General features: G+C 43.1%; 3 protein-coding genes across 3 annotated transcripts; all 3 read left to right on the forward strand.

Annotated features, from left to right (window-relative positions):
* Nucleotides 1-28,001: 28,001 nt before the first annotated feature.
* On the forward strand, nucleotides 28,002-86,333 carry LOC135514110 (AP2-associated protein kinase 1-like). The gene is given in 21 exon segments (XM_064937327.1): nucleotides 28,002-28,741; nucleotides 48,083-48,201; nucleotides 49,854-49,962; nucleotides 50,090-50,232; nucleotides 50,447-50,568; nucleotides 50,740-50,821; nucleotides 50,983-51,115; nucleotides 52,804-52,907; nucleotides 53,470-53,549; nucleotides 53,641-53,795; nucleotides 54,200-54,372; nucleotides 56,229-56,309; nucleotides 56,312-56,421; nucleotides 56,706-56,893; nucleotides 57,005-57,100; nucleotides 57,535-57,630; nucleotides 71,815-71,919; nucleotides 72,118-72,186; nucleotides 75,637-75,813; nucleotides 76,322-76,432; nucleotides 83,468-86,333. Coding segments are annotated over 21 exon segments (3,246 nt in total). The 5' UTR covers nucleotides 28,002-28,578; the 3' UTR covers nucleotides 84,298-86,333.
* Nucleotides 86,334-87,798: 1,465 nt separating this feature from the next.
* On the forward strand, nucleotides 87,799-92,488 carry nfu1 (NFU1 iron-sulfur cluster scaffold homolog (S. cerevisiae)). The gene is made up of 8 exons (XM_064937329.1): nucleotides 87,799-87,904; nucleotides 88,501-88,601; nucleotides 88,713-88,848; nucleotides 88,990-89,056; nucleotides 89,155-89,272; nucleotides 91,525-91,588; nucleotides 91,710-91,884; nucleotides 91,988-92,488. The coding sequence occupies exons 1-8, from the start codon at nucleotides 87,846-87,848 to the stop codon at nucleotides 92,021-92,023; spliced, it is 756 nt and encodes a 251-aa protein (XP_064793401.1). The 5' UTR covers nucleotides 87,799-87,845; the 3' UTR covers nucleotides 92,024-92,488.
* Nucleotides 92,489-99,205: 6,717 nt separating this feature from the next.
* LOC135514112 (glutamine--fructose-6-phosphate aminotransferase [isomerizing] 1) lies at nucleotides 99,206-121,574 on the forward strand. The gene is made up of 19 exons (XM_064937330.1): nucleotides 99,206-99,302; nucleotides 102,947-103,054; nucleotides 103,404-103,511; nucleotides 103,717-103,842; nucleotides 104,460-104,518; nucleotides 104,641-104,775; nucleotides 104,875-104,936; nucleotides 105,053-105,132; nucleotides 105,223-105,337; nucleotides 105,534-105,697; nucleotides 107,073-107,168; nucleotides 107,322-107,419; nucleotides 107,636-107,756; nucleotides 108,102-108,259; nucleotides 112,515-112,629; nucleotides 117,738-117,865; nucleotides 118,401-118,568; nucleotides 119,068-119,229; nucleotides 119,348-121,574. Exons 1-19 carry the CDS (start codon nucleotides 99,296-99,298, stop codon nucleotides 119,390-119,392), a joined length of 2,055 nt encoding a protein of 684 aa, XP_064793402.1. The 5' UTR covers nucleotides 99,206-99,295; the 3' UTR covers nucleotides 119,393-121,574.
* The last annotated feature ends 15,446 nt before the right edge of the window (nucleotides 121,575-137,020 follow it).

Consider the following 137,020-nt stretch of genomic DNA (forward strand, 5'->3'; position numbering starts at 1 on the left):
TTGATCTGGAGATTTTCATTGATTATGTTGGAGTGTTTGTGTTGACCAAATGCCCTCAATAGAGAACTGTGTTCAATCAAGATAACCTACTCCTGACTCGTTTATTCCACCTTTCCGCTTTAGAGAGATGCCCAATTACTTGGTCCGCTCACATTGGTGGAGGATGCGGGCATTAGGTGGACGAGTGACACAAGGATAAGTGAGTAAATCAAGATTCTTCCAGTGGACCTGGAGGAACCATTCAAGAACGATGGATAACGCCCTGCTACAACAATTGATCATTGCACAGCAGACAACCATATAATTCCTGCAACAACAGCTGAGCCGGCGAGAGTTAAGCCAAGAGCGGCTGCTCACGCCATCTTACCCCGACTCTCCAAGGAGGATGATATTGAGGCCTTCCTCATGACCTTCGAAAGGACGGCCACCTTGGAAGAGTGGCCACCCACAGAATGGACGAGCGCATTAGCCCCTCTTTTGACCGGGGTGGCTCAGGAAGCCTATTTAGACCTGGGTTCCCGCGAAACTGCGGACTATGGGTGACTAAAAACCGAGATCCTGTCCCAGTACCAGCTGACTGCCAGAGATAGGGCCGTAAAGTTCCATCAATGGACCTATACAGCTGACCAACCCGTCCGTGCACAGATCTTCACATTAATACGACTGATGAAACAGTGGCTAAAACCTGGAAAGGGAGTAGAACATGTGATAGAGACCCTCGTAGTGGACAAGATATTAAGGGAATTACCCAGTGACAACCCGTTGTCAGCCAACAACATAGCCCAGGCTTTGGAAACATATCGGTCTACAGGGGAGTTGTTAAAAAGTGACAAGGAGGAACTGAAGGATTCTTCCAATCCCGTACCACGACTCACCCCGGCATGTCCGCCACTGAAACGTCCAAAGCCCCTCGGGAGGTGGGAGAAGTCAGCCCCCACAGAGCAGGGTCGGTGTTATAAATGTTAGTCTCCCAACCATTATGCCCCACAATGTCCTAGCAAGGACGAGCCTATGGTCACGAAGTCATCACTGCCCACCCCCACACATACCGGTTTGAGGGGTTAGGATCAGCACTGTTGGTTAGCAGAAATCGCCCCAGCCCCAGAGATTCTGGTTCGAGTCGAAGGACAAGATATGGTAGCCATTCTCGACTTGGGAAGTATGGTTATTCCAGGAAACCACCGATGAAAACACCTGCGAAGGGTTCTACACAACACAGGAAGGAAGGAGCAACCAGGCGCTAAGGGATATAGTTGAAGCTCCATCCGAGTAGGGAACCTGGAAGGGATTCTCCTCGGTCACCCCTGATGGGGATGGGGAAAAACCTCCACATCCCTCTACCGAGGTCGACCTACCCCAGGAATTAAAGGGACAGTTCGGCACCTCGCAGCATAGAGACACAGACCTAAGGGAGGCCATGAGGAAGGTGAAGGTGATCGACGGGAAGAATGTCGACGGATCAGGTGAGCCCCCTCTTCCTTACTATGCAATCAGGCGGGGTCTCTTATACTGGGTCGTACGACGAAGGGGGGGAACCAGGAATTACTAATGGTGCCTAGACCATACAGGGATACAGTTCTACAGTTAGCCCATTCCCACGTCCTAGGAGGACACCTGGCATGAGACAAGAATCATGCAGAGATTCTATTGGCCCCGGGTCACCCGGGATGTGGCCAGGTATTGTAGGACGTGTGATCAATGTCAACGTACAGCTCCACGGCCACACCTATGTAACCCTTTGATTCCTCTCCCCATCATAGAGACTCCCTTTGAACGCATAGCTATGGACCTCGTAGGACCCCTCCCAAAATCCGCCAGAGGACACGAGTACATACTAGTGGTCATAGATTATGCTACCAAGTTCCCGGAGGCCATACCCCTGCGTAACATGTCGTCAAAGGGAATTGCCAAGGAGTTATTCATGATGTTCTCTCGGGTGGGCCTCCCCAAGACGATCTTAACCGATCAGGGAACCCCGTTCATGTCCTGGTTGATGAAGGGCTTGTGTCGGTTATATCAGGTACAACAGATACGTACAAGCATATTCCACCCTCAAACAGATGGGTTATGTGAACGCTTGAACAAAATGATTAAAAGCATGTTGAGAAGAGTGGTGTCCCAAGACGGGAAAAACTGAGACATGCTTCTCCCACACTTAATGTTTGCCCTGCGAGAAGTACCCCAGGCATCCATTAGATTCTCTCCGTTTGAATTGCTCTATAGCAGACCCTGTCGAGGGATCCTCGACTTAGCCAAGGAGACCTGGGAGACCCAACCATGCCCCTTTCGATCTACAATAGAACATATTACCCTGATGAGAGACCGCCTGTCAGCAGTGTGGCCCATTGTCAAGGAGCATATGGAGAAGGCACAAAGGACCCAAGGCCGGGCCTATGATAAGTCCGTGATCCCCGTGAGTTCACCGTGGGAGAGAAAGTGATGGTGCTCGTGCCCACGGCCGAACACCGCTTGCTGGCGCAGTGGAGGGGTCCCTACGAGGTAATGAAAAGTGTTTCACCAGTCAATTACCTCATCAAGCAACCTGACAGGAGGAAGAAGGTCCAACTCTATCACATAAACCTGTTGAAGAAGTACCATGAAAGAGAGGAGGAGGTGGCTTTGATGGCCCTGGAGGGCAAAGGAAAAGAGGAGGCTCTACCACAGGTGCGCCGTGGCCAAACTCTCCTGCCGGAGCTGTCAAGACAGCTGGACAAGCTGATTATGAACTTTGGTCGAATATTCTCTCCATTCCCAGGACAATCAGATGTCCTGTTCCACCATATCCACACTGAATCCTGTAAGGTTCTGTCCTTACAGGATTCCTGAGGCTCGCCGAGTCATCGCTAAGAACAAGGTAAGGGAGATGTTGAGGATGGGCGTGATCGAGCCATCGACGAGTGAGTGGTCCAGTCCCATAGGCCTGGTCCCCAAATCCTATGGTAGTATGAGAATGCAACGACTTTAGGGGCGTGAATGCCATCTCTACATTCGATGCGTATCCCATGCCTCATGTGGATGAACTCTTGGAGCACTTAGGAAAGGCCAAGTTCATCACCACCTTGGATTTGACGAAGGGATATTGGCAAGTGCCGGTGGCTCCGGAGGATCACCCAAATACTGCCTTCGCCACACCAGAGGGTCTTTTCCAGTATGTGAGGATGCCCTTCGGACTGCATGGTGCCGCTGCAACTTTCCAACGCCTCATAGATGCCATTCTACGGCCCCATCAAGAGTATGCAGCGGCGTACATAGACGATGTGGTCATCCAAAGCAAGGACTGGGATAGTCACCTCCTGCGATTACGGGCGGTGCTCGTGAGTTTGGCAGCCACAGGGTTGACAGCCAATCCAAATAAATGCTGCCTGGGCCTGTCCGAAGCGGAATACCTGGGGTACATCGTGAGGAATGGAAAAATACGCCCACAGGCAGAGAAGACCAGTGCAATTCGGGACTGCCTCCACCCCGGACCAAGCGGGACGTTCGGGCATTCTTAGGGATAACTGGATATTTTCGCCGTTTTGTCCCGAGATATTCAACCACTGCCAACCCCCTCACAAACCTCATCAAGAAAAACTTGCCAAACCAGGTAGAGTGGAAAGATGAGACGGAAGAGGCCTTTCAATTGCTAAAAGATGGCCTGTGTTCTGATCCCATCCTACAGGTTCCGGACTTCTCACAAGAGTTCATTGTGCAGGTCAACGCCTTGGATACGGGGCTCGGGCCGTACTAGCTCAGGGTAAAGGCGAAGCAGAGAAGCCGATTCTCAGCGATCGGGAACAGAGATATGCTACCGTTTTAGAAAGAGGCCTTAGCCATTAAGTGGGCCCTCGATTATCTCCGGTACTATCTACTGGGGCGGAGATTTGCATTAGTTACTGACCGTGCGCCCCTCACGTGGATGGCTGGTAAGAGAAACAATAACAACAGAATAGCCAGATGGTTTTTGTCTTTACAACCGTTCTCTTTCCATGTCTACCACAGGGCCGGATCGAGGAACGGGAATGCAGACTCGCTGTCCCGACGCGACCAAGACGGTGTGTCTGGCGCCCGACCCTCCGGTTCGGTCCTGAGGGGGAAGGTATGTGGAAGGACCACCAGAAGGCAGGCTAGGCTCACGGATAGTAGCCCAACAAGGCATGGGAGACAAGGTAACCAGAGGCAATTAAGCACAGCTGACGGTACTAATGACATATTCTCCTTCCCCTATAAGAGAGAGTATGGAACCAGCAGAGAAGGGGGAAACTATCTCTGGAAGATGGCCACCGAGACAGAGGAGCTATCCATGAAGAACCACTAAGACGGTGACAATCCCGTGACTTTTGTTGTAGTTTAAAGACAATCGTATGGTGTTCCTGTTTGATCTGGAGAAGAAGATGTTTTTTTCCTTGGGAGATTTTCATTGGAGTGTTTGTGTTGACCAAATGCCCTCAATAGAGAACTATGTTCAATCAAGAAATCCTACTCCTGACTTGTTTATTTCACCTTTCCACTTTAGAGAGACGCCCAATTACTTGGTCTGCTCGCATTATACTCCTCAAAACATCAATGATATAGTTTAGTTCTGAGAATGTTATATCTTTAATACGTTTTATCCGTTTTTACATTATTTCACTACTTTGTCAATTAAAGCTTGTGTGGTTAGCTATAATGGAGGAATTCAAGATTGTGATAAACATTCCCACAGAGTCCATTGATCTCTCTGTATTGTTTTCACTACAAGAACCTTAGCAACTCAGAAACCTGCATGGCTCTACCTGTCTACCCCCTTTTCTGTGCTATCAAGCCCTTTAAAGGAACTTGCAGTCAGGTGCTTGTGAAGTTAAATTCTATCTTAAACCACCTCTCAAATCCTTGCCTTCAATTATGTAGGGTTTTCACCAAACATAGACATTTTCTAAAGAGACTGCTCTCAAAGATCTGACCCTCACGATGCTGGCTCAGAATAAAAAGCCTCCATTATCTGTGATTGCAACCTAACAAGGACTAAAAGGGCTTTGTTTTGTGAGCCAGGGCTGATATTGATCTGCAGCTAGGTAGGCAGCTGTGATTGTGGAGTGGAGCGGGACTGACCTGAGCAAATCAGGAATCAAGGTAAGACCCAAGTGCAGACTGTGTGAAGTAACAATGTTTATTGTAACAGGGGCAGGCAAACGACAGGTAAAGGCATGCAAGGGTCGATAATCCAGAGTAGAGGCCAAGGTACAGGACGGCAGGCAGGCTCAGGGTCAGGCAGAGGTCGGTAATCCAGAGGTGGAGCAAAGGTACATTACGGCAGGCAGGCTCAGGGACAGGCAGAGTGGTCAGGTACAGGGTCAGGACAGGCAGAGGTCAAAAACCAGGAGGATGAGAAAAAGAGACAAGAAAAGAACCAGGAGCAGAGACAAATGCTGGTTGACTTGAACAAACAAGACAAACTGGCACAGACAGACAGACAGAAAACACAGGTATAAACACCGAAAAGATAAGTGGGGAAGATGGGCGACACCTGGAGGGGGGTGGAGACAAGCACAAGGACAGGTGAAACAGATCAGAGCTTGACAGAGCAAAGCAAAGTGTGCTCAGTATATGGCTAGGGGTAGCCTTAGTTATAATCACTGACAGGACCTGTGGCTGCAGATGGAGAACTAGGGCACCTGCTCTTTCTGTGCATGGCCAATGATAATCGAAGACAGATGGTCTTGGCATTAGCTGATTTAAGAGCTCCTCACTCACTGTCTTGAAGAAGGATGTATGTTGGTGTCTATTTCCAACCTGATTGAAGTCTGTATGCTGGTGTCTATATCCAAAGTGTCTGAATGCTCAGGTGGAGACATGAGGATATAGTATGAGCTAAATAGTCCTGCGGAGAAGAGGGCCTTATTTGACACACACTTGCTTCTCCTTCTCTGGGCAGTCTGTTAGGAGTGCCCCACCCTGTGCTATAGGAAAGAGGCACATTCCACAGGAAGTTTACTCTTCCCCTCTTCCCTCTCTCTTCCTGTCCACTCTCTAATTTGTGCTGATTGTTGTGAACTGGGTGGGCTGATAAGAGAATGAGTTGGGGAGACCCCTGGCCTGCATACATACAGTAATGGTGTGGACCAACTTTATATTGTTCTGAAGAAAGCCACAATGACTCAATGCGCCAAGATAATCAGTGTCTGTATTATAAAGCAAATGAGAGGTTATTGCATCAGCGGTGATAATGAAATTGAATACAGTTTTATCAGCGATATCCAATCAATTCTATCAGAAAGGAGCAACTAAATCAAAATTGATTTGATAGCAGCACCTGCCAGGCTACTATAAGTGCTCACAATAGATATAATCGTTGTTCCTGTTACCTGTGCTGGCTTTGTCACGGAGTCCATCAACACCTTCACCTTCCTAGTTAATGCAGCTGCCACTGCTATCAGCAGCAGCAGTCCACCAGCTGAGGCTGCATTGTGTGGGGCTAACAGCTTGCCTCCAGCTTTTATTGGACCTCTGTGACAGAGAGCACGTCCCTGAGCTAGATCAATAAACATGCACTGACATATTTCATTCACATACGAAATTCTTAGTGTACAAAACAGTATTAGTGTACAAAACATGTACAAAACATGCTCTTTCCATGACATACACTGACCAGGTGAATACGGGTGAAAGCTATGATCCTTCACTTGTTAAATCCACTTCAATCAGTGTAGATTAAGGGGAGGAGACAGGTTTAAAAAATATATTTTTAAGCCTTGAGACAATTGAGACACCACCCAAATGATATTTAGCCAACTTGACACAACTGTGCAAAGCATTGGTGTCAACATGAGCCAGCATCCCTGTGGAACGCTTTCGACACTTTGTCCATGCCCCGATGAATTAAGGCTGCACACAACTCAAAGCTTATAAATGTTTGTGCAAGCGCAGAGCTGTACGTTTATTTTTGGATGCCATATATTCCCTTATGCAGCTTGCTGTTTTTTTGTATTAGGCCAGAAAACTGAAGACATAGGCCTACTCTGCTGCAAAGGAAAACAGCTGGAATAATGTGTCAATTCCCTAATGTGCTCACTTGTCATTTCTGTGGGATTAGCACTCAGATGGTTAGACAGAGGAATGACCTTGTGTTGGCTCGTGAGGATTCTTTATAGTAGGCAGAACAGAACACTTAAACATCATGGTCTTTCTTGGATAGTAGCCTATGCAGCAGAGAAATCTGCATTACATTTTCTGCTCTGTTGATTTCTCTGTTTGCTTTTTTTGAGGTGTGTGTTCACAGTTTTGGAAGAGAAGAGACTGAAATTTGTTGAAGACAGCTGTAATAGCATGAGGTTTTTCAAAGGGGAACTTGTAAGAGGAATATTGTATGATCTTATCAACTGGGGGAATGTAATCACACCATTAAAGCTTGTCAAATGTTCTTCTTTAACATCAAACACAATGTAACCATTCACCATAACATTTAAAAGGCACCTTTATTGCAAAGTATCTGTCACAATGTCAGGAACCAGCTGCAATTAGGCATGCCGTTTACCCTCTTCCCTAGATTTCAGAATTTCTAGATTCTAGAGGAATGTCAGATTTTTGGCTGTGTCTGTGGAAGTCATTAGCTTCTGACAAATGGTTTCAGCAATTATAGCTTGAACCTCTTGTAGGAGAAGCCCAACAAGTCAAGTGGGGCTGCTCAAGTACGTGCTGATTGACCCTGTCTTAGAGTGGGATGAGATCCAGATGTGGCAGAGTGACTGCTATTGAAGGGAAGGACACTCCATCCTCTTGATTTGGTACACCATGTCTACTCCTTCTCCCAAAAGTCGAACCATAGTAAAATAGAGCGGCACCAACTAGTGATGGACTCTGAAAGTATGGTGTCAGTTAAGGTACGATCGCTGCGGTTAGAGGCACAAAGATGAATCGCACAGAGACTCGAGTTTAACAATTTATGGTGGATAAATTAATAGGATTTCATCTTCAACACATTCATACACACCAGTGATGGTTCAGAGTTTATATATAATCCAGTTATTGGAAAGAAGGCCCAGTTCTTTGTTGGTAATCCCTTCTCTGGAAAGTGAGAATGACTTCTGACGTCAACCTGGGTGAGATCACCTCTTATGTACTGAGCCTGGCCTAATCTTGTAATTGGCCAAGGTTTGGAAGGGTTAGGGGTGATTATTGGCTTGTCAAAGGTCCCATTAGAGGTCAGAGTTGTGACCTGTAACCGGATACTTGGCACACTCTGAGGAGGAGGATGAGGTTCTCTCCCACTACAGCAGATTTGCCTTAAACAAGATCAAGCTGAGAGGGGATAGGGTTTTCCTCAAACCAGCTGCACTAAAATAATGCCTGGGGAAGCTAAAGCAAACCTCAAGATGTGAGCTGGAAGTCTGGGGCTGCTTAACGATGGTGTGAGATTTGCTTTTCAAAAATGAAACCCCTTTTTATCAGGGATAGGAAGGGCTGCTGCAGTCTATTAAAAGCTCACTTACATTGTCTGTTCACCACGATTGTCTATAATTGACAAGCTACATGTAATATCCCATCTTGGAACTTGTTGCCGTGTTTAAGTCTTTGATTGTTTAAGTATTGAGTACAAACACATGTTCTACAGGGGCAAATTGATATCAGTGCTCTGTGAATGACAACAAACAGAAAAACCTTAGGAACACCTACTCTGTCCTTGACATACACTGACCAGGTGAATCCAGTTGAAAGCTAAGATCCCTTATTGATGTCACTTGTTAAATCCCACTTCAATCAGTGTAGATGAAGCAGATGAGACAGGTTAAAGAATGATTTTTAAGCCTTGAGACAATTGAGATATGGATTGTGTATGTGTGCCATTCTGAGGGTGAATGGACAAGACAAAATATTTAAGTACCTTTGAACAGGGTATGGTAGTGGGTGCCAGGCACACTGGTTTGAGTGTGACAATAACTGCAACGCTGCTTGGTTTTTCATGCTCAACTGTTTCCTGTGTGTATCAAAATGGTCCACCACCCAAAGGACATCCAGCCAACTTGACACAACTGTGGGAAGCACAGGAGTCAACATGGGCCAGCATCCCTGTGGAACGCTTTCGACACCTTGTAGAGTCCATTCCCTGATGAATTGAGGCTGTTCTGAGGGCAAAGGGGGGTGCAACTCAATGTTAGGGAGGTGTTCCTAATGTTTTGTGCACTCAGTGTACAGTATATGTCAGCAGCATCTTCATTCTTTGTGGCACGGACAGGGCTGTGGAGCCCTGTGAATCTCTGAGGAATTATACTTTAAATTACCTTACATCCTGCCTTTCTCAACGTGTAAACACTATTGCACTGAAGAATTTATTTTGTTGTATACTTACAGTGCCTTGCGAAAGTATTCGGCCCCCTTGAACTTTGCGACCTTTTGCCACATTTCAGGCTTCAAACATAAAGATATAAAACTGTATTTTTTTGTGAAGAATCAACAACAAGTGGGACACAATCATGAAGTGGAACGACATTTATTGGATATTTCAAACTTTTTTAACAAATCAAAAACTGAAAAATTGGACGTGCAAAATTATTCAGCCCCTTTACTTTCAGTGCAGCAAACTCTCTCCAGAAGTTCAGTGAGGATCTCTGAATGATCCAATGTTGACCTAAATGACTAATGATGATAAATACAATCCACCTGTGTGTAATCAAGTCTCCGTATAAATGCACCTGCACTGTGATAGTCTCAGAGGTCCGTTAAAAGCGCAGAGAGCATCATGAAGAACAAGGAACACACCAGGCAGGTCCGAGATACTGTTGTGAAGAAGTTTAAAGCTGGATTTGGATACAAAAAAGATTTCCCAAGCTTTAAACATCCCAAGGAGCACTGTGCAAGCGATAATATTGAAATGGAAGGAGTATCAGACCACTGCAAATCTACCAAGACCTGGCCGTCCCTCTAAACTTTCAGCTCATACAATGAGAAGACTGATCAGAGATGCAGCCAAGAGGCCCATGATCACTCTGGATGAACTGCAGAGATCTACAGCTGAGGTGGGAGACTCTGTCCATAGGACAACAATCAGTCATATATTGCACAAATCTGGCCTTTATGGAAGATTGGCAAGAAGAAAGCCATTTCTTAAAGATATCCATAAAAAGTGTTGTTTAAAGTTTGCCACAAGCCACCTGGGAGACACACCAAACATGTGGAAGAAGGTGCTCTGGTCAGATGAAACCAAAATTGAACTTTTTGGCAACAATGCAAAACGTTATGTTTGGCGTAAAAGCAACACAGCTCATCACACCATCCCCACTGTCAAACATGGTGGTGGCAGCATCATGGTTTGGGCCTGCTTTTCTTCAGCAGGGACAGGGAAGATGGTTAAAATTGATGGGAAGATGGATGGAGCCAAATACAGGACCATTCTGGAAGAAAACCTGATGGAGTCTGCAAAAGACCTGAGACTGGGACGGAGATTTGTCTTCCAACAAGACAATGATCCAAAACATAAAGCAAAATCTACAATGGAATGGTTCAAAAATAAACATATCCATGTGTTAGAATGGCCAAGTCAAAGTCCAGACCTGAATCCAATCGAGAATCTGTGGAAAGAACTGAAAACTGCTGTTCACAAATGCTCTCCATCCAACCTCACTGAGCTCGAGCTATTTTGCAAGGAGGAATGGGAAAAAATTTCAGTCTCTCGATGTGCAAAACTGATAGAGACATACCCCAAGCAACTTACAGCTGTAATCGCAGCAAAAGGTGGCGCTACAAAGTATTAACTTAAGAGGGCTGAATCATTTTGCACGCCCAATTTTTCAGTTTTTGATTTGTTAAAAAAGTTTGAAATATCCAATAAATGTCGTTCCACTTCATGATTGTGTCCCACTTGTTGTTGATTCTTCACAAAAAATACAGTTTTATATCTTTTTGTTTGAAGCCTGAAATGTGGCAAAAGGTCGCAAAGTTCAAGGGGGCCGAATACTTTCGCAAGGCACTGTATATAACTACAGCTGTAGTAGAAAGCATTATGATTTCCTGACAGGGAATAGGTCCCTAAATTATACTGAACAAAAATATAAACGTAACATTTAAAGTGTTGATCCCATGTTCATGAGCTGAAATAAAAGATCCCAGAAGTGTTCCATCTGCACAAAAAGCTTAATTCTCTCAAATTTTGGGCACAAATTTGTTTACATCACTGTTAGTGAGCATTTGTCCTTTGCCTAGATAATCCATCAACCTGACAGATGTGGCATATCAAGAAGCTGATTAAACAGCATGACCATTACACATGTGTACCTTGTGCTGGGGACAATAAAAGGCCACTCTAAAATGTTCCATCTTGGTCACATAACACAATGCCACAGATGTCTCAGGTTTTGAGGAAGCTTGCAATTGGCATGCTGACTGCAGGTATGTCCACCAGAGCTGTTGCCAGATAATTTAATGTTCATTTCTCTACCATAAGAAGCCTCTAACGTTGTTTTCGAGAAATTTGCAGTACGTCCAACCGGCCTCACAATAGCAGACCACGTGTAATCATGCTAGCCTAGGACCTCCACATCCGCCTTCTTTACCTGCGGGCAAATGCTCACCTTCGATGGCTACTGGCACACTGGAGAAGTGTGCTCTTTATGGATGAATTCTGGTTTCAACTGTACCGGGCAGATGGCAGACGGGCAGTAATGGGCGAGCAATTTGCCTGCAACAGTGCAATGGTGCTGATGTCAACGTTGTGAACAGAGTTCCCCATGGTGGTGGTGGGGTTATGGTATGGGCAGGCATAAGCTACGGACAACGAACACAATTGTATTTTATCAATGGCAATTTGAATGCACAGAGATACCATGGCGAGATCCTGAGGCCCATTGTCATGCCATTCATCTGCCGCCGTCACCTCATGTTTCAGCATGATAATGCATGGCCCCATGTTGCAAGGATCTATACACAATTCCTGTCCCAGTTCTTCCATGTTCTGCATACTCACCAGATATATTACCCATTGAGCATGTTTGGGATGCTCTGGATCGACGTGTACGACATCGTGTTCCAGTTCCCGTCAATATCCAGAAACTTTGAACAGCCATTGAAGAGGAGTGGGACAACATTCCACAGGCTACAATCAACAGCCTGATAAACTCTATGTGAACGAGATGTGTTGCACATAAGGCAAATGGTGGTCACACCAGATACTGACTGGTTTTCTGATCCACACCCCTACCTTTTTTTCAGGTATCTGTGACCAACAGATGCATATATGTATTCCCAGTCATGTGAAATCCATTGATTAGGGCCTAATAAATGTCTTTTTATTGACTGATTTCCTTATAAGAACTGTAACTCCGTAAAATCTTTGAAATTGTTGCATGTTGCGTTTATATTTTTGTTCAGTGTTTAATAACCTTTTTCCATGTTATAGCCTACCTGATTAATAAGAATCCCTTTATCAAACATTGATAATAATGCACACAGTAGTTTTATCCAGAGTGAAAAAGATCTTCTTGATAAACTGTAACTTCCAGAGCAGGAACCAGCTTTAACAGCATCAAGCTACTAAATCCTTGGTGGTTTATGGATATTGTTTTATAAGGAAGCCTTTGGCTCTCAGGAACTTGGACATTGTCGGATATCTTTTAATTAATTGAATCATGAGGCTTTTTCGGGGAATTAGGATATTGAAGTGAACTTGAGGTGAATCACTTATTAATAAAGCTTCAAATAATGAATTTGGTTTCAGTTGAGTTCTTTGGGAGTTAAGAAGATAAGATAAGAATATCTAGAAGAAAATACATATTTTCATTGTCATTAACATGTTAATTGACAGTGTTTACACTGAAATGGCAATACCAGTTCACAATATTTTCTGGCACACAATATAAGCCTTTCCCTACCTTCCTGTTTCCCAGGCTAGTATTGGAGTGCCATGGGTTTTACTGTACCACAAATCCATTGGGCCTCAGTCCCTGACTGCTGTTTCACGAGGAGGAAATTAAATGTCAGTGCAGTGTCAAGACCTGCCACAGTCTCACAGAGGGACTATAGCTCTCCCGTGTGCTCATGTTGGGATTAACAGCTATTATAATTCATGCTGTGAGAGCAGTGAGCAGAGGGTAAGTAAAGAAAATGACTTTGTTTTCCTTCCTATGACTTTGTTTGTCTTCACATTGAATGATAATTTTGTTACCATTACATGATAGGATATATGAATAAAGTATGTGGACCATTTACTTTCAACATCATCATATATCAAAGGGCTTCATGTTAATTCAACACACAATCACATACAGTACACTATACACAAACACAGAGAACAGAACTCTATAACTTTTTCATATTTCACCAAAACACCACCAACCCTCAACATCTGCTTAATGCAGCATTAATTACATATTGTTTATCCACACATTCTTAAGCATTAGTTATGGCAGAGTAAATGCACTATATATACACAGACGAGATATACATCTCAATGAGGAGAAAATAATGAGATTATTTTTAATTATTTTTACCAAGGAATGTCTGTTACCTGTCTGAGGTCATTTCTATGATATAAGTAATTATTTAAACCATTTCCTCTGAATCAAGATATGTGTTCTGGTCATGTTTGCATTCCTAGAAGTGACCACATGTACAGTTGAAGTTGGAAGTTCACATACACCTTACTCAAATACATTTAAACTCAGTTTTCCACCATTCCTGACATGTAATCCTAGTAAAAATTCCCTGTCTTAGGTCAGCTAGGATGACCACTTTATTTTAAGAATGTGAAATGTCAGAATAATAGGAGAGAGGATGTCACGACTTCCGCCGAAGTCGGTTCTTCTCCTTGTTCGGGCATCATTCGGTGGTCGACGTCACTGGTCTTCTAGCCATCGCCGATCCACCTTTCATTTTGTCTTGTTTTCCCACACACCTGGTTTACATTCACTCCTTACTTGTCGTGTATTTAACCCTCTGTTCCCCCCCATGTCTGTGTGTGAAATTGTTTGTTGTAAAGTGCTTGTGCACTCTGACTGGTTCGCCACGGGTTATTTTGGACCCATATTTTGTTGTTCTTGGTGCCGTTGGTTTTGCTTATTAAACTGCTCCGGTTATTACCATTGTTCTGCTCTCCTGCGCCTGACTTCTCTGCAGCCAGTCACGCACCTCTTACAGAGGAAGATTTATTTCAGCTTTTATTTTGTTTCATCACATTCCCAGTGGGTCAGAAGTTTACGTACACTCAAATAGTTTTTGGTAGCGTTGCTTTTAAATTGTTTAACTTGGGTCAAACGTTTTGGATAGCCTTCAACAAGCTTCCCACAATAAATTGGGTGAATTGTGACCCATTCCTCCTGACAGAGCTGGTGGAACTGAGTCAGGTTTGTAGGCCTCTTTGCTCACACACACTTTTTCAGTTCTGCCCACAAATGTCTATAGGATTGAGGTCAGGGCTTTCTGATGGCCACTCCAGTACCTTGACTTTGTTGTCCTTAAGCCATTTTGCCACAACTTTGGAAGTATGATTGGGGTCATTGTCCATTTGGAAGACCCATTTGCAACCAAGCTTTAACTTCCTAACTGATGTCTAGAGATGTTGCTTCAATACATCCACATAATTTTCCTGCCTCATGATGCCATCTATTTTGTGAAGTGCACCAGTCCCTCCTGCAGCAAAGCACCCCCACAAAATGATGCTGCCACCCCCGTGCTTCACGGTTGGGACGGTGTTCTTCGGCTTGCAAGCCTCTCCTTTTTTCCTCCAAACATAACGATGGTCATTATGGCCTAACAGTTTTATTTTTGTTTCATCAGACCAGAGGACATTTCTCCAAAAAGTACGGTCTTTGTCCCCATGTGCAGTTGCAAACCGTAGTCTGGCTTTTTTATGGCGGTTTTGGAGCAGTGGCTTCTTCCTTGCTGATTGACCTTTCAGGTTATGTTGATATAGGACTCGTTTTACTGTGGATATAGATACTTTTGTACCTACTTTTCGCACCAAAGTATGTTCATCTCTAGGAGACAGAACGCGTCTCCTTCCTGAGAAGTATGACAGCTGCGTGGTCCCATGGTGTTTATACTTGCGTACTATTGTTTGTACAGATGAACGTGGTACCTTCAGGCGTTTGGAAATTGCTCCCAAGGATGAACCAGACTTTTGTAGGTCTACAATTTTTTTTTCTCGAGGTCTTGGCTGATTTTGTTTGATTTTCACATGATGTCAAGCAAAGATTGGTTTACTACTTTGAAAGTAGGCCTTGAAATACATCCACAGGTATACCTCCAATTGACTCAAATCATGTCAATTAGCTTATCAGAAGCTTCTAAAGCCATGAAATAATTTTCTGGAATTTTCCAAGCTGTTTAAAGGCACAGTCAACTTAGTGTATGTAAACTTCTGACCCACTGGAATTGTGATACAGTGAATTATAAGTGAAATAATCTGTCTGTAAACAATTCTTGAAAAAATTACTTGTGTCATGCACAAAGTAGATGTCCTAAACGACTTGCCAAAACTATAGTTTGTTAACAAGAAATTTGTGGAGTGGTTGAAAAACGAGTTTTAATGACTCCAACCTAAGTGTATGTAAACTTCCGACTTCAACTGTATGTTTCTAAATCCATAAATGTTGGAGAAACAGTGACGTACAGTATGTCTGTCATGTCTGCTCCAGCTCTTAACCCCCCCCCCTTGCGCTTGAGGGCGCCAGGCTACCCTGCATCATGTACTCCTGCCATCTATAACACACATCTGCCTTCCCTCCTCACGTGCATCAGCAATATTGGACTCACCTGGACTCATTCATCACGTGTTTATTTCCTCCCCTAAATTTGTCAGTTCCCTTGCTCTGTTCCCTGCTGCTGCATTAATAGGTTTTTTTTCTGTGTTACTTGTTTGCTGACACTATTCCTGTTTCGTTCTATGTCTGTTCTATATTAAATGTTTTACTCCATGTGCCTGCTTCGTCTCTCCAGCATCAACTCATGTGACAATGTCCACATAACAACAGCAGAGGAGAGAAAAAAAAGTGTTTTATTGGCTCAACAGTGATTCGCCTACCAATAGTTGTTGGGTGGAATCATGAGGGAATGAGGGTTCCAAGCAGGTAGGTGTCAGTCTTGGGGAAGCTACTCTAAAAATATATTTTACCAAGTTACCAATTACTTTACACTGGAAGAGGTTGCCAGGTGCATGGTGTTTCCTCTGACACATTGGTGCGGCTGGCTTCTGGGTTGGATGCGTTCTGTGTTAAGAAGCAGTGCGGCTTGGTTGGGTTGTGTATCGGAGAACGCATGACTTTAAATCTTCTCTCCCGAGCCGGTACGGGAGTTGTAGCGATGAGACAAGGTAGTAGCTACTAAAACAATTGAATACCACAAAATTGGGGAGAAAAAGGGGTAAAAATTAAAATAAAATAAAAAATATATATAGTTACTTTGAAACTACTTTGTGATAAATTCTAAATCTCAGCTGTCATAGACTATAAATTACAATAACAAATCACTCTTGAGTCAGATGTTAACAGAATGTGTAATTTAGCCTATTAAACACAAAAACTATTGTTCAGGTCAGAATGAGGCAGGTCTAATGCCGAAAAAGGACATTCTTGCATACCCACCCATATTTTATTTTAGCTCAAAAAGTAGTAAGTCGTTCCAGTAGTTTAACTATTGAAAACACTAACAAGATTTGAATTTAGTTTAACTACCACCAGCTACTGCAAAATCTACATAAATTACCAGTTGAACTACATGAAGTTCACCACTCCCCAACACTAGAAGCAGTTCAGATGAAGTATCAGGAGTCCGCCATGACAAAAGCAGAGCATGCCATGCACCACTGGGATTGCATCTAAACCAGAACTTCCTAAAAATAAAAAAAATAATTATAGTTATTGAACAAATCATGCAAATAGTAGTGTACTGTGTTTATGATATGGGACTCCTTCAAAACACAGCACTTCGATACAGCTATGACCGGAAGTTACATTTCGAAGCAGGTAAGGAGAGCATTTTACTAACCCTAACCTTTTTCTTAACCATAACCGAATTCTCCTAACCTGCTATGTTAATTCTCCTAACCTGCTACGTTAATTATCCTAACCTGCTGCGTAAGTGTTTTTAGGGAATCCCTTCATGATATGTTAGCTAGAGAAAAATGGCATTCATTGTTTGTTTTCTAATGTAACAGTGACCCCATGTGGACGATTGTAATCATTATAGGACTGATAGGGATAATAAACACCCCCAAAATGTCCTATCTCATATTCATTTCGTAGGTTTTAAATTATTTGAGCACATTGAATTAATCATAGGCAATGAGCTACAGCAATCTTTTTCAGTGCCTCCCACATTTAGCTTGCGTAATAGAACTCCCTTAATGCATCCAAGGTTCACTGCTGTTGTTTAGGGTCGAGTTATACCTTGTCAGAACTACATTTCCCAGGTCTCATTTAGGTCAATTTGACTCACTCATATCAACCTGGACTCAGGGATAGACGTAACATAATAAATGTAAATCTCAGAAGCTCAATTAGTATGATATGTCATGCTTTGTATGGTATGTATTAATTTGTGGATGTCCATCATCCATTTCGTATGATATGTTATGAATTACAATACAAATAAAATTAAATGTTATAGGTCACATACACATATTTATCAGATGTTATTGCAGGTGTAGCGAAATGCTTGTGTTCCTAGCTCCAACTGCTTTATTCATTTATTTAATTTTTATTTAACCTTTATTTAACCAGGTAGGCAAGTTGAGAACATGTTCTCATTTACAATTGCGACCTGGCCAAGATAAAGCAAAGCAGTTCGACACATACAACAACACAGAGTTACACATGGAGTAAAACAAACATACAGTCAATAATACAGTATAAACAAGTCTATATACGATGTGAGCAAATGAGGTGAGATAAGGGAGGTAAAGGCAAAAAAAGGCCATGGTGGCAAAGTAAATACAATATAGCAAGTAAAACACTGGAATGGTAGATTTGCAGTGGAAGAATGTGCAAAGTATAAATAAAAATAATGGGGTGCAAAGGAGAAAAATAAATAAATAAATAAAATAAATACAGTAGGGAAAGAGGTAGTTGTTTGGGCTAAATTATAGATGGGCTATGTACAGTTGCAGTAGTCTGTGAGCTGCTCTGACAGCTGGTGCTTAAAGCTAGTGAGGGAGATAAGTGTTTCCAGTTTCAGAGATTTTTGTAGTTCGTTTCAGTCATTGGCAGCAGAGAACTGGAAGGAGAGGCGACCAAAGAAAGAATTGGTTTTGGGGGTGACCAGAGAGATATACCTGCTGGAGCGCGTGCTACAGGTGCGTGATGCTATGGCGACCAGCGAGCTGAGATAAGGGGGGACTTTACCTAGCAGGGTCTTGTAAATTACATGGAGCCAGTGGGTTTGGCGACGAGTATGAAGCAAGGGCCAGCCAACGAGAGCGTACAGGTCGCAATGGTGGATAGTATTTGGGGCTTTGGTGACAAAACGGATGGCACTGTGATAGACTGCATCCAATTGGTTGAGTAGGGTATTGGAGGCTATTTTGTAAATGACATTGCCGAAGTCGGGGATTGGTAGGATGGTCAGTTTGACAAGGATATGTTTGGCAGCATGAGTGAAGGATGCTTTGTTCCGAAATAGGAAGCCAATTCTAGATTTAACTTTGGATTGGAGATGTTTAATGTGGGTCTGTAAGGAGAGTTTACAGTCTAACCAGACACCTAGATATTTGTAGTTGTCCACGTATTCTAAGTCCGGGCCGTCCAGAGTAGTGATTTTGGACAGGCAGGCAGGTGCAGGCAGCCATCGGTTGAAGAGCATGCATTTAGTTTTACTTGTATTTAAGAGCAATTGGAGGCCACGAAAGGAGAGTTGTATGGCATTGAAGCTTGCCTGAAAGGTTGTTAACACAGTGTCCAAAGAAGGGCCAGAAGTATACAGAATGTGTCGTCTGCGTAGAGGTGGATCAGAGACTCTCCAGGAGCAAGAGCGACATCATTGATGTATACAGAGAAGAGAGTCGGTCCAGTAATTGAACCCTGTGGCACCCCCATAGAGACTGCCAGAGGTCCAGACAACAGACCCTCCGATTTGACACACTGAACTCTATCAGAGAAGGAGTTGGTGAACCAGGCGAGGCAGTCATTTGAGAAACCAAGGCTGTCGAGTCTGCCGATGAGGATGTGGTGATTGACAGAGTCGAAAGCCTTGGCCAGATCAATGAATATAGCTGCACAGTAATGTTTCTTATCGATGGCGGTTAAGATATCGTTTAGGACCTTGAGCGTGGCTGAGTTGCACCCATGACCAGCTCTGAAACCAGATTGCATAGCAGAGAGGGTATGGTGAGATTCGAAATAGTTGGTAATCTGTTTGTTGACTTGGATTTCAAAGACCTTAGAAAGGCAGGGTAGGTTAGATATAGGTCTGTAGCAGTTTGGGTCAAGAGTGTCCCCCCCCCCCTTTTGAAGAGGAGGATGACCGCAGCTGCTTTCCAATCTTTGGGAATCTCAGATGACACAAACGAGAGATTGAATAGGCTAGTAATAGGGGTGGCAACAATTTCGGCAGATAATTTTAGAAAGAAAGGGTCCATATTGTCTAGATTGTCCAACTGTGCAGTAATATCTAACAATTCACAACAATACACACATCTAAAAGTAAAATAATGGAATTAAGAAATATATAAATATTAGGATGAGCAGTGTCGGAGTGGCATGGACTAAAATACAGTAGAATAGAATACAGTAAATATATATGAAATGAGTAAAGCAGTATGTAAACGTTATTAAAGTGACTTGTGTTCCATTATTAAAGTGACCAGTGATTCTATGTATATAGGGCAGCAGCCTGCTCGAAGGTGCAGGATTGAGTAACCGGGTGGTAAATCAAATCAAATTTTATTTGTCACATACACATGGTTAGCAGATGTTAATGCGAGTGTAGCGAAATGCTTGTGCTTCTAGTTCCGACAATGCAGTAATAACCAACAAGTAATCTAACTAACAATTCCTAAACTACTGTCTTATACACAGTGTAAGGGGATAAAGAATATGTACATAAGGATATGTGAATGAGTGATGGTATAGAGCAGCATAGGCAAGATACAGTAGATGGTATCGAGTACAGTATATACATATGAGATGAGTATGTAAACAAAGTGGCATAGTTAAAGTGGCTAGTGATACATGTATTACATAAGGATGCAGTCAATGATATAGAGTACAGTATATACGTATGCATATGAGATGAATAATGTAGGGTAAGTAACATTATATAAGGTAGCATTGTTTAAAGTGGCTAGTGATATATTTACATCATTTCCCATCAATTCCCATTATTAAAGTGGCTGGAGTTGAGTCAGTGTCAGTGTGTTGGCAGCAGCCACTCAATGTTAGTGGTGGCTGTTTAACAGTCTGATGGCCTTGAGATAGAAGCTGTTTTTCAGTCTCTCGGTCCCAGATTTGATGCACCTGTACTGACCTCGCCTTCTGGATGATAGCGGGGTGAACAGGCAGTGGCTCGGGTGGTTGATGTCCTTGATGATCTTTATGGCCTTCCTGTAACATCGGGTGGTGTAGGTGTCCTGGAGGGCAGGTAGTTTGCCCCTGGTGATGCGTTGTGCAGACCTCACTACCCTCTGGAGAGCCTTACGGTTGAGGGCGGAGCAGTTGCCGTACCAGGCGGTGATACAGCCCGCCAGGATGCTCTCGATTGTGCATCTGTAGAAGTTTGTGAGTGCTTTTGGTGACAAGCCGAATTTCTTCAGCCTCCTGAGGTTGAAGAGGCGCTGCTGCGCCTTCTTCACGATGCTGTCTGTGTGAGTGGACCAATTCAGTTTGTCTGTGATGTGTATGCCGAGGAACTTAAAACTTGCTACCCTCTCCACTACTGTTCCATCGATGTGGATAGGGGGGTGTTCCCTCTGCTGTTTCCTGAAGTCCACAATCATCTCCTTAGTTTTGTTGACGTTGAGTGTGAGGTTATTTTCCTGACACCACACTCCGAGGGCCCTCACCTCCTCCCTGTAGGCCGTCTCGTCGTTGTTGATAATCAAGCCTACCACTGTTGTGTCGTCCGCAAACTTGATGATTGAGTTGGAGGCGTGCGTGGCCTCGCAGTCGTGGGTGAACAGGGAGTACAGGAGAGGGCTCAGAACGCACCCTTGTGGGGCCCCAGTGTTGAGGATCAGCGGGGAGGAGACGTTGTTACCTACCCTCACCACCTGGGGGCGTCTGGGCCTGCAGCCTTGCGAGGGTTAACACGTTTAAATGTCTTACTCACCTCGGCTGCAGTGAAGGAGAGACCGCATGTTTTCGTTGCAGGCCGTGTCAGTGGCACTGTATTGTCCTCAAAGCGGGCAAAAAAGTTATTTAGTCTGCCTGGAAGAAAGACATCCTGGTCAGTGACTGGGCTGGATTTCTTCCTGTAGTCCGTGATTGACTGTAGACCCTGCCACATGCCTCTTGTGTCTGAGCCGTTGAATTGAGATTCTACTTTGTCTCTGTACTGATGCTTAGCTTGTTTGATAGCCTTGCGGAGGGAATAGCTGCACTGTTTGTATTCGGTCATGTTGCCAGACACCTTGCCCTGATTAAAAGCAGTGGTTTGCGCTTTCAGTTTCACGCAAATGCTGCCATCAATCCACGGTTTCTGGTTAGGGAATGTTTTAATCGTTGCTATGGGAACGACATCTTCAACGCACGTTCTAATGAACTCGCACACCGAATCAGCGTATTCGTCAATGTTGTTATCTGACGCAATACGAAACATGTCCCAGTCCACGTGATGGAAGCAGTCTTGGAGTGTGGAGTCAGCTTGGTCGGACCAGCGTTGGACAGACCTCAGCGTGGGAGCCTCTAGTTTTAGTTTCTGTCTGTAGGTAGGGATCAGCAAAATGGAGTCGTGGTCAGCTTTTCCGAAAGGGGGGCGGGGCAGGGCCTTATATGCGTCGCGGAAGTTAGAGTAACAATGATCCAAGGTTTTTCCACCCCTGGTTGCGCAATCGATATGCTGGTAAAATTTAGGGAGTCTTGTTTTCAGATTAGCCTTGTTAAAATCCCCAGCAACAATGAATGCAGCCTCCGGATAAATGGTTTCCAGTTTGCAAAGAGTTAAATAAAGTTCGTTCAGAGCCATCGATGTGTCTGCTTGGGGGGGGATATATACGGCTGTGATTATAATCGAAGAGAATTCTCTTGGTAGATAATGCGGTCAACATTTGATTGTGAGGAATTCTAAATCAGGTGAACAGAAGGATTTGAGTTCCTGTATGTTTCTTTCATCACACCATGTCTCGTTAGCCATAAGGCATACGCCCCCGCCGCTCTTCTTCCCAAAAAGTTGTTTGTTTCTGTCGGCGCGATGCGTGGAGAAACCCGTTGGCTGCACCGCTTCGGATAGCATCTCTCCAGTGAGCCATGTTTCCGTGAAGCACAGAACGTTACAGTCTCTGGTGTCCCTCTGGAATGCTACCCTTGCTCGGATTTCATCAACCTTGTTGTCAAGAGACTGGACATTGGCAAGAAGAATGCTAGGGAGTGGTGCACGGTGTGCCCGTCTCCGGAGTCTGACCAGAAGACCGCCTCTTTTCCCTCTTTTTCGGAGTCGTTTTTTTGGGTTGCTGCATGCGATCCATTCCGTTGTCCTGTTTGTAAGGCAGAACACAGGATCCGCGTCGCGAAAAACATATTCTTGGTCGTACTGATGGTGAGTTGACGCTGATCTTATATTCAGTAGTTCTTCTCGACTGTATGTAATGAAACCTAAGATGACCTGGTGTACTAATGTAAGAAAGCTGGTAGCTGGCTAATTGGTATGATATATTAATAATTCCATTTCCTTGCAGCTAAACGTTACTGGTATCGCCACCCAATACCCTGGTATTGGCTTAGGTAACCTTTGGTCTTATGTAACCATACCAAACATAACATATCATACCAATGTTAGTGTCCCGGATGTTCTTTAATATGTTACGTCTAGTGTATGAGACCAGTCTGCCCAGATTACTGTAGCTACGCTATTTATTATTATTTTCCAAATGTAGCACACATAGTACATGGTACTACTGCAGTGGAGAACCACGCGAGAGAGGTTTTCTCAAATTGCTGCCAATATTCGTTCCGGTTGCCTTTTTCCATGGATGTTGCACGACTCACGATCTATCTGTTATGGGGGAAGCAGCAACATTAGCGTCCCTGCAGTAACAAGACTTCCGGTTTTCCGATGTTGCCTTCAAAATAAAGGTCTGCAGTTAAACGCCATGTGTATGACGCAAAATCAATATTTATACTATACTTTGTATAGTCATGGTGCATAATGTTAAAATTATGTTACAAAATTATAACTACATGAGGGAAAAATCCAAACTCAAGGGAATTACTACTTACTATAAGATAAATAATATTATAAGAAGGAGCACATTGAGAAATGGCTATGTTTTTCATATGTCATTGTATGTTATGTATATGACTGGTGCTATCCTTAAAAGTGTTTCTTGAATCTTACAGATCCTATCACGGTTTTAATTAATTTTCAGTTTGCTTGAGATGTATTCCTGGATGATTATATGGCCTCGTGGCTTATGTGTGTTATCCTAGTAGCATCCTCTAGTGGCTTAAAACATAATATGTCTTATCCTAGTAGCACCCTCTAGTGGCTTAAAACATAATATGTCTTATCCTAGTAGCACCCTCTAGTGGCTTAAAACATAATATGTCTTATCCTAGTAGCACCCTCTAGTGGCTTAAAACATAATATGTCTTATCTTAGTAGCACCCTCTAGTGGCTTAAAACATAGTGTACACTGCATCGCAGTGCAAGCTGTGGCACCAGAGACTCTGGGTTTGCGCCTAGGCTCTGTCGCACCCGCCCGCGACTGGGAGGTCCGCGGGGCGAGGCACAATTGGCCTAGTGTCGTCTGGGTTAGGGAGGGTTTGGCCGGTAGGGATATCCTTGTCTCATCGCGCACTAGTGACTCCTGTGGCGGGCCGGGCGCAGTGCACTCTAACCAGGTCGTCAGGCACACGGTGTTTGCGGCTGGCTTCCGGGTTGGATTCGCTCTGTGTTAAGAAGCAGTGTGGCTTGGTTGGTTTGTGTTTCGGAGGACGCATGGCTTTCGACCTTAGTCTCTCCCGAGCCCGTACGGGAGTTGTAGCGATGAGACAAGATAGTAACTACTAACAATTGGATACCACGAAATTGGGGAGAAAAGGGGGTCAAATTTAAAAAATATTTGTTTATTTATGAAATAAAAAAATAAAACAACGTGTATTTTCCTAGTAGCACCCTTTAGTAACTTAAAACATAGTGTGTGTTATCCTAGTAGCACATACTAGTGGCTTAAAACATTATATGTCTTATCCTTGTAGCACCCTCTAGTGGCTTAAAACATAATGTCTTATCCTAGAATTACCCTCCAGTGGCTTAAAACATAACAAGGGGTCTGAATACTTTCCGAATGCACTGTATATACAGGGTCCGTGCCAGTACCAAATGTACAATGTGCAGGGATTCTTGAGTGGTTAATGTAGATATGTACATGTGGGCAGGGATAAGGAGAAACTGTCTGGTAGCAGGATAAATATTATTATTATTATTATTATGAATCAATATAGCTAGCAGCAGCATAAGTGGTGAGTCTGTGTGTGTATGTGTGTTGGTTTCAGTGCGTGTGTGAGTTTGCATGTGTGTGCGTGCATGCGTGTGTGAGTGTATGGGTAGAGACCCATGATTGGCATATAGTCAGTGCAGATAGACCGTGGATGATGGTGGGCTGCCATTGCCTAGCTGTTCAAAAGTTGCAGTGCCTGGAGTCTTTGGCTGTTCAAAAGTCTTAGTGCTTGGGAATAGAAGCTGTCTCGGAGCCTGTTGGTCCGGGAAGCAAAGCTCCGGTACTGCCTGCCGGACGGTAGCGGACGGTAGCAGAGAGAGCAGTCCATGGCTGGGGTGACTGGAGTCTTTGGACAGTTTAGGGACTTCATCACATCATTGCAGATTTTTCTTCTTTTGACAATGTACTTGGAAGCATTCTTTCATGGCGATCACCATTATAGGAATCTTTCAAGGTATTCACCATTATACTCAATCAATCTGATATACACGTGCTTGCAATAATCATTTTTTCTGGTAATTCATACAAAATACAACATCTCATGTTGTTGTGAATGAATGAATTGATGTTATCTCCAAATAGGACTGCTTTAGTAAACAAACACACATAGGGACCACAACGATGAGAAAATTAATATTTCAGAACTATGTCCGCAACCTTTCCATGTAGTGCCAAATACTGTAGTGCCAGATAGTTATGTAGTGAGTGAAGAATGCCCTCCAGTTCCTTCTCATTTACATTTACATTTAAGTCATTTAGCAGACGCTCTTATCCAGAGCGACTTATACTCATTTATGGAGTCCATTATTTTAACACTCAATGTTGTCCTATTGCGAGCACATACAGTGCCTTTCAAAAGTATTCGTTTTACCTATTTTGTTGCATTATAACCTGTAATTTAAATTTATTTTTATTTGGATTTCATGTAATGGACATACACAAAATAGTCCAAATTGGTGAAGTCAAATTAAAAAAATTACTTGTTTTAAAAAATTCTAAAAAATAAAAAACTGAAAAGTGGTGCGTGCATATATATTCACCCCCTTTGCTATGAAGCCCCTAAATAAGATCTGGTGCAACCAATTACCTTCAGAAGTCACATAATTAGTTCGATAAAGTCCACATGTGTGCAATCTAAGTGTCACATGATCTCAGTATACATACACCTGTTCTGAAAGGCCCCAGAGTCTGCAACACCACTAAGCGGCACCACCAAGCAAGCGGCACGATGAAGACCAAGGAGCTCTCCAAACAGGTCAGGGACAAAGTTGTGAAGAAGTACAGATCAGGGTCGGGTTATAAAAAAATATTGAAACTTTGAACATCCCACGGAGCACCATTAAATCCATTATTAAAAAATGCAAAGAATATGGCACCACAACAAACTTGCCAAGAGAGGGCTGCTCACCAAAACTCACGGACCAGGCAAGGAGGGCATTAATCAGAGAGGCAACAAAGAGACCCATGATAACCCTGAAGGAGCTGCAAAGCTGCACAGCGGAGATTGGAGTATCTGTCCATATGACCACTTTAAGCCGTACACTCCACAGAGCTGGGCTTTACAGAAGAGAGGCCAGAAAAAAAGCAATTGCTTAAACAAAAAAATAAGCAAACACGTTTGGTGTTTGCCAAAAGGCATGTGAGAAACTCCCCAAACATTTGGAAGAAGGTCCTCTGATCAGATGAGACTAAAATTGAGCTTTTTGGCCATCAAGGAAAATGCTATGTCTGGCACAAACCCAACACCTCTCATCACCTCGAGAACACCATCATGCTGTGGGGATGTTTTTCATCGACAGGGACTGGGAAACTGGTCAGAATTGAAGGAATGATGGATGGAGCTAAATACAGGAAAATTCTTGAGGGTAACCTGTTTCAATCTTCCAGAGATTTGAAACTGGGACGGAGGTTCACCTTCCAGAAGGACAATGACCCTAAGCATACTGCTAAAGCAACACTAGAGTGGTTTAAGGGGAAACATTTATATGTCTTGGAATGGCCAAGTCAAAGCCCAGACCTCAATCCGATTGAGAATCTGTGGTATGATTTAAAGATTGCTGTACACCAGCGGAACTCATCCAACTTGGTCCTGCCGTACATACCTACACGTACACTACGGTCACAAGACGCAGGCCTCCAAACTGTCCCTAGAATTTCTAAGGCTGTTTGCCCATGTGAGAGACGCAGACTCGGGCTCATCCTTTAAGTTTTTATTGAAGACTCATCTCTTCAGTAGGTCATATGATTGAGTGTAGTCTGTCCCAGGAGTGTGAAGGTTAACAAAAGAAGTGGGGCACATCAACTCAAATTGATCGTCCAAATGAGACTTTACAAGATCAATGTACACATCAATTATCTTATCACTGAACCAATTTCCATTGCTTATTGCATCAAAATCCTCAGCTTGTGAAGACATTTTCCTCTGAGTTGGCTTAGGAATGAATGTCTTTATGTTGAGAGGAATCACATTCCTTGCATTTGACAGTGCATAAGTGAATGATTTCTTTCAGACCAAACAGGCAAAACTTTTGATTGATTGCTATTGTGTTGGTGACCAGGGTAGGTTTAAGAAAATCTTTGGAAGGGTATGCATAATTGGGGTGATATAAACCTATGGCAACATGATTTAAGGATACTGCCTAAAAAAGTGTATTTGTGTGGCCAAGCGATTGACCTAATGCATTTTATGGCACTGGGCAATTGCCTGATTTTTAATGTGTAAAAGCTCATCACCACTATGATTATCTAGGCTGTTTTCAACAGGTTTTCCCAAAGGTCCAGCAAAAAAAATGTGAAACACAACCAAAACAAATAGCAAGTGCATCCAACACGTTTGTAGAGTTGCAAGCTTGACGTAGTCATTGCGTTCTAGGAATATGGGACCACATAATAAACGTTTGACTACTTTAATACACATATAAGTTAATTTGTCCCAATACTTTTGGTCCCCTAGAATTTGGTCCCCTAGAATGCTGTAATTTCTAAACGGTTCACACAATATGAGGAAAATACCCTCAAATTAAAGCTGCAGTCTGTACTTTAACTTGAATTATGGTCATTGTATCACTTCAAATCCAACGTGTTGGAGTACCGAGCCAAAACAACAAAAATGTGTCACTGTCCCAATACTTTTGGAGCTCACTGTACATTCTACAGACCCTACTGGCTATTCTCTACAATACTTTTATTTGGCACATATCTATTTCATATACAGGGATTTGCATTAGGGGCATTTATTTGACCTTGGGACAAGTTTAAAACCCAAATGTAATGAAAATATCATTATGTCACTTAAATACGAACAAATATGAATCATTGTTCATATTTAGACAATTATTGTTCATATAACATGAATAAATACAGGCTAATGACACTTTTCTACTATTACGTGGGGGACTTTTATTTAGAAAACTTACCGAAATTCCGTGACCCGGAAGTACTTTTTTATTGTCGCTGACGAGATGCTGATTGCACCAAGTTGTTGTACTACGGGAACAAATCGGGCAATGAATTACTAGCTAGTAGCTAGAACACCAAAGTAGCTAGATAGGCAGCTAATTATCGAATATAAACCAGGGAGGAGATTCAGGAGTCAACACCAAGAAAGAGCTCTCGATAAACTAGTGAAATAAATGCCTTTACGCTGAAAAATGGGTGGAGATGTGTGTAAATAGAAGCTAGTAACTTAGCAGGCTGTCAACACAATTTTCAAAGCCAGATAGGTTTTTTTGTTTGTTGTTGATATCATTAGCTAATTGGTTGGCAATAAACATTAACTAGAAATTTATAAATCGATTAGCCGTGTCATCTCGTGTGTTGATAGCTAGTTAACGATTTAACTAGCTTGCTATTATGACAGTCGAAACATTGGTAACTAGTTGCGCTTGGAAATCGAACGAGCAGGCTCTTCAAGAGGATAGCTTTAGTTAGCCTAAGGTGGCTACGGTCATTCAATTATCCAAAGCTAATAGTAAACAACATCTACGCGTTATTGTGAATAGGTATTGATCTCAAACCACTCGACACTTGGCAAACATCACCGGGAAATGAAGAAGTTCTTCGATTCACGCCGGGAACTTGTGAGTTCCGGGCCTGGTTCTGGAGCGGGTGGAGGAGGCACTGGGTCCGGCAGCAGCGGTGGCAGTTTCATTGGACGGGTATTCACCATTGGACGGTATCAAGTGACCGTTGATGAAACTGTTGCTGAAGGTGAGGTAACGTTAGAGTAATTGATCTGCTTTTTCATTAATTACATCCCAGACAGGGCAATTTAGTGATAAATTAGCTTAACTATCGCTAGTGACAATAATGCTCTTGCTTTGGGTTGGAAACAAGCTTACCCTGACATGACCTCCATCCTATGGTCAGGCATACTGTTAAATTCTGATAACTGAATTCTTGATAACCCCAAGAATGTATCTACGTCAATTTATTTCACAATTTGCAAACAAAAACCGCTAGGCTAGCAAGATACCATAGGATTGAGGCCATTTCAGGGTAAGCTTGTTTCCAACCCAATGCATCGGGGCATGGTCTACAACTGTATCAGCTGTGAGCTCCTCAGACAGCTATACTGTCACTGCTGGTGTCCGGATTCATTTGGAATGTATCTACCAGACTGATAAGAATGATGGAAATCTAAAAACTGGTCAGCCTGCATCCTGAAAGAGATGGGATCTAGGGTGTGGGCGCGGGTGTGAGGAACATGGAATTGGAATCTCACCTCATCATGAATTACGAACATTATAGGCTAACTGTTCTAACCCCCATTGCTCAAGGCTCGGAGGAACAAAGTTTTCATTTTAAGGCTGATCAGACATATTACATTCAAAGTCTCAGCTCTCGATGACAAATGGAGAGGGAACCAAACATATGAGTTTCTGATGAGGGTATAAATGTAATTTGCTGCATGGGGGAAGTCAACAGAGTGGTGAGGCCTATCACTTAATGTTAGCACCTGCTCCACACCATACATTATCTTTCTGATTAGATTGGGAGTGTTCTGGTGGTTAGCCTCTTGTTTCTAGTCACTGACTGATATGGGTGTGTGCATTTGTCAGTGTTGGTTGGGACATTGAGGGGATTTGATTAGTGCCCCGGGTGAACCAGGTTAGCATTGATTGCATTCGTTTTGGATTCGGGCTGCCTCCCGGGAGTGAGCCAGGTGCCCTGTTTTGGCTGACAGCGAAGTCCTCTCGAAACAAAAATGGCACAGGTTAAGCGTGTGGAGTAATGACTAGGATTCTGTGTTTTCACGTGCAAATGTGATTGCTTTTGATAAAAATGCCTTGTTTGCCTTCCCAATCAAACATATACAGTGTACTCCCCTATATTTGAAGGTGTCATAAGTATTTGGACAAATTCACTTATGGTGTATCACATTTATTTCAAAGTTAAGTATTTGGTCCCATATTCCTAGCACGCGATGACTACATTAAGCTTGTGACTCTACAAACTTGTTGGATGCATTTGCAGTTTGTTCAGGTTATTCTGGATTATGTTGTCCCTAATAGAAATGAATGATAAATAATGTATTGTCATTTTGGAGTCACTTTAATTGATTTCTATTGGGCACAACATAATCACACAGTAAAGAACGTTGCGCTGCTTGCTTAGCGAGTACCACTTCCTCCTGATTCGGCCATACCTGGCTGGAACTCGGGACCTCTGCCATGCTAGCACATGTGACCGCCCTCCTGAAGCATCTTACCCGTCCTCACCACGCGAAAAGCTAGCCATTCGTGTGCGCAAATGGGGACACTTCAGGCTGAGGAGTAAGTTTCAGGCTGAGGACTTCCTTCAACCCCTAAAACATAGTCAACAGCGACCCCAGCATTGAGCTGAGCACAACTGTAGATCTGAGTCACTAGGCACCACTGTAAAGGACATCACGCTGCTTGCTTAGAGAGTACTACTTCCTCTTTGCTTCAAATCCCCAAGACGCGTCTCCGAACGATGGGTGACCAAGTCTTCCGCTCCCTTGCCCCCTCGCCTATGGAGAGCCGTTCCATCACTCATAACTTTTAAAACGGTCCTTAAAACCCACTTCTACATGCTCTATTTCATAGTCCTGGTCTAAAATGTATTTAGCACCTAGCCCACTATTGCTATTAGACCTGATAGGGCAGCAGGTAGCCTAGGTGGTTAGAGTGTTGGGCCAGTAACCGGAAGGTTGCTGGATCGAATCCCTGAGCTGACAAGGTGAAAATCTGTTCTGCCCCTGAGCAAGGCAGGTACCCGGACACCGTCGACATGGATGTCAACTAAAGCAGCCCCCCGCACCTCTGTTTCAGAGGGGTTAAATGCGGAAGACACATTTCAGTTGAATACTTTCAGTTGGACAGCTGACTAGGTATCCTCCTTTCCCCTAAATGTATGTTGTTTTTATTGTATCTAATTTGTTTCTCCTCGGTAGAGCTTTGTAAGGAAAACCACCATACAAATTACATTTATTAATTATTATTATTTATATTGGGCACAACATAATCCAAAACACAACCAAACAAATCTGTAAATGCATCCAACATGTTTGTAGATTCACAAGATTGATGTAGTCATTGCGTGCAAGGAATATGGGACCAATACACCAAATACTAAACTTTTGATGAACATTAAGGGAATAAGTCCAAATAGTTATTACACCTTCAAATTGGGGGACGAGATGCATAAAGTGAATTAATTTCTAAACGGTCAAACAAACGTGTGAAAATACCCTAAAATAAAAGGTGACATTCTTTTCTGTCACCTCCATATAAAAATGTATCTTAAATATAAAATGCTGGGTATAGAGACAAATTCAAAGTTTTAGCTTCACTGTCCAAATAAATACGTAGGGGAGTGTATTTTATGAAAAAAGGTGTCTGTTTCTGAACGATGCATCATGCTGCTTTATTGACACATGACCCACAGATGCAGATTACTGTTCAATTTGTGAAGGGCACTCCTCCCTCACCGCCTTTGCTCATTCAAGTCACGGGCCATATCCCAGTGCACCGCGGTTCACCTTACCTTTTTGAGCTTTGTATGTTCTTTTGTCACAGGATGTTGATGAGCATCTTGCATTGTCTTTGTCATTACTACAGTTCAACACAAAACACACAGATCCTGCCTCCTCAAAAGCCAGCTACTAGTGACTGTATAAGTATCTCTGACATCCCTGGACTCATTGTTTTTACTGGGTCTTTTTTAATACATTTGGTACCTTTGTGAAATTGATAAGTGTGCTTACTGTAATATTCCAAATCTAGGACTAGCCTAGATCAGAATATTAATGGGCTCTGTTGCACTGTCAAGATGCATGCTAGCATTAGCTCTTTTGTAAAACTACTCAAAGTCTTGCCTAATTTGATGGATTGTCCCTATTGTTTGTCAAGATTACAGCCTCGAGCCTTCTTGGGTGTGACGCTACAAGCTTGGCACACCTGTATTTGGGGAGTTTCTTCCATTCTTCTCTTCAAATCCTCTCATGCTCTGTCAGGTTGGACGGGGTGCGTTGCTGCACAGCTATTTTCAGGTCTCTCCAGAGATGTTCGATCGGGCTCAAGTCCGGACTCTAGCTGGGCCCCTCAAAGACATTCAGAAACCTGTCCAGAATCCACGCCTGCATTGTCTTGGCTGTGTGCTTAGTCGTTGTCTTGTTGGAAGGTGAACCTTCGCCCCAGTCTGAGGTCCTGAGTGCTCAGGAGCAGGTTTTCATCAAGGATCTCTCTGTACTTTGCTCCATTAATCTTTCCCTTGATCCTGACTGGTCTCCCAGTCCCTGCTGCTGAAAAACATCCCTGCAGCATGATGATGATGATGATGCTGCCACCACCATGCTTCCCCATCGGGATGGTATTGGCCAGGTGATGAGTTGTGCCTGGTTTCCTCCAGATGTGGCGCTTTGCATTCAGGCCAAATAGTGGTTTCATCAGACCAGAGAATCTTGTTTCTCATGGTCTGAGTCCTTTTAGGTGCCATTTGGCAAACTCCAAGCTCAAATCAAGTTAATTTGTCACGAGAAGCCTCAGTCCTACCACTGTGTCGTCTGCAAATTTAATGATGATGTTGGAGTCGTGACTGGCCATGCAGTCGTGGGTGAACAGGGAGTACAGGAGGGGACTGAGCACGCACCCCTGTGGGGCTCCAGTGTTGAGGATCAGCGTGGCAGATGTGTTGCTACCTACCCTCATCACCTGGGGGCGGCCCGCCAGGAAGTCCAGGATCCAGTTGCAGAGGGAGGTGTTTAGTCCCAGGATCCTTAGCTTAGTGATGAAGCTGGCTGTCATGTGCCTTTTACTGAAGAGTGGCTTTCGCCTGGCCACTCTACCATTAAGGACTGATTGGTGGAGTGCTGCCAAGATGGTTGTCCTTCTGGAAGATTCTCCCATTTCCACAGAGGAACTCTAAAGCTCTGTCAGTGACCATCGGGTTCTTGATCACCTCCCTGACCAAGGTCCTTCTCCCCTGATTGCTCAGTTTGGCCGGGCAGCCAGCACTAGGAAGAGTCTTGGTGGTTCCAAACTTCTTCCATTTAGGAATGGAGTCGACTGTGTTCTTGGGGACCTTCAATGCTGTAGACATTTTTTGGTGCCCTTTCCCAGATGTGTGCCTCAACACAATCTTGTCTCGGAGCTCTACGGACAGTTCCTTCAACCTCATGGCTTGGTTTTTGCTTTGACATGCACTGTTAACTGTGGGACCTTTATATAGACAGGTGTGTGCCTTTCCAAATAATGTCCAATCAATTGAATTTACCACAGGTGCACTCCAATCACGTTGTAGAACTATTTCAAGGATGATCAATGGAAATGGAATTTTGAGTCTCATAGCAAAGGCTCTCAATACTTATGTAAATAAGGTATTTGTTTGTTATTTTTAATATATTTGCTAAGTTTCAAAAAAACTCTTTTCGCTTTGACCTTATGGGGTATTGTGTGTAGATTGAGGGGGAAAAAACATTTAAATAAATGTTTAGAATAAGGCTGTAATGTGAAAAAGTGAAAGGGTCTGAGTACTTTCTGAATGCACTGTATACATGACATCACATTCACCACAAGCTTGTATCTTATTGATTGATGCTATTGGCTCAGTGTGCTGCTGTCTACGTTGCAGGGTTGAGTAATTAACTGAAATGTTGGTATTTTCTAGTTGTTTTTTTAAACAACTAATTGACCGAGGTCGGTTCAGTTATTTGAATTCCTATTTTTCTTTCTGTGAGCTCAAATCAAACACACACAATGGCACAATTGGTTAGGAGACTGTAACACAGCAGCCATTCTCTCCGGCGCCATTCTTAACAAAGCTCAATGCGCACACTACAATGCTTTTACTCCTGCTATGTAAAAGAGACAAAGGGATACGGCATGGAGAGGGATAGAGAGAAGTTGCTTCATGGGGGGTATCTACCTGAAAATAATGATCTACATGATTGAAGGTTGATATTCTGCAGTCATAAAAGTATGCTTTCTTTACTTTGAAGAACTAATAGTGATTCTGTCCGATAGCATTGGCAGCTCTATAGAGATGAGTTGACTTGGAATTAAATAATAAAGTAATCAAATGAAACTAATGTACATAACTGAAATATTGTATTAAAGTAATGTGAATAAATGATGATAAGCAGTAATGGGCCGTCACTAGGCCTACCATCATGCGACTGTTATGAATTGTTTTATCCTGTTACAGCATAATAATCTAACCGAACCGACCTCAAAAAGCACTAAGAGCTCAGCACTACTACATTGTTTACTCTTCTAGACTTCCATCATTAGGCTACTTTGCTCTCCACACCATAGCCCCAGAGCTATGCTCTAGACCAGAGTTATCCAACTCTTAGACCTGGAGCCTGCTGGATTTCTGTTCTACATGATAATTAATTGCACTCGCCGTGTCTCAGGTCTAAATCGGTCCCTGATTTTAGAGGGGAACAATTTAAATGCACTGGAACTGGCTTCGAGGTCCAGAGTTGAGTTTTAGCGCTCTAGACAGCCCATTGATGTGACAATATTATCTACACCCTCACTGTGTTGTCTAGTCTGCTGAGCCAGATGTTTGTCCCACACGCTGGTGCTCTGCTTTAGGGACAATGCTATGCTGATCCATAAACCATGGTCAAAGTGAATGTGCCATTTTGTCAGCTGAGATGGCCTGCTGCTGAATAATGGATGGACAGAGTATGATTTATTCATCACTGGTATAGATGGGCACCATCTGTCGGGTCGCACCACGCCTGGTTAAATGCCTGGATCATAGAATTAGGAATCAGAGTACTTAAAGTATGATAAATAAAAACATACTATTAAATAATCTCTCTGGCCTGGATATCCTCACATTCAGTCCTCTGCAGGTTTACTACTCCTCTATGAAAGTGAGTGTGCTGTTCAGAGGGGACAGTGACACATGGGGGTTGTTGGATGGTACAGTCATTTCACAGTGAAACAGCTCAGTATAACATTAAATTGATAACTTTCTGTATATTCTCAAACCATGCATGAACAGGCTGCTTTCTGTATGCTGATGTGGTTTACCAGTCTGGGTCCAGTGGTGGAACCAGCTGAGCTGACTTCCTCAAACCTCTCCTGCTCTCCATTAGAGATTGTGCATTTTGAGAAATTACAGTTGGAATGTTTTTCGAGGGATCATATTTTCTGGCTGTAGATTTGCTCTCCAGTCAGGTTGTTTGTTCAGATGGTTTTGAGGTATTGCTTGGTCACATTTGCAGGAAATGTAAAAGCAGCAGTACGCCTGTTCACTCACCATACTAGAAAGCATTTAGCTGCAACTATGCATGTTAACTGTTAATTAGACTGGTCATGCTTATCGGTCTATAGGGTAATTTGTGGAATTTAAATTGGGATGTGTGTGTTTCTGTTAGTTTTCATGCATTCTATTCATCACACATGCACAGCATACAGTGTAGTTTGAGGAGCAGAATAACCTACCACCTGTCAGACAGCTCAAGAGTAGCTCCTCAAAAGCCTGTAGGCTACTGGAGTGAAATCTGCTTTTGTAAGCCCAGTCATTGTGGAAAAAACACCAATTCTAAATGCAATCGCTTGTTAAACTTTGTTGGCCACGATTAAAAGAAGCTATTTTTATACCTCAATCTCCTCTTAATTAAAGTCTGCCTCCCATTCTGGTGTATAGGCTATAGCCTGCCTACCGTTGACTCTATCAGCGAGTCACCCACCACTTTGCAATGTGAGCTTCAAGCAGTATAATTGTTTGAAACCTGAATGGTTTACTTTACTTCAAATAATGAAGCATGCCTTGCTTCAAAGTAGCCTTGTGAAAATCTGTCCGTAAAGACAATTATTTTATAAGGACTTCTTTATGCCATTAATCAGCATTTGGCTCCTGTTCTATTGGTTTTCATATCAACTTTCTTTTGTTGTCCAAAAGCCAAAGGCACAATCTTAGTCATATTAGCAACCCATCATAGTTGTTGCTATTGAATTCCCCCTCTTTCTAAATTTCTAACAGAGATTTTAATATTTGTCACAACTGCTCACATTAGGTACGCTGTTTAGAATTGGTGTTCCCCATTAATTGCATTTTGGCAAATGTTTAAAATGTTTTATTAGCAGCTTCTTTCCAGGATTTGCATGTTCAATAATAAGCTATAGCCTTTTGAACTTTAAGACGATAGGCTTGCGATTGGTGCACATTTCCATTAAGTTCTCAATAAAAAAATGTCCAGTCCTTGTATGGGTGCGTAGTATCAGAGAGGAAGAGGCAAAGCGAGAGGTTTCACTCTCTTCAAAATCTGTCCAAAAAAGCCCAATGTGTTTCTTTGGGCCTAAGCTCCCTTTTTCCCGCACTATATTCAAGTGTCAGTATGTGTTCTACAAACGGTGGAATAGTAAAAGTATAATAACACAACTGATGGCAGTAGCTAACTAGCCAGAAAACCTCTGTAGCTAGCAAGCAACGCTAAAGGGATTGCAAACGGCTTAGCATAACTTTAGCCAAACAAAAAAACAATTTTGTAAGAATTTGTGGGAGTGCTCATGACGTCGCACACTGTATGCACTTTCAGTAGCCTGATTAGTGTCCAGGCTGAGGATAAATCCGCACACATTGCATCCCTGACTACCACCTGAAGTGGTAAGCCAGATCTGTACACAATCTGACCACAAACTTTTGTTTGTCTAGACATGTCTTTTCAATGCAATCTTCGTATTCTGATCGCAGAAGTCGCATGTACACTACCGGTCAAAAGTTTTCGAACACTTAGTCATTCAAGGGTTTTTCTGTATTTTTACTATTTTCTACATTGTAGAATAATAGTGAAGACATCAAAACTGTGAAATAACACATCGATTCATGTAGTAACCAAAAAAGTGTTAACTTCTTGCGACGAGCAATCCCGTATCCGGGAGCGTAATTATAGCCTCAAGCTCATTACCATAACGCAACGTTAACTATTCATGAAAATCGCAAATGAAATTAAATAAATATATTGGCTCACAAGCTTAGCCTTTTTGTTAACAACACTGTCATCTCAGATTTTCAAAAAAAGCTTTTCAACCATAGCTACACAAGAATCTGTGTAAGAGTATTGATAGCTAGCATAGCATTAAGCCTAGCATTCAGCAGGCAACATTTTCACAAAAACAAGAAAAGCATTCAAATAAAATCATTTACCTTTGAAGAACTTTGGATGTTTTCAATGAGGAGACTCTCAGTTAGATAGCAAATGTTTAGTTTTTCCAAAAAGATTATTTGTGTAGGAGAAATCGCTCCGTTTTGTTCATCACGTTTGGCTAAGAAAAAAAACAGAAAATTCAGTCATTACAACGCAAATTGTTTTCCAAATTAACTCCATAATATCGACAGAAACATGGCAAACGTTGTTTTAGAATCAATCCTCAAGGTGTTTTTCACATCTAATCGATGATAAATCATTCGTGGCAGTTGACTTTCTCTTCTGAACCAAATGACAACGTGCATGCAGCTGGAGGTTACGCAGTAATTTTGACGGAGGACACCAGGCGGACACCTGGTAAATGTAGTCTCTTATGATCAATCTTCCAATGATATGCCTACAAATATGTCACAATGCTGCAGACACCTTGGGGAAATGACAGAAAGTGTAGGCTCATTCCTGGCACATTCACAGCCATATAAGGAGACATTGGAACACAGCGCATTCAAAATCTAGGGCATTTCCTGTTTGAAATTTCATCTTGGTTTCACCTGTAGCATAAGTTCTGGGGCACTCACAGATAATATCTTTGCAGTTTTGGAAACGTCAGTGTTTTCTTTCCAAAGCTGTCAATTATATGCATAGTCGAGCATCTTTTCGTGACAAAATATCTTGTTTAAAACGGGAACGTTTTTCATCCAAAAATGAAATACTGCCCCCAGAGTTTCCAGAGGTTAAACAAATAAACATTTTTTTTTTATAAATATTTGAGTTTCGTCATTGATGGTGCAGCAGCAGGCAGGCTTCCTCCATGAGGAGAGAGTGATGGAGTGCTGCATCAGATGACCTGGCCTCCACAATCACCTGACCTCAACCCAATTGAGTTGGTTTGGGATGAGTTGAACTGCAGAGTGAAGGAAAAGCAGCCAACAAGTGCTCAGCATATGTGGGAACTCCTTTCAATACTGTTGGAATAGCATTCCAGGTGAAGCTGGTTGAGTGAATGCCAAGAGTGCACAAAGCTTTCATCAAGGCAAAGGGTGGCTATTTGAAGAATATCATCTATATTTTAACATTTCTTTTGGTTACTACATGATTCCTCCATATGGATTGTTTCATAGTTTTGATGTCTTCACTATTATTCTACAATGTAGTAAATAGTACAAATTAAGAAAAACCCTTGAATGACTGGTGTTCTGAAGCTTTTGACCAGTAATGTAAGTGTCAAGTGTAGACACAACCATATATGACTGGCATTGTCATGGAGGAAGCCTGCCTGCTGCTGCACCATCACACACACAATGCAGCCACTGGGGCATGCTAGGAAAATGCAAGGATCGAATTTTAATCTGTCTGCCTTTCATTTTTCTATTTACAGATGAGTATCAGCTGGTGCAAGCTGGTTTAATATTAATGCCTACTGGAGACAAGACTTTGCCAGTAGAATTGTCTGCTCAATGCAGGATGCAGGGTAACGCATACTCCTCAGTGAGCGTGTTTGTAAACAATGTAGTAGTTTATTTTATTTTATAGTAGGCTACATGCTGTTACACAAGCTCCATTGCAGTGATGAAGACCCTTTGTTTACTGACCTGTATTCAAAAATTGTTCATTTGTATATGTTTGGTTGAGTGGACAACAACATATTATACTGACTCATCAGTGTTGGGGGGTATTTTGTAACTCTTGTTGTTGACCTTTTCCAGTCCAGTAAATCAGTGTGCTGGTGCATGTAATTTAAGAAGGTTGCTAATCCCTCTAAATTCACGCAGGCGCCCGAGATTAGACGGCGCGAACTAGCAGGTGCTTGGCACGGCAAACCCAACATCAGCTGTGGCAGGAACACACACACACACTCTCTCTGTAGTGTGTACATGTTTGTGTGCTTGCCCTCGCAGTATATTCTGATGTTCAATTTGATTCAGGCACAAAACAAGCTTTGCTGGATACACTTTTGCATACATTTGCATAAATGTGTTTGAACTTGTTCATATGAGACAGCCTATTTTTAAAAAACTTCTCAATGCAGTCAATCATAAATAAGCAGCATGGGGTGTCTTTCAGCTCATTTTCCTCATTCTTTTAATACTTAATTAATCACCATAGGACTAAGTATTATGGTGCGGGTATGTTGAATAGAAAATACGTAAGGGAGTTGATTTTAGTCTGACCCATGGGTCATACATTTACCAATATCGTGTGTACGTATGTAGAATACCATTCTACAGAGTGTACGTAATTTTCACTCAAAGCCTCATTGGACAGCAGCAGCACCTACTGAACTGAAGGCTGTGGTGGAAAGCCTCAGATGATCAGACTGATCACGTGGAGGGAGCTGTCCTTGGCTTAGTGATGCGAGCTGGATGACTCAGCCCAAGGCATGGCTCAGCGCAAGCAACAACACATGGCATTCTGGCCTGGGAGAGCATGGGGCTGGCTACCCACAGGCCTCTCTGAGCAGCTGCAGCAGCCTCCTCTAGTAGGACTGACTGTGTGTCTGTCCGAGTGAGTAATAAAGATGGAGACCTGTGGCTGAATGCCCATACTTGCGTCCTAAATAGTACGCTGTTTGAGTATGTGAAAATAGGAAGTGTTATCGTATGTGTTTAAAAAAAATCTATTGTGGTTTAAATGCCAGGATGTTCTCATTTCGGCTTGTCATCTAGTAGCATTTGCTGCACACTTTTCAGGAACTTAAAATGTATTTGAAGAGGGGTATGCATGTTTTGATAGATCTCTTTGAGTAAACAACTTGCAAGATAGTAAATAGTGAGGCTTCTGCGGTGGTCTTCAAATGGAAGTCACTTTTGTTCTCATTAAAATGATCACAACCATTTTAATTGTAACGTTACTACTTTGAAAACAAATCTGCTGCCTGCCATGCCTTTAGTAAAGCTAGCTACATGCTTTAGCGGGAATCAAAGTTGCGTTAACGAGCATCAGCCATAGAGGCAGCATTTTCACTTTTGGATGAATAGCATGCCCAAATTCAACTGCCTGCTACCCATCCCCAGAATATAAGATACTGCATATTATGAGTAGGTTTGGATAGAAAACACTCTGAAGTTTCTAAAACTGTGTGAATCATGTCTGTGTATAACAGAACGTATGTAGCAGGCAAAACCCTGAGGACAAACCATTCAGATTTTTTTTTTTTTGAGGTCACTGTCTTTGAAACAAATATTCATTGGGAAATTTCTAAGGGACTTGCTTGCAGGTCCTACCGCTTCCACTGGATGTCACCAGTCTTTAGAAATTGGTTGAGGTTTTTCCTTTGTGTAATGTAGAAGTACGGCCATCTTGAATGAGAGTCACTTGAAGTGGACTGAATGAGAGAGGCGCTTGGTTAGAAAAGTAGCGTCAGTTTGTTTTCTTTTTGTATTGAACACAGATCATCCTGTCTTCAATTTGATTGATTATTTATGTTTAAAAATACCTAAAGTTGTATGACAAAAGTAATTTGAAATGTTTTGGCAAGTTTACAGGTAACTTTTGAGATATTTTGTAGTGACGTTGGTGAAGTTGGAACCAGTGTTTTTCTGGATCAAACGTGCCAAATAAATGGACATTTTGGATGTATATCGACGGAATTAATCGAACAAAAGGACCATTTGTGATGTTTATGGAACATATTGGAGTGCCAACAAAATAAGCTTGTCAAAGGTAAGGCATGAATTATAGTTTATTTCTGTGTTTTGTCGAGCCTGCATGGTTGAAATATGCTACTCTCATTGTTTACTGTTGTGCCTATCCTCAGATAATAGTATCTTTTGCTTTCGCCAAAAAGCCTTTTTGAAATCTGACATGTCGGCTGGATCCACAACGAGTGTAGCTTTTAATTTGGTATCTTACATGTGTGATTTAATGAAAGTTAGATTTGAAAGTTAGATTTTTATAGTAATTTATTTGAATTTGGCGCTCTGCATTTTCCCTGGCTTTTGGCCAGGTGGGACGCAAGCATCCCGCCTATCCCAGAGAGGTTAAAATGATCACAACTATTTTAATTGTAACGTTACTATTTTGAAAACAGATCTGCTGCCTGCCATGCCTTTAGTAAAGCTAGCTACATGCTTTAGCAGGACTCAAAGTTGCGTTAACGAGCATCAGCCATAGACTCCCAGTCATTGTGTGATCTGCTAGCATGCTAGTAGATACCCATATAATTAGTCATTGCGCTAATGTTAGTTTAACGTCTTTCATACTAGACACAGAGACACAAAAATGGTATCCACAAGTTCATCTGACTCTGGGGAAGTAGATAAATGGCCTCATTGCCAACATCCAGAAGTATCCTTTACATGAATTCATTTTCTACTGTTTTTGGTGAAGTCCTTTTGTAAAACCCAAAGTGGATTTCAGTTTTCTCATCAAAAAGTGTTTATTTGTAATAAAATAATAATAATTGATACCAGTACATCTACTGTTGGTATGTTTTACTTTCAACATTTCAACATAAAAAAATGAGCTCGCACGTCTGAGGTATCTTGTTGCAGGTGCATGGTTAAGCAATAAAGCCAGAGGGGGGTATGGTATATGACCAATATACCACGGCTAAGGGACAACGCAATGCGGAGTGCCATATACCACAAACCCCCGTAGTGCCTTATTGCTATTATAAACTGGTTGCCAACTTAATTGGAGCAGTAAAAATACATGTTTTGTCATACCCGTGGTATACGGTCTGATATACCACGGCTGTCAGCCAATCAGCATTCAGAGATCGAACCACACAGTTTATAAGTGGAAACAAAAAAAGAAACCCGCACACTGCTCTTGCTAGTATCACTTTTGTATTGAAGCTTACGTGTTGGCCTCTTGGCCTTCATCAGAGCTTTTTTGCTCTACTAAACAAGCCATCTTTTTATATAATAATTGATTACATTTCAATAGCACTTTTCATAATTTCAAAAGCTAACAAGCAATACATCATGAGTAGCAGAGCTATAGTTGACTAGTACAACCGATAGAGGCCAAGTCTGAGTGCATGCATCCTCAACGATGGAGAGGGACAGTTCCTGGCTTGATCAGAGGAAGGTTATTAGGGAGATGGTTGATGAAGATTGAGTCTGGTAATGATCTTGTAGAGGGCTACTGGACTTCTCCTTCATAATGTATGGCACCCATTTGGGTGGTGCCTCATTAGCTCTGGGCGCCAGTAAGCTCACCACACACAGTTCAGAGTAGTAGCCTGTCATCCTCATTTATGAGCCCCCTGCTTCAGCACTGCATTCCTCCACTGCATCTCCCATTCCTCTCAAGCTTCAGTTGACTTCAGTTCATACATGCGTGGCCTATGGTACACTCAAGATTACTCAAAATACTTCATTCCAAATGCTAGGTACTTGCCTATGTTAGCCCAAAACAACATGAAATGTCACTGGGTGGGGCTACAAACGATCCGTTCCACTTCATATGAAGCCATAACTGGTAAATAGTATGTGTACTACACACTATGCTGTTTAATTTAGTAGCAGGCAAGCCAGATTGTGTACATGGCCAGAGACTTTCTGCAGGGTTGAAATGCTTTTGCTGTGCTAGCAGTAGAAATAAACAAGGAAGCAGTTGTCCAATAAAATGCTCTCAAAGGCTTAATTTGGACCTTGCTTGTTTTACAGACTGCAGGTGCACTGCATTCACATACACAGCCATCTCCCAGTTTGTATTCTGCCCAGAGCATGAAGGCCCCTTTTTTAAAGAATAATCTACAAAATTCCTGAGTACAGACAAGCCTGTTGTATGGTGCAGGGTGAGGAGCCACTGTGAAGTGTTTATGGTGCTTGTGTGTGGATGCAGAGGATGGGACTCAACGGAGGAGATGTCTGACGTTTTGCGGGCTCCTAACCGATTGTGTGATTTTGTGTGGGGTTTTTTCTGCATTATTTGTAACTTATTTTGTTTCTGCCACTGTCTCTTATGACTGAAATGAGCTTCTGTATATCAGAACAGCGATTACTCACCTCGACCTGCACAAAGATGTTTTTCTTTTAACGAGTCGGACGCAAATGAATTACTCCCGACACCCGACCAGGCCCAAATCCCCGTCATTCGGCCGAAGAGAAGACTCGGATGCAGAACTGGGTGCCTTGTGAGAATTTGTCGGCAAGTGGGTAACCCGCCTCTACCATCCGTCCTATTGGCCAATGTGCAATCATTGGAGAATAAACTGGGTTAGCTCCGTTCAAGACTATCCTACCAATGGGACATTTAATTGTAATGTCTTATGTATCATGAATCGTAGCTGAACGACGACATGGATAATATACAGTTGGCTGGTTTTTCCGTGCATTGGCAAGACAGAACAGCTGCCTCCGGTAAGACAAGGGGTTGCTGTCTGTCTATTTGCCAATAACAGCTAGTGTGCAAAATCAAATATTAAGGAAGTCCCAAAGTTTTGCTCACCTGAAGTAAAGTATTTAATGATAATCTGTGGACCACATTATCTACCAAGAGAGCTCTCATCTATATTATTCGTAGCTGTCTATTTACCACCACAAACCAATGCTGGCATTAATACAGCTCGTTGAGCGCGGTCTAAAGCCATAAGCAAACAAGAAAATGCTCATCCAGAGGTAGTGGCTGGGGACTTTAATGCAGGGACACTTGAATCCGTTTTACCTCATTTCTAACAACAAGATGGAAAAAACACTACCTTTACTCCACACACAGAGCTGCATACAAAGCTCTCCCTCGCCCTCCATTTGGCAAATCTGACCATAATTCTTTCCTTTTGATTCCTGCTTACAAGCAAACACTAAAGCAGGAAGTACCAGTGACTCGCTCAATACGGAAGTGATCAGATGGTGAAGATGTTAAGCTACAGGACTGTTTTGCTACCACAGACTGGAATATGTTCCAGGACTCATCCGATGGCATTGAGGAGTATACCACATCAGTCACTGGCTTCATCAATAACTGCATTAATGACGTTGTCCACACAGTAACCGTACGCACAGTTGAAGTCAGAAGTTTACATACACCTTAGCCAAATACATTTACACTCCAATTTGCATACTGCCACAACAGATCCACAGATGACACAATCTCACTCCACACTACCCTTTCCTACCTGGACAAAAGGAACACCTATGTGAGAATGCTGTTCATTGACTTTAGCTCAGCGTTCAACACCATCGTGCTCACAAAGCTCATCACTAAGCTAAGGACCCTGGGACTAAACACCTCCCTCTGCAATTGGATCCTGGACTTCCTGACGGGCCACTCCCAGGTGGTAAGGGTAGGACAAAACACATCTGCCACGCTCATCCATAACACGGGTGCCCCTTGTGTGTGTCTGCTTAGTCCCCTCCTGTACTCCCTGTTCCATGACTGCTTGGCCAAGCACGACTCCAATATCATTAAGCGTGCCGACACTACAACTGTGGTATGCCTGATCACCGACAACGATGAGACAGCCTATAGGGAGGAGGTCAAAGTGTGGAAGTGTGGTGCCAGGACAACAACTTCTCCCTCAACGTGATCAAGACAAAGGAGGTGATTGTGGACTACAGGAAAAGGAGGGCCGAGCACCCCCACATTCCCCACAACGGGGTTGTAGTGGAGCTTCAAGTTCCTTGGTGTCCACATCACCAACAATGGTCCATACACACCAAGACAGTCGTGAATAGGGCACGCCCAAAGACTATTCCCCCTCAGGAGACTGAGAAGATTTGGCATGGGTCCTCCAGACCCTCAAAGTTATACTGCTGCACCATTGAGAGCATGGTAACTGCTACAGAGGGTAGTGTGTACGGCCCAGTACATCACTGGGGCCAAGCTTCCTGCCACCCAGGACCTCTTTACCTGGCTGTGTCAGATGAAAGCCCAAAAAATTGCCAAAGCCTCCAGCCACCCTAGTGTTAGGCTGTTTTCTCTGCTACCGCACGGCGCGCGGTACCAGAGCGCCACGTCTTGGTCCAAAAGGCTCCTAAACAACAGCTACTCCCAAGCCATAAAGCCGCTGAACAGCTAATCAAATGGCTACCCAGACTATTCTCATTGACCCCCCCCCCCCGACTTCTGCTACTCGCTGTTTATTATTCACTTTACCCGGACCTACATGCAGATCACCGACCATTCCGAATCCCACCGTACCTTCTCCACTATGCAATCTGGTTTCTGCGCTTGTCATGGGTGCACCTCAGTCACACTCAAGGTCCTATACGATATCTTAACCACCATTGATAAAAGATAGTTTTGTGCAACCGTCCTCATCGACTTGGCCAATGCTTTCGACTTGGCTTCTCAAATGACTGTTCTCCAACTACTTCTCAGACAGAGTTCAGTGTGTCAAATCGGAGGGCCTGTTGTCCGGACCTCTGGCAGTCTGTGGGTGCCATAGGGTTCAATTCTCGGGACGACTCTTTTCTCTGTATATATCAATGATGTCGCTCTTGCTGCTGGTGATTCTCTGATCCACCTCTACACAGACGACACCATAATGTATACATCTGGCCCTTCTTTGGCCACTGTGTTAACAAACCTCCAAACAAGCTTCAATGCCATACGACATTCCTTCTGTGGCCTCCAGCTGCTTCAAAATGCTAGTATGCTCATGCTGCTAAACATACCCTCGTAAAACTGACTATCCTACCAATCCTTGACCCGGCGATGTCATTTACAAAATAGCCTCCAACACTACTCAGAAAATCGGATGTAGTCTACCAGAGTGCCATCCATTTGTCACCAAAGCCCCATATACTATCCACCACTGTGACCTGTGTGCTCTCGTTGGTTGGCCCTCACTACATATTCGTTGCCAAACCCACTGGCTCCAGGTCATCTATAAGTCTTTGCTAGGTAAAGCTCCGCCTTATCTCTGGTCACCATAGCAGCACCCAACCGTAGCACGCGCTCCAGCAAGTATATTTCACTGGTCATCCCCAAAGCCAACACTTCCTTTGGCCACCTTTCCTCCCAGTTCTCTGCTGCCAATGACTGGAACGAACTGCAAAATTCTCTGAAGCTGGAGACATTTACCTCCCTCACTAGCTTTAAGCACCAGCTGTCAGAGCAGATCACAGATCACTGCACCTGTAAATAGCTCATCTGTAAATAGCCCATCCAATCGACCTCATCCCCATACTGTATTTTTTTAGCTTGCTCCTTTGCACCCCAGTATCTGTACTTGCACATTCATCTTCTGCACATCCTACCATTCCAGTGTTTAAATTGCTTTATTGTAATTACTTCTCCACCATTGCCTATTTATTGCATTACCTCTCTTATCCTACCTCATTTGCACATGCTGTATGTAGATTTTTCTATTGTATTATTGTATGTTTGTTTATTCCATGTGTAACTCTGTTGTATGTGTTGGACTGCTTTGCTTTATCTTGGCCAGGTCGCAGTTGAAAATGAGAACTTGTTCTTAACTGACCTACCTGGTTAAATAAAAGTGACATTTATTTAAAATGAATGTACATATTACCTTAACTAGCCTGTACCCCTGCACATTGACCCGGTACCCCTTGTATATAGCCACGTTATTTTATTGTTACTCTTTTATTTTGTACATATTGTTTCTTAACCAGCAATGCAGTTTTAAGAAAAATAAGAGCTAAGGTCTTGTAAGTAAGTGTTTCGCGGTATATTTGGCATAAATTTGATTTGAGAACTACTAATAGGATGTGAATTTCTTATTCAGATTAGTGAAACTTGATCCTGGCCCATATCTGCTTCTGCTTTGATCAGAACCCTCCAGCTCAGCCAGTGGCGGCTGTGTGCCAGCCAGATGCAGGCCAGCCCGGGAGGTGCTGAGCCTAGTGCAGCAGCCCAGCAGAGCATTCAACCAACCCCTCGGAGCATTAGCTCACCTTCTACTAGCCTGTAATCAGACACAAATACTACCCACATCTTACAGCGCTGTGCTGCAATAACACTGTAGAGCCACCAGTCCTTCAAAACACTATCTGCATCACCAACATAATACACAACTGTTTTTTGTCTTTGAACAATGTGAGATAATTCTAGCTAAAATACATGCTCAGTGTGTTTGGTTCCAGACAGTGCTTCTGCTGTACCCTGCCCTTTGGTGTTATTCTTTATGTAGGCAGAGCCAGCCCCCTCACTGTGTGAATGGTGTGTACATGAAAGAGACCAGTGTTGTATCACTCATGGATCACAGCAAGCCAGCACTGCCTCCTGGGTCACCAGAAACAAATAGTGTGCACAGCCAGCCACACAATCACTCATGGTGTGTCTCCATATGTTTGAATTAGCAGGCAAGAGGGAGAGAAATGGAGAGGCCCAGACAAAAGGGCTGTTTTGGAGCCGTTCCGGCTGCCCAATGTGTCAGCACAATGTGCCTCTAATAGTCGGATGATGGACTCACACTCTCCACCTTCTCCAGTCACAGTGCGGCTGCTACGCTACCTGCAGTTTTCCTCTGATTCTCATCTCTACTGCTGACTCACCAATGCTATGTGGAGCCTTCTTTTACCACAGTTTCATCCACCCCTCTGACTTAACACAGATTTCACAGCATTTCTTCCCAGCTAGCTCTGCCACTGTTGATCTGGGGTCATACAGTGTGTGTTTATATGACAGAGAGGACAGACGTTGCCAGGGTGGTGTGCTGCTATCAGGGTGAGGTAATGGACAAACTGAAGGAGGCCTGCTCTGTTCTGCACACAGTCAGCCACTACAGTATCAGCAGCTTTGACTCATCGAGGCTGACTGACCATGACTCAGGGCTAATTCACTCACTGTTACTGATATTTGTTGAAGCAAAGCACGTAATTTAGCCGTTTGGCTTGAGGGGAAACCAGTGTCACGAAACACATTTTTGTTGCTCCATATTAAGCTGGTCTCTTGTTGTGTTTATTGTATTCTCTTGCTGTCAGGTTAGCTGACAAGGCCGCTGGCCTCAGTGGGGACCTGTGCCACTCCGTCACAGGTCAATGCTGAAATCTTTCTCTCTCTAGGAGGCTTTGCCATTGTGTTCCTGGTGCGGACCCACCAGGGGGTCCGCTGTGCCCTGAAGAGAATGTACGTCAACAACGAGCACGACCTGCATATCTGCAAGCTAGAGATCCAGATAATGGTGAGAACCGGTTCTGGGCTGGAGTTCTGCTCACTCTGTCACCCAGTCTACCTTATAATAAACAGGGTTTCTCAGACAAATGGACTTCACAAAGGGGGCAAATCACTGTGCCACTGCTGTAGTGAAGCTGATGTAGAACCACATAGATAAAATGACACACATGAAATAATAGGATTATGTTTCTATTCTGGAAAAGGTGATATGGGAATGAGTTGCTGACTATGGAAGGAAAGACAAGACTAACTTAAACAAACATATATATATATATATAGATAGATAGATAGATAGATAGATAGATAGATAGATAGAGGGGGGGCAGAAGGGTGGGTAGTAACTGAGTCAGACATTCTTCACTCAGAGCCTGCTGCTGAATATGTTGATTTGGACGTCATGCAGATAAACTCCCCCAACCCCTTGCCTCAGTTCCCTAACTGGAGGCCATGCTGTAAGATAACCAGCCCCTGCAGCTACACCCTGGGGGGCATAATTGGTACAGGATGGCTATCATTATTGGGTCGTTCCACGAAATGGGTGCCTTTTGCCTCCCTTTGATCTTTTAAGTACACATTATGCACCAATATTGAATTTTAAAATGCCTGTCATATTAAATGAAGTGCACTATAATATAGACCACATTAAGAATTCAATACATCAGATTTTTTTTGTATGAATAATGGCTTGCTAAAGTGCCAAAATTCAGCATTTTGACATGTCCCTCCATCAACACTGTCACTTCTAGGAAGATTTCAACTCACTTAATCCCAAAATGTCTCCATGTTTCACAATTGTAAAGGCCTATTTATTTTTGCTGCTTTGACAGTCGTTTCTGAAGGTTATTATTGCTATTAATGTGATTGGTGATGCATTTATGTATGTCCCTCATTTTAAGGCCAACCCTGTTATGCAAACAATTTATTCCTTTCAAATAATGGACCATTATTTGACTCACAGCTGGTGACATTGTTTGGGGCCTTTTCCACCTTGAACAGAGTGGTGGAAAAGGAAGTAAGTCTCTTGTGTGTAATTCCTAATTTTATGAACACCATGTGGTCCCATTCTCTTCACCACATGAGGAGTAATGGCCGATCTTAAACCTAAACTGTCTTATTGTCAACCCTGTTAGAGGCCCAACGGTAACTTTATCCATTTGATATTATATGGGAGTTTATTTGTACAAGAGATACTTGATCAATGAGAACATTTGGGATTAATCTCAAACATGCTTTTAAATAATAGTTAAGCGGTTACATAAGTGTCCGTAACCGTTTTTGACAGTGTGGTACAACTGTAGATAAAATGCTCTTAGTTTCTAGGATTTTAATACCCGAGACTGGACAATCTGTTTTTCCGTAAACTCAACATATCCTCCATGCAATTGAAATGTTGAAAGAAGATATATTTTAAAGTGAATTTCTTAAACGTTTGCATGTCCAAAAGGCACCCATTTTGTGGAACAACCTTATTACTTCCAGCCTTTTGGCCTATCCTCATAGTCAGCAAGCAGAAGCAGAATACACTTGGGCAATCCAAAAAACAAACAAAGATCACCATTGTTATGGCAGCCTGTTTGGAACTTGAAAGCAAACCAGAGACCTATGAGGTTCTTTCTCTTCTTTGTAATATTAACCAATTGTGTGTGTGTGCATGTGCAGAGGGACCTTGTGGGCCACAGGAACATTGTGGGTTTCCTGGACTCCAGTATAACTGCAGTGGGATCAGGAGATGTCTGGGAGGTCCTCATCCTCATGGACTTCTGTCGTGGTAATTCTGCCCCTCTTTCCTTATCAATCACTTTCGTAGTTTCATTCGTGTACAAACATCATAGCATTACAGGAGCGTATCTACTTAGTTTCCAAACCCATTGTAAGCCCTCCCTGGTTTGTTACAGGCGGTCAGGTGGTGAACCTGATGAACCAGCGTCTGCAAACAGGCTTCACTGAGGCAGAAGTGCTGCAGATCTTCTGTGACACCTGCGAGGCCGTGGCCCGCCTCCACCAGTGCAAGACGCCAATCATCCATCGAGATCTCAAGGCACTAGCACTTGTCTTCACACACACACCCTCAGAGTCGACACCCTACACACTTGTCCTCTATCTGTTTGTCTTTAATACATGTCCTAGCTGCATATGTGTGTTGCAGCATGAGAAGTGAACCATGAAGTGTATAAATATGTTACACACCATTCAAAGAGCAACTCAGGAGTCACCTGTCTCAGGAGTCATCTGTGTGTCGATCTCCTCTGCAGGTGGAGAATATCCTGCTCCATGACCGGGGACACTACGTGCTGTGTGACTTTGGTAGCGCCACCAACCGCTTCCAGGACCCTCAGACAGAGGGCGTTCCACTGGTGGAGGAGGAAATCAAGAAGTGAGTGATTCTGAAGTGTTGAGCTTCACCTCAGCTGGAACACTGAACTCATGGGTGTGGTTTGATAGTTTTAGTCTAGTGAACCAACAAGTACAACAGGTTGGGATGTTGTGGATTTACTGTGCCCTTTGAAGTCCTTTGTAAATGAGTGTGCTCCCTTCCCATCTTAAGGTACACTACTCTGTCATACAGAGCCCCAGAGATGATCAACCTTTACAATGGCATGGTCATCACTACAAAGGCAGACATCTGGGTAAGTTGGCATACTGCTGAATCGATATGGGAGATTATGACTGGTTTCTCTCTACTAGAGTTATGTTGGCGTGATGCCAAGTACAGTGTAACTGACTTGCTGGGTTGCAAGTTTTTGAGGTAATACAAGGTGTGCTGATGTCCACTGTGCTGTCTCTACAGGCTATGGGCTGCCTACTGTATAAACTGTGCTACTTCACCCTGCCATTTGGGGAGAGCCAGGTGGCCATCTGTGACGGCAGCTTCACTATACCAGACAACTCCCGCTATTCTCCGGACATGCACTGCCTCATCAGTGAGTAGCCATCCTCCCTGTCAACTCCTACTGACTGGTCCATACATTTGTATGTAAGAGAGTTGTCTTTCTGGCTCTGTCTTTCTCTCTGTGCCCCTTCTCGATTACACAGTGCAAGTCCTTTAGTCCACAGAGAGAAATATGCAGTGCATTCAGAAAGTATTCAGACCCCTTGACTTTTTTCATGTTTTGTCGTTAGAGTATTTCTCCCCTCGTCAATCTACACACAATAGCCCATAATGACGAAGCAAAAACACATTTTTAGACATTTTTGCTAATTTATTCAAAATAAAATAACCTAAAATGTCACATTTACATAAGTATTCAGACCTTTACTCAGTACTTTGTTGAATCACCTTTGGCAGCGATTACAGCCTCAAGACTTCTTGGGTACAACGCTACAAGCCCGGCACACCTGTATGGGAGTTTCTCTCATTATTCTCAGCAGATCTTCTCAAGCTTTGTCATGTTGGATGGGGAGCGTCGCTGGGGAGCGTCGCTGCACAGCTATTTTCAGGTCTCTCCAGAGATGTTAGATTGGGTTCAAGTCCGGGCTCTGGCTGGGCCACTCAAGGACATTCAGAGACTTGTCCCAAAGCCACTCCTGCGTTGTCTTGACTGCGTGCTTAGGGTCGTTGTCCTGTTGGGGGTGAATCTTCGTCCCAGTCTGAGGTCCTCTGTACTTTGCTCCTTTCATCTTTCCCTCGATTCTGACTAGTCTCCCAGTCAGTATGTTGTCACCACCATACTTCACCGTAGGGATGGTGCCAGGTTTCTTCCAGATGTGACGCTTCGCATTCAGGCCAAAGTGTTCATTCTTTGTTTCATCAGACCAGAGAATCTTGTTTCTCATGGTCTGAGAGTCCTTTAGCTGCCTTTTGGCAAACTTTAAGCGGGCTGTAATGTGCCTTGTACTGAGTGGCGGCTTCTGTCTGGCCACTCTACCATAAAAGGCTTGATTGGTGGAGTGCTGCAGCGATGGTTGTCCTTCTGGAAGGTCATCCCATCTCCACGGAGGAACTCTGGAGCTCTGTCAGTGACCATTGGGTTCTTGGTCACCTTCCTGACCAAGGCCCTTCTCCTCCGATTGCTGAGATTGGCCGTGCGGCCAGCTCTAGGAAGAGTCTTGGTGGTTCCAAACATCTTCAATTTAAGGATGATGGAGGCCACTGTGTTCTTGGGGAGCTTCAATGCTGCAGAAATGTTTTGGTACCCTTCCCCAGGTCTGTGCCTCGATACAATCCTGTCTCGGAACTCATGGCTTGGTTTTTGCTTTGACATGCACTGACAACTGTGGGACCTTTATTTTGACAGGTGTGTGCCTTTCCAAACCATGTCGAATCAATTGAAGTTACTACATGTGGTCTCCAATCACGTTGTAGAAATATCTTAAGGATGATCAATGGAAACAAGATGCACCTAAGCTCAATTTCGCGTCACATAGCAAAGGGTCTGAAAACTAATGTAAATAAACTATTTCTGTTTTTATATTTAAATGTGCACATTTCTCTAAATCTGTTTTTGATTTGTCATTATTGGTTATTGTGAGTATATTTGGGGGGGTTATTTAAGCAATTAATCAAGGCTGTAACGTAATCAAATGTGGAAAAAGTCAAAGGGTCTGAATACTTTTCGAATGCACTGTGTCAGTATCATAATTACCAACCATGTTTTCTTCCATTCATCAGGATACATGCTGGAGCCTGACCCAGAGCTGAGACCAGATATCTACCAAGTGTCCCACTTCTCCTTCAGGCTGGCCGGGATAGAATGCCCCATCCGGAACGTACATGTAAGTCACCTCACCCTCAGTAACGACAACAGGACTAGAAAATCTCCCCGGAGACGAAGGTTACAACCAAATAATTCAGAGCGAAAATGTAGAGGAACTTAACATTATTTGAATTGTTACCTTGCCCTCCAAAATGCCAGATGTAATGTTAATTAATTTCAAATGTAATAAGATTCTACATTTTACTAAAGTTTTATTCATGTCTAATATTTTTGGAAAGCAACATAAGTCTAGTGAAAAATGCCAGAGGATGGGGGAACAAGGAGCTTTGTGGTTGTTGCCAGTTGGCTGCCCTCCATCCCCCAGGCCCCTTTGCTTTGCATTGAAGGAGCAATGTCAGCACTCAAATCATCTGACACAGCACATTTCAGACGTCATTCCCAGTGGACATTCAAGGCCGATTCATGGAATCTTTAACTGATCATGACATTGCTGCAGTCATGTCATGCAGAAGTTATAATGATAAAGGAAAACCATTACACTAGAAATCGGAGTGAAGCTGATTGATTAAAATTGAGTAGCATATATAAGCATACTACTGAAACTCTTCTCACCTTCACAGAACTCTCCTATTCCTACAAAACTCCCTGAACCAATCAGAGCCAGCGACGCTGTGGCCAAAAAGAGTCAATCCAAAGCCAGGTAAGTGAGGGGCATGAGAAACTGGGCTTTTTTATAGTTACAGATGTAAAGCTCCGGCAAAGGATAATCTGGCCTGCCCTTCCTCTCCCAGGCTCTCAGACCCTGTCCCCACAATGGAGACGTCCATCACGCCCCGTTCACGCCCCAAAGCTGGAGGGGCCCAGTCCATAGGCATACTGCCCATCCAGCCGGCCCTCACCCCACGCAAGAGACCCAACATGGCTGCAGGAGGGGCCCAGCCCATAGGTACGCATTAACTACCCTCTGTACCTGCTTTGTTTCTCAGTTAAAGCTTGAACCACAAGGACCTGATGATGTGGTGAGCAGAGAGGTGTGGCCTGCTAGCAGAGGAAGTCTCTTATCCTGTAACAAAACACTCACCAAGATAGACATCCTGTATTGAGCTTGATGTATTGAACTGTTCCAAGTGTTTGGCTGACATAACATGGCCTTGTGATCCCAGTGGTTCAATTTGTCCGTCCGGACAAGGCTTTAATAGTCTATTAATGAGCCATTGGAGCCCCTGTAGTCTCTCTGAGCCCCTCTGTCTATCTGCTTGTATAGAGACAGATAGTAGCTGCAAGCTTGTCTGTTTTAGTCAATTGTTATGTCACCCTTACAAGACAAGCATCTTTTCCCCTGTACTACAGGTGTTTTAGGCACCGCCCAGCCTGCAGTTGCTGTCCAATTAGTCCAGCAGGCCACACCCCCACTGGCTCAGACCGCCCCTTCGCAGCCCATGGCCACGCCCCAGCATCAGCAGGGTCTCTTCATGAAGCAGCAGGCTGCAGCCTTCTTCAGCCCACAGCAGCAGACCAACCAGGTGGGTATATTACCTTGTGTTTGGGCTTCTTAACATATCAGAGTATCTTTTTACCATTTGCCAAAAATATTATGTCATTTGTTTTTTATGTATCCGTTTATTGCCTTCTAACTTATGATATTTCTATGGAGGGCACTTTTAGCAGGACCTCTGAATGACCTTGTGGTTTTGAATGAAATTGAATCCAACTGAATAACTTTATTGACTTTCCAGGAACTCCCATCTGATCTGTTCATTAAAATACACTGACATGTCATGTTTAACAAAAATCCAACTGCAAAAATGTCAACTTTCATGAAGAACACAGGGAACAGAATACTATGCCTCCCATGCCGATCCTCCAGGGCTCTGTGGCTGTGTAGCCCAAAGCTAATCCTGTGGCTGCAGTTGCTCCCCTGCAAAAGCAGCCAGCTGGCCCTGCGGCAGACCTCCCCCCAATCAGCAGCACCCCCTCAGCTTGCAGCCACAGGACCTGCACTTGACTGACACTGAGCCCACAGTAACCCCCCTCCCCTCTGGCAGCCTGTTGGCTTGTGGGACAGGGAGGGCTGACAGACCCCTTCCCTCTGGCAGCCTGATGCCTTGTGGGACAGGAAGGGCTAACAGGCCCTTCCCCTCTGGCAGCCTGCTGCCTTGTGTGACAGGGAGGGATAACAGGCCCCTCCCCTCTGGCAGCCTGCTGGTCTGTAGGACAGGGAGGGCTAACAGGCCCCTCTCCTCTGGCAGCCTGCTGCCTTGTGGGACAGGGAGGGCTAACAGGCCCCTCTCCTCTGGCAGCCTGCTGCCTTGTGGGACAGGGAGGGCTAACAGGCCCCTCTCCTCTGGCAGCCTGCTGGTCTGTAGGACAGGGAGGGATAACAGGCCCGTCCCCTCTGGCAGCCTGCTGGTCTGTAGGACAGGGAGGGATAACAGGCCCGTCCCCTCTGGCAGCCTGATGCCTTGTGGGACAGGGAGGGATAACAGGCCCGTCCCCTCTGGCAGCCTGCTGCCTTGTGGGACAGGGAGGGAATTAACAGGCCCCTTAAATGTAAAATGTAAATGACTCCTCTCCTCTGGCAGCCTGCTGCCTTGTGGGACAGGGAGGGCTAACAGGCCCCTCTCCTCTGGCAGCCTGCTGGTCTGTAGGACAGGGAGGGATAACAGGCCCGTCCCCTCTGGCAGCCTGCTGGTCTGTAGGACAGGGAGATATAACAGGCCCGTCCCCTCTGGCAGCCTGATGCCTTGTGGGACAGGGAGGGATAACAGGCCCGTCCCCTCTGGCAGCCTGCTGCCTTGTGGGACAGGGGGACTAACAGGCCCCTCTCCTCTGACAGCCTGCTGCCTTGTGGGACAGGGAGGGCTAACAGGCCCCTCTCCTCTGGCAGCCTGCTGGTCTGTAGGACAGGGAGGGATAACAGGCCCGTCCCCTCTGGCAGCCTGCTGGTCTGTAGGACAGGGAGGGCTAACAGGCCCTGACTCTCTGTCTGGGGCCTTAGAATCTAGCTAATCATCTTACACTGAAGACAGCCATTTCATGCTTTGCATAGTGATCAAATATGATTCAGAAGCTGTCTAGCTGCTTTTCCTTTCACTGTAGTTATAATGTTTAAAGTTGTTATGAAACGTCTGTCACTGGAACCTGTCAACACTCAGTTCTGTCTCCTTTAGAATGTATTGTTCTAAATCCAATATGAATCAATAACATCCTGAAAACCATCCTTTGGTATTTTTCCACTAATTAACCATGTCTTTTCACTAACCAATAGAATAGCTAATCAACTTGAATCAGCCTGTAATTTTCTTCCTTCTCTCACTGATATTGATATTTGGTGTGATATTTTTCTTATCTCCATATTAAACCCGCTCTCTCCTCCCAGCATCTGGCTCCTGGACGTGGGCTCCACAAGGTTGGCACCCTGACACCCCCCTCCTCCCCAAAGATGCCCCCCGAGGCAGTCACAGACGCATCCTGAGTGACGTCACCCACAGTGCTGTGTTTGGGGTCCCAATCAGCAAGTCAACCCAGCTACTGCAGGCGGCTGCAGCCGAGGCCAGCCTCAACAAGTCCAAGTGAGCTGAATTAACCCATCTCAATGAACTGAGGAATCAACTGTCCATTCATTAGAGAGAGAGAACAAACAAACACACAGGCATTCATTCAGAGAACCCTTTAAACACTCCCTTTTATAGTTCAACACAGGAATAAACAGTCCTTTCAATTTACAAATAACTCTTTTTAATCACCCATATTTGTATGCATGTTTTATATTTGGCACATACTTGTTTGTACTTGAGATAAATGAGATGGATGGTTTCCACTGCAACCTTTTTGTGTTTTCCTGTGTGTGTTGTAGGTCAGCAAGCACCACCCCCTCTGGCTCCCCCTGCTCCTCCCAGCAGAGTGTGTACCAGCCAGGGGAGGGCGGTGCCCAGACAGCCCCCTCTGTACCCACTGGCAGCTGGAACCCTTTTGGTGATGACAACTTCTCCAAGCTCTCTGCAGAGGAGCTGCTCAACAAGGACTTTGCCAAGCTGGCCGAGAGTAAGACCACAAAGTCTGTGTATAGACATCTACAAGCGCAATGGATAGATGGTAGATAGGTAAATTATCAGAGGTGATGTTGTTTTCTAATTGTGTTTGTCTTTATGACAGCTACGACAGGGGAGAGGGCCAGCCTCTCCACAGAGAACCTCATCTCAGGGCTGCAGCCTGTCTCTGCTGCTGGGGCCACATGCACGGCTTTCCCAGGTAAGACCCCACGTGTTCACCTTCCTCTCTCTCCCTGTGTCATACAGACATCATTATCCCTCTCCCTCATCTCTACATATTTCCCATGTGGGGTCCTTGTGATTTTATCTGCCGGCTTCTTCTCTGTAAATCTTTATTTTGAAGGCAGATGTTTCTCCAGCTCTGTAGAATTCTTTCATAGAGATGTATCGGTCTGAGCTGTTAAGTGAACCTCTCCAACCTTACTATGAGACAATTTTCTGAGCCCAACCCAAACCCAATTACTGTTGTGTAATTTGTTCTCCTCAGTGCTGTTGTCCTCTTACATGTTGTTGACTTTCTATTAGATCAGTAACTGTCATAACCTGACCATCCCGTCTTCTCCAACATCCTTCCTCTCCCTATTCTCCTGCTTTCTCTCCTCCTTTCTCTCGTTCTCCCTGTGTAATGTTAAGCTGAGAGAACTGCTGACATCCTGGGTTTGGATGCAGGCTCAGCGATGTTGAGTGTCCCGGACCCCTTTAACGCCCTCTCCCTCTCTGACACCACAGGTAACACCCTTTCCCAGCATGCAACATTGTTGTGGAATGTGTTAGAAGGTTCCACTTCTCAGTCCTGCCAGGATCCATACTTTACCATTAATCCTCCATCCAGTGTGTTTCAATTCCTGCACATAGATGTTCCGGAGACCCTCATGTTGGTGGATTGTATTTGTCCTATATCTAATGTTTAAAGCCATTGTTTATAACATGAGTCTGGGGTGACATGCTTATTAGTCCTATTGTCCCTGTCCTGTTAGTGTCATTGATTCCCTTTCAGTTCCTATGACTAGAGACCTTAGCTGGATCACCTCACACTTGTGGACCCGTGCCTCTGACTACTGTTGCCTGGTTACCTGAAGGACACATTCTCCTTTGTTAATCAGATTGCTGTTCCTCTGGAGGTGCCTGCTTGAGAATGTCTCTGTCACTGAGAACATTGGGAAAGTTCAGCATCACGTCTGAGCTCTTATTTCAGTTGGTAGTTGATTGCTTTTCAAAATGGCTCTGGGGCAATACTCTGTCTTCAGTTTGTCTTAGCCCGGGCTAGGCTGTATTCCCTGTATGGCCCACATAATCGCTCCAATGACAGTCAGTGGTTGCCAGTGTTGTCAGTTAGTGGGGACTGAGGAGTTAAAAGGCTGCCTGCGGCTGTTACATAATCTGGGTGTGGTTAATCTTTTCTGTCCTCTCCCCACACACACAGTCTTCTACACAGGGCACAAACAGAGTGAGAACACTGAGGATTTACTGGCACACAGCACTGGTAGAGCCCACAACAGGAACTGCACCCCTGCTGTTGGGAAAGCACTGCACAGTGTCTACAGGAATTCATATAGCTACAGGCCAGATGTAAAGCCCTTTCAGAAGGGATGGCCATACTGTCTAGTCTAGTTATTCAATTCTCATATGAAATGTGAGAAAGCTATTGGAAAGTGAACCCGTTTCCTTACAGGTCAGTGCATGCTGCTGTTATATGGTGCCGCAAGAGCAGTACACCAGAGCCATACAGCTACACCGAACAAAAATATATAAACACAACATGCAACAATTTCAAAGATATACTGAGTTACAATTCATATAACTAATTAATTAGGCCCTAATCTATGGATTTCACATGACTGAGAATACAGATATGCATCTGTTGGTCACAGATAGGGCTGTTGCGGTGAGCGTATTACCGCCACACCGGCGGTCACGAGTCATGGCGGCAGTCAAATTCCATGTGACCGTTTAGTCACGGAAATGAGGCTGATGGTCATTAGTAGCCTACTAAACATGCTAACTGTCTGGTACTCAGCACTCTAGTGTCCCTCTAATCACTCTGACATCAATGAAAATGTATTTGAAAATCTAATCAAACATTTCATGAGAGCCCATGAGCTAATTTTGCGCAACATTTCTATGGGCTATGAAATTGCGGGAGAAAGCAGAGTGATGGCCTCTAATAATAAGACCTGGATCCCATCAGCTTTCTATAGGCTAGGCCTACTGTATTTTTTCCTCAACTTTCCTAATATTAGGCACATTGCTTATATTTACAACAGGAGTAATGCCTACCTGGCTGGAATTAAAATAAACCATGATGAAAAGCATCCTCCATTTGATATTTTAGTGCACAGATGACGTACAGTTGAAGTTGGAAGTTTCCATACATCTTAGCCAAATACATTTAAACTCCGTTTTTCACAATTCCTGACATTTAATCTTAGTAAAAATTCTATGTTTTAGGTCAGTTAGGATCACCACTTTATTTTAAGAATGTGAAATGTCAGAATAATACTAGATTTATTTCAGCTTTTATTTCTTTCATCACATTCCCAGTGGGTCAGACGTTTACATACACTCAATTACAATTAGTATTTCGTAGCATTGCCTTTTAAATTGTTTAACTTGGGTCAAATGTTTTGTGTAGCCTTCCACAAGCTTCCCACAATAAGTTGGGTGAATTTTGGCCCATTCCTCCTGACAGAGCTGGTGTAACTGAGTCAGGTGCGAGCAAGGAGGCCTACAAACATGTTTTTTCAGTTTTGCCCACACATTTTCTGTAGGTTTGAGGTCAGGGCTTTGTGATGGCCACTCCAATACCTTGACTTTGTTATCCTTAAGCCATTTTGCCACAACTTTGGAAGTATGCTTGGGGTCATTGTCCATTTGGAAGACCCATTTGCGACCAAGCTTTAACTTCCTGACTGATGTCTTGAGATGTTGCTTCAATATATCCACACAATTTTCCTGGCTCATGATGCCATCTATTTTGTGAAGTTCACCAGCCCTCCTGCAGCAAAGCACCCCCACAACATGATGCTGCCACCCCTGTGTTTCAAGGTTGGGATGTTGTTCTTCGGGCTTGCCAGCCTCCCCCTTTTTCCTCCAAACATAACGATGGTCATTATGGCCAAACAGTTTTATTTTTGTTTCATCAGACAAGAGGACATTTCTCCAAAAAGTACGGTCTTTGTCCTGCAGTTGCAAACCGTAGTCTGGCTTTTTTATGGCGGTTTTGGAGCAGTGGCTTCTTCCTTGCTGAGCAGTCTTTCAGGTTATGTCGATATAGGACTCGTTTTACTGTGGATATAGATACTTTTGTACCTGTTTCCTCCAGCATCTTCACAAGGTCTTTTGCTGTTGTTCTGGGAATTTTTTGCACCACAGTAGTTAATCTCTAGGAGATAGAATGTGTCTCCTTCCTCAGCGGTAATGATGCTTGCGTGGTCCCATGGTGTTTATACTTGCGTACTATTGTTTGTACAGATGAACGTGGTACCTTCGGCATTTGTAAATTGCTCCCAAGGATGAACCAGACCTTTTGGAGGTCGACAATATTTTCTCAGATCTTGGCTGATTTCTTTTGATTTTCCCATGATGTCAAGCAAAGATTGGTTTACTTTCGGCACCGACCGAGATGGCCGCCTCTCTTATATGCATTATTTTGTTTTTTATGTGATATTTCTTAAATTGTTACCCCAGAAAATATTAGGTGTTATTACATACAGTCGGGAGGAACTATTGGATATAAGAGCAATGTCAACTCACCAACATTACAACCAGGAATACGACTTTCTCAAAGTGGTTCCTCTGTTTGGTCCACCATCCAGGACAATGGATCGGATCCCAGCCGGCGACCCAAAACAACGGCGCCGCAGAAGGGGCAGACAGAGCGGTCTTCTGGTCAGGCTCCGTAGACGGGCATATTGCGCACCGCTCCCAAGCATACGACTCGCCAGTGTCCAGTCTCAACAAGGTAGACGAAATCCGAGCAAGGGTTGCCTTCCAGAGAGACAGCGGAGATTGTAACGTTCTTTGTTTCACGGAAACATACGTCATCAGAGTCGGTACAGCCACCCGGCTTCCTCACACATCGCGCCAACAGAAACAAATATCTCTCTGGTAAGAAGAAGGGCGGGAGTGTATGCCTTATGATTAACGGGACGTGGTGTGATTATAACAACATACAGGAACTCCAGTCCTTTTGTTCACCTGACCTAGAATTCCTTACAATCAAATGCCGACCGCATTATCTACCAAGAGAATTCTCTTCGATCATACTCAGTCATGTATATCTCGCCCCAATCAGACAGACAGCCCTGAAATAACTTAATTTGACTCTATGTAAACTGGAAACCACACATCCTGAGGCTGCATTTATTGTAGCTGGGGATTTTAACAAGGCTAATCTGAAAACAAGGCTCCCTAAATGTTATCAGCATATCGAATGCACGACCCGGGCTGGCAAAACCCTGGATCATTGTTATTCTAACTTTCACAATGCATATAAAGCCCTCCCCCGCCCTTCTTTTGAAAAATCTGTCCACTACTCTTTGTTGCTCCCAGCCTATTGACAGAAACTAAAACAGGAAGCGCCCATGCTCAGGTCTGTTCAACGCTGGTCCGAACACTCGGATTCCACGCTTCAAGATTGCTTCGATCAAGTGGACTGGGATATGTTCCGCATAGCGTTGGATAATAACATTGATGAATACGCTGATTTGGTGAGCGAGTTTATTAGCAAGTGCATTGGTGATGTTGTACCCACAGCGTCTATTAAAACATTCCCCAACCAGAAACCGTGGATTGATGGCAACATTCGCGCAAAACTGAAAGCTCGAACCACTGCTTTTAATCAGGGCAAGGTGACCGGAAACATAACCGAATACAAACAGTGTAGCTATTCCTTCCGCAAGGCAATCAAACAAGCTAAGCATCAGTATAGAGACAAAGTAGAGTGGCAATTCAACGGCTCAGACACGTGAGGTATGTGGCAGGGTCTACAGTCAATCACGGACTACAAAAGGAAAACCAGCCCCGTCGCGGACCACGATAAACTAAACGACTTCTTTGCTCACTTTGAGGACATCACAGTACCACTGACACGGCCCGCTACCAAAACCTGTGGGCTCTCCTTCACTGCAGCCAACGTGAGTTTAAACGTGTTAACCCTCGCAAGGCTGCCAGCCCAGACGGCATCCCCAGCCGCATCCTCGGAGCATGCGCAGATCAGCTGGCTGGTTTATGGACATTTTCAATAAATTCTTATCCCAATCTGTTGTTCCCACATGCTTCAAGAGGGCCACTATTGTTCCTGTTCCCAAGAAACCTGAGCTAAATGACTATCGCCCCGTAGCACTCACTTCCGTCATCATGAAGTGCTTTGAGAGACTGGGTCCTGGACTTCCTGACGGGTCACCCCCAGGTGGTGAGGGTAGGTAACATCTCCAACCCGCTGATCCTCAACACTGGGGCACCACAAGGGTGCGTTCTCAGCCCTATCCTACTCCCTGTTCACCCATGACTGCGTGGCCATCCACCCCTCCAACACAATCATCAAGTTTGCAGACGACACTACAGTGGTATTCTTGATTATTAACAACAACGAGACGGCCTACAAGGAGGTGGTGAGGGCCCTCAGAGTGTGGTGTCAGGAAAATAACCTCATACTCAATGTCAGCAATACAAAGGAGATGATTGTGGACTTCAGGAAAAAGCAGAGGGACCAGCCCCATATCCACATTAACGGGACAGTAGTGGAGAAGGTGGAAAGTTTTAAGTTCCTTGGCGTACTCATCACGGACAAACTGAAATGGTCTTCCCACACAGACAGCGTGGTGAAAAAGGCGCATCAGCGCCTCTTCAACCTCAGGAGGCTGAAGAAATTCGGCTTGTCACCAAAAACACTCAAACTTTTACAGATGCACAATCGAGAGCATCCTGACGGGCTGTATCACCGCCTGGTACGGCAACTGCTCCGCCCACAACCGTAAGGCTCTCCAGAGGGTAGTGAGGTCTGCACAATGCATCATCGGGGGCAAACTACCTGCCCTCCAGGACACCGACACCACCCGATGTCACAGGAAGGCCAAAAAGATCATCAAGGACAACATCCACCCGAGCCACTGCCTGTTCACCCCGCTATCATCCAGAAGGAGGGGTCAGTACAGGTGCATCAAATCTGGGACCGAGAGACTGAAAAACAGCTTCTATCAGACAGTTAAACAGCCATCACTAACGTTGAGTGGCTGCTGCCAACATATTGACTCATCTCTAGCCACTTTAATAATGACATTGATGTAATAAATCACTCATCACTAGCCACTTTAAACAATGCCATTTTATATACCCTACATTACTCATCTCATATGTATATACTGTACTCTATACCATCTACTGCATCTTGCCTATGCCGTTCGGCCATCGCTCATTCATATATTTTTATGTACATTTTCTTATTCATTCCTTTACACTTGTGTATGAGGTAGTTGTTGTGAAATTGTTAGGTTAGATTACTTGTTAGATATTACTGCATAGTCGGAACTAGAAGCACAGGCATTTCGCCTCACTCGCATTAACATCTGCTAACCATGTGTATGTTACAAAAATGTCTTATTTGATAGTTTGAAAGTAAGCCTTGAAATACAGTGGGGCAAAAAAAGTATTTAGTCAGCCACCAATTGTGCATGTTCTCCCACTTAAAAAGATGAGAGGCCTGTAATTTTCATCATAGGTACACTTCAACTATGACAGACAAAATAAGGAAAGAAAATTCCAGAAAATCACATTGTAGGGTTTTTAATGAATCTATTTGCAAATTATGGTGGAAAATAAGTATTTGGTCACCTACAAACAAGCAAGATTTCTGGCTCTCACAGACCTGTAACTGATTCTTTAAGAGGCTCCTCTGTCCTCCACTCGTTACATGTATTAATGGCACCTGTTTGAACTTTTTTTTCACCTTTATTGAACCAGGTAGGCTAGTTGAGAAAAAGTTCTCATTTGCAACTGCGACCTGGCCAAGATGAAGCATAGCAGTGTGAACAGACAACACAGAGTTACACATTGAGTAAACAATAAACAAGTCAATAACACAGTTGGAAAAAAAAGTCGATATACATTGTGTGCAAAAGGCATGAAGAGGTAGGCAAATAATTACAATTTTGCAGATTAACACTGGAGTGATAAATGATCAGATGGTCATGTACAGGTAGAGATAATGGTGTGCAAAAGAGCAGAAAAGTAAATAAATAAAAACAGAATGGGGATGAGGTAGGTAAATTGGGTGGGCTATTTACGAATAGACTATGTACAGCTGCAGCGATCGGTTAGCTGCTCAGATGTTTGAAGTTGGTGAGGGAGATAAAAGTCTCCAACTTCAGCGATTTTTGCAATTCGTTCCAGTCACAGGCAGCAGAGAACTGGAACGAAAGGCGGCCAAATGAGGTGTTGGCTTTAGGGATGATCAGTGAGATACACCTGCTGGAGCGCATGCTATGGTTGGGTGTTGCCATCGTGACCAGTGAACTGAGATAAGGCGGAGCTTTACCTAGCATGGACTTATAGATGACCTGGAACCAGTGGGTCTGGCGACGAATATGTAGCGAGGGCCAGCCGACTAGAGCATACAGGTCGCAGTGGTGGGTGGTATAAGGTGCTTTAGTGACAAAACGGATGGCACTGTGATAAACTGCATCCAGTTTGCTGAGTAGAGTGTTGGAAGCTATTTTGTAGATGACGTCGTCGAGGATCAGTAGGATAGTCAGTTTTACTAGGGTAAGTTTGGCGGCGTGAGTGAAGGAGGCTTTGTTGCGGAATAGAAAGCCGACTCTAGATATGATTTTCGATTGGAGATGTTTGATATGAGTCTGGAAGGAGAGTTTACAGTCCAGCCAGACACCTATGTACTTATAGATGTCCACATATTCAAGGTCGGAACCATCCAGGGTGGTGATACGAGTCAGGGTGCAGGCAGCAAACGGTTGAAAAGCATGCATTTGGTTTTACTAGCGTTTAAGAGCAGTAGGAGGCCACGGAAGGAGTGTTGTATGGCATTGAAGCTCGTTTGTAGGTTAGATAGCACAGTGTCCAAGGACGGGCCGGAAGTATATAGAATGGTGTCGTCTGCGTAGAGGTGGATCAGGGAATCGCCCGCAGCAAGAGCAACATCATTGATATATACAGAGAAAAGAGTCGGCCCGAGAATTGAACCCTGTGGCACCCCCATAGAGACTGCTAGAGGACCGGACAGCATGCCCTCTGATTTGACACACTGAACTCTGTCTGCAAAGTAGTTGGTGAACCAGGCAAGGCAGTCATCAGAAAAACCGAGGCTACTGAGTCTGCCGATAAGAATATGGTGATTGACAGAGTCGAAAGCCTTGGCAAGGTCGATGAAGACGGCTGCACAGTACTGTCTTTTATCGATGGCCGTTATGATATCGTTTAGTACCTTGAGCGTGGCTGAGGTGCACCAGTAACCGGCTCGGAAACCAGATTGCACAGCGGAGAAGGTACGGTGTGATTCGAGATGGTCGGTGACCTGTTTGTTGACTTGGCTTTCGAAGACCTTAGATAGGCAGTTGCAGGATGGATATAGGTCTGTAACAGTTTGGGTTCAGGGTGTCTCCCCCTTTGAAGAGGGGGATGACTGCAGCAGCTTTCCAATCCTTGGGGATCTCAGATGTTATGAAAGAGAGGTTGAACAGGCTGGTAATAGGGGTTGCGACAATGGCGGCGGATAGTTTCAGAAATAGAGGGTCCAGATTGTCAAGCCCAGCTGATTTGTACGGGTCCAGGTTTTGCAGCTCTTTCAGAACATCTGCTATCTGGATTTGGGTAAAGGAGAACCTGGAGAGGTTTGGGCGAGTAACTGCGGGGGGGCGGATCTGTTGGCCGAGGTTGGAGTAGCCAGGTGGAAGGCATGGCCAGCCGTTGAGAAATGCTTGTTGACGTTTTCAATGATCATGGATTTATTGGAGGTGACCGTGTTACCTAGCCTCAGTGCAGTGGGCAGCTGGGAGGAGGTGCTCTTGTTCTCCATGGACTTCACAGTGTCCCAGAACTTTTTGGAGTTGGAGCTACAGGATGCAAATTTCTGCCTGAAGAAGCTGGCCTTAGCTTTCCTGACTGACTGCGTGTATTGGTTCCTGACTTCCCTGAACAGTTGCATATCGCGGGGACTATTCAATGCTATTGCAGTCCGCCACAGGATGTTTTTGTGCTGGTCGAGGGCAGTCAGGTCTGGAGTGAACCATGGGCTATATCTATTCTTAGTTCTGCATTTTTTGAACGGAGCATGCTTATCTAAAATGGTGAGGAAGTTACTTTTAAAGAATGACCAGGCATCCTCAACTGACGGGATGTCAATGTCCTTCCAGCATACCCGGGCCAGGTCGATTAGAAAGGCCTGCTCACAGAAGTGTTTTAGGGAGCGTTTGACAGTGATGAGGGGTGGTTATCAGTATAAAAGACACCTGTCCACAACCTCAAACAGTTACACTCCGAACTCCACTATGGCCAAGACCAAAGAGCTGTCAAAGGACACCAGAAACAAAATTGTAGACCTGCACCAGGCTGGGAAGACTGAATCTGCAATAGGTAAGCAGCTTGGTTTGAAGAAATCAACTGTGGGAGCAATTATTAGGAAATGGAAGACATACAAGACCACTGATAATCTCCCTCGATCTGGGGCTCCACTCAAGATCTCATCCCGTGGGGTCAAAATGATCACAAGTGATGATCATTTTGAACAGTGAGCAAAAATCCCAGAACCACACGGGGGGACCTAGTGAATGACCTGCAGAGAGCTGGGACCAAAGTAACAAAGCCTACCATCAGTAACACACTACGCCGCCAGGGACTCGAATCCTGCAGTGCCAGACGTGTCCCCCTGCTTAAGCCAGTACATGTCCAGGCCCGTCTGAAGTTTGCTGGAGAGCATTTGGATGATCCAGAAGAAGATTGGGAGAATGTCATATGGTCAGATGAAACCAAAATAGAACTTTGGAGTTACATTGCGTTGTTTAAGTGTTCCCTTTATTTTTTTTGAGCAGTGTACTACTATAGTGTAATATAATAAACACACTTAAATACTTGCCTTTGGTAATTAATATGGTAAAATCTGGAAAGTATAATTTTGAAAACAAAACATTAATTATTTCAGTGAAATACGGAACTGTTCCGTATTTTATCGAACGGGTGGCAACCCTAAGTCTAAATTTTGCTGTTACATTGCACAACCTTCAATGTTATGTCATAATTATGTCAAATTCTGGCAAATTAATTACGGTCTTCACACAGTTCACAACGAGCCAGGCAGCCTAAACTGCTGCATATTCCCTGACTCTGCTTGCACTGAACGCAAGAGAAGTGACACAATTTCCCTAGTTAATATTGCCTGCTTACATGAATGACTTAACTTCATATGCAGGTTTAAAAAATATATATACTTGTGTATTGATTTTAAGGCATTGATGTTTATGGTTAGGTACATTGGTGTAATGATTGCGCTTTTTTTCACAAATGCGCTTTTGTTAAATCATCACCCGTTTGGCGAAGTTGAAGTGGGCTGTGATTCGATGATAAATTAACATATATGCAATGCGGAACAAGCTAGTTAACCTAGTAATATCATCAACCATGTGTAGTTAACTAGTGATTATGTTAAGATTGTTTTTTATAAGATAAGTTTAATGGTAGCTAGCAACTTACCTTGGCTCCTTGCAGCCACAAGGTCCTTTTGATGCTGCACTCGCGTAACAGGTGATCAGCCTGCCACGCAGTCTCCTCGTGGATTTCAATGTAATCGGCGTCCAAAGAGGCCGATTACCGATTTGTTATGAAAACTTAATCGTCCCTAATTAATCGGCCATGCCGATTTTAATAGGTCGACCTCTAGTGTGAACACTATTTGCTTCATGCAGCACAACACATCTCCTTCCCATAGAGTTGATCAGGCTGTTGATTGTGGCCTGTGGAATGTTGTCCCACTCCTCTTCAATGGCTGTGCGAAGTTCCTAGATATTGGCGGGACCTGGAACATGCTGCTGTACATGTCGATCCAGAGCATCCCAAACATACTCAATGGTTGACATGTCTAGTGAATATGCAGACCATGGAAGAACTGGGACTTTTTCAGCTTCCAGGAATTGTGTACAGATCCATGCGACATGGGGCCGTGCATTATCATGCTTAAACATGAGGTGATGGTGGTGGATAAATGGAATGATATCTCTGTGTATTCAAATTGCCATCGATAAAATGCAATTGTGTTCGTTGTACGTAGCTTATGCCTGCCCATACCATAATCCCGCCACCATCTGCCCGGTACAGTTGAAACCGTGATTAATCCGTGAGGAGCACACTTCTCCAGTGTGAAAGTGGCCATTTGAAGGTGAGCATTTGCCCACTGAAGTTGGTTATGACACCGATCTGCAGTCAGGTCAAAACCCTGGTGAGGAAGATAAGCATGCTGATTAGCTTCCCTGAGACCCGTTTCTGACAGTTTGTGCAGAAATTCTTCAGTTGTGAAAACCCACAGTTGTAGTTAACTAGTGATTATGTGAAGATTGATTGTTTTTTTATAAGATAAGTTTAATGGTAGCTAGCAACTTGCCTTGGCTCCTTGCAGCCACAAGGTCCTTTTGATGCTGCACTCGCGTAACAGATGGTCAGCCTGTGGCTGGTTTCAGTCGATCCCGCAGGGGAAGATGCTGGATGTGGAGATCCTGGGCTGGCGTAATTATACGTGGTCTGTGGTTCTGAGGATGGTTGGCGGTACTGCTAATTTCCCTAAAACAACATTGGCGGTATGGTAGAGAAATGAACATGCAACAGCTCTGGTGGACATTCCTGCAGTCAGTTGTGGCATTGTGCTGTGTGACCTTTTATTGTCCCCAGCAGAAGGTGCACCTGTGTAATGATCATGATGTTTAATCAGCTTCTTGATATGCCACACCTGTCAGGTGGCTGGATTATCTTGGCAATGGAAAAATACTCATTTACAGGGATGTAAACTATTGTGTGCACAACATTGGAGAGAAATTAGCTTTTTGTGCATATGAAACATTTGATCTTTAATTTCAGCTCATGAAACATGGGACCAACACTTTACATGTTGCATTTATATTTTTGCTCAGCATAAATAAAGCTCTGGAGTTCAGACTTTGTGTCATAGCAGTTTATCATTGACCTGTGACCTATGACCTCTATCCCTTTAGTAAAGAGGGCAAATGGGCAGCTGTGCTGTGTCATATTCTGAGCCCCCTGCCCCTGTCCCAGGTCCTCTGCCCCCCTGTCTCTCCATAGCAGCCAGTGACCTGTAAGTATGTATGGAGTTTAGGTTTTGACCCAGAAGATACTTACTCACATGCATGCACCTGGTTTGCACTGTTTGGATGCACTAACCTGCTGGAGAGGCACATCCTGAAGGCAGTCCTCCTGATCTGTCTGTGGCACGGAGCTGGGACACCCAGCAACGTTACTTATTAACAAGGATATGCTGTCAGTCAGGTGTCTAACAGTGCTGACTGATCCAACACTTGTTCAGTGATGAAAGTGGAGAAGAGATGTGTAAAGACGGTCAGTGATGTAGGCCTAGTCTGTGGAATGGTACTATGGTAGCTAACCTTTTTTGTTGAGTGAGGCTGAAATTTTGCTCTTTAGTCCGTCAACTAATGAGCCAATAAAGATGAAATACTGACTAGCTGCTGTGTGTTTGTATTCGTCTCTACGTCGTTGGTTGGTGGGATGGAATGATGTTGGTGATTTAAGGCTAGCAGTCCTTTTGAAGGCATGCTGTTTTTCTCCAATACTTGTTTGACATGAATGGTATTACCCGCCTGAAATTAACATGTCCTCTACTCAAGCATGGTCTGTGCACTCTGTCATCACCCAAGGATTGATTTGAGTTTTTCCTAACCTTCGAATGTGCCTGCTGAAGGAGTAAAGGAAAAGGCCGGTGTCTTCATATCATTCCTCATGGCAAAATACCCAGCCAATAGAATGACTTTGCAAACGTTACCAACTAATTCTCACCTTGATAGTATAACGATCATGTTCTCATTTGTACTTAGATGAGCCTAGTGTATGTACAGTGCATTCGGAAATTTTTCAGCCCCCTTCACTTTTTCCACATTTTGTTATGTTACAGCCTTATTCTAAAATGGATTAAATAAAACATTTTCCTCATCAATCTTCACACAATATCCCATAATGACACAGTGAAAACAGGTTTTTAGAAAATTGTGCTAATTTATATATATATATATAAAAAGAGGTATTCAGACCCCTTTGCTATGAGACTCAAAATTGAGCTTAGGTGCATCCCGTTTCCATTGATCGTCCTTGAGATGTTTCTACAACTTGATTGGAGTCCACCTGTGGTAAATTCAATTGATTGGACATGATTTGGAAAGGCACACACCTGTGTATATAAGCACAGTTGACAGGACATGTCAGAGCAAAAACCAAGCCATGAGGTTGAAGGAATTATCCATAGAGCTCTGAGCCAGGATTATGTAGAGGCACAGATCTGGGGAAGGGCACCAAAACATTTCTGCAGCATTGAAGGACCCCAAGAACACAGTGGCCTCCATCATTCTTAAATGGAAGAAATTTGGAGCCACCAAGACTCTTCCTAGATCTGTCCCTCTGGCCAAACTGAGCAATCGGAGGAGAAGGGCCTTGATCAGGGAGGTGACCAAGAACCCGATGGTTACTCTGACAGAGCTCCAGAGTTCCTCTATGGAGATGGGAGAACCTTTCAGAAGAACAACCATTTCTGCACCAACCAGGCCTTTATGGTAAATTGGCCAGATGGAAGCCACTCTTCAGTAAAAGGGACATGACAGCCTACTTAAAAAAAATAATGTATGAGCCTAGTGTACGTACAGTGCCTTTAACTAGGCAAGTCAGTTAAAAAAAAATCTTATTGTCAATGACTGCCTTCCCCAGCCAAACCCAGACGATGCTGGGCCAATTGTCCACCTCCCTATGGGACTCCCAATCATGGCGAGTTTTGATACAGCCTGGAATCAAACCAGGGTCTGTAGTGGCGCCTCTAGCACTGAAATGCAGTCCCTTAGACCACTGCGCCACATGGGAACCCACTTGGAGTTTGCCTACTTTGAACCATGGTGGTGGCAGCATCGTACTGTGGGGATGTTTTCAGGTGGCAGGGACTGGGAGACTAGTCAGGATTGAGGGAAAGATGAATGGACCAAATTACAGAGAGATCCTTGATGAAAACATGCTCCAGATTGCTCAGGACCTCAGACTGTGGCGAAGGTTCACCTTCCAACAGGACAAGGACCTTATCCACACAGCCAAGACAACGCAGGAGTGGCTTTGGGAAAAGTCTCAATGCCCTTGAGTGGCCCGGTCTTGAACCCGATTGAACATCTCTTTAGAGACCTGAAAATAGCTGTGCAGCGATGCTCCCCATCCAACCTGACAGAGCTTGGGAGGATCTGCAGAGAACAATGGGAGAAGCTCCAAAAATACAGGTGTGCCAAGCTTGTAGCGTCATACCCAAGAAGACTCGAGGCTTTAAATCAAAGCCAAAAGTGCTTCAACAAAGTACTGAGTAAAGGGTCTGAACACTTATGTAAATGTTATATTTCAGTTTTTTTTTATATAATGTTCAAAAATGCCAAACAGTTTTTGCTTTTTCATTATGGGATATTGTGTGTAGATTGAATATTTTTTTCCCCTCAATCAATTTTAGAATAAGGCTAACGTCACAATGTGGAATAAGGCAAAGGGTCTGAATACTTTCCGAATGCACTGCATCTTCCCTTGTCCTCAGTCCTACATCATCGTCTCCCTTTTTCTCTCCCTGCTCATCTTTTTCTAATGCACATTCTCTTCTCTCTTTCAATGCCTTCCTCCCTGCCCTCTCCTCTCGTCCCCCTGTCCCTCTCACAGAGAAGCTGATTGAGGGACTGAAGTCCCCTGAGACATCTCTGCTGCTCCCTGACCTTTTACCCCTGGCTGACCCCTTCAGCAGCTCTGCAGAGGGGAACAGCAATGGTAACAGGCTCTTCTGCCTGTCTGCATGCCTTCCTCTCCCCTTCCTGTATCCTCTCCACACATTAGAGATGTTTCAGGTTGTTTATGAACTGAAGTCTGTCTCATCTACCTTTTATTCTCTGGAGCTGGGAGCTCTTTGGTTTCCTCTCTCTTCTCATTCATTTCCTTATCTGACTGTGTCTCCTCCTCTTTCATCAGCAGTGAAGGCTGAGATGTGTGTGGACTCTTTCATCCCGGGCCTGGATACAGTCTCAGCCAGCCTGCCAGGTTCGTGCCCTGTACTGTACCTTACTGTTCTTACCACACATTTGTGTCAGCCTTAAATAATATAGGCAATGTTATTACATTATCACTTGGCTTGCATTAATTAATATGACGTGTGCTCTGTGTGGTGCCACAAGTGAGTTAATGAGTTATTGGGATAACACTAAGATTGAATGTTTTTTTTCTGGCACCAACATCATACAGAGATATGATTCTTAGTTCAGGAGCTCTGTTGCTGTTTCCTTTGTGTTAACTATTGCTTGGTGTTGAAAGGACCAGGTAATTTATCAGTAACCTGCGCAAACATACCCTGCCAAGGATGGCTGACAGGTTTCCCTGCACCAAATTAATATTCCCTTTCGCCATTTCTTCAATGCTGTCCACTAAACTGTCTGGAACGGTTGCGACAGTGAGTGTCTAGGTTTATTGCTATGATCCATTGCCATGATGTACTCTTGAGGGCGAACAGGAAAACATTTGCAGTGCACTTTTAATTAGAATTGCTGATAATGCTCCAGATAAACTTGAGCACAGTGTGAATATTTGTGTCATGACTGACATTCCCCAGTGAATGTAGGCTGGATGTGGGGGCAAGGCCGCTACTGCTGAGTGATAGAACGTGTCTGCTGCCCCTGAGTTTGACCTCTCAACATCACGCAGTAGGCAGTTTTTCCCTCCTCTCCCACCTTTTGGTGGTAGTGTTAATCTGCTCCTCTAGAGGGCACCAATGGTCCTGTCATGGTCCAACTCCTACATACAGCAAAGTACCATTACTAGTTTGGGGTTTGTTCAGGGGATATCTACTTTGAGGATGGACATAAGGTACCAGTCAAACGTTTGGAAGCACCTACTCATTCTAGGGTCTGTCTTGATTTTATTTTTGTACTATTTTCTACATTGTAGAATAATAGTGAAGGAATCAAATCTATGAAATTACACATGGAATCATGTAGTAACCAAAAAAGTGTTCAACATATCAAAATATATTTGAGCTTTGAGATTCTTCAAAGTAGCCACCCTTTACCGTGATAACAGCTTTGCACACTCTTGGCATTCTCTCAACCAACTTCATGAGGTAGTCACCTGGAATGCATTTCAATTAACAGGTGTGCCTTGTAAAAAGTTAATATGTGGACTATCATTCCTTCTTAATGTGTTCGAGCCAATCAGTTGTGTTGTGACAAGGTAGGGGTAATATACAGAAGATAGCTGTATTTGGTAAAAGATCAAATCCATATTATGGCAAGAACAGCTCAAATAAGCAAAGAGAAATGACAGTCCATTATTTTAAGACATGGTCAGTCAATCTGGAAAATGTCAAGAACTTTTAAAGTTAATTCAAGTGCAGTCGCAAAAACCATCAAGCACTATGAATAAACTGGCGCTCATGAGGACCGCCACAGGAATGGAAGACACAGAGTTACCTCTACTGCAGAGGATAAGTTCATTAGAGTTTTAACAGAACCTCCGATAGCACCCAAATAAATGCTTCAGAGTTTAAGTAACAGAGACATCTCAACCCCAACTGTTCAGAGGAGACTGCGTGAATCAGGCCTTCATGGTCAAATTCCTGAAAAGAAACCACTATTAAAGGACACCAATAATAAGAAGAGACTTGCTTAGACCAAGAGACACGAGCAATGGACATTAGATTGGTGGAAATCTGTCCTTTGGTTTGGTGAGTCCAAATTTGAGATTTTTGATTCCGACCGCCATGTCTTTGTGAAACGCAGAGTAGATGAATGTATGATCTCTGCATGAGCGGTTCCCACCGTGAAGCATGGAGGAGGTATGATGGTGTGGGGGTGCTTTTCTGGTGGCACTGTCAGTGATTTTATTTAGAATTCAAGGCACACTTAACCTCTAGCGTCGAGCAATCCCGTATCCGGGAGCGTAATCATAGCCTCAAGGTAATTAGCATAACGCAACATTAACTATTCATGAAAATCGCAAATGAAATGAAAGAAATATATTCACTCATAAGCTTAGCCTTTTGTTAACAACACTGTCATCTCAGATTTTCAAAATATGCTTTTCAACCATCGCTACACAAGCATTTGTGTAAGAGGTATTGATAGCTAGCAAGGCATTAGCCTAGCATTCAGCAGGCAACATTTTCACAAAAACAAGAAACATTCAAATAAAATAATTTACCTTTGAAGAACTTTGGATGTTTTCAATGAGGAGACTCTCAGTTAGATAGCAAATGTTCAGTTTTTCCAAAAATATTATTTGTGTAGGAGAAATCACTCCGTTGTTCATCATGTTTGGCTAAGAAAAAAAAACAAATTCAGTCATTACAACGCCAAACTTTTTTCCAAATTAACTCCATAATATCGACAAACATGGCAAACGTTGTTTTAGAATCAATCCTCAAGGTGTTCTTCACATATCTATTCGATGATAAATCATTCGTGGCAGTTGTGTTTCTCCTCTGAAGAAAATGGAAACATGCACGCAGCTGGAGATCACGCAATAATTTCGACAGAGGACACCAAGGGGGCACCTGGTAAATGTAGTCTCTTATGGTCAATCTTCCAATGATATGCCTACAAATATGTTACAATGCTGCAGACACCTTGGGGAAACGACAAAGTGTAGGCTCATTCCTGGCGCATCCACGGCCATATAAGGAGACATTGGAACACAGCGCCTTCAGAATCTGGGCCATTTCCTGTTTGAAATTTCATCTTGGTTTCGCCTGTAGCATAAGTTCTGTGGCACTCACTGACAATATCTTTGCAGTTCTGGAAACTTCAGAGTGTTTTCTTTCCAAAGCTGTCAATTATATGCATAGTCGAGCATCTTTTCCTGACAAAATATCTTGTTTAAAACGGGAACGTTTTTTTTTAATCCAAAAATTAAAAGAGCGCCCCCTATATCGAAGAAGTTAACCATCATGGCTACCACAGAATTCTGCAGCGATACGCCATCCCAACTGGTTTGCACTTAGTGGGACTATCATTTGTTTTTCAACAGGACAATGACCCAACACAACTCCAGGCTGTGTAAGGGCTATTTGACCAAGAAGGAGAGTGATGGAGTGCTGCATTCGATGACCTGGCTCACCCAACCTCAACCCAATTGAGATGGTTTGGGATGAGTTGGACCGCAGAGTGAAGGAAAAGCAGCCAACAAGTGCTCAGCATATGTGGGAACTCCTTCAAGATGGTTGGAAAAGAATTCGAGGTGAAGCTGGTTAAGAGTGTGCAAAGCTGTCAAGGCAATTTTGTAGTTTTGATGTCTTCACTATTATTCTACAATGTAGACAATAGTGCAAATAAAGAAAAACCCTTGAATGAGTAGGTGTGTCCAAACTTTTGACTGGTACTGTATTTCTGAGAGTATGAAGCTCATTTTGGTCTAAACTATTTTCTGTGCTTAGGCTCATGGGCTTTCATTTTCGTTCCTTCTTCCTCCCTCCATCTTAACCCCTGGCCTCCGCTCCCTCAGACTCTCTGGCTGGAGAGGACTCTCTGCTGGGCTGCTCTCTGCTGTCTCACACCTCCACCCCTGGGGATCAAACTATCTGTGCACCACCCTCCTCCTGCTCCTCTGCCCCTCCTGGCTCTGCTTCCTGTCTGGACAAGCTAGCTCCAGTCTCATTTGGCACTGCCCAGACATCTGCTGGTAAGACCTCTCTCCAGCTGTCATATATTGTATACCTGTGGTGAAACTCCTCACAGCAAGTCTGACCTCTGATCACAGTACCACAGACCTGCAATATCGCTCAGCTGTAACACCCAGTCAGACTACTAATATATACATGTTCAACACCAAGAAACCTTTGAATGGATGATGTTAAACTACCCAGTTAACTATCATATTACTCACATCAACATGAACTATATCATTTCAACTGGGGAATGAGATATTGAGATAGACATGTTGGCAGCCTGTATCAAAGGGCCCTTTCTTTGTAGCGCTATACAGCTGCCACAACATTGTGGGACCTTCTGCAGACCATTGACTCATTTACAAAAGCCACATCAGATGCATGGCTTAGTACTAATGCTGTGACTGCTCTGGCTGCGTCTGTCTCTGTACTCCCTGCACACTCCCCTCCTCCCTCGCTCTCTTCTGGGCTGCGCTAACCTCCCCCTCCATCACCCCTTCACCTCCTCTCCTCCACCTGCAGAATCTGCTTACCTCATGTTGGGCTTCCAGCCACCCGAGGCTGGGGAGAAGGGCACTGAGGACGAGTTTGACCCCATCCCTGTGCTCATTTCCAAACACTCCAACAACCAAGGTATGTAAGGCAGGCCAGCAGTGTGTAGATAGGGTTGGATCTATGTGTCTCATTGATCCACACAGAGGATCAAAGTACTGTTCTGTATGAGCTGCCTTCCTCAACCCACATAACTGCCAGGGGACCACGAATGAGCACAGCCATTACTGAGAAACCTGAGCTAACACCTTAGTTCATCACTTACACCTGCTGAGAGCAACCATGGCTGGATGTGCTGTGACATTAACTAGCCCTCCCCATCCTAGCATGATTTCACATCAGTGTGTTTCTCATTTGACTTTTCACTGGTTGAACTTTGCCAATAAGAATTGGCAGTTCCGATCAACGGCAGGCACCATTATGCAGTTGTTTTATACAGTCTGTCAGAACAGAAGCACCAAAGGCAGAACATTAAGCCATCTTTTAAGAGTAGTGTCTTCTAGAGATTAGGACAACATACAAGATGTCCTCCTCCCAGCAAGCACTCTTTCCCTGAAATGCTGCGGCTGCATATAGATAATCTTGGCTTACTTTCTCTCTCTTCTTCTCTTTCTACCCGTCTTCCTCATTCACTCCTTTATGCTCCTGTCATCCCACCCTCTCTCCTGTCCTATTTTATTTCACCAACTCTCAATTCTTTGCTAAACTGTCCTTTCTCCTATTCTCTCTCTCAAATACTCTCTAAATATTACTCTCTCCTGCTGGTTCCCCTTTCTCCCACTTCTCTCTTCCTTGCTCCATCCATGTCCTCCTCTCTCTCTGTCCCTCTCTCTCTTTCTGGCACGTTTCAGGTGGTCACTCGCGCAGCAACAGTGGCACTTCAGAGTCCAGCATCCCCAACTTGGCCCGCTCCCTTCTGCTGGTGGATCAGCTCATCGACCTCTAGGGGGTGGGAGCGAGAGGTCGAAGGGGCAGCTTGCAGTCGTAACATGATGGGGAGAGGGGGCAGTAGAGGCACTTATGTAGCACTTTGCAAGGTGAAATGGAGGAGATTTAGTGTGGACTAGAGAATACTTTCTCTGGTGTGCCTCCGTGCCCCCGCCTCCATCTCTTGCTTTCTTGATACGCTGGTTTCAAACCATTCATCCTGGCCGTTGGCATTCCCATGTTGGTAGCAACATGGCATTAACTCCCCGTCCTGACAGACTGTCTGCTTCTGTCTTGGCTGCACTGTGGTCTTTATCACGCTGTCATCCATCTGTCAACATTCCTCTTTGTCCTGCCTTGCGGTTTCAACTCCACGCTATTCACATACTGCCTGGCTTGCCCATAACCCCATTGGCTTTGCTGTTTTACAATATTTGATCAGGGTTTATGCAAACGTATGTGTCCCAGGTCTGACCATGTAACACAGCAGTATAGTACTTCTATCTCTCCTAGCTATCTGTATGCACTCTTCCTGTAGCAGCTATGACCATGTCTGGTCATTAGAGCAAAGCAGGCCTTTAGGAAAGCAGACGCTGACTGAACTATCACAAGCTGCTTGCATGGGCCATACAGATGAGACCAATGAGCTGTCAGTCCTTAGGCTCCTGCTGTGTTTTTAACTTTTCTCAAACTGCTGTGGTTCACCGGTGCCCCCTGGGAATGTTTGGCTGTCTGTCATTCTGAGGTCAAAAGCGCTTCTGCAACATGCCCTGTTATGGTGGACATTTACAGGCTATGTCTAGCTACCCCAAAACTGCCTCTGATTGTCTGGTCTTCTACAACAGCCATCTCCTTGACTGCACAACCATGTTTATCTTGGCTGTGCTTTATGTAAGAGATTAAAAATAAAAATAAATGTATCTGAACATTCCCTGGGATTATTGTTCCCGTGTTGTGCATTTCCTGTAGTTTAAGGTCATATTGAGCTAGTGCATTTTGCCTCTTACTATACCTCTAAGTATAATAATTATCTGGAAAGGTTGACTCATTCGTGGTATTATTCTAAATGTGTGTAATTCATTTGATTGCCCTCGTCTTCTTGGTCATACTGTACATTAAGACGGGTGCTCAAGACATTTCTCTCTTGGGCAGAATGCATGCTAACTAGTTATTGATCATGTGTATTCCAATAAGAGCTTTATTGTGGCTATTCTGTTTGATTTGGGTTTCTGTCCTCGGCCCATTGGCAAGGATAACAGATCTACTTTTCCCAGAATGTGAGAGAGAAACGAGTCCCATATTGAGCATGGATACAGCTGAACAGTGCAATGGTTGTGTATCTCATTGGTTGTTTAGTGAGGGTCATCTGATCTTTACCAGTGAGCCAGCAGAGTGAGACGTGGGGTTAGCTGATCTTTACCAGTGAGCCAGGAGAGTGTGGAAGTTAGGTCAGCTGATCTTTACCAGTGAGCCAGGAGAGTGAGAAGTAGGGTCAGCTGATCTTTACCAGTGAGCCAGGAGAGTGTGGAAGTAAGGTCAGCTGATCTTTACCAGTGAGCCAGCAGAGTGAGAAGTAGGGTCCGCTGATCTTTACCAGTGAGCCAGCAGAGTGAGAAGTAGGGTCCGCTGATCTTTACCAGTGAGCCAGGAGAGTGAGAAGTAGGGTCCGCTGATCTTTACCAGTGAGCCAGCAGAGTGAGAAGTAGGGTCCGCTGATCTTTACCAGTGAGCCAGGAGAGTGAGAAGTAGGGTCCGCTGATCTTTACCAGTGAGCCAGCAGAGTGAGAAGTAGGGTCCGCTGATCTTTACCAGTGAGCCAGCAGAGTGAGAAGTAGGGTCAGCTGATCTTTACCAGTGAGCCAGCAGAGTGAGAAGTAGGGTCAGCTGATCTTTACCAGTGAGCCAGCAGAGTGAGAAGTAGGGTCAGCTGATCTTTACCAGTGAGCCAGCAGAGTGAGAAGTAGGGTCTGCTGATCTTTACCAGTGAGCCAGCAGAGTGAGAAGTAGGGTCTGCTGATCTTTACCAGTGAGCCAGGAGAGTGAGAAGTAGGGTCTGCTGATCTTTACCAGTGAGCCAGCAGAGTGAGAAGTAGGGTCGGGTCCGCTGATCTTTACCAGTGAGCCAGGAGAGTGAGAAGTAGGGTCGGGTCAGCTGATCTTTACCAGTGAGCCAGCAGAGTGAGAAGTAGGGTTGGGTCAGCTGATCTTTACCAGTGAGCCAGCAGTGTGAGAAGTAGGGTCTGCTGATCTTTACCAGTGAGCCAGCAGAGTGAGAAGTAGGGTCGGGTCCGCTGATCTTTACCAGTGAGCCAGGAGAGTGAGAAGTAGGGTCGGGTCAGCTGATCTTTACCAGTGAGCCAGCAGAGTGAGAAGTAGGGTTGGGTCAGCTGATCTTTACCAGTGAGCCAGCAGTGTGAGAAGTAGGGTCTGCTGATCTTTACCAGTGAGCCAGCAGAGTGAGAAGTAGGGTCCGCTGATCTTTACCAGTGAGCCAGGAGAGTGAGAAGTAGGGTCGGGTCAGCTGATCTTTACCAGTGAGCCAGGAGAGTGAGAAGTAGGGTCGGATCAGCTGATCTTTACCAGTGAGCCAGGAGAGTGAGAAGTAGGGTCGGATCAGCTGATCTTTACCAGTGAGCCAGGAGAGTGAGAAGTAAGGTCAGCTGAGCTTGGGTTTTGTCTGCTTGTGTTGTGCTGGTGTTGTCCTACAGCCAATCACAGTTTCTTTTTGTTCCATGTGTCTCTGTTGCACATTTCATCCTCATCATTAATCTCCCTTCTTCCCAATCTACTCATCCATACTACACAAACACACACCTTGATGTTGCTTGTATATAGTGTAATGATCTGGACAAATATCCATAACCAACTCATATGTATATAGAACCACTATTTCCTCGTTCTCCCATTGTAAAGAAGTAGGTAAAGTATACTGAACAAGAATAGAAGTGCAACATGCAACAATTTCAACGATTTACAGTTCATATAAGGAAATCGGTCAATTTTAATAAATCCATTAGGCCCTACTCTATGGACTTCACATGACTGGGTAGGGGTGCACCCACTGGGGAGCCAGGCCAAGCCAATCAGAATGAGTTTCCCCCACAAAAGGGCTTTATTCCAGACAGAAATACTCTGCAGGTATAGAGCTTCTTGATATGCCTCACCTGTCAGGTGGATGAATTGTCTTGGCAAAGGAAAAAGGTTTACGAACAGGGATGTAAAACAAATTTGTGTACAAAAGTAATACCCTTTTTGTGGACATTGAACATTTGGGGATATTTTATTTCAGCTCATGAAACATGGGACCAACACTTTACATGTTGCGTTTATATTTTTTATCAGTATACATTTTAAAGTGCTTCATATTTAAAGACCTATCATAATATGAATAAATGTGACAGTGCTATAGAATTAATTAATGTATGAAGTGAGTATCAATATGAAATATATACAATTCATAAGTACATATTATAGATAAATGAAAAAAGTTTATTTCTGTGTATTCTTTATGGGGCTGTATTTAAGAGTGCAAAGATATTGTGTCCCTCCTATTTGTCCAAAGTATTTTTGTCTATCTTGTGGGAGACTATTTCAGCATAGGGAAGCCACTCTCTAGCCCCATGGTTTTAGCGATCTTAATGTGGTGGTGTTCTGAGAACAGCTCTGTGCTTGTGACCTGCCTTATTGGGGTATTATCTTAAACCTTCATCCTTGGTTTTCCCATAGTTTTTCCTGGTTTGATTTTCTTCCTCTGAGCTGTAGTTTATTTAACCCCTCCATCTGAAAACGGGGCTTATGACGGAAGGGTCTTCCTGATATCTCTGTCCTTTCCTCCTCCTTTACTGTTAACCCCTAAATGCATCAAACAAGCTAAGCTATATCGCCTACCTACTTACACGTTCCAATGCAGTCTCATTTGTTGGAAACAGAACCAAAATGTGTCTTACTCTTGACACATCTTCATCATCCTCCCAGCCAGCATAATCAGGTGATATAATTTACTACCTTGTACCCACACTTGATTTACCTGAGGAATATTCAAATTAGATGATACAATGTTTCAGAAACTAAACTGAAATGAAACCCATCTAAGAACTCTCAACTCCACAAAATGCATTTATTCAATTTCAAAAAGTATTGTTTCCATACTTGGAAAATAGACAAAGCAAAAATATACATTTCCATTTGAGGTGTTACTGCTAGTATCGCATACTTTAAGTTGAAGTTAATTTCTTCGTTTTTTTTTAAACTTTGAAGTAAAAATGTGTTTTACCCCTCTCCAAACCATATATTGTTCAGTAAGTAGAAATTGGGCTGTGGCTTTTGAAGAGTGTCTGGAGAATCAGTAAAACTACTCTTATTTTGTTTTTCTCCGATCTACTTGTTGTACAGTTTTTTTGCAGGTTTAGGTGTGGCTGACCTATGCAAGTCTACAGTAGTGCTCATATTATTATCCTTAGACGTCACAGTGCTGTATTCAGTAGAGGTCTAGCCTTGCCAGTAGAATTTGACTTGTGTTGCTGTGAAACTGATGTCCCTAGTGTGTTTGCTGGGGCAAATATATGAACACTGTTGAACTGCGCAAACAGCAGTTGTCCATATGTGAAAGCACAGAGCTATTATCTAGCGTATACCTTATATTTTTATGAAATGAGAAAAATATTCAAAAAGAAAGGGACATTAAATAAACATCTGAATGTAACTCTAGTCTCCTTGGTGTATTTCTCAATTCATCAGTAGGAAATGAAGTTCAATATATGGTGGTGTTATGAGATAATTGAAAGAGCAAGTATAGGTAGATAACACATCAGTCTTTTGCTTAGTCACACACCCACATAATTCACTTCCCTAAAAATGTCAAGGCTCACACTTCAGACAGAAAACACAATCTGCTGTCAGTTTGCCAGTTTATGAATGCATTAATAGCTTTCGGAAGCCTTTTTTCCTCCTTTCGCCCTATCATAAACACTATCTCAGTACAGTATGGAAATGCTCACTCATCCTATTATGCCTTGGTGCTAGACTGAGCACATAACACACTGCAATCTTACATTTGGTTTGAGTACTCTCACACACCTAACTTCTTGCCTTTCAAACCACTGGAAGGTTGAGTATCTTAGAGCTACAGTTCCACCTCTTCTCTTACTCACACCCTGCCCAACTCTTTGCCCTCTGGCTGACTCTGAACTGTGCCCTAAATGGCTGCCACTAACCCTCTCCCCCTGGAGCTGCCGGCTAACTCCTGCTACCTGCACTACCAAGGTAAGACTGCCCCTGTTTCTGTCGCTCTCTGTCTGTCTGCTCCTGTCAATCTCATTCTCTGCTGGCACTCCAGTGAGTCCTCTCACTCTACCTTGTTTCCACGGGTCCATTTGCTCCTTATCAAGTCCCTATATCTTTATATAACTTACCAATAAAGAACCTAAATCTTCCAGTATTACTCTTTGTAGTGGTGCGTGGAATTGTTTTGGTGAGGGGTTGTGTCTGCTTAGAGGATGTTGGAGATCTCCTGAAAAACAAGTGGAAACAATGTATTTTTTTGTTGTAGTGATAGCGCTGAATAGTCGTCTGTCGCGTTGTGTTCATTGTGTTGTACAGAGTAGATCATGTTGTGTTTTTGGAGTCGTGCTGTGCTGGCTTGCTGCTGTTGGACCATTGTGCTGTTTCCATGGTGTTTACTTGTTTGTAGTAGAACTGTTGTACGTGTCATCTTTGGGAGTGGCCTATTGATGCTCTGTTAGACCAAAGGACCACAGACTGTGGTTCAAAGCTGAGAGAGGGTTTTCAATGTAAACTAAGTTGGAGTCTTAACCACCAGTCATCTTGTCTCAGTGTACACATCTTAAAGGGCAACTCCACCACTAACATCATTGTCATTATCTCCAGCACTATACTATTGTCTACATATGTGGAGATGGCACATTTCTATATTTTGTAGAAAACAAATATCTTGTTTAAAAGTTCTACCTGATTTGTGGTGATGTGGGAAGTCAGAAAAAACTCTCCTGACTTAGAAAATGACAGGTTTCTCTACTTTTTATCCTGCCCTGTGATGTCACAGATCATAGAAATGTGCCGTTTCCCCATAATGTAGACACTGGTATGGTGCTGGAGACAATGGATGAGGTTGAGAAGTGGCAGAATTGTCCTTTAAGTCTCATCCTTCACTTTGTCTTCTCCCCTCTGCAGAGCTGAAAGGGGAGAGTAAAAGCCACGCTGTGCTAGACAAGGGGAGGTCAGAGATTGAGCTGCCTGAAGAAGGCCACAGAGCAGACCAGGGCTGTGTCCACTCCAGCGATGAGGAATTTGAGGAGGAAGACAAGAGAAAGGAGGAGCAATGCAGGAGGGCCAGTGAGAGTGATGAGGTGGGCCATGACTGCAGTGGTTCCAGACCTTTGCTGCTGGATTCAGATGAAGAGGAGCAGCACCGGTCTGAATTACACCTCCCACCCTCCCAGCCACGCCTATCACACCCACAACTCTCCACTCCCTCCCACCAACCTACCCCGGGCCCACATGTCCCATGCCAGAATAATTCCCAACAGATGCCCCAGAAAGCCAGGGGGAGTGAGGGTGTCCGTGATGTCTTCTCCAAAGCCCCCTTCAAGGTTGGACAGGAAGAGGCAGGCGACGTGTTCGCAAATGCCCCGTTCCCACGTCCCCTTGTTGTGACTCAACAACATCCAGATGTCTTCCTGCAGGCCCCCTTTGTGAAGCCCAAGACCCTCCACCCTCACTCAGCTGTGCATTACCCTGTGGCCTCTGAAACAGCCCTCTTGAGCCAAGTGGCCCCGCAGCCTTTCCGCCCACAGGCCCTGGCCAAGTACTCCCGACACTTTCAAGGCCCATTGCCTCAGCAGCCTGTGACAGCTCAGAGGGTGTTGTCCAGCATGAGCAGGCAGACTGCTGGGAGCTCAGTACCCGTGGGACCCTTACACTCCTGGACTTCAGAGGTGAGTGCAGTAGACCCCTTTGTCTCTGCACCCTTTCACCTCAAGGCCCCGCAAGAGAAGCCCTGAAAGCTCCCATCCTTCCCTACAAAGCAGGGGAGCCAGCATTGGAGGCCACACCTGTGCACACTACACTAAAGCATACACACTGCATGCTGTCACCAGCACCGGGGCTGGGCTGTAGGGTGGCATAGAACTCTTAAGATCTTATCCTTTACCAACTCTGAAAGGTCTTGAAATTGCGCACGGTCATCATTGCACTTTTTTGCTGCATTAGAATAGAGGTTCCAGTCAGTCTCAGTTATCCCTGTGCTGGTAGCTGTCATATCCTTTGGTATGCACAGAGGATATGGCAGTTGTTTTTCTGCCTACCTCAGTTTGTCCTCAGCTTTTCCATTTGAGCGAAAACATTGCTCAATTTAGAGAGCTTCTTGACAGGGGCCTGTGTTGGAGGTTTAGAATCATGCAGGACACAGACACACACATCCCCCGTTCTAGGGTTAACCGCTTAATGAAATGTAACCCTCTGCTCCTTCACTCAGTTCATTATCCATTGCTCTGTAAGGTCCAATAAGTATTCCCATGACAGCCCTGATCTCTGAGTGATGATGTCACTACTCATCCAGGGGTTATTCTCTCACAGGGGCCCAAAAAAGGTCCAAGAAGGGAGGGGCCCAAGATTGTTGTTTTGGAAGTTATCTGATGACCATTTTAGCCCATTTCGTGGTGTATACTTTATACGAGGTAGGTTAATGTACATCTGGTGGTGCTGTCATATTTTTATCATTTATAATATTAATCCGATGCTGGATTATGTTGCACATGTCAAACTACAATGCATTATGAGTTGACATTTGAGCCTTTATTTTGATCCAATCCTTCTTTTCACTTGTGTTTATGGTCACCTGACTCAGTGCTGCTAAAGTCAGCCTAAGGCATCTGTCACTTACTGTACATGCAGGGCATATAGTACAGAGCATACCTTATTGAGGCCAAAGGTCAGAGTTTCACCTTAAACCTGTCATCACTTGTGGGTGCCTCTGCTGTATGTAATTTGGTGTTAGTTGACTTTCATTTTGAACTGAGGTTGTTAATGTTGTAGCAGAGACACCTTATAGAAGTCCTCAAATCTCACGACCAGCACTGTCGGCAAAGTCCCAGTCAGCACCTCCACTACACTCCGTCAGCATCTATTGTTAATGCTATGTAACTCTATGCACTCACATTCCACACCTGCTCATTCAATCATTTTCTTAAATAGCAAGCCTACATTCTACCTGCACTCGATTCAATAAGATTTGGAAACCTTTACAATCAGCAACCAATTCAACCTTTACAAATCAGCACCCCCTGTCAGAACATATCAGAATAACTAAAATCCTTGTGAAGCACCTCAAGCAAAACACACAACTTTCACCTGTGGCAAGTCAGACACACACTTCCCTACACATGCGCAAAAGACACAATTCCAAGTAAAGGGTCAACACATGGTTTCTTCATAAACCCATAAGCTTTCGCACTTCTACACCAGATTTTGCATTCCTTTTTTATAGCCATATGAAATGCTGATATGGTATTCTGCTGACTATTGTAGTCTTGAAGCACTTTTCAATGTTTGCGATCCATTACATGACTTAGAGATGGTGTGGACCAATAGACTTTCTCAGCTACTTGATCCAAAGTAAGAATCCCCGTCTTAAAATGAGAAATTATTCTGATTTGCTTTTTGTCATTCGTGATTACTCTTTGTATAACATGTTAATTCATCTGCCGTGCAAATGAAGACTGAACACCATCAGCAGCAATGATAATGTACTCTACAATTACATGTGTTGAGGTGACACAGCTTTCTGAAGTTGTTGAAATTGTTTTTGTGTGGGTCCTTTCCTGGAAAACTTAAAAGCAGCATTTTTGTTTGATTTGTCTGACTGTAATATGTTGTGTAGTAAAGTGTGGTGGCTGATTCAACAGCAAGCTTCACCTGCTGAACCCTAAAGGCACCCATATCAAAATACTTGAGTCATGCAAAGCTTGCCATTCAACACCATATCTTGTATGTCCTTGCGTAAAGATGAAGATAAATAAATGTATGCAAAACAAGTAAATCTCAGTTGTAATTTGTTGCATTTGTGTATCATGAGACGCACCCATATGCAGTGTGTTATAAGATGAACGTTCTCTACCTTGTGGTTATAGGTATGTATTACACTGAACTAAAATAAATGCAACATGTAAAGTGTTGGTCCCATGTTTGATGAGCTGACATTAAAGATCCCAGAAATCTTCCATACACACTTACTTTGCTCAAATTGTGGGGAAAAAAAATCATTTGCCAAGATATGCCACACCTGTCAGGTGGCTGGATTATCAAGAAGCTGATTAAACAGCATGATCATTACACAGTTGCACCTTGAGCTGGGGACAATAAAAGGCCATTAAAATGTGCAGTTTTGTCACAACACAATGCCACAGATGTTTCAAGTATGCGAACTGCAGGAATGTCCACCAGAGCTGTTGCTAGAGAATTTAATGTTAATGTATCTACCATAAGCCGCCCCCAACGTTGTTTTAGAAAATTTGGCCCAGCCCAGGATCTCCACATCTGGATTCTACACCTGCAGGATCATCTCAGATCAGCCACCCGGACAGCTTATGAAACTGTGGGTTTGCACAACAGAAGAATGTGTTGAAATTGTCTCAGGGAAGCTCGTCATCCGCACCAGGGTCTTGACCTGACTGCAGTTTGGCGTCGTAACCAACTTCAGTGGGAAAATGCTCACCTTCGATGGCCATTGGCACTCTGGAGAAGTGTACTCTTCACGGAGGAATCCCGGTTTCAACTGACGTCAACGTTGTGAATAGTGTCCAGTGGTGGTGGGGTCATGCTTTTGGCAGGCATAAGCTTCGGACAACGATCACAATTGCATTTTACTGATGGCAATTTGAATGCACAGAGATACCGTGACGAGATCCTGAGGCCCATTGTTGTGCCATTCATCTGCCATCACCTCATGTTTCAGCATGATAATGCACGGCCCCTTGTCTCAAGGATCTGTACACAATTCCTGGAAGCTGAAAGTGTCCCAGTTCTTCCATGCCCTGTATACTCAGAAATGTCACCCATTGAGCATGTTTTGGATACTCTGAATCAGTGTACGACAGCGTGTTCCAGTTCCGGACAATATCCAGCAACTTCGCACAGCCATTGAAGAGGAGTGGGACAACATTCCACATGCTACGTTCAACAGCCTGATCAACTACGCGAAGGAGCTGTCGCGCTGCATGAGGCAAATGGTGGTCACACCGGATACTGACTGGTTTTCTGATCCAAGCCCCTAACTTTTTTTTAAGCTATCTGTGACCAACAGATTTATGTCTGTATTCTCAGTCATGTGAAATACATAGATTTAAGGCTTCATTTATTTATTTCAATTGACTGATTCCCTTGTGAACTATCATTACAATCTTAGAAATTGTTGCATGTTGCATTTCTATTTTTGTTCAGTGTATACAGGAACCATGTTTTGGTTCCTACACAAAATGCGGTGCCAGGGAAATAATACAAGGACGGTTTCTTCCTTGGAGTTTACAGGAAATTGCGTATAAGCATCACAAACATGGCGACTTACAGGCAGGTCGGGAGGTTGTTGGGTATTTCTGCAAGAATTTCAAGTCCGTAAGTTGTGCTCTGTTGAACACTGACTGAGCATGTATTTAAAGCTGTAGTAATGCATGTTTTCATCTTTTCCTCTCACTACGTGTTCGTCAACTAATAAGTTAGCGGCTAACCTTTAGCTAGCTCTGTTTCATAAGATAAGGTCTGACGCAGTTTAGGAGTAGCGAGGTAACGTGATTATTGTTGCTCAATCTCCAGTAAAAAGTTATTATAGTTGCAATATGATTGAACTGGTTTAATAAAACATTTTAATTTGTAGCTAGCAAACTAGCTAGTTGCTCAGCTTGCCTCATTGGTGAAAAATGCATAACCCCACAGAGCTCAGCAAGCACAATAATATCCCTACTTGCATAATTAATACGGGTGCGTTTGATCACAGGAATATTTTCATACTGGATTTTTTTTTTAAATAAATTGCTGCCCAGGTCTCCAACTGATTAAATTGTTAATTGTCAGCGTGCTGTGTTGCATCATGTGACATCATATTGTCAAATCTAGCGTGATGTGACTGGTTCTGTTTTTATTTGGTCTGGTTGATCGCGGTGATCAATTTACCCTATTCTTATTCTAAATTGATCAAAATGTTTTTTCTTTAGGCTTGCTGTGCGTGCATATCAGTTTGCTGGACTGCATTGGACTCCACACAACATTGGTGTTACCAGGAGATGGTCACTGCCACCATTTTCAGTTGTATCTGGTAGGCATGAAAACCCTGTACGGTGTATAGAAATGTCTTCGGGAGCTATCTAAAATGTGTTTAAGCACCACAATTGCTCAAATTACTTTGACACTATGCCCCTCTTTCCAGCAAGGACCATGTTTATTCAGACCCAGGACACTCCCAACCCAAACAGCTTGAAATTTCTGCCTGGTCGCATGGTCCTTGAACAAGGAACGATGGATTTTACTGCACCCCGTGAAGCCTATTGCTCCCCCCTTGCAAGGTTAATGACTTAGGCTACTGAAACCATGTCTACCAATATTGAAAATAACATTTAAACAATTAAAAGAACAAGCAGTCTGAGACATCTTGTTACAGCCCAAACTTATCTTGTGCAACATTGTAATACATATTATTTCTTCAGGCAGCTATTTAGAATCGATGGTGTCAAGGGTGTCTTTTTGGGTCCTGACTTCATAACTATAACCAAGGTAATATTACCAGTCATTTACATGTATATTTTAAAATGTCATGTCTGAATCATGGGTAGAAATGATAAGAATTGCTCTGTTTCTGGCTTCTTATTCAGACAGATGTAGATCTGGAATGGAAGTTAATCAAACCTGATGTGTTTGCTGCCATTATGGACTTCTTCACATCTGGACTCCCTGTTGTCAATGAGGAGGACACCCCTCGTGCAGATACAGGTATGGAACATAACTATTCACACACCTGATTCAATACATATTACAATCACCTTTGGCAGCGATTTACAGCTGTGATTCTTTTTGGGTGAGTTAAGTGCTTTGCCAACCTGGATTGTACAATATTTGCACATTATTTTTTTAAATTCTTCAACTGCTGTCAGGTTGGTTGTTAGTCATTGATTGCCAGAAATGTTTAAGTCTTGCCATAGAATTTCAAGACTGTTTTAAGTAAACTATAATTAGGCAACTCAGGAACATTCAATATCGTCTTGGTAAGGTAACCCCATTTAGTCGATAGGCTGTTGGTCAACAGGTTTATTTAGTCGAGCAGTATCAAAAACACCCGTCTGATTCGCGCCTGTCTGAGTGGACTAATCCATAGTGGAGGCCGTGGGAATGGCACAGACCATCGCTCTAAGACGTGCTACTGAAATTGTATATGGTTATTACATAAGAACAATAGTGCAACACTAATAAAAAAATGTCTCTTGTGTTTGGATAGTGGTCACTGTCCGTGGTTCTGAAACGCATCAGTGCGCTGTTGAACTGGCACTTTTTCCTAGACCATGTTGCTATGTGTTAACCAGCATATTGGTGTTGAGAAAAATGCGGTGAGGCAGCAGCGGAGTTAGGAGACGAGAAAACAGCCCTTGCTTTAATTGTCTAAGAAGAGTGAGGAGAGAGGATACCCCAACTTAATTAGGTGTATAATCAATAGCCTAGCTGTTAAATGTGCCTGGTTTTATAAATGACAGTACCAGTCAAAAAGTAGTGAATACTGCAAAACCCATTGCAGTATTCACGACTTTGTTCAAGCTATCCATGGGAGTTTCATTTTCAGCGTTCCAGTCAAACTCATTCGACGTTTGTTCCTTTGCAATGAATTGTTCCATACATTCCTCCAAGATACTCCCATCAGGGTTTTCCTCTCCCAGTACCTGATCAATTCTGTTCAACAGCCTTGTTGCCGTCCTTGTCGTTTTTGACTGTTTCAATTGTGCAAGTTCCCTCATTGTTTCTCCTGGTCAACTCCACATTTCCAATATAATCCTCAGTATCAATTTTTCTTGTCATTTTCTTTGAGGAATCCTTCCCTCGTGGGTTTTGGCATCAACTTGTGGCGTATAATCAGGAGTCCCGAAGTATTACTTGCAGTTTAAAATAAATCAGGTTTTATGCCCTATTGTTTTTCAAATTTTAACTTTAGGGAAAGTGGACCAATAATAAAAATGAAAATGCCATTATTTTGCCCTTGCAGGTCTGCTCCTGCCAGGACAAACACAAGTTTGGCATGGCACCTGTAGCCCAGCACAAGTGTATTGAAATTGATCATGAAAAGCTTTGGTGGGGGGCTCGGCGCAGTTCAGAGTGGCGCTGAACTCTGAGCGGTTTCTCCCGCACTTGCTTGCAGTCACACTTCATGGTCCTGAAAATGTATTATTAGGATTAGGCACCTTTGGCTTGGGGGTTAACATGACATTCTTCATAAAGTTATAACATACCTCACCAACGAGAATAACAGCACTGAACCTTTTCTTTTTTTAGATGTAGGAATTGGAGAACTCATAGGGAGTGATTTTAGACCATTCCTCCACACTGAATCCTTCGATTCTTGATATCCTGTGCATTAGAACTGCCCTCTTCGATGCAAACCACATGTTTTAAAGTCCGGAGATTGCCATTGTAAGATGATTTTTTGGGGGAGGGGCCAATTAACCATTTCTTTGTGGATTTTGATGTTTGCTTGGTCTTGCTGGAAGATCCAAGTTTCCACCTCCTGGCAAAGGTGGCCGCTGGGTAAAGTTCACGATGCCGTTGACCTTAACGAGATCCAGGACCAGTGGACGCAAAATAGCCCCATAACATAAGATCCACCACCATATTTTACAGTAGTTGTGGGGTTATTTTCTGCTCCTGCATTATTATTTTGATGCCTAACCCACCACTGTTGTGCGTGGCCAAAGAGCTCTATTTTCATGTCATCTGACCAAAGCACTAGTTCCAATATAAGTGCAGTTTAGCAAACTCCAGGCATTTACATTTGTTGGATGACATGAAAATAGAGCTCTTTGGTGGGTTTGACGTCGAAATGAGTGGCATATCAATCTACCATTTTCAACCCGTATACAAATTACGGGCTGTGAATGGAAAGGGCTACCTATTATATTAAAGATGGTTGCATTTATTTCCTGTGTTAAATGTTAAGTAATGTAAGCATATTTTTGCATGAACTGTTCCTTTTGTCTTTACAGCACCATCAGAGGATGATGATGAGGTGATTGCTATGATCAAAGAGCTTCTGGACACCCGAATCAGGTATCATTACTGTAGTTATACATAGCCTTTAGCTGATATCTCCCTCCCTGTTATCAGAAGTGTCTCTGCTCAATGCAGTATCTGTATGTATTAAATTCTTAACTCATGTGGCTTCCCCCAGGCCAACAGTGCAGGAGGATGGTGGAGATGTCCTGTATTGTGGCTTTGAGGATGGCATTGTAAAGTTGAAGCTGCAGGGCTCCTGCACCAGTTGCCCCAGCTCCATGGTCACTCTGAAGAGTGGCATCCAGAATATGTTGCAGTTCTATGTCCCTGAAGTGGAAGGAGTGGAGCAGGTTTGTACCCTGTACAAAAGAACGAGCAGAATTGTAGGTGGTTGCCTGTAGGTCTAGTTCTCGATTTCACAAGACGAACCTAAAGTGTCATGTACTTTTCCAGGTGAAGGATGAGCAAGAGGAGGTTGCCCAAGGCTGAGTCCAATGGAAACTACTCAGACCCTATAGACATTCCTCTTACCCTCTCCCCTCCTGCAGCCACTCCTGACTCCAGTATAGCTGATTAATCCGCATTGTAGAGGCTTGTCTAAAGCACAGCAGTGACGAAGTAATAACTTCGCTGTTATTTTGAGAGATTTGTCATTGGACTTCATAAGTTCCCAGAGATTGTCAGCTGTCAACCTTTCTGGCTATGGGACTCGGTGTGTAAGAGAGGACCCCGCCTTGTCTGAAGTAGGTGTCCTTGTCCTGTTTTTTTTTTTGTTGGAAGGATTCCAGGCTGATTGGGTCCACAAACTTTTGTCTGACAATGTATTTATTGCAGTATCTCATTACCACACCATATAACTCAGTAAGTATTGGTTATTAAAAAAACAACTCCATCTGTATACAACACAAATGCGCAGACTGTATAATGTAAATAAAATAAAGTACATTGAATTAAGTGTATGCAGTTATTTTATAGAATGCCCTGAATATTGGCTACCAAATCCTTTGTCAATCTGACGGGAGAAGGTGCACATGTTGCACGGATAGAGGATACTTCTTTTGCCATTATGGTCTGGAGGAAAGCTTGAGTTTGCATTGCTTTCTAAGTCTATTACTATTATCGTACATTTAAATAAGTGATTAAAGACATAATTTATACATTTGTCTTTTTTTTTATCATCCACAAACCCTCATCTCTGTGCAGTCAACTATCTATAAAGTAACTTTTTGGGTGATCCAACCAAATTCACATAATGTAATTATGGATCGGTCATTCTCTGAGTATGTTTACATGCACATTAATAATTTCATATTAAACTGATTATGGCAGTAGGCAGGTTATGGAAATAGTCATGTAAACACCTTACTCTGCTAATCTTAATCGGCATACTTTAAAGAATTATCAGTGGCGTGTATCCATGGATGCCAAGGGCTTCCCCAAATAATTGACCAAGAAAAAAACATATTTTTCTGTCTTTTGTCTCTGTTTCTCATGAATTTCATTCAATTCACAAAAGGCTGACTGTATCTCACCAGAGAAAGCATGCAAGCGAAACAGCGTCCCTCTTTCTCCGTATGTGTAGCTCATCTATCTGATGCTGTCTGGTCAAAAAGAGAATGACATTGTTGCCGCTGTAGCATTGAATGCAAGGGAAGCCAGCGAGCATTTGGCCTCAATTAAAAATAGGTAATTTGTGTTGAGCTAAACTGAGTGCGCTCCGCTGTGAATGGTCCTGTCTCATCAAAAAAGAAAAATCTTGAATTGTTGCATCTTGTTGTCATCCTCCTGTGGGTAGCTAGCTAGCTAAAATAGTCCCTTTCATAAATTAGCCATGGGTGGAGATAGGGATTTAGACTTTTTTTTAAATTTTCCATACTGGCCAATGATTATAACGGCGATTCCAATCCTACTACCCTACTGTACTTTGCTCCATCTTTCCCTCGATCCTGACTAGTTTCCCAGTCCCTGCCACTGAAAAACATCACCACAGCATGATGCTGTCACCACCGTGCTTCACTGTAGGGATGGTGCCAGGTTTCCTCCAGATGTGACGCTTGGCATTCAGGCCAAAGATTTCAACCTTGGTTTCATCAGAACAGAGAATCACAAGTAAGCCCATACCTCCCAAGCTGAGTTCTGGATAAGCTCTGTGATCATAACCAAAGCTAAAATGAGTTTTCATAAGTGTAGTTTGACCACTGGGAATGGCTTTGATCACATAAATAAACTTGCTGAAAGGTATTAGATACTTATTCAATGTTATAAATTGTTTATATATGAAAGAATATTAGCCCTATTGTTGAAAACATCATTAAAATTCCTCTCATACCAGTTAGGCTAGAACAATGACTTATTCCTTACAGTTATGTCTGAATTATTCCACAAAAGAGCTTTATCTGGGGAAAGGTTGTGCAGGAAACATATTTCAGGACATTAAAGCTTGTTGGTGAAACCTAGCCAATTTAGCAGGTAATCTTCCAAGAATATAATTACATAAATTTCATAAATTTAAGACCTCCAAAATAATTAAACACATTGTTTGGAATGCAATTGCAAATTGATTCTGTATTGACCAAACATATTTTCAACCAATTGATCTTGAAAGTGTTATTTGTCAACAAAATCTAACACTTCCAGACCTTCAGATCTTAGTTTTCTTAATTTTCGGAGAGAAGTCCATATGTTGTCTAAGTATTTTTATGTATTCCTAAATATTTAACAGTCCTTTACAGGAATATTTTATATTTCTTTATCAGTCATATAAACATAAGATTTCACATTTAGAAATATTCAGTTTTAATCCAGACGCAATAGTGAATGCAGTGATAGCATTAAGGACATGCCTGACCTGGTCTTTGTCTTTTTTTTTAAAGAGTAGTATCATGAGCCAGTTGGGATATTTTCATATTTCTGTTAAAAAAAATTTAATGCAGATTTGCATTATTCAGAATATCTATAGGTAGAAGTTCCACTACCAAAATGACAAAATTGGGCATCCCTGTCGGACACCTCTGTTAATACTGAATCTTTTGGATGTATTAAGGTTAAGTATCACAGAACTATTTATATCTGTTAAACATGCAAATGACTTTGATAAAATGTTCACCGAAACCAAACCATTTGAGACCAAAAGAGAAATGAATGTTCAATTGAGTCGAAGGCTTTACAGAAGTCTAAAAATAAAAATAACAGCATCTGAGTCAATTGCATCTGAATAATCGAAAAGGTCCAAGGCTAAACGAATGTTGAAACTTATGTGATGGCCCTTCAAAAGCCTGTTTGAGTCTCTTTTAAAATGGTATCTATTCTTCTTTAATATTTTGGCATAAACCAGAGCAATCAATTTGTAATCAGTATTGAAAAAGTAATTGGTCTCCAATTGTCGATAAGAGAAGGGACTCTATCAGGCTTCGGAATCAGTGAAATAAGGCCCTGTTTCATGGTGGAGACCATTTCACCATTTTCAATGCAATCTTGAAACAAAAAATAGGGTATTCCAGTAACTCCCAAAACTGTCTATAGAATTCAACTGACAGGCCATCAGGGCCAGGTGATTTCCATGTTTTAATTGAATTCAGAGCCTCTCTCATTTCCTTGATTGACACAGGTGATTCACAAACTGATGGGAAATCCTCCCCAATCACAGGGAAATAATTCTGAACGTGGCAAATGTAGCTTTCACAACAAGGAAATGACAAATGTTGATATTGTAATGGGGTCTTTGCATAATACATCATTAAGTTTGAGTGCCATAATATATTTTCTTTTGTATATTCTCTTTTCAAGTGCAAAGAAATTACTGGTGTTTCTTTTCCACTCTTCAATCAATTTTGCTCTTGATCTGACAAAGGCACCATTTGCCAGATTTGTGTAAAACTGTTCTAATTCTAGTTGTAAAGATTTAAATAGACTTTTTGAGATAGAGAAAAACATTTGATGACCAAGATAATCTAAGGTTCTTCAGGTGCTTCAACTCTTTGGATGATTTAATGGCTACAACTGACTTGATATTTGAAGAATTCTCATCTACTTCCATGACCCAAGTTTTCTTGCAAAGCAATATCTTTGGCTAACAATTTGATGTTTCCAATGAAAATAGGATCTTTAACAAGTGTGTTGTTTAATTTCCAAAATCCTTGAATACCCTTTGATTTTTTTAGCAGCAAATTCAATTAAATCAAATGATCAGAAAAGGGAGCCAACTGATGATCTACATCTATAACGAATTGTAACAAAAAGGGGAAATTAGGAATAAATCGAATCTACATTTTTGGAACTTAGTTTTGTTGGTCCAGGTATAGCCCTTTACATCCGGATTGAAATAACGCCAGGCAACGTCAACAGAAATTTCCTTGCATAACGATGTTATATTTCTTTTTTGGGAGCTTTGACTCATTCTAGGAGAAAAACGATCAGCCTCTGAGTATTTGTTGCATAAATCCTGTCATTTTCTGGTAAACTGGGCAAAAAGGGTCTTATTTGGAGCATGTGAGTTATGTCCATACTATAGATGAAAATAGTGTGATGGAAAATGTTATGTTTGCTTTTCTATCTGCAATTTGGCAGTACGCCCAGAACCTTGTTTTGAGAACGAAAAGATATCTCCGTTTCAAGGTCTCAGCTTAGAGAGAAGCAGCCTTGTGAGGTATTGGTCTGTCACATGAATGAAACAAGCGTTATTGAATGATAAGCTAAATTATGCTGTATAGCTCAGCATTGACATGATTGGTTGAAGTAGGTGGGGGCGGGAGGCCCTGTATAAACAAGCTCACTTCCTTGACAACTAAATTCACAACAGCTCTGCAAAACCAAGAAGTATGAATGCCCTGGCTTCTGCAGAGGCCAAATGCAGATGTCAGACTGATCATGCAGCTCCTTTCATTGTTACAAAATTTGGGAGGCGATAAGGAGCTTGATTTGGCTTCTGCATCCCTTCGGAGACTCTGCTTTTGTGTCACACCCTCCATATGGAGCCTTCTATCACATTTTCGGATCAAGCATAAATTCACTTTTATGCCTATATATCACGGTGGCAAGGCATATGAACAAACAGGTTATAGATCAAACAATGCAAATATCACAACACAGGTTCTAATATTGATTATTTTTTCCTGGCTTGGCTTCCCCGGTGATTTTACCCACGCACCACTCTTGCGAAACTGGGAATTGTTAGGACATGTAAACAGTCTAATCTGCGTTCCAGCGGTGTATTTGATCTGCGCATGTGCTAGCACTGGTATTAGAGTAATGAAAAGCATGTATGCATCTTAGAAATAGTCTTCACAAACAAACTGTATACAGTCGTATGAAAAGGTTTGGGCGACCCTGACAATTTCCATTTATAAATAATTGGGTGTTTGGATCAGCAATTTCATTTTGATCTATCAAATAACTGGTGGACACAGTAATATTTCAGTAATGAAATTAGGTTTATTGGATTAACAGAAAATGTGAAATATGTATCAAAACAAAATTAGACAGGTGCATCAATTTGGGCACCCCAATAGAAAAATCACATCAAAATTTAGTAGAGCCTCCTTTTGCTAAAATAACAGCCTCTAGACACTTCCCATAGCCTCTGAGTGTCTGGATTCTGGATGAAGGTATTTTGGACCCTTCCTCATTACAAACCATCTCCAGTTCTGTTAGGTTTGATGGTTGCCTAGCATGGACAGCCCGCTTCAAATCATCCCACACATTCTCAATGACATTCAGGTCTGGGGACTAGGATGGCCATTCCAGAACATTGTACTTGTTCCTCTGCATAAATGCCTGGGTAGATATTGAGCAGTGTTTTGGGTCGTTGTCTTGTTGAAATATCCAGCCCCGGCGTAACTTCAACTTTGTGACTGATTCTTCAACATTGTTCTCAAGAATCTGCTGATATTGAGTGGAATCCATGCGACCCTCAACTTTAACAAGATTCCAAGTACCGGCACTGGCCACACAGCATGATGGAACCCCACACCAAATTTTACTGTGGGTAGTAAGTGTTTTTCTTGGAACGCTGCATTCTTTTGCCACCATAAAATCAAATTTATTTATATAGCCCTTCTTACATCAGCTGATATCTCAAAGAGCTGTACAGAAACCCAGCCTAAAATCCCAAACAGCAAGCAATGCAGGTGTAGAAGCACGGTGGCTAGGAAAAACTCCCTAGAAAGGCCAAAACCTAGGAAGAAACCTAGAGAGGAACCAGGCTATGTGGGGTGGCCAGTCCTCTTCTGGCTGTGCCGGGTAGAGATTACAACAGAACATGGCCAAGATATTCAAATGGATGCACAAGAGGGGATGCATAACATCCCTTATGACCAAATAACTCAATCTTTGTTTCATTAGTCCACAGCACCTTAGTCCAAAATGAAGCTGGTTTGTCCAAATGTGCGTTTGCATACCTCAAGCGACCTTGTTTGTGGCGTGTGTGCAGAAAGGGCTTCTTCCGCATCACTCTCCCATACAGCTTCTCCTTGTGCAAAGTGCGCTGAATTGTTGAACGATGCACAGTGACACCATCTGCAGCAAGATGATGTTGTAGGTCTTTGGAGGTGGTCTGTGGGCTGTTTTTGACCGTTCTCACCATCCTCCGCCTTTCCGATATTTTACTTGGCCTGTCACTTCTGGCCTTAACAAGAACTGTGCCTGTGGTCTTCCATTTCCTCACAATGGACACTGACAGCTTAAATCTCTGCGATAGCCTTCTGTAGCCTTCCTCTAAACCATAATGTTGAACAATCTTTGTTTTCAGGTAATTTGAGAGTTGTTTTGAGGTCCCCATGTTGCCACTCTTCAGAGGAGAATCAAAGAGAACAACTTGCAATTGGCTACCTTAAATACCTTTTCTCATGATTGGATGCACTTGTCTATGAAGTTCAAGGCTTAATGAGCTCACCAAACCAATTGTGTGTTCCAATGAATCAGTGCTAAGTAGTTACAGGTATTCAAATCAACAGAATGCCAAGGGTGCCCACATTTTTGCATAGCCTATTTTTCACATCTGATTTAATTTCATACAACTTAATATTGCTACACTAAAAATCTTTGTCTGGACAATACCCCAGTACTCAGCTTTTATTAGAAAATGAATGGCATGCCACTGTGATCATTTTCTGTGCCGACAGAGGATATTATTATGCAGCCTCTGAGGGGTGCCCAAACTTTTTCATACGACTGTATGTCCAAACGCAGAATCAAATAGTCCTCGCAAAAATAACATGGTAATTGTTTTTGCGCCCTATTTTACTTTCGGTTTTGTACACCAGTTTCAAACAGGAAAAAAAGGGTAATTGAAAAGACAGTTCACGGCGGTTTAGATGGTACAGTGATTTTATACACTATACTTGCTTGTTTTGTCACATAAACTGAAATTAAGCCAACTATTACAATGTTTGCAACCGGGAAATAGCGGAGCGAGTACTGTATAATACATCTTTAAAATTAGGCAGTTAAAGTAATAAACGAATATACTGACAAAGACCTACATAAATGTAATCATAAACTCTGAATAAATATTGGTTGGTTGACACTTTACAGATTTGCTTTCCATCCCCTCTTGTGCATACGGATATCTGCATCCTGCTGCCACGTCAGGGCTGACTGTGTTGGCAGGTAAGAAGAAAGAGTGACAGCCGTTGCACCAATAGGAGAAGCGTACTGAGGGGAAACTTGGTTCCCATTCAATAGAATTTTAGGTGGGCGATGACTTTCATCGTTAGATGAGGAACTGAGTCACAGTTAGCTGTAGTTGGCAATCGAGGCGTAGACATGTGTGGTGAGTATTTAATAAGAATACATTTAATAATTGTACCTTTGCAACAATTTACAAAGATTATGGAAATTGTAAGTAGTTGTGAGATTAACACAACTGGTTTTGTAGAAGTATGTCTCAGTATTTGTAGCTAGCTAATGTGGACACATCAGCTTCCATCTCAAATCAAGAGAAGGCTACTAACGTTAACCTTAACCACCTTATGGCTAATGGCTAACCTTACATTTTTTACCATATATCCAAATTTGACTTTGGCTGTGTTATCTAGTGGAAACCCTGCCAGACGAAACAAGTTAACCGATAAAATGATTTATTTATTATATTTTAAATGGGCTTGTAAATTGGCTATCGGATCCGTAGATAATGTTTTACAGCTCACAATGTTATCAGACAAATTGAGGGCGGCTAAGCGTTTTGATGTTTATTAGCAGTGTGCTATACACCCATATAATCCATTGCTAGCTACTTGATTGACGCTGTGTTACCGCTCCATAATTCCTGTCATTGATGTTACAGCTTGGTATGATGTCGTCACGTTTTAATAGACTCTATACTAGGATTTATTAGCTACCTTTTCACCAGTTTACAAACCTGTTTGGTTTTGTCTGATGAGACAACGCGCGCATTGCGCAAGTCGTACGGTTTCTTTCATTCGATTGCTAGAATAAATAGATCAACGCTGAAACTGATGATAGTCTAAATGCCAGTTCTATAGTGATGATCCCACATTGATTCGAATGAGTTACGAGGTCATTAGGTTGATACAAAATTATAGGTAACTAAACTATGTTTATTTCTGAACCTGTGTGTCTGAATGGTGATGGATTAGTTCTCCACTCTTCACCTCTCATATGCTGACTCTACACCTGGTTCCTGAAGCACACAGTTGTGTTTTGTATATCCAACCATTATAAATAATTTGATTCATTCACTTTTGGGGGTGGGGGGGGGGGGCACTTGGCACTATTAAATCCGTTAGTAAAGAAGGAACACTGTCTTCTCTGTGTCACTTGTATCTGAGTGAGGACAAAAATGCCCAAAATAGATACTCCTCATACTGATCTGCTGCAGACTAATTCCTAAGGAAGGAATAATGATGACTGACATGCACTGAGATGTTATGAGGGCTCCTTATTTATTCTACTCTATGCTAGGTAACCCTCGTTCTAAACAAAGCTGAGCCTTGTTTGTGTACTCCCACCTTGCCTTGCCCATTCACCCCCCTGCTACCTTCCTCTGTCACCCTGTGCCCAGCTGCTTTCAATGGATGCTCTGTTGCACTGCTTCCATAGCACTTCTCGGTACATAGTCACTCTTTATTTTATCACAGCCCCTCTATATCCTCATCTTTATTGGGAATTTATGTCATAGTGTTGTATTAGGCTAAAGAATAGCTACTGTCTCTTTGCATTCATAATTTAGGCTTGTTGTATTTGAGTGGTTTGTTTAAATTAGAGGTCGACCAATTATGATTTTTCAGCACCGACTTGGAGGACCAAAAAAATACGATACTGATTAATCGGCCAATTTATTTTTTTGTAATAGTGACAATTACAACAATACTGAATGGACACTTATTTTAACTTAATATAATACATCAATAAAATCAATTTAGCCTCAAGTAAATAATGAAACATGTTCAATTTGGTTTAAATAATGCAAAAACAAAGTGTTGGAGAAGAAAGTAAAAGTGCAATATGTGCTATGTAAGAAAGCTAACATTTCAGTTCCTTGCTCAGAACATGAGAACATATGAAAGCTGGTGGTTCCTTTTAACATGAGTCTTCAATATTCCCAGGTAAGATGTTTTAGGTTGTAGTTATTATAGGAATTTTAGGACTATGTCCCTCTATACAGTTTGTATTTCATTAACCTTTGACTATTGGATGTTCTTATAGGCACTTTAGTATTGCCAGTGTAACAGTATAGCTTCCGTCCCTCTCCTCGCTCCTCCCTGGGCTCGAACCAGCAACACAACGACAACAGCCACCATCGAAGCAGCGTTACCCATGCACAGCAAGGGGAACAACTACTAGAAGGCTCAGAGCGAGTGACGTTTGAAACGCTATTAGCGCGCGCTAACTAGCTAGCCATTTCACTTCGGTTACACCAGCCTCATCTCGGGAATTGATAAGCTTGAAGTCATAAACAGCGCAATGCTTGACGCACAACGAAGAGCTGTTGGCAAAACGCACGAAAGTGCTGTTTGAATGAATGTTTACGCGCCTGCTTCTGCCTACCACCGCTCAGTCAGATAATTGTATGCTCAGTCAGATTATATGCAACGCAGGACACGCTAGATAATATCATCAACCATGTGTAGTTAACTAGTGATTATGATTGTTTGTTTTTTATAATATAAGTTTAATGCTAGCTAGCAACTTACCTTGGCTTACAGCATTCGCGTAACAGGCAGTCTCCTTGTGGAGTGCAACGAGAGAGAGGCAGGTCGTTATTGCGTTGGTTTAGTTAACTGTAAGGTTGCAAGATTGGATCCCCTGAGCTGATAAGGTGAAAATCTGTCATTCTGCCCCTGAACAAGGCAGTTAACCCACCGTTCCTAGGCCGTCATTGAAAATAAGAATGTACTCTTAACTGACTTGCCTAGTTAAATAAAGGAATATAAAAAAAATCGGCGCCCAAAAATACCGATTTCCGATTGTTATGAAAACTTGAAATCGGCCCTAATTAATCGCCCATTCCAATTTATCGGTCGACCTCTAGTTTAAACCCTCTGCCATTGTTCTTGTTGTGAGTTAATGTATGTGGGTTGTTGATGGCAATGGGGCTGGGCATAAATAGGCATATGTAGGCAAACCTCTTTTCATCCTGTCATTTTTGGAATAAATGTAATTGGTATCATATTCCTTTCAGATGAGTTCTAAACTTCACAGAAGCATTACCAAGAGCAGCTCTTGTGTAATAGGAGTGTAGTACCCTGCACCTGGTCCTTCTGTCAACATATTGCCCCAATACTAGAATGCCCTGTTCCACTTTCCACTCAGTCTCCTACATCTCAAGGTGACTCCCCATGTAAAACCTGTCTGGTAGCCTAACATCCAGGGCAGGCTGTGCCCTCAGCAACTGATGGGTGTGTGAACTACTGTGTAGTTCCACACAAAACTGTTTCCAATTAGGCCCAACTACCAGTCCTGAAACACCATCCCAATCCACAAAAGGTTGAACAAGTCGGACTGGTTTCTGTTCTTGTTTGTTGACTTACTGTCAATGTATACATAGTTTCAGGTCACTGTTAAACTGCAATTCCTACAAGATGACTGACTCCATAGCTGATTTACCTGCGTTACTGTTTGAAAGTTTTCACCTGTGGAAATTCTTGGTGTAGTTGTTGTTTTAAGGTTGCTGTGAATTTTAATGAGACAGTCATTGAACAGCCTGCATATTACAATCAGCTAGGCTAGCTAGTCAATGGAACTGTCAGCGTCTCTTACACAATACTCCTATTTGAAAAGAAAGCATGCATATTGTTTTTAGTTTTATTGACTTAATCACAGAAAAACCAAAAGCAAACCAGTATTAGGCTTTGTTCACTTAATCCCTTAAAACAGTTGTGAAATTCCTTTGCTGTATATTTTGTTCGTGTTCCCTAGTTGAAATCTGTTTCTCTGTTCCTTCCTTCCCGTCAGGAATTTTTGCCTATCTGAACTACCATGTGCCACGGACTCGCCGGGAGATCCTGGAGATCCTCCTCAAAGGCCTGCTCCGTCTGGAGTACCGTGGCTACGACTCTGCCGGTGAGCTGATAGAGGCGGCTTGTGTCAACACACTGGCTGCGTCTGTCTCCATGTTTATCTGCTGCCTTTCCCTGTCACTGTAGGCCCGTCGGCAGGCATCAGTTATTCCGCTGCTTATCTACAGGAGTCCATGTTTTTGTTCTTTCTCTCCTAATGATTAAAGATAAAGAAAAAAAGATTGTCCGTTGGCTTCACTGTATGCTCTAGTCTTGAGCAGGACTATCTAATCACAGTTACATTTCTGCTCTGTCTGCTGTCAGACTGTAGCATGTGTAAAATAACTTCCAAAATCACACAACAGAGGCATATTTGAGTACTCTCTAGAAATACTATTCTCTCTCCTTGCCAGGTGTTGGAATTGATGGCGGGAACGGCAAGGAATGGGAGGCCAATGCCCGGTCTATTCAGCTGATCAAGCAGAGCGGAAAAGTGAAGGCTCTTGACGATGAGATCACCAGTAAGACTACATTTTATGTGTCTCTGATGGCTTATGTCTGTGTTCAGCATTTGTAAGAATGTTTACTGATTAGATAAGTGGATTTGACTGAAATGAATAGAAAGCATACAGTATAATGAAAATGGCTCAAACCTACTTCATGTAGGGTGCATTTGAATTGATTTATGAAGCTTGCCTTTCAACAGTGTTTGTGTTGCTCCCACAGAGCAGCAGGACATGGACATGGATGTGGAGTTTGATGTCCACCTTGGCATCGCCCACACTCGCTGGGCTACCCATGGTGCCCCCAGCCCTGTCAACAGCCACCCACAAAGGTCTGACAAGAGCAACGGTCAGTACTACAGACATCCCCTAAACTTGTAGTAAAATGAAGGCCTCTCTTCGGTGTAGACAACACATTCTGCTAGATATTGACTGACTATATAGAGTAAATCGGGATTTCTTTTTTATTTATTTTGAAATTGTATTTTACCCCCTTTTTCTCCCCAATTTTGGTCTTGTCTCATCGCTGCAACTCCCCAATGGGCTCGGCAGGTGACGGTAGAGTCATGCGTCCTATGAAACATGACCCACCAAACCGAGCTTCTTAACCACCCGCTTAACCTGGAAGCCAGCCGCACCAATGTGTCGGAGGAAACTCTGCTCAACTGACGACGAGGTCCGCCTGCGGGCGCCCGGCCCGCCGTAAGAAGTCTGTAGAGTAAGTAAGGCCCCCCGGCAAAGTAAGGCCCCCCGGCAAAGCCCTCCCCTAACCCTGACGTTGCTGGGCCAATTGTGCACCGCCCTATGGGACTCGCGATCACGGCCGGTTGTGATACAGCCTGGGACCGAACCCAGGTCTGTAGTGACTCCTATAGTACTCCGATGCAGTGCCTTAGACCGCTGCGCCACTCAGGAGGTCCAAATGGGGATGTTTTTATTAAAAAAGTGTATCGTCTTTTTCTTTAGAGTTCATTGTCATTCATAATGGAATTATCACAAACTACAAAGACCTGTGGAAATTCCTGGTAAGCAGAGCAACATTTCAACATATTAAATGTTTTGCCTAAAGCAGTCTGTTTCTTTCATTAATCAAGACTACCAGCTAGAGTTATCAGACTTCCATGACTGACATTCTACCATTCCACAGGAGAGCAAGGGTTATGAGTTTGAGTCCGAGACAGACACAGAGACCATTGCCAAGCTGGTGAAGTACATGTATGACAACCGTGAGAGTGAAGACCTCAGCTTTGCTACTCTGGTGGAGAGAGTGACCCAGCAACTAGTAAGAGCCTGTTTCTCTACAGAGATTCTCCTAAAACTGTCCAGAGATCAGGTCTCGTGACCCGTCTCGTGATTAACACTGTTCTATATTATCTCTTAGGAGGGAGCTTTTGTCCTAGTCTTCAAGAGTGTCCATTACCCTGGGGAGGCAGTAGGCACTCGGTACACTGCTACTACACTTCTAGTTACTCCTTGAATTGTAGAGGAATACTATCCAGTCATGATGCATCTTTCATTTTCTGTAATGATTGTACTTGTTTGTGTTTCTATGTAAATAGGAGGGGAGGTCCTCTGCTTATTGGGGTGAAAAGTGACCACAAGCTGTCCACAGATCACATTCCTATCCTGTATCGATCATGTACGTTATTAAAGTAACTGTTCTCAATGTCAGAATGGAAGAAGGTAAGCAGCTGTTGTGTGTCTAACGTACTGTATTGTATGTCCCCAGCCGGTAAAGACAAGAAGGGCTGCCCCACCCTGCCCAGGATGGAGCAGGACACCTGCCACACACTCTTCGCTGAGGACAAGAAGTCTGTGGAGTACTACTTTGCCTCTGATGCCAGGTCAGACTCCTCACTCTTTTACTCTATAGTAGTGATATCCCACTCATACATTGTTAGGTTTATTTTAGAATACCCTCAGAATCAGTCTAGACAATTGTTTGGTCAAGGTCTCCTCCTAGGAAAGTGGGAATGAACAACTTCATAACATTTGCATAACAACTAATTGGTGTTGACTGTTGCTCTGTTGTCATGGCAGCGCGGTGATTGAGCACACCAACCGGGTGATCTTCCTGGAGGATGATGACGTGGCAGCGGTGACGAATGGACGACTCACCATCCACCGCATCAAGCGTACAGCCGGAGACCACCCTGCCCGCGCCATCCAGACCCTGCAGATGGAGCTGCAGCAGATCATGAAGGGTGAGGGGAAGGTGGAGGGTAGAGGCTGGGGGCACAGCACTGTCATGGGTCACCCTCTGTAAAGACGATGGCGTTACTGAGGAATTGATGAGAGCCCTAGAATGCTTGTAATTGATTATTATCATTGTCAATATAGTCACAAATAGTACAGTATACAAGGGTGATATTTACTTTGGCCTCTACTGCACTCTACAGTAATAATGTAGAAACAATGCTTGTTATTGCAACACAGAGCACTCACACAATTTCCCCTGCCTCTTTCAAGTATCTAAGGCCATATGTGTACAGGTATAACACCATATTCTAATGTTTCAGTATCCTGCCCTGTAATTTTAGTCCAGGAGCCTGTTTTTACTGTGTAGCTGTAAATAGCAGCAGGTTTCAGATCTGTTGTACTTTTGAGGCGCGTGCGCACACACACACACAGCTGGGTGTTTATGGGGCTGACTCTGGTCCCCAGGGAAGAGGCCTGCATCAAAGGTAAGGGCTCAGACACCCTGGCTCCATCGCAGAGATCACACCAAGCACTTCTATATTGAGCTCACTGCTTGGAAACATCCGTTTCCTGTGGAGTAGACTGTGACTAAAGCTTTCATGATCTGAATTCTCAGAGTTCTGCTGTAAAGAGATGATTTTTCCTCCTGAAAATCAGATTTCTCCCACTTTTCCATGTCTCCAGCAGAGGATGCTGATACACTACCTGTCAGTTTCAGGAGACATTCCTTTGAGGTCCTGTCATTTAAGCCCCTGCCTCTCTCTCCTCCTAAGCCTCCATTCCGGGAGCTCTGCTGAAATAACCTAATTTGCCTGACCTAAATTACGGTCAGGGCAAAACAGTCTGCAAACATTCTCGTATTTCATTGTCACAAAGGGTGGTGCAAGGAAACCGCCATTTCCCTGTTGCCTCTTGTTTATTTTATTTAGTGAAGACATGACTGATGATGTAAGTCTGCATTTAAAGACTCAAGATCATTGTTATTTTTCTCCTGTGTTATTTAACTCTCAACAGCTATAAAATGCTGAATTAGATCAGCAAAACAACATGGTTTCCAGACTGGCTTACTTTAGTAGTCATTGGGGCGGCAGGGTAGCCTAGTGGTTAGTGTTGGACTAGTAACCAAAAGGTTGCAAGTTCGAATCCCCGAGCTGACAAGGTACAAATCTGTCGTTCTGCTCCTGAACAGGCAGTTAACCCACTATTCCTAGGCCGTCATTGAAAATAAGAATTTGTTCTTAACTGACTTGTCTAATAAAATAAAGGTAAAATGTAAAAAAATATTTTTTTACAAATTATGTGGCAACAGTAACCTTTACAAAATATTTTTTTGTGATATTGTTGAAGACTGAACCAATGTTTTTTTGGAACGCTTTTCAGGTAACTACAGCTCCTTTATGCAGAAGGAGATCTTTGAACAGCCAGAGTCTGTGGTTAACACCATGAGAGGAAGGGTCAACTTTGATGACAACACGGGTGAGATGACAGTTCCAGTGTAGTAATACACAATGTCTGTCATTATACCCATCAAGGTTGTATCCTCATGATCAACTTCTATCTGAATACATACCAAGGAAAGGGATATTTGATTACTGTATTTTGATTGGCTGTTTCTGTTTGTGTCTGTAGTAATCCTGGGTGGACTGAAGGATCATATTAAAGAGATCCAAAGGTGTCGACGGCTCATCCTAATCGCCTGTGGCACCAGTTACCATGCTGGGGTAGCGGTGAGTACCAGATTCCCTCTTATAAAGGCAGCAATATTAGGTCACTGGCATAAAATCGCGTCGACTAGAGCCTAAGGCTTCAAGATAGGAAAAACAACTATACAAACAGAGACGTAAAAGTAAGTTATTGCTCTGAGTTTTACATGGAAACCTGTTTTTCAGTGTGGATGTCTTGTGTGTCCAGTACTGATGAACAGTGCTAATCTTTCCCTCTAGACTCGCCAGGTACTGGAGGAGCTGACTGAGCTGCCTGTTATGGTGGAGCTGGCCAGCGACTTCCTGGATAGAAACACACCAGTGTTCCGTGACGATGTCTGCTTCTTCATCAGCCAATCAGGTGGGAGGATCGGTGTAATCTGGAAGTGTCTCTTTCTCCAGGGACCTGAACATTGTCACGGTGTCTGTCTTTGTCTGTACACAATACGGCTTGTCTCGTACAAGCGATGTCTCATTCAAGTAAGTGCTCAGCCCTATGCCAATGCACCCAAAGCAATTCCTTCATCTCTTTACTGCTTGTAACTTCATGTGTTGATACTTGAACGTATAGGCTTGACGATATCCAGTATTCTTGTCTATAGAACCTGATATTGTAAGCAAGATATACACATAATCCAGGTAGTGGTAACCTCCTTATAGTATTTAGCCTTTAGAGTGCTGATTGCATTGCTATCATTGTGTGCAGGTGAGACGGCAGACAGCCTGATGGCCCTGCACTACTGTAAGGAGAGAGGAGCCCTGACGGTGGGCGTCACCAACACAGTGGGCAGCTCCATCTCCAGAGAGACCGACTGTGGGGTGCACATCAACGCTGGGCCAGAGATAGGAGTGGCCAGCACCAAGGTGAGAGGACCGAGTCACTGCTGCTCATAGCATAGCATTTCTCCAGACTGATGCCTTTCCCGTTGTTCACATACTGTTCTGTAGACACTCTGGCTGTTGAAACAGGAAACCTTCCCTTCACCATCCTCAGCTCTGGTCAAAAAAATGTCACTTCTGTGGTGGGAAACGCAGGCAGGTTTTTAAAATTGTACCTTTTATTTAACTAAGCAAGTCAGTTAAGAACAAGTTCTTAATTTCAATGACGGCCTAGCATGACAGATTTTACCTTATCGAATCCCTGAGTTGACCTTGCAACCTTTCGGTTACTAGTCCAACACTCTAACCACTAGGCTACCTGCCGCCCCAGGTTGAAGTGTCTGTGGAAACTCTCCATTCTGGGTAGACTGTTAGTATTCTCTCAGGGTGGGGAAAATCCTCTATCCAGCTCCATTGTGTTTCAGGTGGTCAGACGGCACAAAGTTTTTTGGAGATGAGTGGAACCCACTACTGAGTTCCAAACAGCCTCTGGAAGCAACGTCAGCACAATAACTGTTCGTCGGGAGCTTCATGAAATGGGTTTCCTTGGCCGAGCAGCCACACACAAGCCTAAGATGTGCAATGTGCAATGCCTAAGATGCAGCATGTGCAATGCCAAGCGTCAGCTGGAGTGGAGTAAAGCTTGCCGCCATTGGACTCTGAAGCAGTGGAAATGCATTCTCTGGAATGATAAATTACATTTCACCATATGGCAGTCTGACGGACGAATCAAGTTTGGCAGATGCCAGGAGAATGCTACCTCCCCCAATGCATAGTGCCAACTGTAAAGTTTGGTTGGGGAGGAATAATGGTCTTGTGCTGTTTTTCATGGTTTGGGCTCGGCTCCTTAGGTCCAGTGAAGGGGAATCTTAATGCTACAGCATTCTAGACAATTCTGTGCTTCCAACTTTGTGGCAACAGTTTGGGTAAGGCCCTTTCCTGTTTCAGCATAACAATGGCCCCTTGTGTAAAGCTGTATACAGAAATTATTTGTTGAGGTCGGAGTGGAAGAACTTGACTGGCCTGCACAGAGCCCTGACCGCAACCCCATCGAATTAATTGGAACACCAACTGTGCACCAGGCCTAATTGCCCAACATCAGTGCCCGACCTCACTAATGCTCTTGTGGCTGAATGGAAGCAAGTCCCCCTACCAATGTTCCAACATCTAGTGGAAGCATTCCCAGAAGAGTGGAGGCTGTTATCGCAGCAAAAGTGGGACCAACTACATATTAATGCCCATGATTTTGGAATGTAAGGTTCGACAAGCAGGTGTCCACATACATTTGGTCATGTAGTGTACTTATTTTTGCAATAACAGGACGTTTATGCCAATATACTGCACTGTTGGTTTTCTGTGTAGTTAATGCAAACCCTGAAGCACTTGGGGACTAATGTCAATACATAGTGCATGTACAGTTGAAGTCTGAAGTTTACATACACTTAGGTTGGAGTCATTAACACTTGTTTTTCAACCACTCCACACATTTCTTGTTAACAAACTATAGTTTTGGCAAGTGCTTTAGGACAACTACATTGTACATGACACAAGTCATTTTTCCAACAATTGTTTACAGACAGATTATTGAACTTATAATTCACTGTATCACAATTCCAGTGGGTCAGAAGTTCGAATACACTAAGTTGAATGAGCCTTTAAACAGCTTGGAAAATTCCAGAAAATTGTCATGGCTTTAGAAGCTTCTGATAAGTTAAGTTACATAATTTGAGTCAATTGGAGGTGTACCTGTGGATGTATTTCAAGGCCTACCTTCAGACTCAGTGAATCTGCTTGACATCATGGGAAAATCAAAAGAAATCAGCCAAGACCTCAGAAAAAAATGTAGACCTCCACAAGGTCTGGTTCATCCTTGGGAGCAGTTTCCAAATGCCTGAAGGTACCACGTTCATCTGTACAAACAATAGTACGCAAGTATAAACACCATGGCAGTCATACCGCTCAGGAAGGAGACAAGTTCTTTCTCCTAGAGATGAACATACTTTGATGCGAAAAGTGCAAATCAATCCCAGAACAACAGCAAAGGATCTTGTGAAGATGCTGGAGGAATCCTGTACAAAAGTATCTATATCCACAGTAAAAATGAGTCCTATATCGACACAACCTGATAGGCCGCTCAGCAAGGAAGAAGCCACTGCTCCAAAACCGCCATAAAAATGCCAGACTACAGTTAGCAACTGCACATGGGGATAAAGATTGTACTTTATGGGGACAAAGATTGTACTTTTTGGAGAAATGTCCTCTGGTCTGATGAAACAAAAATAGAACTGTTTGGCCATAATGACCATCGTTATGTTTGGAGGAGAAGGGGGAGGCTTGCAAGCCGACGAACACCATCCCAACCGTGAAGCACAGGGATGGCAGCATCATGTTGTGGGGTTGCTTTGCTGCAGGAGGGACTGGTGCACTTCACAAAATAGATGGCATCATGAGGATGGAAAATTATGTGGATATATTCAAGCAACATCTCAAGTCAGTCATGGACGTTAAAGCTTGGTTGCAATTGCGTCTTCCAAATGGACAATGTCCCCAAGCATACTTCCAAAGTTGTGGCAAAATGGCTTAAGGACGACAAAGTCAAGGTACTGGAGTGGCCATCACAAAGCCCTGACCTCAATACCATAGAAAATGTGTGGGCAGAACTGAAAAAGCGTATGTGAGCAAGGAGGCCTACAAACCTGACTGTTACACCAGCTCTGTCAGGAGGAATGGGCCAAAATCCACCCAACTTATTGTGGGAAGCTTCTGGAAGGCTACCCAAAACATTTGACCCAAGTTAAACAATTTAAAGGCAATGCTACCAAATACTAATTGAGTGTATGTAAACTTCTGACTCACTAGGAATATGATGAAAGAAATAAAACCTGAAGTAAATAATTACCTCTACTATTATTCTGACATTTCACATTCTTAAAATAAAGTGGTGATCCTAACTGACCTAATACAGGGAATTTTTACTAGGATTAAATGTCAGGAATTGTGAAACTGAGTTTAAATGTATTTGTGTACGGTGTATGTAATCTTCCGACTTCTGGGGGACATTCAACTGGATGCTTCTGGGGGACATTCAACTGGATGCTTCTGGGGGACATTCAACTGGATGCTTCTGGTGGACATTCAACTGGATGCTTCTGGTGACGTCTTGTTTTTATGATTCGTCCCAGAATCGAGGCTTTCCTCGGAACTAGGCCTGCTGAACAAAGTCCGGGTGAATGAAGGGGGTGGTTTTGCTCAGCTCCACACCTCTTGTATATATTTCACCACTCACTTCACCGCCTTAGCCAAACAATGGTGATTGTGGGAGTGAATGTAAGAAAATGAGAGCCTCCTGTAGTCTTTGTCCAAATAGAACATTTAGAGCATGCTTGTACACTTTAAAAAATATATTTTATGTAACTGCTTGTCATGCTGTATTGCCTGACATGAGAAGGAATGCTGCAGCAGATTGAGGCCTCTGGGACATGGTTGCGTCAGTGTGTGACAGGCTAGCATGTGGCGTGAGCTGCTTTTCTCTGTCCACATTCTGGACAGAGTGATGGGGGCTTTAACATGGAAGAGGACCGTGGCTGTGGCTTTAATATGTGGATTAAATGCACTGCCACAAATCTGAGTGGATGGCGAGGATTGTCAGAGTTGTGAGGCCCTGTGGTTGCACTGCTGTCAATGAAAATAGCTGCGTGAATGTTTTACAACCATGCCCTTGGGCCTTGGCTTTAGATGCTGGCACTCCTGTGTTTGTTTTTCTGGTGTCTTATTGTCAGGGGATGTGTTCATCAGTAGCATTGCCAGATTGTTGCTCATAATGCTAGCTAGCTCTCCACTGTCCTGTCCTGCTGTAAAGGGCAAATGGGTGTCCCGCCCAGCTCTCCATCCACATTTGATCAGGTCCACATTATTGTGGAGCTGGAGACCAGCGCTGGCAACCAGAGCAGGCGGACAAGACGCTACAGCTCCAATAACTGTACTGCAAAGCAAACAACGGGGGGGATTTGGCAACCCAGGTGTGTTGCTGAGCTCAGGGTTCTGTCAACTCTGGCCCAGGATAGAGAGTGATGACTGTAAGGATGCCTTTTGTTTAAATCCAGCAGCCCTAGATAGGTGAAAATCACATTTCTGAGAGGGAACAGCAGCTGGGTGACACCTGGGACCTCAAGCTTTCTGTACTGCCTGATTTCTCCCGGAGCATTACATGCATTATGTCTGTGTGTATTCTGTTTTGCAGGCCTACACCAGTCAGTTTGTGGCTCTGATCATGTTTGCGCTGTTGATGTGTGATGACAGGATCTCCATGCAGCCACGGCGACGTGAGATTATCCAGGGACTGAGAGTTCTGCCAGGTAGGCCAGACCACATGCACATCTTCCAAGACATTGCATTGTACTGTTCATGACCATAAACGCTAATGTCGGTGTGACGCTCACAGGGATGTGCAGATTCTTTGACACTTGTTGTACTGACCTACTGTAATATAGACAGCAGTAGGTAATGGTCGGGGTTAGTGGTCGGAGTCGGGTACAGTGGTTCCTCCTTTTAAAAGTTGGCATACTGCAGCACACCTTGCGGGCTGCTGCAGCATTCTATTTAATTGTCAGTCATTTTTACCATTAATGCACGTTAGTGCTAGTTTGACCACCAGAGGGTATCTTTGAGAAACATTTGATATTCTTCAATATTGGCATTACTAGAGAATTTAAAACCTTTTTTTGTAAGAACATAGTATATGGGATTGATTTTAAGAAATGTTGCTTAATTAATTTGATTAACATTATGGTGTTTCTATTCCAAGAAAAACTAAACCCTTAGGGTTTCCGTTAGGATGTAACGGAAAATATGGCGCCATACAACATGATGGTTGGGAGTAGGCTACAGTTCTAAGAACACGAGGATTGGCGGATTCGAAATTAATATCTAAGGGGCATTTTTCATTAGGATCTGTGAGAATATCTAAGTGGCTTTTATATAATTCTAAATTAATAATATAATAATTGCTTTGTTTAAAAATGTACAATATTTTGGAGATTATTTTGTTTTCATTTAACCTAGAGTGAGCGAGGGGGGGGGGGGGGGGGGGGTAAAAGCCATTCTTGAACATGGGGTGAGACATTCTCACAAATTTGTAAATAAAGAAAATTTGATATTTAGAATTATTTCTGGAGAAACCAAAAGCCGCCTCATGTATCTCCTGGTGGTGGCTGGCACGAATATTGGACCAGCATCTGTTGCAACGCGGTTTGCACTTCGGTGCAGTGTCTTAGACTGCTGCGCCACCCGGAAGGCTCCATCCACAAAGTTTTTAATGCTGATCAATTGCCTTGCACAAAGTATCAAAATACAGAGAGGTGTTGGTAAAGGTATATTGATTGTCCTGCTAATAGCTATTAATGGAGTATTATAATACTGTACATGGTGTCCAGGTCAGGATAACCAAAACATTTCTTTATTAAATACTATCAGAATGAATGTTGGTACTTATTTATTTTGATCCAAAGCCATGAATGAGTGAGTCACTGAGCTTTATGTAGGTGCCAAGGCTATATGATTGTGCCATCAACTTAATTATGAATAACTTTTATATTTTGTATATATTTTTTTAGATTATATTTATTTAAAAAATACATTTAAAAAAGTGAAAGATTTGTAATCTGAATAAAGGGAAAAATAAGATTTGTGAAGGCCAAAACATTGATTTCTGTTTTTGGAGGGAGAGAAACACTGGGCCACTTGTGCGCTGCCCTATTTGACTCTCAATCCCGGTCAGATGTGATACATAATACTTTTTCCCCTTTCACATGTTAAAGGTTCCAATAGATAAATGTTTTTTTTTTTATCAATTAGGATATTTGAGTTTAACCACAATATTTTATGTATTATTTGTTCTGTTTTTTTTCTGGTGGATTAAACTGAAATTGCAACCAATCACGGCCGGTTGTGATACAGCCAACCTAACTAAGAAATACATTTGACGATAGAATTCTCCCCCCACCCTCATACTAGGCAAGTCTTTTGTCCTGCTAATAACCCAAATGGCGCTGTACAACATGACCGTGTGTTTGGAAGAGTATTTTCCAGTAAGCAACCATTTGTTTACCTTCATTGGCCTACTTTGTTCCAATATTTCTGTCATTCGGTGATATTTATTCCCATAGTAATTTGTTATGGATCTGTAAGGAAATAGACATCTCTGTTTTGAAAGAGTATTTTTACCATTTTATTAACGAAAGCATAAAGATACTGAAAGCATATACTGTACAGTACTTCTTCATCTGACATTTTGCGGTTGAATAAGGTCACCCACACGCACTTTAAACATTTGGATAATAAAATATTTAAATTATTTTGAAGATGGAAGCCATCTGCATTTGTTTATTAGGCTACTGTGCAGTCTGACATGTAAACATGGTGAAGTGCCTAATTCCTTACATAAGGGAGAGCAGACCATGTCCAGACTTTCTCGGTGACCTCAAATACTCATTAACTCTGTCTTTAATGCTTTTTCGCATTGCATTAGTCACAGACAGAAACTTTTGAGACACTGTATTAATGATGAACACCTGGAGATTCACTGGTAAGCCACATTTGCCTCAGGCTCCATCCCAGTTGGTATTCTGTGTCTACTTGTGGTATCTCTCTTCAGTTACACATCCTTGGAATATCAGAACAGCGTAACGGTCCGGACGGCCCTTGCTGTGCTCTGATCCATGTGCACCTTCATCAGATGAGCAGAATGGTACTGCCCTGAGCCCCCATCGTTTACAGTGGCCTATGATAGAAACGGTAGATTCATTAAATGTGACTCAAAACAAACAAATGCTGTGTACACATAAGAATCTAGCAAAACTAACCTCTTTCTTGGTAACCATGCGTTTTTCGGTGCGGCCTGTTGTTCAGCCCTTTGTCCACTGATCTCCACAGCTGGTTGTCGACATGGTTGTAAGCTCTGCAAACACACATTCACGTTTTTGGCTCACAATTATTTTATATTTAACCTTTTATTTATCGATTTTATTATGCTGTATGCCTACACACATATATGCACTGAAATCAAAATACCTTTAGTTTTGGTGATCCTCTCAGCTCTGGCTCATTTTCAAGTCCTCTTGAAAATCCTATCCCTGGAACGGTTGGCACCATGGAAAGAAGCTGGCTTGATGAAAACAATGTTCATTTCGTCTGGGGGATGTTCACACCTACAGTAGCCGGGCTATGAAGAGTCTATTGTCCCGCTGATAGGGCTACACCTACAAAGTACACTGTCCTTCACTACTGTAAATAAAAACACAGCATCTTGTTTACATTCTTTATTGTAACCACAATGTCACAAATAATTTGTAACTACCTTTCCAATTACTTTTAGAGTTTGGGTTTTACAAATGTGCACTTTTCATGCCAATTTTCGTTAAATCCAGTTTGGATTTAAATATAACTTTTGACTGACGCCTTTAGTGAAAGGTCTAATGCTTTAATATTTAATAATATCTGCCCTCTGAATTCACTTCTAAGGGACTCATGCAATTTATTAGTTACATTGTTTTAGTTTGAATGTGCAGACAGGCACTAAGAACAGCTAAAACGTTTACCTCGTCAGTGCTGTTATTTATGCAATGCCCCTTTTAAAGTGTTGCTCTGTGCTACCCAGTGGTTCGGGGGTCCACCCTCCCTTCACCATGGGCTAGGTCTGTCTTCTGTGCTCTGCTCTGCGGCCCGTGCCTCCTGCCCTCGTGCGTCTACCACTATATCTCAGGGTAAAGCTGGAGAACTGCAAGGCAATCCAATTGTGCGCCACTCTGGAGCAATGACAATATTTATTGTCCTGCAAGAAATGTTGTTTGCAGAATTCTCAGCCTGCTACGCTTGTGAAAAACAGGGTTGATAATGTATGTAAGAATATCTAAGGGACTTTTATATCATTTGTAAATTCATTAATAATAATAATAATAATAGATTTGTTTTAAAAAAAAATGAGATTTTGGAGATTTTGTTTTCAAATGTAAAGTGAGTGAGGAGAAAGGCCATTCTTGAACATGGTGAGATATTGTTTTTAATTTGTAAATAAAACCAGTTTGTTATTTAGAATATACATCTGTTTTTAGAAGGAGAGAAATCAAAATCCTACCGTCACGTCATGGGTCTCCCGGTCGCAGCCGGCATGAGTATTGAACCAGCATCTATAGCAACGCAGTTTGCACTCTGATGCAGGGTCTTAGACCGCTACTCCACTCAGCCGCTGTACAACATGACCGGTCGGGAGTAGGCTACAGTACTATAAGAGCAAAATGATCCAACATTTCCACACCATAATTGTAGTCTAAGTTTCTCTTAGAATAAAAACCTTAGTCTAACAACAGTTTTATTAAGTAATACAGATGAGTAGTAACAAAATATATATATATATATTTATTTATTTATTTATTTATTTTTCCAGGTGTGTGCTGCAGGACAGAGGAATAGCAATTATTACACTATTGTTCTAAATTCAATCAGCACCTTCATCATTCAGTTAATTTGAAATTAAATTTTGAAGTCGTGCACAATTATCAGTTTCGGTGTGGCTTATGTCACCCATTCATTGTCAGTTAGAGACCCAAAAGTATAATCAGTGCTCTAACTCCACCCTGCTCTGGTCTGGAGCAATGAAGTAGTGATGCAGGATACTGTAATAAACCACAAATGACCTCTAAGTCCCGCAGCATAATCGCAAAGCTTTTAGTTGAGAACCACTGTAATGGTCGGAGTCAGGCAGCCAGAGAGAGATGGGGAAAGGACATTCATGTTCGTAGGCCTCCTGGGTCTGTCTTCGTTATCTGGCAGCCACGTCGCTCCAACTTTACTGTTTTTGTATGAGCAATATGCTTTGATATCAGAGAGCTAATGCAAGGGCTGGGCTGTGGAGGCTTCCTCAGGGAGAGGGAGAGTACAGGGGAGAGGTGGGAGGTTTTAGCAGCTGGGTCAGTCCTGGCTATTTGCCCTGGCACACTCCTCTGGACCCAAAGTCTATGATGGGATCGGGTTTCCCTTATGGTAAGCTAATTTGGTTCAGGAATGCTACACTGCTCTTTCCCTCTCCCCTGACCCAAGCCCCCATTGACCCCAGCCTCCAGGACCTGTTAACATTACATTACATTTAAGTCATTTAGCAGACGCTCTTATCCAGAGCGACTTACAAATTGACAGTGGCTTGCTGGACTGTGCCTTAGGATGGGTGTTAGGACTGTAAACTCATCCAGGGGGTTGGTGTGATAATCGATTTTCTGACGTGTTTGAAGACATTCAACAGATCATTACGTTTTTGTTTCTCCCAGATGTATTGGAATATTATCAGCTAATATGATCTACCTCCTTTTTGTCTGTCTGTATTTGTCTATCTGTGTGTGTGCCTTCTTGTCCCTTCTCTCACTGTGTGTGTGTGTGTGTACATGCCTGCTCCTGTCCACTCTCTGTGTGTCAGACCTGATCAAGGAAGTGCTGAGTCTGGATGATGAGATCCAGAGACTGGCCGCAGAGCTGTACCAGCAGAAGAGTGTTCTCATCATGGGCAGAGGCTACCACTACGCCACCTGCTTGGAGGGAGCACTGGTCAGCACACCTACCTCCTATCTCCCATTCATAAAGCTATCATAATGTGTCTTCAGACATGAATTATACTGGAAACTCCATTCTCAACTCCTAAATGAGATTATCATCACTTTCTAATAGCCCACAATAAGCCTCTGCACAGCTGTGTAGAAAATATTCTGCCCCAGCCTCACGTAAGCCCTAGTGGAGCCTAGCCTGCAGGAATGTCTGCTAAAGTGTTTTGGATCACAGCAACTAATTAGACTGCTCTAGAAATGTCTCTCTTGCATAATTGCAACAACACTCCACATTATTTATGGATTCTTAAAGTACTATGTATTGGCAATCCTCCAGTATCTCAAAAAGAGGCACACCAATGTAAAGGGAAATTGTTTGCTCAGTGTGCTGTACTCCTCAGTCTGTCCTAGTGTTCCCAGGCCAGTCTACTGATCCCTTTTAGAATTTAAGATACTTGGGTTGAGTGTCTTTGGTGTGTATGGGAGTCGCAGTGGGTGGCTTCCTATCTGACTGAGGTGTTTGTGCCTCTCCTCTCCAGAAAATCAAGGAGATCACGTACATGCACTCAGAGGGCATCCTGGCTGGAGAGCTGAAGCACGGCCCTCTGGCCCTGGTCGACAAACTCATGCCCGTCATCATGATCATCATGCGAGACCACACCTACACCAAGTGTCAGAACGCACTGCAGCAAGTGGTGGCCCGCTCGGTAAGAATTGCCAACACGTGCAATATCTCGAAACACACGATTTCGCTTTCCACCCCCCAACTGTTTGAAGGATGGAACCACAGTAAACCATTGCCAATTATGTTATCTGGATGCTAAAATGGTAGATTTTTACCACCTGTTGTAGTGACCACTTACCTTCCAGTGTAAAATAAATATGACTCAAATACATAGATATGAATTGCTTTATGCACACATACTTTACACATTCAATATGTTATAACAGTAATATCAAAAGGACCTCACTATTCCATTCACCACAATAGTGGGAGTAGTTATTTCACCATGACATCACCACTCTCACTAATCTACCACAGATGTGGAACTGAGCTTTGGGTTTGCAACATGAAAATAAAGTGAAAGCAGGTATTCTTCGGGTGAAGGACCAAACTATCACGTTCACATTTCCAAACTGAACTCCAGGTAAAAGGAAATGACATGCGGCGTTGTCCTGGAAACATGCCATTTGTTTGGTTTACAGGGCCGACCCATCGTGATCTGTGACAAAGATGATTATGAGACTGCCAAGAGTTCGAGCCGCACCATCAAAGTGCCGCACTGTGTGGACTGTCTGCAGGGCGTTCTGAGTGTCATCCCCCTGCAGCTGCTCTCCTTCCACCTGGCTGTGCTCAGGGGCTTTGACGTGAGTACTGCACGGTCACTGAGTTGGGTTCTTGCTGTCGGCCTTCATAACAGGTAGTTTATTTCTTAGGGTTATAACTTGGAAAATGTAGAAATGTCTAACTCTTCTCCCAATACAGGTGGATTTCCCAAGGAACCTGGCCAAATCTGTGACGGTGGAGTGAAACATGCCATTTGAAGCCCCAAAAACCCATTTCACTTCACATACATACATACACACATACACACATACACACATACAGGAACAGCTGTCACATGGATACCAAGAGGAGCAGAGAGAGCACACTTTCCTGTTTTATATGTCTTGTCATATTTTTATGCAATTGTTACTCTTGTACTCTAAACATTCTGTATCTCTGTCACTTCTCTCAAAACACATTTGAAGGCATTGTTATGAATTGTATTGTTTTTTTGTCAAGTGTGGTAAGGTAAGGGTTGGCAGTAATGTTGGCATTTAGGAGCTCACATCGGTTACTGGAGTGCATGCAGTTAATGATCCAACTAAAGGAAAGATGGAAAATATATCTATTTTGGATGATGCCCAACAGTGCTCATAACTGAAATGTGCACATCTTTTCAATGTTGACTACTTGCAGCTGTTTTTTCAGTTAATTCAGCTGTTTGTTGGCTGAAGTCAAGAGTCTATAGGAAAGTCTTACTGAAGTTTCTGGTTCTTTTGGTGTTTCATTGGTGCAATGATTTTGTCTATTGAGATCAGTTTTATTTGGCAGCTAGAACATCTATAACCGTCATTTGAAATGTTTCTGTTACTTTTGTGTATGTTGAGTGAAGTCTTAAATCAGTCCGAGTCATATTGTAGTCCCGACTCTAAATCTGAAGTGCTTCCAGGAAGAAAGTCTGTTAAGTCATGCTTTAGCCTACTGACCTGTGCCAGAGGTTGACAACTCCCCCGTTGTTTTCCTCGGAATGCCATAATGACAAATGATTTTTGACTTGTAACTTGTAAAGGTTTTTGAATGTTTTATAGTACAACAAGAAACGTGTAACATGCTTGCTTGTGTATACTATTGTGTAACTTTTTACGTTATTGGCGAGGTTACAAAAGCAACTTGCAGTGATGCACTCCTTGTGGTTTGGCAGACCTCGTATAGGAGAGTTAACAAACTCTCGCCTAAACCATGTTGACCATCTGAATGATTGACTGTCCTGGCATAATAATCATGCTTTTAAAATTCTACCAGCTACTGTGTCTGAGTGACATGATTTGAATAATTTACCCAATCATTTGAAAGATGGCACCGTACAATGTTAGAAATTATCACTTATCTCTCTAAGCCTATGTTACTGTCATTGTGATTTGGTGGAAGTGTAGCAATATTCAAAACTCTTTAATTTCACTGGTCTTGTTGACCTATTTTCTGCCTTGTTGCTGAGGAGGCTCAATTTGGGTCTCTGGTCTACAATATAACTCTAAATAGAAGGAAAAAGTACCAAGTGAAATGAAGTTGCTGCTCAGAGTGCTATTTGCACCAACATTTTGCCTACCCCATGCCCTGCCACCATACCAATTTTAATTGCAATATTGGGACCATTTTTTTTTCCTTTATATTAATTTGTACGTTTCTCATTTAGTTTACTTGGTAGAAAGCTTCTTTTTGATCTGAATGTGACTGACATTCGAGATGTCCCCTGTACCCAAAAAAGGTCACTATTTTACAATCACTTATGCAGTCAAAAACCAAAAACTTTTTCTATGTTAAATTTGCTTTGAGTAACCAAAGGTATGGTTTTAGAGATTATGTTCGTAGGGGTTTGTGTGTACTGTAAGTGGTCTGTCCAGATAGAGGCCTACAGGGCAATACAGCAAGCTTGTTAAAATATGTAGCTGCTATTGTAGATGGAACTCAACATGTCAGCTGTGTGCTCTCCCAAATGTCTAATAAATTAGTCTTTTTATAAACCAAGGTTGAAGCAAAGCAGATACACTGGTTTGCATGTAAAATCACAGAGAAGAAAAAATACTTTCTAAATAATGGGCCATTCTAGTTTTTTTTCACTTTTCAGTTTAAGATCTTTGTCTTGCTGTTGCAATCAAGCCTTAAAATTTGAGTTTTTAGGCAAATCACCTGAAAAGTGGTCTCTATTCAGCCTTTGCATCTGTTTCTTCTTAATTGTATTGCATTTACTGAGCCAGTGTACTGTATGCGCCCACGTTGACTAAGGACCCTAGCAAAGACCCAGTTTTAAACTGGACATGGTACTATTAGAAGTGATTTAGTAACCCATGAACCGCTTTAGGGTCTTTCTATAAATAACAAGGACAACGTGTGACACTGGGATCAACATTTCTAAATGGTTTGAAATAAAAAGGCTTTTCATGCAGTTCCACATGTGTACTTAAAGGAATAAAAGTGAATATATGCAAATTGACTCCACTCCTATACAACATGGGCCTAGGACTATACATCTATTAAGCAAGGTTCATACAGATATTGGCATGTCGAATTCAGGACTTTCAGGGACTTTTTCAAGCACTTAATTGTAATTTTCAAAGACCTTTATGTTATACAAATGTATAATTTATATAGTGCCTTCAGAAAGTATTCAAACCCCTTGACTTTTTCCACATTTTTGTGTTACAGCCTGAATTACAAAATGGATTAAATAGATGTATTTCTCACCCAACTATATATATATATACACACACACACTACTCCATAATGACAAATTGAAAATGAAATACAGAAATATCTAATTTCTGTAAGTATTCACACCACGTCATTACGTTGTAGAAGCACCTTTGGCAGCGATTACAGCTGTGAGTTTTCCATACCCAGATTGTACATTTTCCAATTTAAGCGCTGTGAAATGTTTTTGATCATTGCTAGACAACCATTTTCAAGTCTTGTCAGATTTTCAAGTAGATTTAAGTCAAACTATAACTTGGCCACTCGGGAACATTCACTATCTTCTTGGTAAGCAACTCCAGTGTAGATTTGGCCTTGTGTTTTTAGGTTATTGGCCCGCTGAAAGTTGAATTAATCTCCCAGTGTCTGGTGAAAAGCAGGTTTTCCTCTAGGATTTGACCTGTAGTACTTAGCTCCAATCCACTTCTTTTTTTTATCCTGAAAAACTCCCCAGTCCTTAACAAATACCCATAACCTGATGCAGCCACCACTATGCTTGAAAATAATGAGTGGTACTCTATTCAGGACAAAAAGTGAATTGCTTTGCTAAATATGTTGCAGTATTACTCTAGTGCCTTGTTGCAAACAGGATGCATGTTTTAGAATGTTGTTATTATATATAGAAAAAAAAAAAAAAAATAATATATAGGCGTTCTTCTTTTCACTCTATCAATTGGGCTAGTATTGTGGAATAACTACAATGTTGTTGATCCATCCTCCTTTTTCTACCATCAGTCATAACTGATATAAAGTCAAGTGTTTTATCATTGCAATGCCTCACGGTGAAAAGACTGAGCGGTGTCCTTCCTCTCTGGCAACTGAGGTAGGAAACACTCCTTTATCTTTGTAGTGACTGGGTCTATTGATACACCATCCAAATTGTTATTAATAACTCAAAGGGATATTCAGTGTCTGCTTTTATTTTATTTGTTTACCCATCTACCAACAGGTGCCCTTCTTTGTGAGGCATTGGAAAACCTCCCAGGTCTTTGTGGTTGAATCCGTGTTTGAAATTCACTGCTCGACTGGGGGACCATAATTGTATGTGTGTGGTACACAGATTAGGTAGTCATTCAAAAATTGTTTAACACTTATAGTCCATGCAATTTATGACTTGTTAAGCAAATGTTTACTCCTAAACTGATTTTAAGCTTTCCATAACGAAGGGGTTGAGTACTTATTGACTCAAGCCATTTCAGCTTTAGATTTGTAAACATTTCTAAAAACAATTACACTTTGACATTGTTGTATTGTGTGTAGGCCAGTAACCAAAAAAATCAATATACATTGAATCCATTTAAAGTTCAGGCTGTAACACAACAAAATGTGGAAAAAGTCAAGTGTGAATAATTTCTGAAAGCACTGTAATTGTACATATAGCACACCCCCCCCCCCCACACACCAAAAAAGGCATTTTTTTAAAGTGTGGCAATACATTGATATTCAAATTATTAATATTATTACAATTCTAAAATGTGAGAATAATGAGGACATTGCCTGACGAAATAGACTGGATGCATGCATGGTGATTTTGTAGTTCAATCCCCTGATGTCTTAATGTAAAAACATGAAACAATTTGCAGATAATTATCACTGACTTATTAACAGCTGTAACAAGTTGTCCACTGTAGGAAATCCTCAGTGGTATCCTACTTAAGAGTTTCCCAAACTCGGTCCTGGGCACCACCTGAGTACACGTTTGTTTTTTTTGCCCTAGCACTATACAGCTGATTCAAATAGTCAAAGCTTGATGAGTTGGTTATTTAAATCTGCTGTGTAGTGCTAGGACAAAATAAATACATGTGCACCCGGTGGGGCCTCAGGACCTAGATTTGGAACCCTGCCTTAGTTTATAGAAAGACCCATTAACATTCAGGTCCTGCAACATATGTTGGAAACTATTGTGTTATTGTAGGAGAGGGGTGCTTTATGATCTGATTTACTAGAACTGATGTTATATTAAAGTATTTCTCTTTCAGTGTCTGTTTTTAGAGTCTTTAATATTGACAGTGGGATTAGGTACTCCCAGAAGTATGCCCCTGGAGTAACAACTTCAAATCCAATTTATTTCTAAAGCCCTTTTTACGTCAGCTGATATCTCAAAGTGCTGTACAGAAACCCAGCCTAAAACCCCAAACAGCAAGCAATGCAGGTGTAGAAGCACGGTGACTAGGGAAAACTCTCTAGAAAGGCCAGAACCTAGGAAGAAACCGAGAGAGGAACCAGGCTATGAGGGGTGGACAGTCCTCTTCTGGCTGTGCTGGGTGGAGATGATAACAGAACATGGCCAAGATGTTCAAATGTTCATAGATGACCAGCAGGGTCAAAAAATAATCACAGTGGTTGTCCAGGGTGGAACTGGTCAGCACATTCAGGAGTAAATGTCAGTTGGCTTTTCATAGCCAATCATTCAGAGTATCTCTACCGCTCCTGCTGTCTCTAGAGAGTTGAAAACAGCAAGTCTGGGACAGGTAGCACGTCCGGTGAACAAGTCAGGGTTCCATAGCCGCAGGCAGAACAGTTGAAACTTGAGCAGCAGCACGGCCAGGTGGACTGGGGACAGCAAGGAGTCATCGGAGCAGGTAGTCCTGAGGCATGGTCCTAGGGCTGGTTCTTCTACTTCAGGAGAAAGAAAGACAGAGAATTAGAGAGAGCATACTTAAATTCACACAGGACACCGGATAAGACAGGAGAAATACTCCAGATATAACAGACTGACCCTAGCCCCCTGACACACCTTTCCGTTCACCTTCACACTCCTGGGCCAGACTACACTCAATCATAGGACCTACTGAAGAGATGAGTCTTCAATAAAGACTCAAAGGTTGAGACCGAGTCTGCGTCTCTCACATGGGTAGGCAGACCATTCCAGATTGTCAGATTCAACAGAATATCTCTTTTGTTTCTTGGGACCTAGAACAAGCATCTCTGTTTTGTCCGAGTTTAAAAGTAGAACATTTGCAGCCATCCACTTCCTTATGTCTGAAACACAGGCTTCCAGCGAGGGCAATTTTTGGGGCTTCACCATGTTTCATTGAAATGTACAGCTGTGTGTCATCCGCATAGCATTGAAAGTTAATATTGGGGCGGCAGTGTAGCCTAGTGGTTAGAGCATTGGACTAGTAACCAAAAGGTTGCAAGTTCAAATCCCCGAGCTGACAAGGTACAAAATCTGTCGTTCTGCCCCTGTTCCTAGGCCGTCATTGAAAATAAGAATTTGTTCTTAACTGACTTGCCTAGTAAAAAAAAATATATATATTATTTTTTCGAATGACATCACAAAGAGGTAAAATGTGTGTCCTAAAACGGAACCTTGAGGAACACTGAAATGTACAGTTGAGTTGTCAGAGGACAAACCATCCACAGAGACAAACTGATATCTTTCCGACAGATAAGATTTAAACCAGGCTAGAACTTGTCCGTGTAGACCAATTTGGGTTTCCAATCTCTCCAAAAGAATGTGGTGATCGATGGTATCAAAAGCAGCACTAAGGTCAAGGAGCACAAGGACAGATGCAGAGCCTCGGTCTGATGTCATTAGAAGTTAATTTAACACCTTCACAAGTGCAGTCTCAGTGCGATGAAGGGGTCTAAAACCAGACTGAAGCGTTTCGTATGCATTGTTTGTCTTCAGGAAGGCAGTGACTTGCTACGCAACAGCTTTTTCAAAATAAATTGAGAGGAATGGGAGATTTGATATAGGCCCATAGGTTTTAATTTTTCTGGGTTAAGGTTAGGCTTTTTCAAGAGAGGCTTTATTACTGCCACTTTTAGTGAGTTTGGTACACATCCGGTGGATAGAGAGCCGTTTATTATGTTCAGCATAGGAGGGCCAAGCACAGGAAGCAGCTCATTCAGTAGTTTAGCTGGAATAGGGTCCAGTATGCAGCTTGAAGGTTTAGAGGCCATGATTATTTTCATCATTGTGTCAAGAGACATAGTACTAAAACACTTGTGTGTCTCTCTTGATCCTAGGTCCTGGCAGAGATGTGCAGACCCAATGCCTGCCCTTAGTATCTCTATTCCACTGCTCCTGCCATCTTTGCACCACCACTGTCCATATCAGGCTTTTTGTCTCTGCCTTGCTCATTGAAACTACAACATCAACATCCACACTACTAAGTACTTGTTTCGCCAAAACATCAACTGCCTCGTTCCCCTCCACCCCCACATGAGCTGGGACCAGTGGAGGCTGGTAGGAGGAGCTATAGGAGGACGGCCTCATTAATGTCTGGAATGGAAATGATAGAACAGAATCAAACGTGGTTTCCATATTCTTTATGTGTTCGATACCTTTCCTTTGATTCCATTCCAGCCATTATAATGAGCCTGTCCTCCTATAGCTCCTCCCAAGTAAATCTTATCTGTATACCCATCTGTCTAATCATGCCATGGGTTTGTAGTACATCATAAAGCAGGTCTTGTCTGCTACGTGAGCTAAAGGACTGCAGTCTCATCAACACTGTACATGACTCAACAAATAACTACTGTCTGGCTTGACTTCCACCACCCACTGCAATGCAAACAGTATGGCCATCAGCTCTGCCGTATATACAGCCAGATGAACTGTAAGACATTTCCTGACTACCACTCCACATTTCTGCACTACAAATGCTGACATCCTGTCCTTGGATCTTTTGAACCATCTGTGTAAATGGCCACAAAATCCTGATAAACAGTATCCAGACATCTGTAGATGGATCAACACCCTCCCTATCTTTCCATAGTCTCTCCAACACTTCAAGATCAACTACTGGAGGTGGGAGTAGCCATGGTGGGTTTACAGGAATAGCTACCATTGGACTAAACTCCCTTCCATACAGTCCCATTTCCTTTTCCTGGGTATTACCCACCCACCCAAAGCTTGTGTTCTGTCTTCACTCATGTTCCCAGCATGCCTGTAAAATCTCTTTCGCAGGATGAGACACCCCATGTCCCTGTAGGTTTATCCAATAATTAATTGCAAGCTGCGGTCTCCTAATCTGCAATGGCATGTCCCCCATCTGCACCTGTAGTTCAGAGACTGGGAAGTTCCCGAAACGCCCCACTACATATTCTGAGTCCTTGCCCCTGTATGACATCTAGCCTTTCCAATGAGGTTTGGGCTGCCCAACCATACGCTATACTGCCATAGTCTATTATAGATCAGATCAATGCAACATCCCTGGTCCTCAATGATGAACGTCCAGCCACCCACTTCTTCCCCGTCAGACAGTGAATCACATTTAGCACCTTACACTTTCCCACCACTCTCTCAATGTGTTCTGCCTATGTCATCCTAGTGTCAAAGTATACCCCAAGGAACCTGAAGGCCCCCAACCTCTCCAAGTTTTTCCCATATAACCTCAAGCATACTTCATCTCCCACCTTTCCTCCTGGTAAAGAACACTGTCTGAGTTTTCTCTACAGAGAACCTGAATCCCCACATTAATGCCCATTGCTCGACCTCATCAATCGCTTCCTATACCTTCCTGACTATATATGGCACATTTCTTCCCCACTTCCATAAGGCCCCATTATCTGCAAATAACAACCTCCCAATATCAGTCCGTACCTGAGAGTAAACATCATGGATCATGATTTAGAACAACAGAGGACAAATCACACTCCCCCGCGGTGTACTGTTATCTACCAGGTAGCTTCCTGAGACTTCCCCTTCACCTGGATAGACCTTCCAAACAGGAAATCCTTTATCCAGTTCTACATTCTTCCTTCTAACCTTTTTCATCTCTGCCATGGTAAATGGTGTATTCAACGCATTATTTACATCCTGCCTCCTATCCAGCACTCCAGGGTGCTCCCCTCTCGTTCTTTCTCTCCCCCTCCATGACAAATTTTCCGAGCTATGCACTTGGACAAACGCTTTGGCCATCATCATCTCTGCCTTCTCATCTGTTACTGCCATGTCCTCCCCACTCGTCAACACTGGATAATCCCACTCCCTTCTGACCCCACCCATCCTCTTAATCATCCTCTACAGGTGTCGCCCTTCCAATGGTGTCAGAGAACCGAAGCCAACGTGACCTTTTTGCCTGATGGATTGTTCCCCCCACAAGGTCCTGGGCCTGCTTATACTGAATCAGATGTTGTAAATTATACATTATTTTCAGTACTCTAAATGCACTGTTACTAGTCCTCACCATTGCCCCGCACTCCTCCGTCCACCACGGGACTGCTTTCCTCCTCCTCCTCCCTGATCTCTTAGGTATAGCCTCAGTAGCTGCCCCCACTAATGCTGTTCTCACCCAGTTATTCATACTATCCACATCCCCTCTCATTTCCACTCAAGCCATCACCTGCTCACTCAGCTCCTGAAACTGATCCCACTTTGCCATTCCAAACACCCACCTGCCTACTCCATCCACTGACACCTCCTCCTCCCTCTGGCCTACTGTGCATACTATGGGTTAATTAGCACTCCCCACTGTCGACTCCTCCCATATTTCCTACTCACAGATTTATGCCATCGCATTAGATACCAGAGTGAGGTCCAAGGCAGACTCTTTCCCTGTGGCGACATCAATCCTGGTCCCTCGGATGTCATTCAGACACACCAGATATTTCATTTCTATCATATTTTCCATCCATCTGTTTCCCACCCCAAAGCGTGTTTTGGGCATTAAAATTCCCACACCACATTACCTTACTTCTATCCTGGCCCTCCACCCTCTCCAGCACTTCCAGGTCTAATATCTGACAAGGATTATAGTAGTTCGCAGGTCGCAGTTGGAAATGAGAACTTGTTATCAACTAGCTTACCTGGTTAAATAAAGGTGAAATAAAAAATAAATAAAAAATATAAAAAGTCGGTTTGACCCATGTTTCCTGCACACAAATCACATCAGGCTTAGCTGGCATATCCACAATGAACTGCTTGATCTTCTGCTCATTGGGAAACAGGCTTTGGGCATCCCATTGTAGTATTACCACCATAGCTAAGATCTCCAGTTTTCTCTGTGTATTCCATATTGCTGCCCACCTGCCCCGTAATCACCAGTCTACATGCTCCTACCCATCTGGCTGCAAACTTTCTACTTTTAAACTCTGACAAAACAGAGATGCTTGTTCTAGGTCCCAAGAAACAAAGAGATCTTCTGTTGAATCTGACAATTAATCTTAATGGTTGTACAGTCGTCTCAAATAAAACTGTGAAGGACCTCACCGTTACTGTGGACCCTTATCTCTCTTTTGACGAACATATCAAGACTGTTTCAAGGACAGCTTTTTTCCATCTACGTAATATTGCAAAAATCAGAAACTTTCTGTCAAAAAAATATGCAGAAAAATTAATCCATGCTTTTGTTACTTCTAGGTTAGACTACTGCAATGCTCTACTTTCCGGCTACCCGGATAAAGCACTAAATAAACTTCAGTTAGTGCTAAACACGGCTGCTAGAATCCTGACTAGAACCAAAAAAAACGTATCATATTACTCCAGTGCTAGCCTCCCTACACTGGCTTCCTGTCAAGGCAAAGGCTGAGTTCAAGGTTTTACTCCTAACCTACAAAGCATTACATGGGCTTGTTCCTACCTATCTCTCTGATTTGGTCCTGCCGTACATACCTACACGTACGCTACGGTCACAAGACGCAGGCCTCCTAACTGTCCCTAGAATTTCTAAGCAAACAGCTGGAGGCAGGGCTTTCTCCTATAAAGCTCCTTTTTTATGGAATGGTCTGCCTACCCATGTGAGAGACACAAACACGCACTGACCAATTTACAGTAGCTATTACAATGACAAAAATGCCATGCTATTGTTTGAGGAGAGTGCACAACAACAAAACACTTTTATCACAGCAACTGGTTTGATACATTCACCTCTAAAGATAAATAATGTACTTACATTCAGTAATTTTGTTCTGATTTGTCATCCTGAGTGTCCCAGAGATCAAATGTAGCATTGTTTTGTTTGATAAAATACATTTTTATATTCAAATGTAGGATCTGGGTTCTACAGTTTGAACCCCTGCTGTCTTTGGCTCCACACTCACCCTGCCCGGCCATCTAGATGTGTGAAAGTTAGCGTATAAGCTTATGATCCATCATGTATGACATTCCTGGGAATGTGTAAACTTACAAAAATTATATGGTAATAAAACATGTATGTTCTTTATAGTTATGTGCTTGAAAATGTATCAATTGACCAATTCTGGAACATTTGGGCTGACCTAAAAAAAAAAATTAAATATTGTCCAGTATTGCAATGCTTCACTGGATCAATCTGGAACTTTGCACACACAGTGCTGCCATCTAGTGGCCAAAATCGAAATTGTGCCTAAACTGCAATATTATATTATGGCCTTTCTCTTGCATTTCAAAGATGGGACAAACAAACTAAATAGAAAACGCATGTTTTTTTGTTTGTATTATCTTTTATCAGATCTAAATGTGTTACTCTCCTACATTAATTTCACTTTTTGTTACATTACAGAAGAAGAAGACTACGACAACTATTGTGTAGTCCATTGACAGTTTTAGTTGTGTGTTGACTGTTGATGCCTGCTCCTGTCAGTTTAATGACTGGGTGCGTTCAACCAAGGAGCTTAACAGAGCATATGTCTTAGAGCAGTAATCAGTTGGCTGTTATTGCAATTGGAAAATACTTAACTGTTAGCTTCCCAGAAGAAATTACCAGATGTTTTTTTTCTATATTCACCGGATTCTGGATTATTTTATGACAGACAGAGAGACAGATGCTACCATATTTTTTCAAAGTATGTAGAGGGAACTGTACAAAACATTAAGAACACCTTCCTAATATGGAGTTGCACCCAGCCCCCCCCCATGTTGCCCACAGAACAGCTTCAATTCGTCAGGGCAAGGACTCTACAAGGTGTTGAAAGTGTTCCACAGGGATCAACAATTAAAATGCCACATATAATTGGAAAGAGACAAGAGGCGAAGGTCGAGAGCCAAGCGTCCTCCAAAACAAGACCCTGCCAAGCCGCACTGCTTCTTGACACACTGCTCGCTTAACCCGGAAGCCAGCCACACCAATGTGTCGGAGGAAACACCATACAACTGACAACCGTGTCAGCGTGCATGTGCCCAGGCCCGCAAACAGGATTCACTAGAGTGCGATGGGACAAGGACATCCCGGCCGTCCAAACCCTCCCCTAACCCAGACAACGCTGGGGCAATTGTGCGCCACCTCATGGGTCTCCCGGTCGTGGCTGGCTGTGACACAGCCTGGGATCAAACCCGTGTCTGTAGTGATGCCTCTAACACTGCAATGCAGTGCCTTAGACTACGCCACTCAGGAGGTCGGGTGTAGAGTTTTTAACTAGAAGATCTATCGTGCTTCTCACTAGAGAAGGCGTTCATCCATATTGCGGCATCTGCCGCTTGAGAAAACATTGTCAATGGCACACGGAGAACTTAAGATCAGTCACAGCATGATTAGCCTCATGAATGTCTGGCCACTGGTGGTTTTAGGTCATTTCTTCAGATGGCACTGCGATGCTCATTGATGCGTAACCGTAGTTGTCTGCGTGTAATACTAGTGTATTGCATTGCAGAGGCAGTTGCAGTACGTTCTGTGTGGTGCATATGTTGGATTTATCGAACGTATGCGTCAAACTGTATGAGTAGACGGTTTGACAGAAATGGTAGGAGAAGGTGAATGTTGAACTTTTCTTTCACACATATCCAGATGATGTGTACTATTTTGCTCAACCCAATGCTGCAGGGCAAAGGCAGCATTCTGTTGGAAATCAATGTACTTCTGTGTACCAAAATGTAATTATACTGTTTGTGTGATCGAGGCAATCCACCTCAAACACACCAACTGTGGTATTGTGTTTTGGTACACCAGATGTACATTCATTTCCAATGGAATGCTGTGTTTGCCTTGCAGCGTTGCGTTGCAGAGGCAGTTGCAGTGCGTTCTGTGAGGTGCATATGCTGGATTTATCGAATGCATGCATCAATTTGTATCAATAGACGACAGAATGTAGCAAAATGTGAATGTTGAACTTTTGTTGCACACATATCCAGTAAAGAAAACAGTGGGATTACATAATAAAAAACAATGACTGTGGAATTTATTTCAATATTTTATTCATTTATTTGCCAAGCAGCATACATATTATTTATTCGATGACATCTACAAATTTAGTGTGACAGCCTATAATATAATTTCCCTCCAAAATGCATAGTTTTGGAGGGAAATGCAATAATAAATAGTCAAGATAGTACAGAGTAGGCTCTTTCAACAATGAGACCAACGTTGAGCAAGGTGGTCTTGATCGCCGAAAGCGCAGGTCTGTGTGTGTCCAGAGATGGTTGAAGCCCCGAAAGCAGGCAGGGGAGTTCCACCATCTCATTCAAGAGCTTTGACTGTTTGGAGAGGAATTCCGAAACTACTTTAGTCTGGACCTTAGCCAGTTTGATCACCTGCTCCAGATGGTTGGAGCCAAGACCACCCGGATGGATACCAACTCCCGGGAGTCCATCAGCCCCGTTGAATGCCTGGCGATTTGTCTCCGGTAAGCTAAATTCAAGTGATTCAGCTTCCGATTTGGATGGTCCACGGTGGCAGACATTGCCCCCTCTGTGGCCCAAGCCATTTGGGACTGTCTGGTCAGTGAATACATGCCTGTCCCCAAGGAGGAAGACTGGAGGGCCATCGCTTCTAATTTCCCCAACTGTCTTGGCTCCATTGACGGGAAGCATGTAGTAATCCAGGCTTGTGTTCGCAATTCTACACCTACAAGGGTACATATAAAGTACTCTTGGCTGTTGTAGATGCCATCTACTGTTTCAGTGTCGTCGATGTTGGCGCTTATGGCAATAGAAGTGATGGTGGGCCCCTCCGGGGTTCTGCCTTCAGCCAGGCATTTTCAGGATGGCAACCTGGAGATTCCACCACCTGCATCACTCCCTGGGGCTGTTGACCTGGGGCCCATTCCCCACGTTTTCGTTGGCGACGAGGCCTTCCCTTTGAAGCCCAACCTCATGAGGCCAAGCCGCACTGCTTCTTGACACACTGCTCGCTTAACCCGGAAACAACTGGCAACCGTGTCAGCGTGCATGTGCCCAGGCCTGCTGGATGCCAGCTGCCATTGCCAAGGCCTGTAAGGATCTTCAACAAACTGTCCAGGGCAAGGTTAGTTGTTGAATGCACCTTTGGGATTCTGTTAGCCCGATGGAGAATGTATTGGAGAGTGCTTGGTCTCAGCCCCTCAAATGTCGATGCCTGCATGAAGGCCACATGTGTTCTCCACAACTACCTGCTGAGGGCATCCCAGGAGTCGCTCCGGATGGAGATGGGCACGCCAAATGGTCACCTACCTGATGTCACCAGGGCAGGTGCCAACAACGCCCCCAGACAGGCACTCCAGGTGAGGGAGAAGCTGACCACCTACTTCCCATGGCGGTATGCCGTGGAGTGAAACGGAGTGGAGTGAAACGGCTCTTCAAAGAGCCCCATAACACAAAGGTTATTTAATGAACCATCCACCGTTGTCCATAAAATAGCATTTTTTTCCTCCAAAATGTTTATGTCTCATTGTCTCTCTTCATTTGGAAGCTATATTAAGTGACATTTGGGAGGAAAGACTATACCTTAACGCCTTCCCTCTCCCATTAACATCAGTATTATACACACCTTGCAAGGTACCTCAGGTGAGCAGGATCTCTAATTAAGGTTATGCGACATACCATTAGTATTATAACAATGGGAAAGGGTAACCTAGGTAACCCAGGGTCCATACAAATAGTACAGTTTACCACCATCTTCACTGGTCTGACAAAATGCAGGTGGAAAAAAAACTAGGAAGAGAATGGGTTTTTACTTTCATCTTGTCTTAGATCTGCAAAGCTGTAGGAAGGAAATAAGGAGATATATTAGATACTAATACAACTGACTATGAAATTTGTTTTCATTGAATAAGTATTCAAGTACAGGAAAGAACATGACAGATATGTGTGTTGTGAAAATGTTACAAAAAATAAATCAAGTATTGAAAGAGGTGTGTGTCTGCATTTATGTGCGTGTAAAAATACAAACTGTATGTGTAGCTAAATCCATGTGATCTGTAAGAGAACAACAAGAGCGTCTTTTTGACACAACTGCAGGCAGATACAGGGACTACTCATATGCAGCCTAGAAATAGTAGGGGACTTCAGACATGGCCATAAAGAGAGAGTGGGTGGGGCACTGGAGATCTGAGGTGCAGAGAGGAGTGGAGGAGGAGTGTGTGTCTGAAAAAACTAAAAGTTCATGTGTAGCCAACATTTAGGTCAACACAAATTTCACCTTTAGTTTCATAAAATAACAACAAGAGTATCTGAATTCTCCGGTGTGTGAGTTTTAATTCAGTCAATTTTCATGCATGTACACGTAATAATGATTGCTATCCTAAGTATTGAGTAACTATTTACGTTATGAATTCCATCCATTTTATACTCAAAAAGCCTACTAACAAGGACATAAGGTTTAAGGTAAGGTAAGTTGGAAAATCTTAATTAAGGTCATTTAGAAAATCTCAGTTGCATTTCCTTGATTCCTAGGGTCCTCTCTCCTCACCTCCCGCTCAAAACCCATTGGAGGAGGTCAGTATGAATGAACCTGACATTCCCTCTCTCTAAGCCTTCCTCCAATGGTCTTTGAGAAGGAGACGAGGAGAGAGAGGACATGAGGAGTCAAGGAAATACAGTTTGTATTACTCTCTCTCCAAAGGAGAATCTAGACAGTCAACACACCCCATCACCAGTCTGCCTGCCTTCTACCCTCTACCTGCATCTGCTCCATCCCTATGGTTAGCCACCACCATTCATCTCAACAGCTACCTCAGGCAGAGGGAGATAAAAGGGAGGGGCACTGAAAATGTGAGGTGCCTCGAGGAGAAGAGCAGTGTGTGTGTGTGTCTCTGTCTCTGAATTTTTTTTAAGAATGTGTAGCCATAACACAGCTAAACAAACAAATGGCCCCTGGACGTCATGGACCAGGCGATGGAATGAATTCTCAGGTGTGTGTGTTTTAATTCAGTCAATTCAGAAATCTATGTAACATTAATAATGAATGCTATCCTAAGAATTTAGTAACAATTTACTTTATGAATTGAAACGGAATTGACTCATGTGTGAAAGGAAAGGGAGGGTGATCAAAACATAAACCAGACAACTCCTCTCCTCTTGTCCTTCCTGTGAGCTGGTCGGCTAATTTGACTCCATCTCTGGAATGGAAAAGAAAAACAACACATACACGCATTACATAATATAACACCATAGAAGGTGAGATTTGTGTTAACAAATACTGCTTGTATAGTGTAGTTAGTGGCATAAATATTGGAGCAGTGTAGTAAAATTGGGAACTCTTGCTGTTTACTTATGGAATTTGTATTTCAGATAAAAAAATATGATAGGCAAATATTTAGACAGCAAATTGTTGTTTCAGGGTATTTTCTAATCCAGAAACAACAGCTATTAACTTGCCTCATATTATTCCTTTGTACAGTGCATTCAGAAAGTATTCAGACCACTTTCCCTTTTCCACATTTTGTTATGTTACAGCCTTAATCTAAAATGGATGAAATAAAACATTTTCCTTATCAGTCTACAAACAATATCCCATCAGGACAAAGTGAAAACAGGTTTTTAGACATTTTTGCAAATGTATTAAAAATAAAAAACAGAAATACCTTATTTACGTAAGTATTCCGGCGTTTTACTATGAGACTCGAAATTGAGCTCAGGTGCATCCTGTTTCCATTGATCATCCTTGAGCTGTTTCTACAACTTGATTGCCTGTGGTAAATTCAATTGATTGGACATGATTTGGAAAGGCACACACGCCATCTATATAAGGTCCCACAGTTGACAGGACATGTCAGAGCAAAAACCAAGCCATGAGGTTGAAGGAACTGTCCATAGAGTTCCGAGACAGGATTGTGTCCAGGCACAGATCTGGGGAAGGGTACCAAAAGATGTCTGCAGCATTGAAGTTCCCCAAGAATACAGTGGCCTCTATCACTCTTAAATGGAAGAAGTTTAGAACCACCAAGACACTTCCTAGAGCTGGCCGCACTACCAAACTGTTAAATCGGAGGAGAAGGTCCTTGATCAGGGAGGTGACCAAGAACTCGATGGTCACTGACAGAGCTCCAGAATTCCTCTGTGGAGATGGGAGAACCATCCAGAAGGACAACCATCTCTGCAGCACTCCACCAATCAGGCCGTTATGGCAGAGTGGCCAGACAGATGCCACTCCTCAGTAAAAGGAACATGATTGCCTGCTTGGAGTTTGCCAAAAGGCACCTAAAGACTCTCAGACTATGAGAAACAAGATTCTCTGGTCTGATGAAACCAAGATTGAAGTCTTTGGCCTGAATACAAAGTGCCACGTCTGGAGGAAACCTGGCCCCATCCCTACGATAAAGCATGGTGGTGGCAGCATCATGAGGTGGAGATGTTTTATAGTGGCAGGGACTGGGAGACGAGATGAACAGAGAAAAGTACAGAGATATCCTTCATGAAAACCTGCTCCAGAGTGCTCAGGACCTCAGAATGGAGGGAATGTTCAACTTCCAACAGGACAATGACCATAACCACACAGCCAAGACAACCCAGAAGTGGCTTCAGGACAAATCTCTGAATGTCCTTGAGTGGCCCAGCCAAAGCCCGGACTTGAACCCAGTCGAACATCTCTGGAGAGACCTGAAAATAACTGTACCGCAACGCTCCCCATCCAACCTGACAGAGCTTGAGAGGATCTGCAGAGAAGAATGGGAGAAATCTCCAAATACAGTTGTGCCGAACTTGTACCACCCAAGAAGACTTGAGGCTGTAATCGCTGCCAAAGGTGCTTCAACAAAGTACTGAGTAAAGGGTCTAAATACTTATGTAAATGTAATATTTCAGTATGTAATTTTTTACAATTGTGCAAAAATGTCTAAAAACCTGTTTTTGCTTTGTCGTTATGGGATGTAGATTGATGGGAGGAAAAAAACAATTTAATAATTTTTAGAGTAAGGTTGTAACGTAACAAACTCTGGAAAAAGTCAAGAGGTCTGAATACATTCCCCAATGCACTATATACTTCCAAAATGACCCACTTTACTTAACTGTCGCAACACCAATCACACTACCTGTGTTGTGAAAAAGACCATTGAATGACCAGCTGAGGAATTTTATGTTATGTA

The sequence above is a fragment of the Oncorhynchus masou genome, chromosome 25 (genome assembly GCF_036934945.1).
Source record: "Oncorhynchus masou masou isolate Uvic2021 chromosome 25, UVic_Omas_1.1, whole genome shotgun sequence".
Classification (NCBI taxonomy): domain Eukaryota; kingdom Metazoa; phylum Chordata; class Actinopteri; order Salmoniformes; family Salmonidae; genus Oncorhynchus; species Oncorhynchus masou.

Coding starts and splice junctions, on each gene's coding strand:
- nfu1 (XM_064937329.1), top strand. CDS start 87,846: ATGGCGACTTACAGGCAGGTCGGGAGGTTGTTGGGTATTTCTGCAAGA. Junction 91,589..91,709: donor CTTCTGGACACCCGAATCAG/GTATCATTACTG, acceptor GGCTTCCCCCAG/GCCAACAGTGCAGGAGGATG. Junction 91,885..91,987: donor AAGTGGAAGGAGTGGAGCAG/GTTTGTACCCTG, acceptor GTACTTTTCCAG/GTGAAGGATGAGCAAGAGGA.
- LOC135514112 (XM_064937330.1), top strand. Junction 103,055..103,403: donor CCGTGGCTACGACTCTGCCG/GTGAGCTGATAG, acceptor TCTCCTTGCCAG/GTGTTGGAATTGATGGCGGG. Junction 103,512..103,716: donor TCTTGACGATGAGATCACCA/GTAAGACTACAT, acceptor TTGCTCCCACAG/AGCAGCAGGACATGGACATG.